This window comes from Schistocerca gregaria, chromosome 7 (genome assembly GCF_023897955.1).
Source record: "Schistocerca gregaria isolate iqSchGreg1 chromosome 7, iqSchGreg1.2, whole genome shotgun sequence".
NCBI classification, from domain to species: domain Eukaryota; kingdom Metazoa; phylum Arthropoda; class Insecta; order Orthoptera; family Acrididae; genus Schistocerca; species Schistocerca gregaria.
In genome coordinates this window covers 484,919,159-485,063,337 of record NC_064926.1, presented here as the reverse complement: position 1 = coordinate 485,063,337, position 144,179 = coordinate 484,919,159, and positions in this window count along the sequence as shown.

Genomic DNA, 144,179 nt, shown 5'->3' with positions numbered 1-144,179 from the left:
CAAAGAACGATACCTACAATACAGAGATCGGAAGAGGAAATGGTCATCGACAGTTGGATAGTGCCAATGGCTGCCTTCCTCTCAGACGACAGTGGTGTAAAAGGTGCACGCCCACGTTCGGACACAAAAACGCACACTCTTAAGCAACGATCCACGAAATGGCACACGAGACGACGCCTCACCCCGTCGGACGACAGATTAATAGGTACGTAGGGCGACGCTCAAGAAACGACCAAGTGAGACGGCCACCTCACAGAGGATACTGAGACTTCATATCCATACGTCAAGAGTGACTTGTAAAGCTCGACAACGCAGAGCTACTAGCAGTCCACGGGATTGAACCGTTGTCCTGCCGAATGCGAGTCCAGTGTGCTAACCAATGCGCCACCTCGCTCGGTCCAACTTTCTCTGTATCTGTGAGGCAACCTCTGCAGAAAACTGTTCGCATTAGACTGTAGCAAGTTCTGTTTGTTTTGAAGAATTGTTTTCCTCTTGGTTGCGCCTGCAAGTGCTTGTGTATGTTATATGGTACACAGAGGTGTCTTGAGTGTAGTCTGCCTGGCAGGGGTCGTCTGTGGCAGACGTGACAATGGCGCTACAGGAATGCGCCTAACAAGTGCTTTCTCGGGAGCGGCAAGCAGCGGTACAACTAGCAAAGACCAAACTTATAGCCATCATGCGACGCCACCTAGAAGTTCCAGTGATTAGGGCATGGACATTAGACGGAGTGATAGAAGATCACCTATCGAAGTACCACATCATCAACGAAAGCAAATGACGACGAAGGGCCCTGGTACACGTAGTGGATGCAGATGATGCAGGTGCCTAACATCGCAACAAGAAATAGACAATGCTTTGTAAAACATTGTATTCTACGTCACACCGCAATGAGTACCAACATGGCGGTCATTAGTGAAGTTACACATACGATTTTCGGCATCACTGAACCTGAGGTGGAAGCACGACTGATGGAGGAGATTACAGAGAAGGAAGTGATGGAGGCCATTGGTAGGGGAGTGGTAAATACATCACCAGGACCAGATGGCCTTCCTCTGGATTGCTGTAGGACCTTTGGCTATATGATAGCATCACTATGGATGGCTATCTGCTACGAATTAATGTCTCCTGATGTGCCCTTACCACCAGCTTTTGTGAATACGCTAATTATCCAGTAACCTTGGTTTAAGTAGTTCTAAGTCTAGGGGACTGGTGACCTCAAATGTTAAGTCCCATAGTGCTTAGAGCGATTTGAACCATTTTGAACATATGTTGCATGGCAGCATACAACTACAAGGGTTGTCCAGAAAGTAAGTTCTGCTCGGTTGCTAAATGGAAACCACAGTGAAAATCAGAAATATTTTATTTGCAAGAGTTAGCTACACTTTCCAAATATTTCTCTATATAGTCGCCGATCCGACATAGACATTTGTCAGAGCTTTATACCAAATCTCCAACACAATCGTCATGGAAGGGATCCGCCTGTGCTTTCCGATAATTCTCTACGCTGGACTATAGCCTGCACCCAAGTGTTGTCTTCGTATCCAGTGTTTCATATGAACAGAGATGATACTCAGGAAGAGCCAATTAGGGCTGTGTTGTGGGTGAGCGAACACTTCCCATCGAAAAGGCTGCAGGAGCGTCTTCACTGCCCCTTCAGAGTGCGGCTGAGAATTGCCATGAAGAAGGAAGTGCACGGCAGTTGTGTTAAGTGGGCTGCATTCATTAAGGCGAAGCCTCTCAGCAGGCCCTCCTACTAGGTGAGAGACATCGTTGTTCTAGGCACCTTTACTCACTCACAGTGCTCTCATAACTGAAGAGAGCGTCTAGATGCGATCGACAGTCATACTAGAGACAGTATCCAACACATATGTGCAAAGCTTCATTGAGTTTTCACTGTAATGTCCATTTTGCGACCAACTGGAACTTACTTTGTGAACAACCTTCGTATAAGTGACTACTGCGCTCAATCAAAGGGAACATCACAATGGCATCAGACATGATCAAGTGGGTCACACATGTTAACACCTTCCTAGCGCCGCATATTCCGCTCTCTGGATGCCGATGATGATAGCACAGCGCATACTGTCGGCATGTGAGTGCAGGTTTACTATTAACAGTAAGATACAGCGCTCTTACCTTCCCTCTTGGTAGGGGTGGACTGGATCTTGTGCATACTTCCGATCGAGCGGCGGTGCTATATATGAGCACAATGTTAAAACTGTGGAGACGACATCAACGACATCAGATGTGTCTACAGGAATATTAATAGAACTAGGACAAGTCTCTCGGATTATATCTGTGGCGGTCCAGCACATTTCCGAGTCACTCCAGTATATACGCACTGTTTTTTTTTTTACTGAGTACAGCTCCGTTCAGATGGCTCTGCCAGAAACCAGACTTGCAATGATACGTGACATCTATTGGATACTAACGACCGGACGACATCGCATCCTATTGAGAGGAAGCAACCAGGAATCAACGGGCATGTAGTATGGCGATCACCATACCATGTTTCCTTAGTCACAGAGACATGTGCAATGTGATACCTAATAGTTAAGGGTAAAAGTGATACCTGATCCAGACCCCATGCGATTCATATGACGGGTTCACCGTTGTGGCTTCAGCGCCAAACTTTGGACAAAGACGAACACCTCCTCATGTGCGGACCTCGGCAGACATGTGACGTTTAGCGACGAAAATGATAGCTTTCTTTCTGCGAAAGGTGAACATTGGACCGGGGATTGCATTCTTTGCGGACGGGACGTATTATCCTTGTACTACAACGAATGCAGTCACGTGGCTTCGGGGCCAGACAGTGCTCTATTTGTTCAGAGATGGCCCAGAGAATGAGATGGACTTTAGACCTTTTTTTACAGGAACGACATATGAAGATCGTGAGCAGTCCGAAATACCGACAGTATTTCTCAAACTTCCTATGGAGAGCGTTTCAAGACTCCCTGCATAAGTGGAAAGTCCAGGGCAGGAGAAGTTAAATTATCTATACCATGAAATATTGAACGGAAGATAAGAATCTGTTAATACCGTATGCATAAGAGAAAATATGGCCGGATGGAAGAGAAACGGGGAGATTGGAAATCAGATTATTCATTTATGTTACGATAGAATAGTGTTAATCATATATATAGCTTTGAACCAATACAAAAAAAACCATTTGTGATATGACAATGAAGTGTTGTTTCTGAGAATGAACTTCACTTAAATGTTATATGTATAACAAGATTTGCTTTAATATACGGAAGATTTTCAATAAAATTTGAAGCATAGATGCAGAAGTAATTTTTAATATAACTTTTTTGTGTATTTCAATTTCTTAGGTATACTAATTTATTACAATGTTAGTTTTATGTCAGTCTGGTTTATTTGTATACTGTTCAGCTTGTTAAAAGCAAGAAAAATGAGCAGGAGACCCTGGCTAAAAAAAATAAATAAAGTCTGTAGAGCACATACCCAAACGAGGAACAGTGGACAAATCGATCAAAAGCTTATGAAAATTTCTTCACTTATCTTGTTGCAAAGCCACACTAATTCTCATTTCACCAGCTACCGCTGTCTCTTAAGAGATTACATCATTCCATTGCAAAAGTCTGCAGTTACTGGTACATTGTGGTTATAAAAGAGTTTCATTTGTTTAGTACATATCAAAATACTCTTGTACCTATGTGCTATCATTTGCCAATAACTCGTTTTGAAAGCTCAAACCGTCTCTCAGATGCGGGTGGTGGTATGCGTATTTGATTATACACTCCTGGAAATTGAAATAAGAACACCGTGAATTCATTGTCCCAGGAAGGGGAAAGTTTATTGACACATTCCTGGGGTCAGATACATCACATGATCACACTGACAGAACCACAGGCACATAGACACAGGCAACAGAGCATGCACAATGTCGGCACTAGTACAGTGTATATCCACCTTTCGCAGCAATGCAGGCTGCTATTCTCCCATGGAGACGATAGTAGAGATGCTGGATGTAGTCCTGTGGAACGGCTTGCCATGCCATTTCCACCTGGCGCCTCAGTTGGACCAGCGTTCGTGCTCGACGTGCAGACCGCGTGAGACGACGCTTCATCCAGTCCCAAACATGCTCAATGGGGGACAGATCCGGAGTTCTTGCTGGCCAGGGTAGTTGACTTACACCTTCTAGAGCACGCTGGGTGGCACGGGATACATGCGGACGTGCATTGTTCTGTTGGAACAGCAAGTTCCCTTGCCGGTCTAGGAATGGTAGAACGATGGGTTCGATGACAGTTTGGATGTACCGTGCACTATTCAGTGTCCCCTCGACGATCACCAGAGGTGTAAGGCCAGTGTAGGAGATCGCTCCTCACACCATGATGCCGGGTGTTGGCCCTGTGTGCCTCGGTCGTATGCAGTCCTGATCGTGGCGCTCACCTGCACGGCGCCAAACACGCATACGACCATCATTGGCACCAAGGCAGAAGCGACTCTCGTCGCTGAAGACGACACGTCTCCATTCGTCCCTCCATTCACGCCTGTCGCGACACCACTGGAGGCGGGCTGCACGATGTTGGGGCGTAAGCGGAAGACGGCCTAACGGTGTGCGGGACCGTAGCCCAGCTTCATGGAGACGGTTGCGAATGGTCCTGCCCGATACCCCAGGAGCAACAGTGTCCCTAATTTGCTGGGAAGTGGCGGTGCGGTCCCCTACTGCACTGCGTAGGATCCTACGGTCTTGGCGTGCATCTGTGCGTCGCTGCGGTCCGGTCCCAGGTCGACGGGCACGTGCACCTTCCGCCGACCACTGGCGACAACATTGATGTACTGTGGAGACCTCACGCCCCACGTGTTGAGCAATTCGGCGGTACGTCCACCCGGCCTCCCGCATGCCCACTATACGCCCTCGCTCAAAGTCCGTCAACTGCACATACGGTTGACGTTCACGCTGTCTCGGCATGCTACCAGTGTTAAAGACTGCGATGGAGCTCCGTATGCCACGGCAAACTGGCTGACACTGACGGCGGCGGTGCACAAATGCTGCGCAGCTAGCGCCATTCGACGGCCAACACCGCGGTTCCTGGTGTGTCCGCTGTTCCGTGCGTGTGATCATTGCTTGTACAGCCCTCTCGCAGTGTCCGGAGCAAGTATGGTGGGTCTGACACACCGGTGTCAATGTGTTCTTTTCTCCATTTCCAGGAGTGTAGCTTTGGTGCTGGCTCGCGCGAACGCTAATGAGTGTGATACATAGTATCAATTTTCTTGAGTTCGGTGGTAGATAAAGACCTCCTCTCAAATCTAAAGAAAAATTCAGTAAGTTAGATAAATTTATTATGCAGCATTATATGGTCTAGTATTTGTCATTGCGAGCTTTTCGAATTTTATGAGGTGAGTTACTTATATGCGAAATATCACAGTAACTGTGACCATTAGGAAAATGATAGGTACTTCACCATGAGGCTTTTATATTACATTGGTGCTTAAGTTTGCAGCGCTTTTGTTTCTCATGTTGGCAATCCAGGTCGCTAAGGATTTATTTATCGATAGTAATTTTTTATTTGTAGCTCACTGTTACTACTTGAGCTTTAATATTGTTGTCATTTGGGCATACTGAGTGAGACAGTGCGTGCTATAAGATGGAGTGAAAAGTGAAGAAATCAGAACTGTTCCAACATATTCTCCTAAAAAATAATAATAATAATAATAATGTCTTGTGACTAGGGTCTCCCGTCGGGTAGGCCGTTCGCCGGATGCAAATCTTTCGATATGACGCCATTCGGCGACTTGCGCGTCGATGGGGATGAAATGATGATTATTAGGACAACACAACACCCAGTCCCTGAGCGGATTCTAACCCAGCCGGGAATCGAACCCGGCCCCTTAGGATTGACATTCTGTCGCGCTGACCACTCAACTACCGGGGACGGACAACATATTCTCCTGTTTGAGCTCAATAGAAGCGTGAAAATAACGGAGGTAGCCAGAAACATTCGCGCCGTTGGGACAATGCCACTGTGTAGAGCATAGCAGGAAATGGTTTCCTCGTTTTCAGGAACAGCTTTTGGACATTAGTGACTCCACGTTGAGGAAGACTTTCTGGTTTGATAAAGATCTTTTAAATGCATTAAATCGCAATGATCCAGTCAGTGTAGTCGAGAACTGGCAAATTTGATGAACTGTGATGAACCACCGTAGCGCGACATTTGAATGCAATGGGGAAAGTTCAGAATTTGGGTGTGTGGATACCGCATGCTCTAAACCAGAATCTCAAAAATCGCTCGTTGCTCGTCATCAATTGACTCATAAACAACACCGACTTTCCTTCCTGTACCGGTACTGGTGACGAAAACTGGTGTCTTTATGCTAACATAAGGGAAAATAAAGGAATAGTTGAGCAGGAATTCCCCGTACAAAGATCTGCCAGCATCCACAAGGATGATGTGATGCATCTGGTGGAACAGGAACGGTGTGTTGTACAACGAATTGCTTCCCTGAGGTGTAACCATCACTGCTGACATTTATTGTAAGCAACTGAGATGTCTTGCAGACGCAATACAAGAACAGCGACCAGGAAGATTACGTGAAATGATACTACTCCACGATAACGCCCTCGCGAGTTCTGCTACACTGACAAAAAAACACCGTTCAGGAGATCAGTTGGGAAGTCACTCAGTACTCGCCTTATACACTTGATCTTGTGCCCTCAGATTCTCATCTTTTCCTCTCTCTAGCCAATATTCAAGGAACGTCCATTCCGGATGAAACTGTGCTACTAACATGGCTCAACGAGTTATTTGCCTCAAAACCGACTAATTTATACAGATGCGGAATCTAAAGGTCACCCCCAACGTTGGCAGACTGTTGTAAATAGTGAAGGAGAATATATTGTTGATGACTAAAGTGTCTGTTATGTGTATCTGTTTTGTTTATTAATCTTACGAAAAAACGCTACGAACTTATCCAACAACACAATATAAATCTACATTGAAGGCCAAAGAAACTGGTACACCTGCCTAATATCGTGTAGAGGGCCCGCGAGCACGCAGAAATGCCGCAGCAAGACGTAGCATGGACTCGACTAATGTCTGAAATAGTGCTGGAGGGAACTGACACCATGAATCCTGCAAGGCTTTCCATAAATCCGTAAGAATACGAGGGTGTGGAGATGTCTTATGAACAGCACGTTGGAAGTCATCCCAGATTTGCTCAATAATGTTCGTGACTGGGGAGTTTAGTGAGCTGCGGAAGTGTTTAAACTCAAAAGAGTGCTCCTGGAGCCACTCTGTAGCAATTCTGGTCGTTTGGGCTATCGGACTGTGCTGCTGGAAGTGTCCAAGTCCAGTGTAATGCACAATGGACATGAATGCATGCAGCTGATCAGACAGAATGATTACGTTCGTGTCACCTCTCAGAATCGTATCTAGATGTATCAGGCCTCCCATATCACTCCAGCTGCACCCGCCCCACATCATTACAAACTTCCACTAGCTTGAACAGTCCCCTGTTGTCATGCAGGGCCCGTGGATTCATGAAGTTATCTCCATATCCGTACACGTCCATTCGCTTGATACAGTTTCAAATGACCAGGCAACATGTTTCCCATCATCATCAATCCAAGTCGGTGTTGACGTGCCCAGGCGAGACTCAAATGGTTCAAATGGCTCTGACACTATGGGACTCTTCTATTGAGGTCATTAGTCCCCTAGACTTAGAACTACTTAAACCTAACTAACCGAAGGACATCACACACATCCATGCCCGAGGCAGGATTCGAACCCGCGACCGTAGCAGCAGCGCGGTTCCGGACTGAAGCGCCTAGAACCGCTCGGCCTCATCGGCCGGCCTAGGCGTGGCATAAAGATTTGTGTTATGCAGTCGTCAAAGGTATACGAGTGGGCGTTCGGCTACGAAAGCCAGTATCGATGATATTTCGTTAAATGGTTCACATGCTGACACTTGTTGATGGCCCAGTATTGAAATCTGCAGCAAATTGCGGATGGCGCTTTTGTGACATTGAACGATTCTCTTCAGTCGTCGTTGGTTCCGATGTTACAGGGTCATTTTCCGGCCTCAGCGAAGTCGGAGATTTGATGTTTTACCGGATTCCTGATATTCACAGTATACTCGTGAAATGATCGTAACGGAAAACTACCTCGGAGATGCTGTGTTCCATAGCCCGTGCGCCGACCGTAACACCATGTTCAAACTCACTTTGATCTGGATGGCTTGCCATGGTAGCAACAGTAACCGATCTAACAACTGCGCCAGACATTTGTTGTCTTATATAGACGTTGCTTAAGGCAGCGCCGTATTCTCTCTGTTTACATATCTCTGTATTTGAAACGCATGTTGATACTAGTTTCTCTTGCTCTTCAGTGTATAACGACAAAATAACCATTTTTTTACCGAATAGTTTTTTTGAAATCGTTTGAGAATTTTTGCGGTGTAGCGCGTCAGCCACCAACTTGCCGAAAACTCGGGGACTAGGCTGAACGAGTCGCATCGCGGAATTCCGCCCAAGTGTGTCTTGCTGACAGGCCGAATCGCCGGTTCCAAGAACTGCGAGTAACGTTCTGGAGGTCCTGTATCCACGGGGGAAGACTCCAGGCATTTAAGAATCCACCTGAAATATCGCTGGCCCGTCGCGGAAATCCGCTCGAGTATGGCTAGATAATCGTGTTGCGCGGCTTTGCTGCACATCAGGCTGCAACCGTAGCGGACCGCGGCTGCTCGGCTTGTTCCCTCAGCAAAGGATCTGGCAGCGTACACTGTCCTAACTTGGTTGTTAGGGTGGCGGTAGCGCGCCCCTTGTGCCCGGCTTGGTTTCCGCCTCATCCGGGCGGAACCCACAGGAGGTCGGCTATTGTGTACCGCGTAATACGTCGGTGGAAACTTACTACAGGAGAGCTTGTGGCTCGTGCGTTCGCTATGACTTAGTGGCCTGCAGACAAATTCACGAAAAGACACGTGTTCCCAGGTAGTCACCGTGTTTCTTGACTTCCGCAACGCGTTTGATACTGTTCCCCACAGTCGTATAATGAAAAAAGTAAGAGCATATGGAATATCAGACCAATTGTGTGATTGGATTGAAGAGTTCCTAGATAACAGAAAGCAGCATGTCATTCTCAATGGAGAGAAGTCTACCGAAGTAAGAGTGATTTCAGGTGTGCCGCAGGGGAGTGTCGTAGGACCGTTGCTATTTACAATATATATAAGTGACCTTGTGGATAACGTCGGAAGTTCACTGAGGCTTTTTGCGGATTATGCTGTAGTATATCGAGAGATTGTAACAATGGAAAATTGTACTGTTATGCAGGAGGATCTGCAGCGAATTGTTGCATGGTGCAGCGAATGGCAATTGAAAATCAATGTAGACGAGTGTAATGTACTGCGAATACATAGAAAGAAAGATCCTTTATCATTTAGCTACAATACAGCAGGTCAGCAACTGGAAGCAGTTACTACCATAAATTATCTGGGAGTAGGGATTAGGAGTGATCTAAAATAGAATGACCATATAAGATTAACCGTCGGTAAAGCAGGTGCCAGACTGAGATTCATAGGAAGAATCCTAGAGAAATGCAATCCGAAAACTAAGGAAGTAGGTTACAGTACGCTTGATAGCCCACTGCTTGTTTACTGCTCACCGGTGTGGGATCTGTACCATATAGGTTTGATAGAGAAGAGCCAACGGACAGCAGCGCGCTTCGTTACAGGATCATTTAGTAACCGCGAAAGCGTTAAGGAGATGATAAAGTCCAGTGGAAGACTGTGCAAGAGAGAGGCTCAGTAGCCCGGTACTGGCTTTTGTTGAAGTTTCGAGAACATATCCTCAACGAGGACTCAAGCAGTATATTGCTTCCTCCTATGTATATCTCGCGAAGAGACCATGAGGATAAAATCGGAGAGATTAGAGCCCACAGAGAGGCATACCGACAATCTTTCGTCCCACGAACAATACGAGACTGGAACAGAAGGGAGTACCGATAGAGGTATTCAAGGTACCCTCCGCCACACACCGTCAGGTAGCTTGTGGAGTATAGTTGTAGATGTAGATGTAGATCTAGAAGATTCATCAGTAGCGTTGAGCGAAGGATCTCCGTTAGACGGAGACTGCTCACGAGCTCATCAATAAAAGCAGGTCAAGGGGGGGGGGGGGGGGGGGATAGGATGTTAAGCGGTTCGACTTGGAGCAGGATAGACGCCACAGCACATTTTAATTTCCACTGTCTACACTTTTACAAATAAATTCATAATACTTTGTCACCATAACTAGGAAGGATTTAGGATTCACATTCATAGCAGTGGAAGTTCAAAAACACAACAAAAATATTTTTTTTACATGTGAAAGTTCATCATTTTTTTCACTTATTATTGGCTGCATTTGTTGCTATAGGTACACTTTTCTTCGTAACAAAGAGAGATTCTTCGCTGAATTTTGCACAGCATACAAACAGTGCTTGCAGATGTATGAAACTCTAGAATTTATTTAATTTATGAAAACATGAGTGAGCTGTTACATTGTAAACTTCATGTTTAGAAAAAAGTCAAATTTTATAGTTAATTATCTCAATTTTTAACACAGTTTATGATAGATTTGGGAAATTTGAGAGTTTCGTACACCTGTAAGTATGGTTTGTACGCTGCGCAAAATTCATCGAAGAAGCTTTCTTACTTATGAAGAAAAGTGTACCTATAGCAATAAATGCAGCCAATAGTAAGTGAAAAAATGATGAAATTTCATATGTAAAAAATTATTTTGTTATGGTTTTGAACTTCCACTGCTATGAGTGTAAATCCTGAATCCTTCCTTGTCATGCTGACGAAGTTTTGTGAAATTATTTGCAAAAGTATAGACAGTGGAAAGTAAAATGTACTGTGGTGTCTCTTCTGCTCCAAGTCAGCCCGTTTGACGTCCTATCCTCCTTAATAGAAGCATAGGATACCATTTCTCCAACTCAAAACAAGAGGTTTTTAAATTAAGCTAGACTTCGGGCTACATTACAGATCAGTCTTTCTTCACAACCGACACACCAGGAAAATATTATGGACGCGAAGCAGATATTGTCAGTGTTCTGTTCACTTTGTGTTTCCACATGTATTACATCACGATCCACATCATCATTACGTCACTGGTCGAACTCAACATTCGTTATCGCTGAGTTCAGTTGATCCAACAGACTTGAATTAACCTAACGAATGTATCGCCCCGGAAAGTACATACAGCAACAAACAGTTCACTACCAGCAGTAGAGCACTCTGACCTTAGATTTTTAAAACATTTTCAAATTAGTACCAGTTAAATGTAAACGAATTCTTATACCGTATTTTTTGTTGAGGGCTGTCTTCAAGCTGTAATACAAACTCTACAATAGTATTTTATTACTGAAGTGATAATCATAAACGGAATGACGAATATCAGCTCCACTACCACTTGATTGTCGTCAAATTTCTCCGACATAGATGAAATTAACACTGAACAGGTAAAATATCCTATGACCTAACCATACAGTCCGATGTTCGTTACAATGGTTTGAATGATGAACAGGAGATGGAATACCATTTTATTTCATCACATTTCTCAGACAAAGATACAACTGACACTGAAGAGGCAAATACCCTGCGACCCACCTATACAGTTCGATATTCCTAATAATGATTTGCGCTTCTTATTGAAAATGCTTTATCCTCCGCAAGTTAAAATAATCTGTTCATTTTCCATTGCAAGTGCGGATTTGACGACGATATTAACCTCAATTTAAACTTCAAATTCAGAAATTTGTCGCTTTCAACAGCCCTGCGTTGACATGCATTTCGTGCATGTTTGTTTCTTCGAAAATGGATGATCCTCAAAGCGTACAGCTGCCTGGCCTCGGTGACAAACTTAAGCATTATTTGACCGACAACATCCAAGGGTAATTAGCCTGTTTACGAAAAGCGCCTCTGCTTAATAGCCGTTGTATTGAACGCTTCTGACCTCGACGCCTACTCACGGTGAAAATAAGCGCACTGGAGTTCGCACAACATTACACTCTTATTCTGGAACTGCAATGCAAAAGACTGCGGTAGCAAACGTTTGAGAGCAGGCGATTGAGGTTCTCATGGGTAATAAATATGGAATCTAATCGACTGTTAAAGGAAGTGTAAAGTAAATTTAGAAATAAAAACTTTGACAGTGATAGAGAGCTTTGTTGTTCCTTTGTTTGAAGCCATTTGTTACGAAATGTTAGAATTTTTAATAATTTACGAACGACGACTCCCAATAGGTTATAATTCAGCAGTGATATTATTTCATTTTTTTAAATTCTGAAAATACTGTCCCCGAAACAATTTAATTGCACAAAAAAGGAAATAAAACACAACTCAACTTCATAGGCACCTAGTAACTCCGTCAAGCATTTTGAAACGTCCCCTTAGAAAAAAATTATACAAGACTGTGCTTAAACTGAAACACAATATTTTTAGCGCAACGCAATCTGACTTCCAAAAATCCCTACAAAAGAATGGCCCTGACTAACATTAACCTATACCTTTCACAAATCACTTACCTCACCAAAATCTTCGTTACTCGAACTACTGCAATACAGCGAGCGCCACTACTGCCAGCTAAATAAAAGATTCAAACTACTGAAGGCACTAACTACTGATAGGCATAGTTAGCAAATGAAAGATTTTAATAGAGAACAAACAATGTATTTACCTTAATAGTCGTAATATATATGGTAGTTCATGACATCCAGTCTTACAAATTACAAAACTCCGCCATCTCTCTCCCCACGTCCACCACAGCTGGCTGCTCACCTCCAACTACGCAACGCTACGCGCTGTTAGCATCCAGCTGCCGCTGCTCAACACTACAATGGCAGACAACAATGCAAACTAAACACAGACTGCGCACAGCACAGCCAGTGATTTTTCATACCGAGCGCTATGTGGCGTTACCAATAAGAAAACCTAAACAGCGTACTTACATAGCCCCCATGCTCCCCACAAAAAAATGTTTACAAATTGTTTTGGGCAGTGGCCAATAATGATTTAATAAAATTTTTCGTAATTACTATAACAAAGATATCAAATGCACACACTTATCGATACAATGTTGGTCAGAAGCTAAAATTTTCTCACAGTCCATAAAGACAGTCCTGATCGTTCATCACAGTAAAATTGCAGTGTTTTTTTTCAAAGTCTGAGCAATAAAAGAAATTTCACTTTGAAGTAGTGGATTTCTAAGCAGTTTTGATGAAGTAGTGTTGTCCTTCCAACGAAAGACAGTGCTGACTCTTGACATGCAGACAGGTAATGGGCCACAGCAGTCAGTCGACGTTGAAGACTATCGGTAGGTAGGTCATCACAGAGCAGACCCACTGTAGTCCTGGTAGAGATTATGGTTTTGGTGGGCCACCAGAGGTGCAGACCCACTGCAGTCCTTGTAGAAATGGCTAGCAGCCAACTGTTGCGACTGTGCAGGTGCACAATCACCATCGAAAAGTCTTGTGGACAATATAGCAAGTCCATAAACCACCACTTGTCCAATCACAAAGAATTTGTTTGAAATGTCCTTAGAACCAGCAATGATGTTATCCAGCCCCTTGCTGAATTATTAACACACGTGCAAACACTATCAGTCCCTACTTCTCACATATTGTCCATATACTATGACCAACAGAAACGTTTGCAGTGAAATGTAACTTACAAATTACTTAATTTGATCAACTGGTGTCAATTACAATTTTATAACATAAGAATGCAATAACAAAGGTACAAAATACATCATCAAAGAACATAAAAATACAGATAACATTTGTAGTAATAGGGGCTTTACAAAAAAATCGAAATAATAAATACATCAGTGTTACAAAAATTATGACATAAGTACATACATAAGAGATCAGAATAACTTTTGAAACATCAACTTCACACATGAGGATTAGAGCAAAACAGATTAAATAATGTGTAAACATCTTTACGAAGTAAATAACATGTTATTAATGCAAATTATATTTGAGGATAACAGTATTCCTCATCATAGTGCATGTAGCTTAGTATTAGAAGAGAAAAAATTCTATGAAACAGTACACAGAGACAGGAAGAAAACAAATACACAAGGGTACACAAACACATAGTGGGATAACACAAGAGGAAAGGGCAGGGTTGTTTACAGTGTAACATTTGGTACTGCAGTCCAACCCAAAACTTCATTCCATAGATCTTTCGTCTTATTTCAACATTTGTTCCACCAAAAAAATCCTATCCAAGCATGCTTTCTGTATTTATATGTTCACGTATTTCTTACCTCATCATTTATTTTCCATTATCTTACCTCATCATTTATTTCCAAGAAAATCCTACCTATACCTGCTTTCTGTACATTTTTCGTATAATCTCTCAGTGCATTTCTTCCAATTCATCGCAACTCATTCTTTTATATGGGCTACCCCCTCTTAAGCTAACTTAAATCTACTGAGCTCAGATGCTTAAACTAAGGGACGAGGCAATGCAGCAGCACAAAACAATTAATACAAACAGCAATGAAAAAAATGGAAATTGTCAAAGCAAGCAGCAATATTACAACTAATATAAGGCAATGCACAGCAAAGAAGAAAAATTAAATCCGTAGTAAAACTGGCTTATTGAATTACGCATAACACGCATAATACCTAGAGATACACTTTAGCACCTTTCCACGTAGAATACTAAAATCGTGACACAACATTTGACTGCGAGTGGGCACTAGAGCACAAATGCGTTGAGGCAATTTTGAGAGAGGTGTCTGTGTTCATGTGCGAAAAAATAAGGCGTCTTGTGGACATAAATTCTCACTTACGGTTTTCTCATTGATGGAAAGCTGTCGGGTTTCCAACCGGCTGGCAAAGCGAGAAGGGGATGAACATTACACTCTTCGAAACGGCGCTGTTTTAAACCCCGCCACTCGACTGGAGAGCTTTTCGTCAATACTACACGCCAGCAACGTCCCCATTTCGGCTGCCACTACACGAATGCCCAATCGACTTCAAAATTTCTGATGTGTATGTATCCAATCTGAGGCGACGAATGAAAATTGGTGCCAAGGCTGGGTTTCTAACCCGTGGCGCCTACTTACTAGCCAGATACACTAACCACTACATCACCAGTGTACAGTGGTTTAGGAGAAGTGCACGGAATACCACAGCACCCCTCCCTCCTCAATCCAAATTTCGATTCACGCCTCAGCTCACTTCTTATTCCCCATAAAATCTCGAACAGCGTTTCTGAGTCTCTACGACAGTATTGCAGTAGCGCATGTACATCGAATAAAACGGTGGATCCTGCCTGAAAGCCAAGCATAAGCATTTTCATCAAATGAAACTATATAGCCCCAGAGACCTTTTCAAGTCTTAAACATCTACGATGTATGTATGCAGACATTTGCGTGCAGCTCTGCATGCAGTTAAAATTGATGTTAGAGGAAGATCCAAAGTTTCTTTCAAATGTAATTACTGCAGATGGAACGTGGCTATATTTTTTTGATCCTGAGAGCAGACAGGAAAGCTCAGTGTGGAAATCTCCTTCATGAACAACCCCCCAAAAAGCAAAAGTGGTTGCTTCTTCTGGGAAAGTTATGGTCATCTCATTCTTTGATATTCATGGAATGGTTTATCAGCATGTTGTACCTACACAACGTCAGTAAGTGGACAATACTACAGGGATGTCCTGAAAACACTGCAAGTCCGTATCAGTCGCAAAAAGTCTCGTTTCCATGAAGCAGGCTGGATGCTCCACCACGATAATGAGCGGCCGCATACTGCCAATGTTGTTGCTGAATACCTTGCAAAAATCAACGTGAAGTACATTCCTCACCTTCTCTAGAGTCCGGATTTAGTCCCATGTGACATTTTCCTATTCGCTAACATGAAGAAACGTCTTCATGGGAGGCATTATCATTCATCAGAAGCAGTGGTGAAGGCTGCGGAAGCAATTGTGAAGGACCTCTCAAAAAATGGTTTCCTGCATGCATTTGAAGACTGGCAGAAACGCTAGGACAAGTGCATCACATTCGTCGGAGACTACTTGGAGAAGGACCATCATAGTTATGAAGATGAGTAAAGGTAAGTTGTAAAAAAAAATATGATCATTCTTTATGAACAGCGCTCGAGATCCTGCTTTTTTGCGCAATGAATAGAACAAAATCCACTCACCGAATCTCACTAGCAGACTGCAACTTAAGAGCTTGTCTTCGAATTAGCATTATTCAAAAATGGTAACATACGTTGATCCTTTAGCGAAAAGCCAAATAAGTAATATTCATGGACATTATGTGTTTTTATGTTTAACGCTTAAATAAGATAGTAACGAAATGTAGATTTGTCAGTTTAGATGTCGCTCCAAAACGGCAGTCGTCTTAAGGTTACAACAGTGGTAAGAAGTACCTTGTTTCTCACTTAGCTGGTCCCCGTTCTTTGCATCTACGAAATATTAAATGAGATGTTGAATTTCATTGTGTTCTTATGATGTTGAAATTCATTGTCAGTTGCCATTAATACAACGATCTTAAAAATAAATTTACCACTAAACGCGTTAATGAACCACCCTGAAACGAGACATGGCTGTTCATTGCTGTGGTTTGAGTGGGAGCCATCTCGCATGAACAGCTGTGCTGAACCCCTTGAATTCTCAATGCACCAGTACCTGTGAAAAGCCAGTTAGCCAGGCAAAATCTCCAGGCAGCACGTAAGTGTCACTCCGTGCAATTGTTCCAACCTCGTATGTTGGTTAGGAGGAGGCCAGTTCAGGACCTGTCCCCACCTCTATGCGCACTTGACACACTGGATCTTCTCTTTGAGCTCTAGTCTTGGGTGCGATATCGTCTGACAGCAGAAGCCATCTCGTGGTTAACCCCACGCATCCTGATTGCAAATTTGGTGATTCGACCTGTTGTGCTGCCATTCATGAACAGCATTCCAGGGGGTGTTTTCCAACAGGACAACATACGTCCACGTACCGCTGCTGTAAAAACCGCCCCTGTATAATGACCGACCAAGTGCAACAGGCACCGGACTCCATCCCACAAACTGACATCCGCACCTGTACAACGCAGTACATGCACGTCTGCACACATACATTCACCATTCTGGCGGTATCATATGTACCATCTTATTTTCCTTCACTTTGTCTTCTTCTTCTAAAGCATTGCCATCTAGATCGCTATATTCGGCCATTCAGCTTGCCCTTCTTTGCTCTCACGGGCTTGCCATCCGAGCTCTATATATTCAAACAGTTCGCTTCTCTTTTTCTTTCTCCAAAGACTTTTATTAATGTACCAGCAATTCAAATTTGCAATGCCCTGTCTCGCTCTTACATTAACGTGCCACGTACTCTGTTGATCACTTAAATGTGTTGCCATGGCAAACGTATTCTCGAAATTTCATCACTCCACCAAAATTATTTTTGGGTGTTGAGATTTTTTCCGTCAGCATTTAATGGTTCTAGATTAAATGGTAGTGAAGCCTAATAACAGAATTCACATACACTACTGGCCATTAAAATTGCTACACCAAGAAGAAATGCAGATGATTAACGGATATTCACTGGACAAATATATTATATTAGAACTGACATGTGATTACATTTTCATGTAATTTGGATGCATAGATCCTGAGAAATCAGTAACCAGAACAATCACCTCTGGCCTTAATAACGGCCTTGATACGCCTGGGCATTGTGCCAAACAGAGCTTGGATGGCGTGTACAGGTACAGCTGCCCAAGCAGCTTCAGCACGATACCACAGTTCATCAAGAGTAGTGACTGGCGTATTGTGATGAGGCAGTTGCTCGGCCACCATTGACCAGACGTTTTCAGTTGGTGAGAGATCTGAAGAATGTGCTGGCCAGGGCAGCAGTCGAACATTTTCTGTATCCAGAAAGGCACATCATACAGGACCTGCAACATGCGGTCGTGCATTATCCTGCTGAAATGTTGGGTTTCACAGGAATCGAATGAAGGGTAGAGCCACGGGTCGTAACACATCTGAAATGTAACGTCCACTGTCCAAAGTGCCGCCAATGCGAACAAGAGGTGACCGAGACGTGTAACCAATGGCTCCCCATACCACCACGCCGGATGACACGCCAGTGTGGCGATGACGACTACACGCTTCCAATGTGCGTTCACCGCGATGTCGTCAAACAGGGATGCGACCATCATGATGCTGTAAACAGAACCGGGATTCATCCGACAACATGAAGTTTTGCCATTCGTGCACCCAGCTTCATCGTTTAGTACACCATTTCAGGCGCTCCTGTCTATTCGAACTGTTCGTGCATATGGTTGTTGTCTTGCAAACGTCCCCATCTGTTGACTCAGATCCGTTACAGTCATGCGGATAAGATGCCTGTCATCTCGACTGCTAGTGATACGAGGGCGTTGGAATCCTGCACGGCGTTCCGTATTACCCTCCTGAACCCACCGATTCCAACTTCTGCTAACAGTCATTGGATTTCGACCAACGCGAGCAGCAAAGTCGGGATATGATGAACCGCAATCGCGATAGGCTACAATCCGACCTTTATCAAAGTCGGAAACGCGATGGTACGCATTTCTCCTCCTTACCTTAGGCATCACAACAACGTTTGACCATGCAACGTCGGTCAACTGCTGTTTGCGTATGAGAAATCGGTTGGAAACCTTCCTCATGTCAGCACGTTGTATGTCACTACCGGGGCCAGCCTTGTGTGAATGAATGCTCTGAAAAGGTAATTATTTGCATATCACAGCATCTTCTTCCTGTCGGCTAAATTTCCCGACTGTAGCACGTCCTCTTCGTGGTGTAGCAATTTTAACGCCCAGTGATGTATTATTAACAACCACGCAACTACTAATACGTTTAATGTTTTGAAGCGGTTTTTGAAATAAACGGTTTAACTGGCAAAATTTATTAAGTAGTGGAAATACAGACTATTGTCTCCAATACTTACTATGTACCACAACCGAGTACCACCGTGCCATAATTTTAAACTAGCACTCATGTACAATACGAAACTTAAAGCTCGTATAGAGGAAACAAGATAATAAACAATGTAACTGACGTATTCTGGTTTTAGTACCATTGAGTAAATTGTCGTATTCTGTAAAAAAAAAGTCATTGTCCGCAACTTTAACAATGAAAGTCAATATATGCAACACACGATATCTGGCAAGTAATACCTGTATACACTATGTGATCCAAAGTATGTAGAGACCTGACTGCAAATGACTTCCAAGTTCGTGGCGCCTTCCATTGGTAATGCAGGAATTCAGTATGGTGTTGGTCCAGTCTGAGCACTGATGACAGCTTCCACTCTCGCAGGCATACGTTCAATCAGGTGCGGGAATGTTTCTTGGGGAATGGCAGCCCGTTCTTCACGGAGTGCTGCACTGAGAAGAGATATCGATGTCGGTCGGTGAGGCCTGGCAGGAAGTCGGCGTTCCAAACCATCCCAAAGGCGTTCTATAGGAATCAGGTCAGTACCCCGAGTAAGCCAGTCCTTAACAGGGATGTAACTGTCGTGTAACCACTCCGCCACAGGCCGTGCGTTATGAACAGATCCTCTATCGTATTGAAACATGAAATCGCCATCTCCAAATTGCGCTTCAACAGTGGGCCGTAAGAAGGTGCTTAAAACGTCAATGTAGGCCTGTGCAGTGATAGTGCCACGCAAAACAACAAAGACTGCAAGCCCCCTCTATGAAAGACACTACCGCCGACCGCGGTGATCTCGCGGTTCTAGGAGCGCAGTCCGGAACCGTGCGACGGCTACGGTCGCAGGTTCGAATCCTGCCTCGGGCTTGGATGTGTGTGATGTCCTTAGGTTAGTTAGGTTTAGGTAGTTCTAAGTTCCAGGGGACTAATGACCACAGCAGTTGAGTCCCATAGTGCTCAGAGCCATTTAAACCAAAGACACTACCACACCATAACACAATCGCCTTCGAATTTTACTGTTGGCATTACATATGCTGGCTGACGACCTTTACCGGGCATTCGCCATACCCACACCCTGCAATCGGATCGTCACGTTGTCTACCATGATTCGTCACTCCACACAATGTTTTTTCACTGTTCAATTGTCCAATGTTTACGCTCCTTACACCAAGAGAGCTGTCGTTTGGCATTTACTGGCGTGATGTGTGGCTTATGAGCAGCCACTCGACCATAAAATCCAAGTTTACTCACCTCCCGCCTAACTGTCGTAGTACTTGCAGTGGATTCTGATGCAGTCTGGGATTCCTGTGTGATGGTCTGAATAGGTATCTCTCTATTACACATTACGACCGTCTAGAACTTTTGCCGGTCTCTGTCAGACAACAGACTAGGTCGTCCTGTACGCCTTTGTGCTGTACGTGTCCCTTCATGTTTCCACTTTACTATCACATCGGAAAGAGTGGACCTAGGGATGTTCAAGAGGGTGGAAATGTCGTATACAGACGTATGACACAAGTGGCACCCAATCACCTGACCATGTTGGAAGTCCGTGAGTACCGCGGAGCGCCCCACTCTGCTCTCTCACCATGTCTAATGATCACTAAGGTTGCTGATATGAAGTACATGGCACTAGGTGTCACCACAATGCACCTAATATGAAAAATGTATGTTTTCTGGGGTGTCCGGATACTTTTGACCACATAGTGTACGATACATACCGCCTATTTTCGAGAGTTATAAAAGTCTTATATTATTTGTAAAACAGCAGTTGTTGAGGAGAGGCCTCAAACCAAAAAAAGATAATGTGAATATCTAGCAAAATTACATGTGAATAGTTTCTATTTGTTCTCAGTTACATAATCATTACAGTAAGGACTTACATTAGTACTTGCAATGTACTTCTCCAAATAATCATTTTAAAAAGAAAAGGAAGCACTTTTCTTGTCTATTCTAGACAGTTACTAGCATCCATGAGTAGGTAAGTTAAAATACCCATCTCTCCATCCAGATTTAGGTTTCTCGTGGTTTTCGTAAGTCTCTCGAGTAAAATGTCGGGATGGTTCCGTTAAAAATGACACGACCGATTTCGTTTCCGATCCTTGACTGGCAATACATTGACATGCATCTTTTAGTGGGGAATTGTGCTTACCCGTTTCGTCTACTAAATGGTTGTTATAGCGTTGCATCATATGATTTTTTACACACATTAAATCAGAATGCCAATCTTATAATACTGTGACACTTTCTTCCGTATAAATACCTTGGCCGTCAGTTGAGCAACTTTTGAAAATTGGACTTTGACTTCGGTCCCTCCAGTTGGCAGTAGTTTCTGGGTAGGAGGGGTTAACTGTTCAGTTCGTTAGCTAGAAAAACACTTCAAACGAGAATTCTAAGACGGCGTTATCTGCGATGTAAATGGCTCTTACGGCAAGTTTGACCCAGACTGGATCCAAGTTGGGAGATAGAATTCCTGCAACAAGTTTACGTTATATTTATTTTATTTGTTATTTCTTAAGTTTCGACATTCATCAACTGGAATCCAATACGTGTCTCATTTTCACGCTACAGAAGGTTGTATGCAACTTTTATTAACATTCACTTAAACATTTGTAATTTAAGCATTTTGAATAATTAGTTAAATTAATTATAATGGAAATAGAAAGTCTATAAAATATCAAATGGAAAGGAAAAATCAGCCTGTCTGTGGTGCGTTGCTTACATGTGTAAAAGTTTGGTCGTAATCGCCTCTCCCAAGGATTGTAACTGTGACAAAGTCACGCGGGAAGAATGCAACCGTACTGCAAATTAATATGAGTGCTGAAAAATTGCTGAATAGGTCGCTAATTCAAATGCCACTATTTAAGAAAACCAATCACTTTATTTGGTGCGTTGCGGGAATTCCCAACGATCAGATAGCCTGCAAACCACAATACAAATCGCAGAAAATATACGAATGTATACAGAGCAACATGACAAGAGAACAAGCATAACGAAGTTTCATCATATTAAAAGCTGATATACACGCCGTAATCAACTAGGTATTCAGTTGCATAAAGACACGTTGTAACTGATACAACTGTCGTGGCTGATTAATTACAAAACTACATCATGCTTAATAGATATATAATGTAAACCACCAGAGAGTGGTTAATCATACATGTGTTGTGCCGCACAGTGGCGAAAACAGAATAACGTATTGTAATTTATATACATAAAAATTGTTGAATATAAAAAATAACATTCAGAAAGACACACAGCGCAAGAAATTTAACGACACGCAGTAAAAGAATTTTTTACAATGGTATAAAATGCCATCAATAGAATAGACGTATAAAATAATAATGCGTAAGGTATACAAACCAAATATACAATATGAAAATTATGCACAAATGACGTACTGATTAAAATCGTGGATCATACCACATAGTGATACACAATAAAATGTATGAAATTACAATGTTAAAAAAAAAAAGTTAGTCGTGGCATACGACACGAATACAAGTGCTCACAGGATCAGGAAATGGAACTAGCAGCCGGCCCCGACGGTCTCGCGGTACTAGGCGCGCAGTCCGGAACCGCGCGACTGCTACGGTCGCAGGTTCGAATCCTGCCTCGGGCATGGATGTGTGTGATGTCCTTAGGTTAGTTAGGTTTAAGTAGTTCTAAGTTCTAGGGGACTAATGACCACAGCAGTTGAGTCCCATAGTGCTCAGAGCGATTTTTTGGAACTAGCACCACTGAAAAATACTAAAATAAACCAAGAGAAATGTGAAAGACATAAAATGATATAACAAGACCCCCAGGAATACAAAGCAGTATGGAGGGTGTAAAAATGCTTTGGAAATGCTAAAGAGTTAACAAAATAGGACATCATAATAAATAAGCAATACGTTTTTACATTTGAAGGGTTTCAGGGACTCAAACCTTCCAAAAAACACATCAAAACGGAAAGTCTACTTCCGCATAATGAAACATAAACATGTGAATACATAGAATTAGAGCAGTAACTCCCACACTCACAGGACATGGCGAGGGAGATCGTACAAGTAAAAACGTTAGAATTAGTAATGACTGAAGTACTGTATAACGTAGAAAGGTAATGGCAACTTATTAATGAGTGAATGAAATAGCAATTAACTTGGAAAGCCGAAGCTGTCAGAAACTCAAACCCTCAAGTAAAATACATGTCAAAAAGTGAGCATATGACCAGTATATCTGACTAAAATAACATAGAGTGATACAATAGTACAAAACTTAGGTTGAAGGAATGTGACCCAAGCACACACAAAACGGTTTCTATATTTATTGTAATTAATAAAAGATAACGAAAGTGAATGGTGTGACAGCCAACCGCATGGACGAATACGTTTGTGGAGCACGGTAGGGCAGGTGGAAATATATAAAATTACAAGTTTAGTGTTTCTTCAGATATTTTAAAGAACCACTGTCGTCTTAAAATCAACTGTTCATTCAGCGCTGAAGACGAGTCATGCGAGTGGTGTATAAAAATTTCTGACTCTTCCAAAAAAATAACTCACGCTCTTTTGGTTCGACATGAAGCATCTTAAGTTCTCTGTCTGAGGGAAGTTTGAAGTGTCCACCGTGTGCTAAATGACAGCCGAGTGCGGAAATGGCTCTGAGCACTATGTGACTTAACTTCTGAGGTCATCAGTCGCCTAGAACTTAGAACTACTTAAACCTAAGGACAGCACACATCTAAACATTCATGGTGGTGTCTGTTTGTTCTATATCGTGTCTCCCTACCACTTTCGCGCAACGACGCTCTGAGCGTGTTTTTTAGGGAATTAACTAGTTTGAATCTGGGACCTGTTGCTGGTAAGGAGACGCCAGACCACACATGAAATGTAGAATTCAGAAGAGTTCAGTGAGACTAGCGATGATATAACCAAATACTAAATGATCTCAGCGTCAGCTCCACTGCACTCCCTGTAAAAGAATCTTAATACTAACTAAATTTAGTGGAAAGGGTTCAAGGCTTTCCTATTTTTAGTTATCTGGTAAAATAACGTCGAAAAAGCAGTTATGTTTACCATTGGAAATTTTATTCTACTCACAAAACATCGTTTATAAGTTGCACTATTGGTAAAAGGAAATGTTTTAATACATGATGGTAAAAACCAACTGCGTTCAACAAAAATGTGAACGAATATTCCCTGAATGGGTTTCCAAGTTCTACAATCGATCGAAGGATAACCTATGCCATATCACATCTATAATCTCGGTTTAATTTAAGTTTCACAAAAGAGAAAACTATCAAAATGGTCTTCAACTATCAAAATGGTCTACAGTGACCCTCAATTATCTTTAATTACTTATTTACCTTTTCGTAAATTACAGTGGCTGATGTGGCTTCTCAATAACTATATAAAAGAAAAATCATCGCGATTCAAATTTTTACTTAAAGTGGCAAATGTGAGCGCCATGAGTTTTAATTAACGATCGACACTAGTATTACGCAGAAGAGGGGTGTAACAGATGAGACTTCTGCAGTTCTGAGTGAAGCTTTATGCGCTGTTATGCGGCATAGCGTGCGTTCATTACCTTGTCGGTGTTCGTCAGGGGGCGGCAGCCGGCGCAGCAGCCATCCAGCTCGCCGTTTCGGAACTAACCCTCTTAACTTCTCCTTACTACAATTTACCGAAGTTGGTTTAAAAAAACTATCTGGCTGTGTTTTCATGTGACCAATCAGGGTCTCAATGTTAACCTTAAGCTCCGCCTACAAAAATTCTGTCTATCCAATGAGAAACGTTACACTTTTGGTGGTGGGGCAATGTTTCTAAAGTTTGCAACATAACAGAGACGCTAAAAAGTCTCACACTAAAACCTGCAGCTGGTGTGGTCCTTTTAGCGTTATCGTAAGATCTGTACTGTTCTTCTGGAGGTCTCTATCTTTTAACATGTGCTGGGGGGTGGTCCTTGACGTACCTGAGACGCGAAAAAGTCTCACGCTAAAACTTGCGGGTGGTAGTGGCCCTTTTTGTGTTATCGTAAGATCTATACTGTTTTTCTGGAGGGCTCTAGCTTTTAACATGGGCTGGGGGGTGGTCCTTGACGTAACAGGGACGCGAAAAAGTCTCATGCTAAAACGTGCGGGTGGTAGACATAGCAGTAGGCTAGCTACGTGGGTGTCCACTCCGTCCGTTATCGTAGGGCCTTCTAGCTTAACACGGTTCTGCTCTCGGCTTCTGTCCTCGTTTATCCCCTCGGAACTGCCTCTGCCTCATGGTGGGAAGGTACGACATGCATTTAGGCATTCTTGTGTTAGTCTGTGGCATTCCATTTGCTCACTCGTTACTTGTATTACTTTGGTTAATTTAATGTCTTGATTTATTCGGAGCTATGTGACATACTAGTAGATTTGCTTAGTATGTGAGGGTTTTCATGGAAGGTGTTGGATTTGCCTGACACCTTACACACACATCCATGCCCGAGGCAGGATTCGAACCTGTGACCGTAGTGGTCGCTCGGTTCCAGATTGTAGCGCCTAGAACCGCACGGCCACTCCGGCCGGCCCGAGTGCGGAATTATTTCTAGAAGTATGTTCGCGAAACCTAATGGATAAGCTTCTTCTACTCTGACCCACGTATACTGATTCGCAGGAAGCACATATCACAAAACTAAATACGGCGGAAGTAGGATTTCCATACATATTGCATTCTATGTGTTTTCTGGAGACTGAGTCCCTGACATCCTTCAAATGTAAATTTTTTTGCTTACATATTATAATACTTTTTTCTGTTAACTCTTAAGCATTTCTAAAGCATTTTACGTCCTCCATCCGGTTTTGTATTCCTGCGGCTTTGTTACATCATTTTATGTATTTTACCTTTTTCTTGCTTATTTTAGTATCTTTCAATGGTACTAGTTCCGTTACCTGATCCCATGAGTGCTTGCATTCGTGTCGAATGCCACGACTACTTTTTTCTTTTTACATTGAAATTTCATATATTTTATTAAACATCGCTATGTGATATGGTTCACACTTTTTGTCAATACGTCATTTGTGCATTATTTTGACTTTGTATAATTAGTTTGTATACCTTACGCATATTGTTTTATATGTCTGTTCTATTGATGGCATTTTATACCAATGTAAAAAACTGTTTTACGACGTGTCGTTAAATTTATTGCTTTGTATGCCTTTCTGAATGTTATTTTTTATATTCAACAATTTTTATGTAAATAAATTAAAATTTGTCATTATCTTTTCGCCGCTACGCGGCACGACCTATGTATGCTTTCCCGTCGTCTGGTGGCTAAATTGTCCATCTATAAAGCATGACGTACTTTTGGAATTAGTTTGCCACGACAGTTGTATCAGTAAAAACTTGTGATGATGACGTGTATGTCAGCTCTCAATATGACGAAACCTTGTAATGCTTGTACTCTTGTCATGTTGCTCTGTACACCTTCGTGTGTATATTGGTTTGCAGGCAATCTGATGATTGGAATCCCCCGAAACGCATCAAATAAAGTAATTGATTTTCTTAAATAGTGGCATTTCATTTAGCTACCAATTCAGCAACTTTGCAGCACTCATATCAATCTCCCAAGGATCCCAGTAATTTTGATGGAATTTCATGTATTCCCAGGGGCTTTGTTTCAACTTAGGAATTTGAAAGGTCTGTCGATTTTTTCTGGCACTATCGTATCTTCCATTTGATTTTCCCTTACTTCGTCCTCTATTTCTATAATGTATAGCGTTGTCCTCAAGTTTTTTTCCTTATACAGACGCTATATGTATACCTTCGACCTTCCAGCCTGCCTTTCTCTGCTTGGTACGGTCTTGCCATCCAAGCTCTGTATATTCATGCAGATGCTCGTCTTTTCTCCAGAGATTTATTTAAAATTCCTATTCGGCCCTCTTAAATAATGGCACTACATTTGTTAGTTATCTACACTACCATGGCATCAAATGGTTTACTGTGTATTCCTAATCTTAACCTCTGGGAAATGTGAGGGATAAGGAAGACGCATTCCTCAGATAGCACCTGTTGTGAAGTTCTAAATCAGTAATCCATGCTACCACTACTTATTTATATGCGAGGGCGTCTCCTGCTGCTGAACACAGCACGCTATTTCTCTAGAACCAGAGTTCCAGAAAACCCGTATAATTCCAAAGTAATGCCAAACCCACCGCGCATCAGACCTGTGAAGAGGCCACAGTGAGCTAGCACTGTCGTACGCACTTCCCGTACTCATCCAAGAGAACGTAATGGATTCGCCACATCAACCCTCGGCAATCTTTCAGCGGCCAATGGAGACTGTTAGCTCGTGGTGTCGGCTTAATGGCAAAAAGTGGCTCGGATACGCATGTGCACTGGTGCTCTCTGCAAATACTATTCCATCTGCGACGCGCAGGAGTTTTAGTAAAGGTGAAACTATATTTTCTTCCTGCAAGACTCATATAAGTCACCCATAATTTGACATCCATGCTGTCTATTCTGCCATAACTGCCGCGTTGTTGTTTGCACATCGACTCAAAAACGGCTCTGAGCTCTACGGGACTTAACTTCTGAGGTCATCAGTCCCCTAGAACTTAGAACTGCTTAAACCTAACTAACCTAAGGACATCATACACATTCATGTCCGAGGCAGGATTCGAACCTGCGACCGTAGCGGTCGCGCTGCTCCAGACTGTAGCGCCGAGAACCGCTCGGCCACCCGGCCGTCGCACATCGACTCCTCTGTGTCATTCACAGTACACAGGTGGAGGACAACTTAGCACGACAACATCAGAGCTGGTGAAGACCGACTGTCGGCTTGCACAGTGAGTTTCATAGAAAGTTCGCAGCGAGGTTATATCGCAATTACGCAAGGCGTATCGGCTGACTTTCTCTGTGCGCTCAGCTTAGCTGCGCTAAGGTGAGTAACCGGTGTGCGTTCACCGCATCGGAGTTTTCAGGGCGAGTGTTCAGTCACCGCAGCAGGACGGGTTGCTGTAGGCAGCTGCAGCCAGTGAAAATACACCAGAAAGGCCCGAGGGAGAGCAGCGGCTCATTAAAAGTGTTACCTTCCAGACACCGTTCTGTATCGCGTTACATATCAACATGTTACCAACGAAATAGACTCGTAATTCAGGAGCCGATGATACAGTGGTTTACAAAATATCTACGTTACTATACGGTTCTCCTAGACAAAGCTATGTTCTCTATGACTTTTCAACTTTATCGTATTAGCGAATACACTCGCTTATACAATCCTCACCCTGTTCCATCCAATACTGGTATTAACATCACATTACGCAGACATACCTGAGAGTATTTATTGCTTCATATTTCGCCGATTTTTGCTCATCGCACTCATTCACTGCTGCGCACCGTGAGCAAAGTACCTTATTAACAGGATAACTGCTGTCATAATATCCCCAATGTGATATACGTCTCTATGCATCTCGAGTCTAGAATGGTCTCATGGATTGTCTCATGCCATGTTTTCTGACCCGGGCAACGCCCGGGTTGTCAGCTAGTATTTCATATATTTACTGACTGAATTTAAAATACCAGGGTCACTCCAAAAGAAATGCACTCTATTTTTGTAAAAATACCGTTTTCGTTCTGCATGTGTTAAAGTTTTACAATGTGTAGATACATCCTTCCCGCTTGTTTTCCAACTTAGTTCAACCCGTTCCCGTGAGTGGAGCCGTCACAGCATGTCTTCAAGATGGCTACTACACTTGACGTTCGTCAGAAGCAACGTGCTGTCATAGAATTCCCGTGCTGTGAAAACTAGACGGTGAGAAACATTCACAAGAGGTTGAAAAAGGTGTTTGGAGATGCTGCTGTCTATTGCAGTACAGTTAGTCGGTGGGCAAGCAGGTTACTTGATGAAAGCGGGCATGGCAATATTGAGGATTGTCCTCGCAGCAGCAGGCCTCGTACTACACACTCCAGACAATGTGCAGAGAGTTAACGAATTGGTGGCTGCTGACAGACGCATCACAATGAACGAATTGTCACGCTACGTTGGGATAGGGAAAGGAAGTGTTTACAGAATACTGAAAGTGTTGCTGCTAAAAAAGGTTTGTGCCAGGTGGGTTCCCAGGATTTAGACAGTGGCTCACAAAGGAACAAGAACTCGGGTGGACAACACTGAAACACCTGCCTTACAGTTCTGACCTGGCTCCATGTGACCATAGGTTGGTCCAGAATTTTACCGTGCGGGTATACAGGCGCTGGTTCCAAGATGGCGTACGGCAGTTGAGAGGGATGGAAATAATGTCGAAAAATGAAAATATTGTTCCTAATGGGTGTGTCTACAGACCTTAAGACTTTCAAACATGTAGAATAAAAGATGGATTTAAAAAAAATAGTGTTCATTTCTTTTGGAGTGACCCTCGAATTTAAAATGCTGTCATAATCTACAAATTGAGGGACGTCAGATTACGTTAAAGGTTTTAAAACAGTATGTTAAACTTAAAATTTAGAAACTCTGTAAGCGTTGAGGCTGCATAACTGACGGCGCGCAAACTGCCCAGACTGTATTCGGACAATGTCTGAGAATGAGAGCACTTAAAGAGTTCCAACCAATTTTATAAATAATTTCAAACCGTTTCTAAGCTTTTTCTGGCTGATGCCTTCCTCAAAGTAGCAGAAGGAAAAAAAAATTATCGCTTACTACATTTTCGATGTTCATGCAGTGCAACCTCAGTATGCGACATGACTTCTTGATTTATTACTCCTTTACTACTAACTCCATTCGCACCACATTTTCAGAGAGTATCCACATGCACCACTGAATGTATCTGCAAGATGGTGTCATTGTACGGCAGAACGTTCAGGAAGGTGTCGTCATTAACGCTGATATGCTTGTGATTCTTGCCAACAATACTTTGGTGCAGACGTTCCCTGCTAGCACAGTTATTTCCAACATGACATATATCAATAATTCCTACTTAATCCTATTAATAAAATATAAACATATCTCACAATTTGTGATTTGATAATAGACTATAGAAATATACACGTCTTACAGACCTTATAGCAAAAGCTGGCCGAAGACGCATGCGTATTGGCAGCCGCCATAAGAGGCCGAGAAGTGACCACCCACAACATTAAGAAGGTAACGATCTCTTGAACTCTAGGGCATTTCTTCCGTACGTCAGCAACCTTCCGTCGAAATAAGCCAGGATGGTAAGGAAACATTTAGTTAAAGTAATCTTCCGTCCTTCGGTGAAGACTAGTTCTCTTCCAGTTTCGATAAAGGACGATCTGGGATTGCGGAAGGCCGGAATTCGCAAAATTCCTTTCCAGTGTCGCAAAGCTTACATGAGTCAGACGATGCGCACAGTACATGAAAGGTGTGTTGAACATGAGAGCCACACTCACCTTCCGCAGCCTAATAAGTCGGCCGCATCTGGGCATTATATTACCACAGGACAAATTATGTATTATTTTGCCACAAAAATCTTGGTCCCCACACCTACTACACTCCTGGAAATGGAAAAAAGAACACATTGACACAGGTGTGTCAGACCCACCATACTTGCTCCGGACACTGCGAGAGGGCTGTACAAGCAATGATCACACGCACGGCACAGCGGACACACCAGGAACCGCGGTGTTGGCCGTCGAATGGCGCTAGCTGCGCAGCATTTGTTCACCGCCGCCGTCAGTGTCAGCCAGTTTGCCGTGGCATACGGAGCTCCATCGCAGTCTTTAACACTGGTAGCATGCCGCGACAGCGTGGACGTGAACCGTATGTGCAGTTGACGGACTTTGAGCGAGGGCGTATAGTGGGCATGCGGGAGGCCGGGTGGACGTACCGCCGAATTGCTCAACACGTGGGGCGTGAGGTATCCACAGTACATCGATGTTGTCGCTAGTGGTCGGCGGAAGTTGCACGTGCCCGTCGACCTGGGACCAGACCGCAGCGACGCACGGATGCACGCCAAGACCGTAGGATCCTACGCAGTGCCGTAGGGGACCGCACCGCCACTTCCCAGCAAATTAGGGACACTGTTGCTCCTGGGGTATCGGCGAGGACCATTCGCAACCGTCTCCATGAAGCTGGGCTACGGTCCCGCACACCGCTAGGCCGTCTTCCGCTCACGCCCCAACATCGTGCAGCCCGCCTCCAGTGGTGTCGCGACAGGCGTGAATGGAGGGACGAATGGAGACGTGTCGTCTTCAGCGATGAGAGTCGCTTCTGCCTTGGTGCCAATGATGGTCGTATGCGTGTTTGGCGCCGTGCAGGTGAGCTCCACAATCAGGACTGCATATGACCGAGGCACACAGGGCGAACACCCGGCATCATGGTGTGGGGAGCGATCTCCTACACTGGCCGTACACCTCTGGTGATCGTCGAGGGGACACTGAATAGTGCACGGTACATCCAAACCGTCATCGAACCCATCGTTCTACCATTCCTAGACCGGCAAGTGAACTTGCTGTTCCAACAGGACAATGCAGGTCCGCATGTATCCCGTGCCACCCAACGTGGTTTAGAAGGTGTAAGTCAACTACCCTGTCCAGCAAGATCTCCGGATCTGTCGCCCATTGAGCATGTTGGGGACTGGATGAAGCGTCGTCTCACGCGGTCTGCACGTCCAGCACGAACGCTGGTCCAACTGAGGCGCCAGGTGGAAATGGCATGGCAAGCCGTTCCACAGGACTACATCCAGCATCTCTACGATCGTCTCCATGGGAGAATAGCAGCCTGCATTGCTGCGAAAGGTGGATATACAGTGTACTAGTGCCGACATTGTGCATGCTCTGTTGCCTGTGTCTATGTACCTGTGGTTCTGTCAGTGTGATCATGTGATGTATGTGACCCCAGGAATGTGTCAATAAAGTTTCCCCTTCCTGGTACAAAGAATTCGCGGTGTTCTTATTTCAATTTCCAGGAGTGTATATAATTGCTAATTATGGAGCTATTTTATCAGCATACTCTGAGAGGAACCTGACTGGTATACAATCTGGACCGGAGGCCTTGCCTTTATTAAGTTATGTTGGCGAAAGTACATGTTTAATTCCGTAGGTGCGCATAAAATATCATCCGAAATTATGCTAAATGCATTCTCTGAAAATTATTTCGAGCAGTTAGTTCATGAGCCCACGCAAATAGTAAACGATTGTGAAGACACACTTGACCTCGTAGCAACAAATAATCCTGAGTTAATAACGAGCTTCAAAACCGGTACAGGGGTTAGTGAACACAGGGTTGTCGTAGGGAGACTGAATATTGTAATCCACAAATCCTCCAAAAATAAGCGAAAAACAAACCTATCCAAAAATCAAATAAAAGTTCACTTGACGCCCTCCTGAGAGACAATCTCCACTCATTCCAAATTAATAATATAAGTGTAGACCAGATGTGGTTTGAATTTAAAGAAACAGTATCGGTAGCAATTGAGAAATTTATGCGAAACAAACTAACAAAGGACGGAGCTGACCCTTATTGGTACACAACACGAGTTAGAAACAACGAAACAAACATGCCAAATTTAAACATACACAAAATCCCCAAGCTTGTCGATCTTTTACAGAAGCTCGAAATTTAGCGCGTTCTTCAATGCGAGGTGCTTATAACAGTTTTCACAACTAAACATTGTCTCGAAACCAGGGAGAAAATCCAAAGAGATTCTGGTCTTATGCGAAGTATGTTAGCGGCAAGAAACAATCAACGCCTTTTTTGCGCCATAGCTATGGAGATACTATCGAAGACAGTGCTTCCAGAGCATACTAAACATCGCCTTCCGAAATGCCTTCACAAACGAGACGAAGTAAATATTCCAAAATTCGAATCGAGAACAGCTGACGACTTGAGTAGCGTAGAAGTAAATATCGTTGCAATAGTGAAACAACTCAAATCACTTAATAAAAGCAATTCTTCTGGTCTCTTCCGGAGTAAGCTGATGCCCATTTGGCACATACAACCGTTCGCTCGACGAAAGATCCGTACCCAAAGGCTGGAAAGTTGCAAAGGTCACACCAATATTCAAGTTAGGTAGTAGGAGTAACCCAGTAAATTACAGGCTCATATCGTTAACGTCGATATGCAGCAGGATTCTGGAACATATATTGTGTTCAAACATTATGAATTACCTCGAAGAAAACTGTCTATTGTCACACAGTCAACATGGGTTTAGGAAACATCGTTCCTGTGAAACACAACTAGCTCTTTATTCACATGAAGTGCTGAGTGCTATTGACATGCTATTTCAGATCGATTCCGTATTTCTGGATTTCCGGATGGCTTTTGACACTGTACTACACAAGCGGCTCGTAGTAAAATTGCGTGCTTATGGAATATCGTCTCAGTTATGTGACTGAATTTGTGATTTCCTGTCAGAGAGATCACAGTTCGTAATAATTGACGGAAAGTCATCGAGTAAAAGAAAAGTGATTTCTGGCGTATCCCAAGGTAGTGTTATAGGTCCTTTGTTGTTCCTTATCTGTATAAACGTTTTGGGAGACAATCTCAGCAGCCGTCTTAGGTTGTCTGGAGACGAAGTTGGCGTTTATCGACTAATAAAGCCATCAGAAGATCAAAACAAATTGCAAAGCGACTTAGAAAAGATATCTGAATGGTGCGAAAATAGGCAGTTGACACTATATAACGAAAAGTGTGAGGTCATGCACATGAGTGCTAAAAGGAATTAGTTAAACTTCGGTTACACGATAAAACAGTCTAACCTAAAAGCCGTAAATTCAACTAAATATCTGCGTATTACAATGACGAACAAACTGGAAGGAACACATAGAAAATGTTGTGTGGAAGGCTAACCAAAGACTGCGTTTTATTGGCAGGACACTTAGAAAATTTAACACATGTGCTAAGAAGTCCTCTCTTAGAACATGGTGTGGGATCCTTACCAGGTAGGACTGACGGAGTACATCGAAAAAGTTCAAGGAAGGGCAGCACGTTTTGTAGTATCGCGAAAAATGGGAGAGAGTGTCACAGAAATGATACAGGATTTGGGCTGGACATCATTAAAAGACATTCCTTTTTCGTTGCGACGGAATCTTCTCACGAAATTCCAATCACCAACTTTCTCCTCCGAATGCGAAAATATTTCGTTGACACACACCTACATAGAGAGAAACGATCACCATGATAAAATAAGAAAATCAGAGCTCGTACGGAAACATATAGGTGTTCGTTCTATCCGATTGCTATGCGAGATTGGAATAATAGAGAATTGTGAAGGTGGTTAATGAACCCTTTTCCAGGCACTTAAATGTGATTTGCAGAGTATCCATGTAGATGTAGATGTAGATGTAGATGTACCGTCATAGCCAATTGGAAAGTCAGATGCGATTTTGGATTTATCTCATTGTAACAGCCTGTAAGAAAAAGAAGGAAGGGTAAGACCTTATGTACTATCGACAACAAAATTATTAGAGGCAGAAGTCAGCCCTAAGTAGGCAGAAAAGAGGTTGTAAATCGGCAATGTCATTTTCAAATAAACTACTTCGACATTCGCCTTTAGCGATGTAGGGAATCTGCGCAGTACTTGAGTCTGGATAGTCGTTCGGAGGTTTCAGTTGCCATCCTCTTGTATATGTAACCTGATTGTTAACCACAAGGATGGGAAAACCTATTCATTACGAGTAATAGTTGATAAACGTCATTCTTCAAGGTACTATTAGGTAGAAGTCAAGAGGTGTAAGGTATGGAGACCGTGGTGGGTACTCAACAGCTTCTCTTCGACCTAGTAATCGTCCAGGTAGATTTTCATCCAAGTATGCTTTGACATCTTTGTGGTATTGAAACGGAGCGCTAGTTTCCTAACGCCTCTCGGGTGCGAGGTAAAATCTATGTTTGCAGCAAATGAAGATCTCACAAGTTACGGTACTTTCGAAGAAGAACGGGCCAGCCAAATAGCGTAACGGACAGAGCACACGACACATTAACATCTGGTAGATTAACATGTTCGTCCACATGAACTTGATGATTTTCACAAGGCCAGTACACGCTATGTGGTGGTTTACAGTACCATTCAGTTTCAATTGCGCCTCGTCAGGCTAGATGATCATCCCTGCAAACCGTTCATCCTCGCAAAGCATCCCTTTAACCAGTGGCAGTACTCCAGCCTTCGATCCGGGGCGTCGTCGTTCATAGCGTGCAGCGATATTGGAAAGTACACTTCCCATTTTGCACCGTCCAGAATTCGTCGTACTCTTTATCAGGTTACCTCGATTTCAAGTGCACCCTGCTTCACAGATTTTTGAGTTGACCTAGTGAAATGTTGTAACACAACAGCGCTGGAAGCTGGAGTAGTTGGTGTTTCTGGTCGGCTAAAACTTTCCTTTTGCACATCCTGAACAGTACCGTAAGCTTCAAATTTATCCCGAATCTGATTAACTGTTGCACGTGTCTGTGGCAGAATTATGTACATATTAGGCCGTTGCCGTTGTACGTCGATCATGTTTTCACACTTCCAGTACCACTCCAGTATGGCACTGCGTTGCTCGAACGACAAACTCACTTCAGTCATTGCTGCACTGTCGTGTGCTGGTGGCTGAGCGGTTCCAGGCGCTTCAGTCTGGAACCGCGCTGCTACTACGGTCGCATGTTTCAATCCTGCCTCGGGCATGGATGTGTGTGATGTCCTTATGTTAGTTAGGTTTGAGTAGTTCTAAGTCTAGGGGACTGATAACCCCAAATGTTAAGTCCTATAGTGCTTAGAGCCATTCGTCTGCTGGAAAACGCGCAGCCAAGATCTGTTGACAAAACAATGGACTAGGCAACCGCCCAAAACTGAAGAGATGTGTCACTTTGCTCCAAAGATATTAACTATCAAAGAGTGTCTACATTTCGCTGAATCCCTTCTTAGTTCCCATAACTCTAATGTGTATTCAGGACGCTATATGATCAAAAGTACCCTAACACATGTTAGTGAACGTTAATATCGGTTATGCCCATCCTTCTTCGTTATGATGGCTTGAACCCTGCAGGAGACACATTAGGTGAAGTGTCCGAATGTCTGCTGAGTAACGGCAGCCCATTCTTCTCCAAAAAGAGAAAGCAGAAGAAGGTACTACTGTAGGACGCTGGGGTCTGGGCGGAACTCAGCGTTCTACCTCATCCCATATGTGTTCCATGGTGTTCAAGTGTGGGCTGTTGGAAGAAAAAGAACAGTCCACTTCAGAGAAGCTGTTGTGCACAAACCACTGCCTCACAGATGCTGCTTTATGATGAGGTGTCTTGTCATGCTGATAAAACCAATCATCGTCTGCGAACTGTTCCTCTGTTGTACCCAATACACAATGCTGAAAATGCATCTATATCCTTTGGATTTAGCATTTTATTGCGCGTAATAAGCGGATCACTCACTATTAATACGAAGAGCATCTCCATACAGTAATATCACCGAGTCCATATTTCACTATTGGCACTACACATGATGGCAGTTAACGTTTGTCGAAGCATTCGCCAAACCCAGACCCTTCCATCGGAATTCCACAGGGTATATTTTGATTCATCACTCTAAATCAACCGTTGTCAGTCACCCACTGTCCATTGGCGTCACTCTGTACCGCCTCTAGCGCCGCTTAGTATAGGCTATACAGAAATATGTGGCTTACTCGGAGCTGCTCCATCACTGTACCGGCTTATTTTTAACCCACTGCACACTGTCATTATGTTACCTGGACTGCTGATAACACTTTGGAACTCACGAGCGATTCATTCCGCTTGTCTGATACGATGTTTTTTGCAAATGGTTCAAATGGCTCTGAGCACTAGGTCATCAGTCCCCTAGACTTAGAACTACACTATTGGCCATTAAAATTTCTACACCACGAAGATGACGTGCTACAGACAAGAAATTTAACCGACGGGAAGAAGATGCTGTGATATGCAAATGAGTATTCACACAAGGTTGGCGCCGTTGGCGACACCTACAACGTGCCAACGTGCGGAAAGTTTCCAACTGATGTCTCATACACAAACAACAGTTAACCGGTGTTGCCTGTTGAAACGTTGTTGTGATGCCTCGTGTAAGGAGGAGAAATGCGTTCCATCACGTTTACCACTTTGATCAAGGTCGGATTGTAGCCTATCGCGATTGCGGCTTGTCGTATCGCGACATTGCTACTCGCGTTGGTCAAGATACAATGACTGTAATCAGAATATAGAATCGGTGGGTTCAGGAGGGTAATACGGAACGCCGTGCTGGATCCCAACGGCCTCGTATCACTAGCACTCGAGATGACAGGCATCTTATCCGCACGGCTGTAACGAATGGTGCAGCCACGTCTCGACCCATGAGTCAACAGATTGGGACGCCTGCAAGACAACAACCATCTTCACGAATAGTTCGACGACGTTTGCAGCAGCATGGACTATCAGCTCGGAGGCCATGGCTGCGTTTACCCTTGACGCTGCATCACAGACAGGAGCGCATGCGGTGGTGTACTCAACGACGAACCTGGGTGCACGAATGGCAAAACGTCATTTTTTCGGATGAATCCTGGTTCTGTTTACAGCATCATGATGGTCGCTTCCATGTTTGGTGTCATCGCGGTGAACGGACATTGGAAGCGTGTATTCATCATCGCCATACTGGTGTATCACCCGGCGTGATGTTATGGGGTGCCACTGGTTACACCTTGTTTGCATTGACGGCACATTGAACGATGGACGCTACATTTCAGATGTGCTACGACCCGTGGCTCTACCCTTCATTCGATTCCTGCGAAACCCTACATTTCAGCAGGATAATGCACGACCGCATGTTGCAGATCCTGTACGGGCCTTTGTGGGGACAGAAAATGTTCAACTGCTGCCCTGGCCAGCACTTTCTCCAGATCTGTCTCACAAATTGAAAACGTCTGGTCAATGGTAGCCAAGCTACTGGCTCGTCACAATACGCCAGTTACTACTCTTGATGAACTGCGGTATTGTGTTGAAGCTGCATGGGAAGCTGTACTTGTACAAGCCATCCAAGCTCTGTTTGACTCAATGCCGAAGCGAATCATGGCCGTTATTAGGGCCACGGGATACTGATTTCTCAGGATCTATGCACCCAAATTGCGTGAAAATGTAATCACATGTCAGGTCTAGCATAATGTATTTGTCCAATGAATACCCGTTTATCATCTGCATTTCTTCTTGGTGTAGCAATTTTAATGACCAGTGTACATAAACGTAACTAACCTAAGGACATCATACACACCCATGCCCGTAGCAGGACTCGAACCTGCGACCGTTCAAAATGGTTCAAATGGCTCTGAGCACTATGGGACTTAACATATATGGTCATTAGTCCCTTAGAACTTAGAACTACTTAAACCTAACTAACCTAAGAACAGCACACAACACCCAGTCATCACGAGGCAGAGAAAATCCCTGACCCCACCGGGAATCGAACCCGGGAACCCGGGCGTGGGAAGCGATAACGCTAGCGCACGACCACGAGCTGCGGACCCTGCGACCGTAGCAGCAGCAGCACGCTTCTAGACTGAAACGCCTAGAACCGCTCAGACACAACGGCCGGCTATTTTTTACAGCCACCCTCGGCAGACCTCGACCGTCCTTCTACGTCAGTACGTGAGGTGCCTCTGGTTTTGGTCCAGCTGTTGACTCTACTCCAAGCACGCTCTCACCTTGAATCCGTCTCCTCTTCCATAGTGCTGCCACCTCTTTCTTTCTCATCGCCAATAGATTCAATGACGTTAGAAGAAAACTGTCAACTCTGTGTGGAACACATTTCCTGCGATCACGTCCCGTGTTTGCACTTCGAGGTAACAAGGCGCACAGCTTTGAACTGTCACGTGACTGAACCAAGTTATTCATCGATACAGTCGTATCTAGGGTTCAATGTATCGAGCCGCACTTGCTTGGCTTACTCTGTACACCAGATCGTATTGCCCCCGTTTCTAATAAAGCGAAATCCTGTCGAAATTAGAGAATTTCCAACTGGGTCGAAGACTAAAATAACGTATCACTATTAACGTACACCTTATTACTACGACATGATAATTTTTGATAAAAATAGAATAAAAAGCACTCCGTCATCAGGCCACAAGTGGCATACCGGAACCATCCGACTTCCGTGTCATCCTCCTAGCAGCATGCTGATAGGAGAGGCATGGTGTCACCACACCGCTCTCCCGGTCGTTATGATGTTATTCTTGACAGAAGCCGATACTATTCGGTCGAGTAGCTCCTCAATTGGCGTCACGAGGCTGAGTGCACCCCGAAAAATGGCAACAGCGCATGGCGGCTGGATGGTCACCCATCAAGTGTCAGCCACGCCCGACAGCGCTTAACTCCGGTGATCTCACGGTAACCGGTGTATCCACTGCAGCAAGGCCGTTGCCATGAAAGTGGACTAAAACAGCAAAACAGAGTACGTAAAAAAATAACACATAACTAAAAATAAAACAAGTAAAATAGTCCTTGTAGGAATGGTATGAACGCAGTTTTGGTTCCAATATTGTCTCCTCTCGCCATTTAGCAAGCAATTCCGACAACTTCAGCTTCAGAAGTCATATTTCAGATGTCCTTTGGTCAATCGGAAAAGCCAATGGGAGTTTTTCTTCTTTTCCTTCTTCTTCACTTCAGAGCTTAACTTTCTGTTTGTTCCATCTTTATCGTTTCCTTTCATCTTCTAGGCCTTGGAACATCTCATCTTCCAGTAGAGGCGTAACACGGAACTGCCTTTAGAAACTTAACATCACTCATCTTATCAATGTGCTGCGTCCGTAATTCTCGCATTCTTTTGTTGATTGCTTCTACTTTTATTTCCTGTCTTTAATTTCCATTCCCAAACCGGTATTCCTTCTGTCTCCTTTGTATTTATGCAATTCTCATTCCAAAACTCTGCAGTCTAGTCCTTCCATCATGTGTTGCTTCCGAATACAGTAATGGAGGAAATACCATGCTACTTTAAAATTTCATTTCTTATTTCAGGTCTTATGTGATTCCTTAAAGTTGCATATACGTTTGGTTCTGTATATTACTTGTAATTTTTTCTCTCAATGCCTCTTCCTCATCACTCACTTGATACCGTTCCTGACAGATAGAGGTGATTTTTCATGTAATTTTCTTCTCAGTAGCTGCTTTCGACCTTATCGGCTCTTTCCATCTTAGATTAACCAGCGAGTATTTTTATGCCAAATTTTTCACAGGCCTCATCAAGGACGTGAAAGTGACATTGCGTTTTCTCTTTATTTTCTGTCTTAGTTGTAAAGTTGCCTGCGTGTATCAGAATGTTCAACATGTTATCTTCGATTAATTTTATACTTGTCGCATTATTTTGTTTTATCAAGGATGACGTCACTCATATGAGCGTTAAAAAGCAATACCGTCGTAGTACAGCCGTTCTTAGTTTTAGCCTAATTTTGTTCTTCTAACACCGTAGCTTTTAGCTACAGTAAATAGTATATGAAATCCATACGTCCGTTGTACCTTCCTGAATGAGAATACTGCACACTGGACCAGAGTGTGTGCCAATACCTAGATGTGTTTCGCGAGCTGCTCTCCACCCGATGAGACTTGCGAACACGCATTACTGACTGAATTAAAGATTCATTTCGTCACTACCTCTCCTAGACTGGAAGAGTGTTTCACACAAAAGACTAGATCTGAGTTAGTTTCCTAATGCGACAGACATTTTCACTCTACCAAGAAATTTCATTTTAACTCCTGCATTTCTGTGGTGTGCGGGTGCGTAGGCCAGGGGTGGAGCGAAGTTTCATAATGAAACTTGTGCTCTGTGTACAAGTATGGCAGAACGGCTGCATGCAAAGACGCGACACACGATAAATTACGTTCAAATTACCTATGTGCCAAAGAGAGCACTTTCACATTGAGTGCTGCAGTACGAGATACAAAGGTATTATTTTGCCTTTCTGTTAACACTTCATTAATGAAGTAAAAATGCTAATCTGGAAGCCAATTATGTTCGTAGAGATGTGTTTCTGATCTCTCAAACACGAGTTTATCAAAAGTAACGAAAAATGCTGTTGTGTGGAAACTGCCCTGTGATTATCTGCATTATCTCCTTCTCCATTTTAATAACGTGATGTTACTAACGAGCATTTTAATATGTCTTGTGTAGTACCACACATACGAGTTAAAATGAACTGGCGTAAATTAGGTCTACTTGATATTCCACATGTGCATGTTTTGCGCTTGGCCTCTAGGCCTGTGTTTGTAGAAAAAAGTGTAGTGTTCATGGATACCCTTTATGCAATATTATAAACGATGTAAAACCCCAACAAGTTGCCCCGTGGGCTTGGATATTTCTCTTGAAAACACGGCTAATTTGCCCACCCTTCTCAGACCGAACTGTGCTCATAGTCGCTATCGATGCACGAGTACCTCGACATCCACGGTGCGCTAAACCCTCATCTTTCTTCTGTGGGCCAGAAAATGGTGGGAGTGGAAAGTGGGTGGAGGAGTGTGTGGGCGTAAATCCTTAACAACGCTTAAATTTCAATGCCTCCGACTGCATATACAACATCACACAAGTTAAGTTTTCAGTGCTAAGTTTATGAACGTCTAGAAGTCAATATCTAACATAACAGAAAATGCCATTAAGTTAAGATTCCCTTCGAACTGTAGTCAATACGGCAGAGGCGGGCACACCAGATTAAGTGTTGACTACATTGAAAAGAGTCTAAGGCCCCTTGTGGTTACGCAGACCTGGCATCATAACTCCAGTTAAACCGTATCTGATCCATCACTGCCATCGCTCTCCAACACTATGGCGGCTAGCCTTTTGATAGGCGGTAGTGCACCCGGCACCACTTGTTCTAGAAGTTTCCAGTGGTCTCCAGCATTGCTTGTGTGTCACGCGGCAGCACTTGATGCCTACGTGAGGAACAGGCCGTCCTCTGCTATGTTCGCTGTGTCCAAGGGTTGCTGCTTGTAACGGCTCTCGAGCCTCGTGATGCGGCATAGTCTGCTCTTGTTAGCAAAGTAAACATTACACATAAGCTACGTCTGGTCACGTCCAACTCGCTGGCAGCAATAATTTCCAAGCCTACATCTTACTTGATTTTTAACCCTGCTTTTTATCATTCGCGACAACATTCTGCCCACAATTTACTCATATAAAAAGTCATAAACCATACGTACAAAATGTAGAACTGTGGAACACCGAGATCTTGACCTAGAATATGAATATTACTGTGTGTGACAGTGTTATTAAAGTGAAGGAGTGGTGTACCTCTCAACCAGCTGTAGAATACACCAGTTGAGGCTACCCTACCCTCAGCACAGTAAACGAGAACAACGAAATAGTGAATGCCAGAAGCAAGGAGATATTAAAAGTCCAGTAAACACAAGAACAATAAAATAAACTTTTCCATCTCTGATACACTAGGCCCTGCAGTGGCTCATCTTAGAAATGTGATCTCTTCATAACTTAATTTGGCCAACCCAGCTACATGTGTCCCCATTACAAGAACTCTCTGATCATACCTAACACAGTTTCCTTTAACCACAGTACCTGAAACCACAACGCAGCTAACAGCACCAGACTGCTTGCATGCTACATTCCCTGGATCCACGAGGCCAAGCACTGTCCAGTGGTTTGGAGTAGAACGAATACCCATGTTGAAGCAAGCCATTTCAGCCCCTATTGAAAATTCGTCTTGCTGCCATGCTGCTTTGCTCTGTGATTTCCTGTTACTCCACGTCGAGCAAGCTGCTCTCTTCAGAAGTTGGTAGCTGTGTTACCTTCTAGCTGGCCATCTTGATACCCTGTCTCTGTTGCTGGTCTCTCTGTTGGCGACAGCAGCTGCCCTGTCCCCTATCTATGTTAGACTGCTGACTGATATCATTGGCCAATGATGCCAGGACATAAATGAGCTAGGCCAGCCCACTTGCATGGCCCACCACTGAGCATGATGACATGTCTGCCACTCCCCATAGTAAGGCTTTCATAATGACCCTTCTACAGTAGGGATGAGAGGTGTAGTACAGGCTTGCAGGAGGGTCCTCGGCAGTGAATTGTCAAGGCGGTGAGAGGAATCTTGCTTTGACCCCTACCAAGGGGTTCAGAAGAACCTTGCTCTCTGTAGTACTGGGTAGTCAAGGGACACATGGGGTAGTCAAGGGACACATGGGGTAACACGTGGGAAGTCGTTTGAGGTGTCGGGCCACGCTTGGAAATCACTGGTATCCAAGTTCTCTTGAAGGGGCTTGATGCAACTTCATGGCACACGGCATGGTGTTTATCCCTGAAACTACCTGAAGCTACCTTGTCTTCATGGTTAAGGGCGTTCTCAGACAGTATAAGATGTGTGGTAGAGGTTCCGTATAGAGACGTGAGTAACAGTAATATTCAAATTTATTACCGTAATTCCGTGCCAGAAACTAGCATGTTTACTTAGCAGCATGCTCTGTGATCAACGGTTTTCAGTTCTTCTGAATGAAAGAAACAAAAGAGAATACTGAGCAGTGGCCTGCCTGAAGGATCAACACTGGCTCCCATTCTGTTTAATTTGAATGATCATAACATGACAGATACTAGCACCAAGAAAATCCTGTATAAAATGACTTTGCATTAATATGTCAAAACAAAGATATCAAGCATTGTGAAACGGTACTTTCTAGTTTCCTTACAATACGGTATAAGTACTTTTACAAATGGAAACGCCAACCAAAGCCAAGTAAAACAGAGGACACAGCATTCCATCCCCATAGTACAGAGCGACACAGTAAGTTACATGTGCTATTTAATGAGGGCTAGGTTTCCCATAATTACCTCTCTAAATATCTAGGTATCATCGTAGATCGGAGATATGGCCACATATCGAATAATTGTGGTTAATATGAAGGTGCTGCGTGCGACTGTGTTGCATAGGAACAGACAGTAAGACATATTGTGCAGAACACACCACCCCACGCGTTTGAAGGAGGTCTGAAAGACTGGCAGGAAAATAAACCGACAGCTGCGATTTGGCTGTTAAATTTAAACTACGACACAGCTCTACCAAAAAAAAAAAAAAAAAAAAAAAAAAAAAAATCTTCTTGCCAGGGATATTTGAACTTATATTGGGTATATTTGATATGCTGAATCTTAAACTGGAAACGGATTTCCGCAGTTGGCTCTAGTTTCTTGGATATAGGCTACCTCTGATGTGTAGCGTTCAATCGTTAGATTATCATTAAATCGGTTGTGAATTCCATAATTCTGCATATCTGTTCATTTTATATTTTGTGATTGCGTATGTACAAATGTAACATCTTACATGTTACACGTTATAGAGCAGAAGGTCAGATTATGGGACGTGGTAGTATTTTGAGTCAACATCTTGTGTCTCGCTATTTCAAGGAGAGTCAGTTGGTCACACTGAAGCAGTGAAGGCCAGGGTCCGCCGAACCCCCCCATGTTTCTGCTCAGAGCGGCAGTCGAGTGAGGAACGAGTGTGTGAGAGGACGTGAGTTGTGTAATAGCTGTTAAAAGTTTTTGTTGGAGAAGAATTTCTCGTTCACTGTATCAAGAAAAAGGTATGTCACGATTATTTATTACATTTTTGTTAGTTAAATGTAAGTTATAGATTATGTTGTAATATATATTGTCTTATTAGTTCAACAGTATAATATTTCTAATAATATATTTTTGAAAATATATTTTTTTTATTTTATTCTTTTTGTAGATAAACTTGAGTTCCTTGTGTAGAGGTATTTTCAACCCTCCTCATGTGTTCTGCCACATTTGTGGAGAATACACTCTGCAAGAACAACGGAAGAACATCACTGACTTTGTGAAACAGCCCTATCTTGCGTATTTTGGGACTACACTGGGAGACCAATATAAACATTGGGCTCCTCATAAAGATTGCAAAAGCTGTATCGAGTCTTTACTACTGTGGACTAATGGTAAACGAAGGGATTTAAACTTTGGAGTGCCATTGGAGTGGCGACAGACGAAAACAGCATAATGATTGTTATTTTCACATTGTCAATGTAAAACCTTTCAATCATTACAAGAAGTGGAAAAATCCAACTTTAGAATCAGCAAGATTACCTGTTCCGTATAGCGATGACATTCCTGTACCAGTGCTCACCACTCGGCCAAAACTACTTCCTTTAGATGATGACGATGATGATTTTCAGTGTTGTGGTTGGCAGGAGAGCCAACACCGTGTTACTAGAGGAGGCCGAAAGGCACACGTTTTAGCTCACGCAGGCTGGCGTGACGTCTGGAAGAGGACAAGGAAATTAGAATTTAGAAACAACGGACGTAGCTGGTGGAATAATTAACTTTAATCCATTAATGATGAATGTCGCTCTTGGCGGTATATACACTCCTGGAAATGGAAAAAAGAACACATTGACACAGGTGTGTCAGACCCACCATACTTGCTCCAGACACTGCGAGAGGGCTGTACAAGCACGCACGCACACGCACGCACAGCGGACACACCAGGAACCGCGGTGTTGGCCGTCGAATGGCGCTAGCTGCGCAGCATTTGTGCACCGCCGCCGTCAGTGTCAGCCAGTTTGCCGTGGCATACGGATACGGAGCTCCATCGCAGTCTTTAACACTGGTAGCATGCCGCGACAGCGTGGACGTGAACCGTATGTGCAGTTGACGGACTTTGAGCGAGGGCGTATAGTGGGCATGCGGGAGGCCGGGTGGACGTACCGCCGAATTGCGCAACACGTGGGGCGTCAGGTCTCCACAGTACATCGATGTTGTCGCCAGTGGTCGGCGGAAGGTGCACGTGCCCGTCGACCTGGGACCAGACCGCAGCGACGCACGGATGCACGCCAAGACCGTAGGATCCTACGCAGTGCCGTAGGGGACCGCACCGCCACTTCCCAGCAAATTAGGGACACTGTTGCTCCTGGGGTATCGGCGAGGACCATTCGCAACCGTCTCCATGAAGCTGGGCTACGATCCCGCACACCGTTAGGCCGTCTTCCGCTCACGCCCCAACATCGTGCAGCCCGCCTCCAGTGGTGTCGCGGCAGGCGTGAATGGAGGGACGAATGGAGACGTGTCGTCTTCAGCGATGAGAGTCGCTTCTGCCTTGGTGCCAATTATGGTCGTATGCGTGTTTGGCGCCGTGCAGGTGAGCGCCACAATCAGGACTGCATACGACCGAGGCACACAGGGTGAACACCCGGTATCATGGTGTGGGGAGCGATCTCCTACACTGGCCGTACACCTCTGGTGATCGTCGAGGGGACACTGAATAGTGCACGGTACATCCAAACCGTCATCGAACCCATCGTTCTACCATTCCTAGACCGGCAAGGGAACTCGCTGTTCCAACAGGACAATGCACGTCCGCATGTATCCCGTGCCACCCAACGTGCTCCAGAAGGTGTAAGTCAACTACCCTGGCCAGCAAGATCTCCGGATCTGTCCCCCATTGAGCATGTTTGGGACTGGATGAAGCGTCGTCTCACGCGGTCTGCACGTCCAGCACGAACGCTGGTCCAACTGAGGCGCCAGTTGGAAATGGCATGGCAAGCCGTTCCACAGGACTACATCCAGCATCTCTACTATCGTCTCCATGGGAGAATAGTAGCCTGCATTGCTGCGAAAGGTGGATATACACTGTACTAGTGCCGACATTGTGCATGCTCTGTTGCCTGTGTCTATGTGCCTGTGGTTCTGTCAGTGTGATCATGTGATGTATCTGACCCCAGGAATGTGTCAATAAAGTTTCCACTTCCTGGGACAATGAATTCACGGTGTTCTTATTTCAATTTCCAGGAGTGTAGTTCCCAATATCAATAGTAACTGATAATGGCGCCTTGCTAGATCGTAGCAAATGACGTAGCTGAAGGCTATGCTAAACTATCTTCTCGGCAAATGATAACGTAAGTAGGCAGTGAACCATCGCTAGCAAAGTCGGCTGTACAACTGGGGCGAGTGCTAGGAAGTCTCTCTAGACCTGCCGTGTGGCGGCGATCGGTCTGCAATCACTGATAGTGGCGACACGCGGGTCCGACGTATACTACCGGACCGCGGCCGATTTAAAGGCTACCACCTATCAAGTGTGGTGTCTGGCGGTGACACCACACGCAGGACCTTAATACTAGTAGTAGGGAGACTGATTACGAAGGAAGTTCCACAAGACCTCAGCCATTCAGTCAACAAGAGCTTAACTATTTCATAAGAGATCTCGGTATTTCTGATCAGTCTTCTGAACTCTTTACATCTAGACTAAATGAGAAGAATTGTCTATAACCAGAAACTAAAATCATAACTTACTGGACAAGGGAAGAAGATCTGTTTCCATATTGCAGTCAATATGATGCAGCTGTTTGCTGCAGTGACATCTCTGGGTTACTTCTAAAAGTGGGACTACCAAAATATCAACCTCAAGACTGGAGGTTTTATCTAGTGTTCAACCAGAAGCCTAACATGTGTGTTGCTGCATAATGGTAACTGCTATGCATCCATTCCAATTGGCCACTCGACGAAACTTCATGTGGAATACGAAAATATCCAGATGATTCTCCAGAAACTTCGTTATAGTTAGCACCAATTGCCTATCCGTGTAGATTTGAAAATTGGTTAACTTTTTGCTTGGACAGGAAAGTGGATACACAAAATTCCCTTGCTTTATTTGCATGTGGATTAGCACAGCTCTCGGAAAAAGTTTCATGACCATCAAGAAATAACTTAACTGTAGGGGCAGCCAGTATCCTTAATAACAATTAGCAGTCAGGGACATAATCATTCTTCCACTACTTCATACCAAGCTTTGTCTAATAAAGCAGTTTATGAAAGTGTTGGACAAAAATAGTGACTTTTTCAAATATATATGCAAATCATTCCCTGGACTCAGTAATGAAAAATTAAAATCTGGTATATTTGATGATCTCCAAGTTCAGAAGCTTATACGTGTTTTAGAAGTCATTAAAGTTATGAATTGCATTGAAGGATCTGCTGGGAGTAATTTTGTATCTGTTGTCAACAATTTCTTGCGTTACCACAAAGCACATAATTATGAGGAACTGTTCCAAAACATGCTCAGAAACTTCTAAAGCTTGGGGGATAATATGAGCATTAAGACGCATTACCTCCACAGCCATGTTGACAGATTTCCGGACAATCTTCGTAACTACAGCCAGGAAAAAGGTGAAAGATTCCATCATGTTTTTCATGTGATGGAAGCATGACATCAAGGTAGATGGGAGAAGCACATGATGGTAGACTACTGCTGGAATCTTCTGCGTGACTGCCCTGACGATCAACACAAGAGAAAATCACACAGGCGAAGTTTTTCTGTGTGCTAATTGTAATGTTCTTAAAAGTCTGTCTGTTTTTCTTTCTTCTTCTATTATATGTGAATGAAACTCTATTTTTGTGACCCTTTTCATATGTTTTTCTCATTTATGTTTGACTGTGTACACAATGTATCTCAATTAATATTTTGAATTTTTGTTTGTTTGTTTATCTACATATTGTATGTAGAGCCAACCAAGCAAAACGAGTGACGTATTCGAATTCAGGGCCATAAAGTTACCCTAAATTCACTATCAATTAATCGGCAACAAAATTACTGTTGACCAGGGTAATTTTCAAATTATCACGTATGATCTGTGCACAATAATAATATGTTCCAAGAATCCGCGCCCTGAAATGCAATTTTTCAGGAGGCCATACTCGGGTTCAGCTGATCACAAAGATAAGGGATCAACAATTTTGAATAGCCCTTAGATTTGTACACATATCGAAAGAACGGACATACTGTAGCTACCCTATAGCTCACGGTCAACACTTAAACAATACTCATTTCCTACAGCTTGGGCAAATTGAGCAAATGCAGACAGACTGTTTCTTTTGCATTTTGTGTGTCTCGAGTGCGGCTTAGGCGGCTTATAGAAAGACCATTTGTTCTTGGGCAGTTCCTGAAAAAAAAACAAGAAAAAACGAAAAACTTTGCTTTGTGTATGTATGTTTCGGGACAAGGGGCACCCAAAGGCGAGATTATCAGATCCCCCGTGTTATTAGTAAGAAACAAATGTGTTCAAATCGAATGAAATCTGAGGAGACAGGTGAGAAATAAATCAAGATGAAATCGAACCAACTCTCACTCAGTCTCATCCATGATCACTCACAAAACGTAATTAGCTCAACTGTTAAGTAAATCTAAGCAAGACGAGCCGCTTCCTAAAGCAGATTCATAGTAATATGTGGCTGGATGATCACTTACAAAATACACGTGTGAGCCAGAGATCGAGATAACACATTAAATACGTCAGCATAACATTTTAGGAAACATGTCGGACAGCTCACAAAACCTTAATCGTCGCACAACAATCATTTGATTGTTAATTAAAATAGAGGCAAATAACATCCTGCCCTTTGATCCGAAAATAAAACACAGTCTAGAAAAATGTGATGCACAGTGATCTGCACGCCATAACCAGCACACATTGGAGGGTCCGGTACGAAAAGCAGGCCTACCAATTGTGGGGATGGCCACTTCTGTAATTTCTGTTCATGGCAAATAGTCGACATTTTTATCATATGTTCTTGAGATGTTCTTCTCGGGAAACTTCGAAAAATTGCTCCATATCATTATCGGTCGACGAGATCCAGAGGTTCAAAGTTACCATATGGATGCACGTAAAATACACACGTAATGCCCAAACTTGGCCGTGAATGTAGCTTTAACTGGTGTAGTGACGGTAAGAGCTCTGGGGTCACTGCAAAGGTTCTGAGGTCACCAAGCTATGAGTTTAAATAATACTTTTTTCACCAATAAAACTTTATGATACTCTGTCTCTGTATAACGGGTACCTCACGCCCATACAGACGGTCTTGACCTTGAAATAATTAAATGGTGCAACTTGGCTGCGTAAGCATATTACACAGGTAAAAATTATTTTGTCATACGAAATTGTTTTTGCTAGGAAATTAAAAACCGCTTTTTATATAATGTAGGTGAGCGTAAAAATGTTATGCAATTTTACCTCAAGGGAGATTAGGTTGGATAGGAGCCGATTCTGTGTTAAGCTTATATCATTCTCACTTACCTGTTGTTTATATGTGTCACGTACGTAAATGTGTCGAAGAATATAGTTGAACTGTAGGACCTTACTGATCTATAGAATTCGTTTTATATAATCAGCACACACTGCTGTAACAGCTAAACTGAGGGAACCAACTGGAAAATGCTCCTGTCGTGGAACTATAACGACGAATATGCTAGTCGTTAAATGACTAACAGAAAAGTGGGAAACCAGCTATCTCAGAACCTGACTTCGCCTTCATCAACAAAAATTTTAGTGTGCGAACATATCCGCGCTTTTTCGTGTTGAAAGTGAGTATCATAGAGACAGTGTCTGCGGAAGAGAGATGCGACAGTGCCAGTGGGAGAGAAACAGAGAGGAGACAGTGAGCAGGGGAGAGAAAGAGAGAGGACACAGTTATGGCGGGTGAGGGAAATGGCAGAAAAATGCTAAGAGAGACGGATCAAGACAGTAACAGGGAAGTGGGAGGAGAGATGAGTACTGATGGTCAGTAAGGACTAAAGTTTCGGTTGTTAGGGAAGAGTGTCATACACGCTAGAGTTATAACTCCTTCATAAAGCACCACAAAAGGAAGTCCTTTATATACTCGGTAGACGGCAACAAAGTAACTGTAACGCCACTGTCAGCTGATTTTGCTATGCTGTATTAGTTTTGGTTCAGTCGCTGTCGGGGTTCGCGGTCGTTTCTCACTTGTTAGTATTCAATCGCACAAAGTATTAAGTGGAAACAATGGGGGCGGAAGTAGCAATGTTTTGAGAAAGCTCATTATAGAGACCTATGTTCAAATGTGTAACTTATTTACAATAACGAATAAAAAATTATTAAGCGTGTTGTAACGCATCTATTCAATGAATTGTTACGGTTGGCAGTATGCGTAAACGGAACGCAAATGACACGAGGGTTTCAGATTTCTATCGACAAAGAGGTTTGAGGGTGAGTGGGGGCGGGGAGGGGAGGGATGAAACTGCTAAGAGATACCTTACAAGTTACGCCCACATGACTTACATTCACATGTACCGATCACAAAAATGGATCGAAACTCAGCATGGCATTGATCACTTAAAGAAGGAACATTTTTTAAAATGTTAGCACTTTTAATATGGGTGGAACTAATTCTTCGTGAATAGTAAAGTGGCAAGTCAATGACAGTAAGCTTTCATTCGCGTTGTGTTTCCGCTTGACCGTCGTAACACTAAGAAAATTATATTTTTTAAGTGATTTCTGTAATTTTTATGTCTTCCTATAGTTTTGAGATCAGTAAACATTTAAGTATAGTTTTATCTGGCAGCTCATATTTGCTGTCTAAGACACAAACAATTTTTTTCAAATCTTGATGGTCGGAAGTTCTGTACCGCAGCATATCGATTTCAATCATTTGTGCATAAAGAGAACCAAGTTCTTTTTTACTTTTGAAGTGGAATCGTACAAAGGACTTCTGTTAAAATAACGTTTTATACAGCTTCTCAATTCTTGTGGTTACACCTCCTGTACTTGATCTAGCTCACAAACTGATCTCTCACCTTTCAGTTCTATTACCAATTTTTGGTTCCTAGGTTTCCACCATGCTTTCTTTTTAAATTAGTCCTGTTCCCTGATAATATTTATAATCCTTCATGCAAATGCTACACTTTACAAACTGGCTATTATCCCCGACTTGCTCGAGAAAATTCCACACAGATGATTGATTTTTACGGCTCATTTTCAAAACATTAACAATAAACTCTATTTACGTGCTTCTTACATAAACAAAATAATCTTAGAAGCGCGGGTTCGCAGCTCGTGGTCTAGTGACTAGCGTTGCTACCTCTGGATCACGGGTTCCCGGGTTCGATTCCCTGCCGGGTTGGAGATTTTTCTCTGCCCGCGGACTGGGTGTTTGTGTTGTCTTCCTCATTTCATCATCATCATCCGTGCCAGTCTTTGGACTGGAATGTGAACAAAAAATCGGCTTTGTAAAAATTGCGACTTTCTACGGGCACTGATGACCCCGGAGTTGAGCGCCCCACAAACCAAACATCATCACCGAAGCGCGGAATTTCCGCAGTCAGCAGACTATCGTTGGCGTGCGGAAAGTACTGATCGTTTCATGTCGGTACCATTCGGCACACTTCTTCACTACCGTGCTCTTTGTCTCACTGCTCGCAACGACAGCGATTTAACAGTTGTGGCACTATACCTGCGTGACGAAGAAAAATCCTGTCGTTGCGTGGCGTTTAAATAATAAATGAGTTACGAAGAAGCCATTCTTGGTACATTGATGTCGCCTCCTACGATACCTCGTAGAGATAGAACCCTTAGAGGCAGAATTCTTTCTCGTGACGCTCGAAAAATTATTAATCAGGTTGCAGAATGATGTAAAATCTAAAAAAAATGAAAACAAATAACAAGAGTGAACTTATTCACCCGCTGAAAAAGTTTCAAGCAAGGAGTTTCAGCATTAGTGGCCAAGAGCTTAACAAATATTTACAGGATTTGGAGTTTTGCAAAAACGTTTCTGGACATTCACAGTCAACTGTTGGCAAGAACAGATTCGTTTTGTCTCACATCCACTGAAACATTCACATTTCACCCGAATTACTAATGAATATGCACTGCAATTCTGTGAAAGCAGATAGCATGTAAATACCGCTGTATATTCTAAAATATACAAATAAAAGAAATCGACACTCGACGGTTTGTGATTTTACTATATTCATTTTTGCGGGAGCTGGTGTGGCCTTGAAGGAACAAGCTCCACTAATCGACGACAACATCGGCACCCAACATATGAAAGGCGTTTGTGCTTTTCCAAAAGCAGAAGTGATGCAGGGGCATTAGGATTGCATCAGTGTTTTGTGTTTTCGAATCACTTTACACATTATTATGTACAACCGAAAATATTTGAAAGTACAATGAGAACTCAGAAACAGAAGAGGACAGTAGCAAAAGTGTTTAATTAATAACGACAATCATTGTTCAAAAATGTGTGAAATGGTTCAAATGGCTCTGAGCACTATGGGACTTAACATCTGAGGTCGTCAGTCCCCTAGAACTTAGAACTACTTAAACCTAACTGACCTAAGGACATCACAAACATCCATGCCCGAGGCGGGATTCGAACCTGCGACCGTAGCGTTCGCGCGGTTCCAGACTGAAGCGCCTAGAACCGCTCGGCCACACAGGAAGGTTGTGTGAAATCTTATGGGACTTAACAGCTAAGGTCATCAGTGCCTAAGATTACAAACTACTTAACCTAAATTATCCTAAAGACAAACACACACACACCCATGCCCGAGGGAGGACTCGAACCTCCGCCGGGACCAGCCGCACAGTCCATGACTGCAGCGCCTGAGACCGCTCGGTACAATCATTGTATTTGTTTTAAAATGCATTATACAGTACAGTCGAAAACATTTAACAAATCTTTAAAATGTCATTTTTTCCTCTACTAACTGCGTTCTATTACAACAACCTTATTTTCGTTTTTATTCCTTGCTCCAACTAAGTATGCTCACTCAGTAGAAGATGAAAATCAATATAAAGCACATTCAGGAATCCATGTTATTTTCGTGTGTAGTTTTTACCATAAGCATCTGATCAGTACGAGATGCTCACGACCGTGAGTTGTCAGCACTAGAAGAAAAACAAGGAAATTCGCTCTTTCACGACCCCTCCCCCACAGCGACGAATCTATTAACAACATAGTTTATAAACAATTTAGACTGGGTAAGGCGCCACTAGATTTTTTGTTGATTAAATACCTCCACACAGTTTACTTCCCTCTGCACTCCGAACGCTATGGAGGTAATAGGAACCGACAATTTTTCAGGCACCAATTCAATTACATTATGAATGATAGGATCGTAGATAGTTAAGTAAGACTACCGATACTGACGATGGTGCAGATACTATCGATTAATCGAGAGTTTATCGAAGTTTAAGTAATACCATGGGAGAGGGGCATATAAAGACAATGGCAGTTAGAGAGATATGTTGCGTATGAATAGAGACTCAATAAAAGAATTTAGAACGTTCTGTGCCAATATTTTTGGGCAGGAAGGCGGAATGAGGATTGAAGAACCTGGTTCCCGGCCTTTTTGTCAGAGTTTTAAAGAGGAGCGTATTCGCCTTTCCTGTGCTCCGCTAGAAGCATTTTTAGGTAGTATGTGTATGTCTTGTAATGCCACACATCTCAATAATGAATAATACACATAGTAGTCACTGCTTTAGAGCTTTACTGTAAAGGTCCATGTCGGCATACGAGAAGGGAGACAAGCAACGTGACGAGGAGTCGAAGCTGTTTGTCTGGCGACTTGTGCACGTATCGTGAGTGATCAGCTCGTTCCGAACAAACGTAGCGTGAGACTTACAAAAGACGCGTGTTTACGAGGTCCGCGGACAGGCAGTGACGACAGCGGTGAGTCTTAGCAGCTAATTTTAGGCTCTCGGTGACACACTCGAGGCGGTGAACGCCAATATAATCTTAGAGCTTATTTATGACGGCATGCACGGCCACACCGCTATGCTCACCAAAACCCTTTTCTCGGGGGCATTAATTGTCTCGTCTAACGTGTCTGTATCTATGTGAACACCAAAAACTTTTTTTGTCAATTTAACTACCGAGAATATATCGTACAAGACACTGAAGATCAATTCACCTACACACTGCACTCTGATAATATTGTGCACTATGAGTGTAAGCAACTTTTGATAGTATCACAAATGTCTCCAAATAAGAACAAATAAAGCATGTACAATTTATAAGCGAAACAGGATTTTTACGAAGAACTTCATATGTTATGGGCGTTAGGAGTCATAACATGGGTTTGCTAATCTAGTAGAGGATGATATGCATAGGCCTCAAACACTGACATGTAAAATAACAAAACGTATTCGTGAATAGGAAAGGGAAACAGTCAGAATTTCATACCGATGGGTCACTGTGTTGATCATTACCAAAAGTTATGGTTGGATGCCAACATCCCGAAAACTGAACCATAATCAGTAGAACAAAAATGTTGACAACATAATTCGAACACTAAAAAACGATTAATACCATGAAAAACTGAAAGGTATGTGTTTTGGGTGTGATAAATTCAGAACTACTAAAAAATTCCAGTAAAAAATGGAATGACCATATAGCATTTTTGGTATTTTTGACACCGGCGACTTGCTCGTCGATGAGGGTGAGATGGAATGATTAGCACAACACAAACACACATTTCTCGAGCGAAGAAAATCTATTACCTGTCCGAAAATTAAACCAAATTCTCCAACCTAAGATAGTGGACATATTCAATATGTGATTTTTTTTCTCTTTGTGGAGCCACAGTCATGTAGAATTTTCGAAATGATATTACCGACATTTGTCTGAATAGAATATATTCATTTCACGATCTAGATTTCGGTCTTAGGGCATATTCAAGTGTTGCAACGTCTAAAATCATCCGACTTGTGTGAAATACAAGTCATCGTCAAGAATAAATATCGGCCAGTATCAACTAGTTTTCTCGTAAGTAAGTGTGAGAGCATATCTGCGAATATTTGTGTGTATAACAGATATAGTGAAGATGTGATACAAATGCGACGTCCAAAACAGAGGTTCGTTACATTCTGAGAATCCTGTATCATCATATAATATCTGCTATTATAAGTAACATTTGAGAGTACGTTAATCGAACTGTTTAATCGGAGCAGGCCAACGGCCGTGCCACAGTGTAAATGCCGGTTTCCGTCAGATCACCGAAACTAAGCGCTATTGGGCTTGGCTGCTCTTGGATGGATGACCGTCTGGGGCTGCCAAGCGCTGGTGGAAAGTGGGGTGCACTCAGCCCTTGTGAGGTCAACTGAGAAGCTACTTGATTGAGAAGCAGCGGCTCCAGCCACGAAAAGTGACAACGATCGGGATAGTGGTGTGCTAACCACATGCGCTTCCATATCCGAAACCAATAAAACCTATCATCAGAGGATGACACGGCGGTCGGTCGGAACCGTTGGGCCTTCCGAGGCCTGTTCTGAAGGAGAGTCATGGTGAAAGCGTAAAATACTGCTGCACCTGTGTAGGGTTGTTAAATGATACTCATAGCTCCCTGTTCTGAGGTTAACTATAGTTTGTAGTATCTTTGGTCATAGCTGATTCCATTTCAGTAGAGTTGGATTCATGTAAAATAACTCTGACTGTGTTGTTAAAGGGGTTAATTCAGGAAAGAATTTGTATACCTTCCGCCTCAGTGTATGCTTTGCTAATCAAACACCATTCCTTTTCTGATATGTGTTTATCATTTTTGTGTGAGATTTATCAGATAATCGTAATTAAAAAACGATTAATAGAATTTGTTATTGTTTTGTAAACTTAAATACGCCACTGTTCTCGTTCATACGCTCTCAACTATTCGCTGTTTCTATTTTATTGCGGTGGTACGTTGGTACACTATCAATTTAAGGTTCAATTTCATTAAATTAATTAATTTGATTATCAATTTGAGTTCTGAAAGTGACCACAGGCATGGGCAACAAAAGTGTCTTGAGTAAAATCACTAATTCATATACAAAAGGCCGGCCGTTGTGGCCGAGCGGTTGTAGGCGCTTGAGTCTGGGATCGCGCGACCGCTACGGTCGCAGGTTCGAATCCTGCATCGGGCATGGATATGTGTGATGTCCTTAGGTTAGTTAAGTTTAAGTAGTTCTAAGTTCTAGGGGACTGATGACCTCAGATGTTAAGTCCCATAGTGCTCAGAGCCATTTGAACCATACATAAAAATTAAAGTTGTAGCTAATGATTTGAAGGTTACTGAGAAGATAACACTTTTCTTTACCTAAAAATAATAACATTTAGGATCACGCAGACATATATTTATGATGAAACCAAGCAACGGCTTTGCAACTGCAGCAAGGAAGACCACCAAAAGATGCATCATTATTTGAGTAGGACGATAAAAGAGACAACTACAGAGCAAGCAAATGACGGCAACAACTTCCTCTGTGACCTTTGTAGTAGTAGTAATCGTAGCAGTAGTAGTAATTGGTGAATCACCTTGTCCTTGAAGAAAAGAGGAAGAAATTTCCTCTGGACCCGGGACCACATGTGTCAGGAATTCATTTTCCCATTGTAAAGCGACCTGAGCTGTTAGTTTTATGCTTATTTTCTTTTTGTCATAGTTTCAGCCTTCAACGAATTTTATGAACTTCCTGAAATGCACAGTTTTTTCAACACAATATGTTCATCGGTGCATCAATTATTAGTTAAATAAATCGGCTGCAACGAAACTGAACACTAAGTATGCTATGTGCGATTGCTTGCTATATGTATTTGTAAGATGAAGCTTCATTGAAAGTATTCCGGGAACCGATACTGCAATGTGGCATGACAATTCCTGATGCTGCGCACTGATCTGGAACGTCTATGAAAAGACGACGTGGTGCCACTTTTGTATCCGATGTCGTTATTGGCCGACACGCCTCTCCCTGCTGGCAAGTCAAGAGGAACAACAACAATGGTCGCCGTGGTGCTGGACACACCATTGCACTATCCTTATGGCTAGCTGTCTTGATGCAAGTCGGCCCCTTCCCTGACTGATGTGACTGTTCGGACCTGCACACCCAAGCAAACAATATGTGGTGATTTCATGACAGTGTCACAAACTTTCAAACATGATGGAGAAGGGTAAATATATCAGTTTCATGTAAGAGACCTTAGTGCGGAAACTATTGAGTCGAAAGTTATAAGCGAAAATCGTTCCGATACTTCTGACAGTGAAACGCGCTTACTGATATTGCTGTTGCTAAGATTATGGAGTAGGCCGTCAGGACGAACACACTGGTGCAAAGGTTGGGACAGTAATTCGACTAATCCAACGTAGATACAGTGTTGTGTACTGACAGGAGCAATCCTCGTGTAAAATGTCTGTACCTTAGTAGATTGAAGTTGTGTTTACAAGTTGATATACAAACATCGATCAACTCTAACCAGATATAGTTATTCCAGGTGACGGAAATTTTAGACATGATTTTCGTGTGTGGCCAAGCAAATGGAAGCACCAGAGAAGCGGAAAGGTACTACAGCACCAAAAAAATCCACATGTAAGACATCTGGTTCGTACCATGTTTCTAAGAACGTTTCAACGAATAAGTGAAACAGGATATTTGGTACCTCAATACAAAAACCGGGGCAGACAATGAACTACATGCACTTCCGACTTAGAAGATTCAGTGCTTCCTTGAGAGGATGACATGCCTGTAATTAGCACTCGATCTGTTCCGTGTTAAATGTAAGTTTCGCTGAGTATTGGTGACGAGTATTCGGCGAAATGCGGAAATACAGCTAGACCCCAACCATCAACGGGAAGTGCATGCACTGGTGCTTGATGGCTTCAGACACCGTGTTCTGTTCAGTCTATGGTTATAGCGACGTGAGGTTGAGTCCTGTGTCCCTGCGTATGTAGTTTTCAGCTGTCATCTGTGTCACCAGAGACGGAATGTTAAATAGTCGAAATGGTCGTGTTTGGGCCTATGCGAATACCCACACTACAGTTGTGAAGAACCAATGATTAAGTGCTAGGCCTGTCTCTCCTTCCTCTCCGTTTAAATGCTCCAGTGTACACAGCGTTTATCAGAGGCATCCAGTCCAGGTTCCTGGAACATAGCTCACTTGTTATTCGTCGACGGATGTTGTTCTATCAGGATACGGCCCCTCCTCATTTTCAACTCAGGATTAGGCATACCTGGACGAGACAATCCTGAAAAGTGATTAGGTCGTGGAGGTCATGTTTCGTGGCCAGTACACTCAGCTAATGTCACCTCACTTGATCACTTCTTGAGGGACCGAATGAAAAGTCTTGTGAACGAGACGGCTGTCAAGACTGAGGGTGACCTCCTGGCAAGAATTCTCCCTGTCTGTGACACTGTTCAAACGGCACCTGGGATATTAGAACAGGTACATCAGAAATCCACGCGGCAGTTCCATGCCTGTACTGACGCCATCTTGTACAACTGTTATCAATGTAGCAATGAGTGAAACATGGAATTCATTATTACTGTAATGTAGACTTAGGATTTGCGATCTCTCTCACATGAAGTTACGTGCAGCGTTACTAACCCATCAACAGAGGAGATTGTCTGAGGGTACTGGGGAGTACTCAGTGGAAATTTCGAATATCATGATCAGTGTTTGGAAGTTGGGCCCATAGTTTGAGCTCTGCGCGAGGCTAAGTCGGAATTTGAGTAGATTTTCGCTCTACCTTTTTAATTCAGTCGTTGCCGGGCTAGGGTCCCTTACTTGAAATTGTTTGTAACATCATGACGGAATCAACCTGTATGTCTGTCCTCACGGGTGCTAGTCGCGTGGACCGCTGAGATCCTGCAAGGCTTTGAGTAAGGCTCTCCTGAACCCATCGATTCTGTACTGAACGGCAGTTGTGAGTTCACACCAGTTTCATTGAAAAAGTGTATTTGAAAAAATACAAGGTTTTATTGATACATTTGTTGACTGTTTTTTCAGATAATAGCCATCCCTTTCAGTGGATGTAGTGAGCAGTGGCATTAGCATTTTTGGACCTTCTTCGAAGAACGCTCCCGCCATTTCCTCCCGATTTCAGAGCCTCTTTCTGCAACTGATCGTTGGCTGAAAATTTAATACCACTCACGTATGCCCTCAGGGAAGTGAAAAGATGATAATCTGAAGACGTCAACTCAGGTGAATACTGTGATGGTTCAAAACATCCCATCCAAATGAGTCCAAAATTGCCTCGCTGGTTACGACTGTGTGAGTACGGGCGTTGTCGTGCAACAAGCACACTGCTCTCGTCAGCTTCCTCCTCCTTTTATTTTGAATGCTCCTTTTGAATTTTTTTAGTGTCTCACAGCATCCTTTTGCATTGGTGGTCTGGCCATGAGAGGAAATGATATCTTTTTGGTCCCAAAATACTGAGGTCATGACTTTTTTTATTGAATTTTTCGGCGCATGGAGTATTCGTGTGACACCACTGTCACTACTGCCTTTTTGTCTCAGGCGTGTAACGAGACACCCAAGTTTCATATACAGTCAGAACAGAGCTCGGTATATCCTCACCTTGCAATTGCAGTGTACATCAAAATTATCAGCCACACCTAAACTACACCGAAGAGAAAAAGTCACTGTTACACCTGCATAATAACGTGTAGAGGCCCCGCGAGCACACAGAAGTGCCGCAGCACGACGTGGCATGGACTCAACTAATGTCTGAAGTAGTGCTGGAGGGAAGTGACACCATGAATCCTGTAGGGCTGTCCATAAATCCGTGAGAGTACTAGCGGGTGGAGACCTCTTCAGAACAGTACGTTGCAAGGCATCTCAGAGATGCTCAATAACATTCATGTCTGGGGAGTTTGGTGAGCATCGGAAGTGTTTACACTCAGAAGAGTTGGTTCAAATGGCTCTGAGCACTATTGGACTTAACAGCTGTGGTCATCAGTACCCTAGAACTTAGAACTACTTAAACCTAACTAACCTAAGGACAACACACACATCCATTCCCGAGACAGGATTCGAACCTGCGACCGTAGCAGTCGCGCGGTTCCGGACTGCGCGCCTAGAACCGCGAGACCACCGCAGCCGGCACTCAGAAGAGTGTGCCTGGAGCCACTCTGTAGCAATTCTTGACGTTTGGGGTGTCGCATTGTCCTGCTGGAATTGCCCGAGTCCGTCGGAATGCACAATAGAGAAGAATGAATGCAGGTGAACAGATAGGATGCGTACGTACGTGTCAACTGTGAGACTCGTATCTAGACGTATCAGAGTTCCCATATCACTCCAACTGCACACTCCCCACACCATTACAGAGCTTCCAACAGCTTGAACAGTCCCTTGCTGACATGGAGAGTCCGTGGATACATGAGATACCCTTACCCGTACACATCCAACCGCTCGATGCAATTTGTAACGAGACTCGTCCGACTAGACAACAACAGTCAACAGTCCAATGTCGCTGTTGACGGGTCCAGGTGAGGCGTAAAGCTTTGTGTTGTGCAGTCATCAAGGGTACACGACTGGAGCTTCGGCTCCGAAAGAGCATATGATGTTTCGTTGAATAGTTTGTACGCTGACACTTGTTGATGGCCCAGCATTGAAATGTGCAGCAATTTTCGGAAGGGTTACACTTCTGTCACGTTGAACGATTCTCTCCAGTCGTCGTGGGTGCCGTTATTGTATGATCTTTTTCCGGCCACAGCGATGTCGGAGATTTGATCTTTTACCGGATTCCTGGTATTCACGGTACACTCGTGAGATGGTCGTACGGGAAAATCCCCACTCCATCGCTACCTCGGAGATGCTGTGACCCATCGCTCGTGCGCCGACGATACCACCACGTTCAAACTCACTTAAATCTTGATAAACTGCCACTCTAGCAGCAGTAACCGATCTAACAACTGCGCCAAACACTTGTTGTCTTATATAGGCGTTGACGCCCGCAGCGCCGTATTCTGCCTGTTTACATATCTCTGTATCTATTACGCATGCCTATACCTATTCCTTTGGCGTTTAGGTGAAGATTAATTTATTTCATTGCGCAGTGATACAGTTGTGTACGCTGTTGAGCTCCATGTGGATGAAACTGACGTACTACTATTGCGAGTAAGTAGAGGTATTCTTTAGATTACCGAAATTACAACGAACTGAGTTGTGCATATTAAGATTAATTAATATTTCTGGGAAAGAGCAATTATATTTCGAAACATAACCTCACTACACAGCCGAAAAGAAAACGTTGTTTTTCCATTTTACGTGAATCTATAACTAAGAAAACGAGGTATAAGCAAAAGTTTGGCACCTCATTACATCATGCTGCCGAAACGCGTCGTGTCAATTACATATTACCTAAAATAAACTAATTTGAAGCAGAATAGGCGTTATTATATAAATTTCGAAAGACAGCCGCAGATCTCAAACGATTCCACTCCTGATGGCCAAATTTAAATAGAAATAGTGTTTACGGTATGAGTGGTGTCAAATCAAGCGAAGCTATTCCACCGTGCTATGTTTCAAATTGGCAGCTACAGTAACATATACAGTGGGAGTCCAGGAGGAAATTAAAAACTTTCAGGGATGATGAAGAAAGATGAATGATGTAGTAGCGTGAGACAAGGGATACCGGTCCGAAAACGTCCGAATCGAAAGGTATAAGCGAAGATCGTTCTGATATCTCTGGCAGTGGACCTTTTCTATATCAACCACTTTTTCTTCCATATTTTCGGAGGAGGTTGTGTGGATGGAAACAAGACAAAATTGTCAAATAAAGATGGACTATAAAATGCATACCTTAAGAGCTAGGACCACTTGTTCAGTAGAAGCGTTGTGTTTCACGGTAGCAATGACGAACAATTGATCATAATTCCGAAGGTGTGAACTTTAGAGCCCAAGTTTTCTGGACTTTTTTCTTGTTTTGATCCACACCACACCGCGCCAAAATAGGGAAACCTAAGAGCGTGCAGCAGAAGACGTCCAATGTCAGAGGTATCAGAACCATATTCGCTTATAACATTCTAATCGGTGGTCTCTGGACCTAGGTCCCTTATCTAAAATTGATACATTTACCCTTCTCCATCATCACTGAAAGTTTTAAACATCACGGAATTATTTGGTATAAATATTTATGATTGAACCACCTTGATTTAGCTGAAGATTTCATACTTTCTACCTCTAGCGCAGATAAACGTCAACAGCGAATAGCAGCCATTAACTGAATTAGTTTGTAACAGTAATTTTGAAAACAGCGCTGAAAATCAGTTATAGAAAGGCTAAAGTACTAGTAATCAACTAGTCAAAAAGAAGATGTTAAGAATTAATTAAGTCAATAAACCTGTTAAGTTTGTGAATTTACTGCAGTTGTATACAAAGACTGTGTGTACAACAATATAAATAAATGAGAAACTGTAAATGCCATGGAATATTTTTGGTAAATTTAATTATATTACCAAAACTAAGCTACCAGTATCTCTGAAACAGAAAGCTCAACCTGCGGTCATGCAGTTTGACGTAGACAATGAGTCACAGTTATTTATTGCCTCAGCTCTTTAGTAACTGTGTGTTGCACTACGAGTAACAGAGATATGCTTGTAATTCTTCATGCTTTCCCGGCGATCTGTTGACAACTTGGATATTCGGGAATCCCGCCGGATGTTCGCGTCGTTTTCGCACGATATTTCAACAGCATGCCTCGCTGTCTTCTTCAGGTGCTACCTGAGACTGGTCCTTGGGTCGATAGAGTCCAGTATTTATGCCTGGGAGTTGCTGGGCTTTCCCTACCGGTCCGCGCCGCGTCGAGTGTTCCATCTGGGGTCCGCGCCCGCCAGACTCAGCTTCAACGGACCCCTCCAGTCGCGGATGTTCCGACTGCCGTCGGCGCCGGTTTTGGCCGTCCTCAACGGTTGTGGTTGTCATTTGAGGTGTGTCAGACCCGATCTGAGATGTTGGGTACTCCATCTCATGACTGTTACTACGGTTTCCACTTCTGTTGCGTGCTAGGCGCTCCCTAATCGGTCCGCGCCGTGTCGTGTGTTCCATCTGAGGTCCGCGCCCGCCAGACGCAACTACATTGTCCCTCTCTGGTCGCCGGTGTTCCCTCCGCCGTCCGCGCCCGTCCTGGCCGTCTTCTGAAATCGAGTTCCTGATCTGGGGTGTGTCAGATCTGGTCTCAAATGTCCAACACCTTGTCTCACGTCTGTTCCCTCCTTGATTTCCGTTTTTACAGACAATGATTGCCAAAACTTATGACATTCTACTGGTAATCCGATAAGCCACAGCGATGAACAATATGTAAAGCAGGAAGCCAACTATACAATGAACACATACCAACATACACTGTGGCGATGAAAGTTATGGGATATCTCTTCATATCGTGTCGGCCTTCCTTTTGCCTGACGAAGTGCAGCAACTGGTTGAGGGATGGACTCACCAAGTGCTTGGAATTACCCTGCAGAAATCTTGAACCATGTTGCATCTACAGCCGTCCATATTTACGAAAGTGATCCGGTGCAGCTTTCTGTGCACAAACTGACGTCTCGATTTTGTCCCATAAATGTGCGATGGGGTTCACGTAGGGCGAATGTTCTTAAAACCAGTCGCAAACATTTGTGGTCCAGTGACATGGTGCATTGTCATCCATAAAAATTACATCGTTATTTGGGAAAATGAGGTCCATGAATTGCTGCAAATGATCTCCAAGTAGCCAGATATAACCATTTCCAGTCAATGATCCATGTAAACACAGTCCACACCATTATGGACTTGGATCCATGGCTTTGTGGGATGTATATCACAGTCGAACACTACAATCAGCTACTACCAACTGAAATCGGGGCTCATCTGACCACGCCACGATATTACAGCCGTTTTCAGCCCAACTGATGCGGTCACGTGCCGAGAAGAGGCGCTCCAGGTGATGTCTTGCTGTTAGCAAAGGCACTCATGTTGGTCATCTGCTGCCTGACTCCAGATTTCACCACACGGCCCTAACGGACACTTTCGTTGTACGTCTCACACTGATTTCTGTGTTATTTCATGGAGTGTTGCTTGTCTATTAGCACTGACAATTCTACACAAAAGTCGCTACTTTCGGTCGTTAAGTGAAGTCCGTCGGCCACTGCATTGTGTTTGGTGAGAGGTAATGCCTGAAATTTGGTATTCTCTGCACACTCTTGACACTGTGGGTCTTGGAATATTGAATTCTCTAATGATTTCCGAAATGGAATCATTAATGTGTCTAGTTTCAACTTTCATCTCCCGTTCAAAGTCTGTTAATTCCTGTGGTGTCGGAAATCTTTTCACATGAACCACCTGACGACAGATGACTGATTTGTCAATGCACTGCCTCTTTATACCTTGTGTACGCGGTACTACCTCTATCTCAGTATGTGCATATCGCTATCCAGCGACTTTGACACCTCAGTGCACACAGTTTATCTGATATTTAACTAAATACAGAGTGTAGACGATATGATTACAACCATTGAATTATACTGACCAGAACTCCATATACTCCACCTTTGTCTTCATGTTGGCTTCAGCACGTGTTACCATACGTTTTCCTGGATGCATTTTTGCTTAGATATGTAAGATATTTGTATGCCAAATTAAGTACTATGCTGTTTCATTGAGACAGGACTCCCTTTAAACTGAACGTTATTCAGATTTGGTATGTACTACTTACAAACAAAGTGCACGATATAAACGTCCAGGAACTCCACTCCGTTTGGGGATGACACACTTGTACGTGTAGAATTATTTCCTTCTATTTTCTTACTGTGAAAGTTATGGGCCGTGATCCCATATTATATTGTCACTAATATTTAATGTAATAAGTAATTTAAAATGTTTTATAAGATCAGAAAATAACTGCTGGGATACATTCCTTTCAATATGTTTCGATTTAAGATAAACGGCGTACTTTCTATGATGGTGATTTTAACTTAAATTTATAACAAATTGTGAATGTTCCTAGCGTGGTGTACTTTCCTGAGGTTTTAATTAGGAGCTTCATTTTCTTTCTCGGTCTGTCGGTGCTTGAGGCCGTTTATTTCGTGTGGTGAGGTCCGGCGGAAATTGACAGGCGTTAAAATTTAGTCCCTGGTTTGCAATCCGGTCAATTCCAACCAAACCCTTTAAATTTTCACGGGTGATTGAATTTTTAATCAACACACGGCGACTATTTTCGAGTGTTGTATGTTTTCGCTGCTGGGGGACTTTAACATTGCGCAAGTGTTAGTGATGAACTTTAGTGGACAGCGAAGCAGCAATACTGATGAACTTTAATATTAACACAAATGCAGGACTTATATTTGGGTTATGCTTTCAAGTCAGCTGATTTATCTAGAGACTCTGCCAAATGTTATCCGTTGTTTTCACATCTTACCTGCCAATCGGTTTCAATGCTTAAACCTTATTGTGGAAATCTACTTCCATGTAATGATTTTATGTGAGGTCATAAGTTTTATTTTCGTGATCTGAATGAACAGTGTACAGAGTTTTAGATAATGTCATCCGTGTATGGTCTACATTATTTTTTTCTTTTCTTTTCAATGAACTTTCATTCATTTTATTTAACTTATTTACTGATTCATTAATTATTGCATTATATTGCAAACTTCCTACTGTAATCGGTGCTTGCGTAACAAAACTTTTTTTGGACAGCTATTGCTGTTATTAGGGCATATGCACAGCCACCCCTGTGAATGTGGAGTCATATGTTGTCGTCAGTGCCGTCTGTCTTCTAAATTCCCAACAGAACCCGGAACGACAATGAGACCATTAACCCTACACGACGTGAATAACTTTCTCAACGGGGAGGGTCAGTTTGCAGTATTTTGCGCCCTGTTGACAGCCTGGTCCCTGAGGCGCAACTGACATCGACGATGGAACACATTGTCACTACTACTTCTACTAATAACAATAATGTACAACAGCAAGTGGTTTTAATCAGGGTACAGCGCTCTATTTCGCTCCCTGTATGTTGTGACAATGAGGCGACAGCAAGAACGCAACGCGTTCGGTGCTTGTCTAGCCGGACAGAAAATTGAAACACAGAGTGAGAGCCCGCCAACGGATGCAGCCGTTAAGTGTGTTTGCGTTAAAGCACCATACTGCTGTTCTGCAGTGCGGTAACACGCACGGCGTGGCTAGTCTCATTCACCAGACGGTGACCTAAGTTATCGTCGAGATTTCGAAGCACAAAGGCGCGTGGAAAAAGAAGACGTTCATGTGGTTTCTAGACTAAGCTGGGGGATTATGGGCTAGCGTGGCCACAAAAAAAAAAAAAAAAAAAAAAAAAAAAAAAAAAAAAAAAAAAAAACGAGGTACAATGGTTGAAGCTAGTTATTTGTGTCGAACTTGACCCAGCCTCTGCAGTGGCGACTTCTCGCCACTGGTTTGGTGGATATCGGGTTAAGGGTAAACAACTAGGTCATCAGTCCAAGAAGTGGCATGAGACGGATATTCGCCGTTGACACTACTGAGGGTGGTCGAGCAGTGGTAGAAACTGGACACGCATTGGGGAAGATGGCGGATCAAATCCACGTCTGACTATCCAGCTTTAAGGTCTCGGTGCTTTTGTGATGTTCACCACGTGCGGATACAGCCTAAGGTGGTCAGTTTTGTTTTATGACTCACAGTAGTCTTCCATTTTTTCATCTTGGCATATTTTGTGATCGACTATGAACTCGCTTCAGCAGTTCTGTATCTGCTACCGTCCCAGTTTTGAGAAACTAGGTTTCGGGTCTGCGTCTGGTCTAAGTGGACCTGCTAATGTCAAACAGTAATTTTAGGTTGCAGAATGACCTTCTGAGTAGCTTGGCGAGACATTCTGAGCCTCGAAAACAACCAATGGGGAACTCCTGCGTAACGGTTTCAGAATGTTAAAGACATCTGGCTAGGAACGCCGACAACAAAGGAACATAGGAAGGAAGGAAGATTAGAGTCTGAAGTCCCGCCGACATCACGGTCATTAGAGACGAAGCACAAGCTCGGATTAAGGAAGGATGGGGGAAGAAAGTCGGCCGTGCCTTTTTTAAAGGAATCACCCATCTTAGCATTTGCCTGGAGTGCTTTAGAGAAATCACGGAAGCCTAAATCTGGATGGCCCGACGGGGATTTCAACCGTGCCGGAGTGACCGAGCGGTTCTAGGCGCTACAGTCCGGAACAGCGCGGCTGCTACGGTCACAGGTTCGAATCCTGCCTCGGGCATGGATGTGTGTGATGTCCTTAGGTTAGTTAGGTTTAAGTAGTTCTAAGTTCTAGAGGACTGATGACCACAGATGTTAAGTCCCATAGTGCTCAGAGCCATTTGAACCATTTTCCAGTGGTAGAGGAGCGTCTTTCGTGACCAGAGATAGAGGTCAAATTCCCTCGGAAGCAAAATTACAGAAAATTTAATGCACATACGAAAGCACGGAAAACTGGTCACCTTATTTCTAAATTACCTCACCCTTCTTAACATTGAATTGGCGTATATTACTAATGTTTCAGATCAGCAATAGACTATTCGTGTCAATGCAATGTTTTGTAAGGAGGGATTCATTTAAATTTGTAGTTCAAATGGTTGAAATGGCTCTGAGCACTATGCGACTTAACTTCTGAAGTCATCAGTCGCCTAGAACTTAGAACTAATTAAACCTAACTAACCTAAGGACATCACACACATCCATGCCCGAGGCAGGATTCGAACCTGCGACCGTAGCGGTCACTCGGCTCCAGACTGTAGCGCCTAGAACCGCACGGCCACTCCGGCCGGCTAAATTTGTAGTGTTTGATACTTTTCTGAACCAAATTAATGCTCGATTTTGTGTGAAACTTCTTTTATTATTGTTGATTTATTGGTTCAAAAGCGCCATTATTGAATTGTAACATAATGCACATCATTAGAACAGAGCAGCATAGTAAGGAAGAGGCGACATCGGCAACCAATGGGAAGCAAGCTAACGTAAGTGCTGTGAGAAAGCACAATAAAGGTGCGTTTCGCTTGTGCGCCTTGCGGCTAGCCACCGTGCGGCTGTTGCTTGTCCCACAAGGAAATAGATTCGTGCACTGTAAACACAGGTGTGAATGGAATCACTCGCACGCACACGTTGAGTAAGAGGCATGCACCTATACGTGTGCCTCTACTTGTGTGTGGGGCAAGCACAGTCCCACGGCGACTGCTCCATGGCTCATAGGTGTAAACACACGTTAAGCTGGGCTTTAGTGTCAAGACAGGGAGGCGAGAATATGGGGGACTTCGTGTTCAATGATGGGAAACTTCGTCTTCAGGGTTCCAGATTATAAAGCGCGCGCGCTTGTGTATGTGTGTGTGTGTGTGTGTGTGTGTAGCTTAACCTCGACATGCCACGTTGCCACGTAGTGCAAGTGTTGGGATTTAAACTATTTCGTTATTTCGTGAGTAGTTCACATCGTGACTTAACAATTGCTCCGTATGTAAGACCTTGTAAGAACGTTACTGTTTTTGTAGTGAAATGTGTTGACATACGTTGAAGAGTTAACAGTTTGATTGTTTACTCACGAACTGTGAGTACACTTTGAGTCCGTTATTCTGAATTTGGTTGTTAGAGAACGTTGCTGAGAGAACTCGTGCGGCTGCTGTAGCACTGGGTTCTAGTGAATAAACTATTCAGTTTTAGAATACGAACTTTATAAGCTTGCCATTTATTTTGACAGCGGTGTGCAATCGGTCTCCACATAGCAACTGAGGGGTCAAACTCATTTCAAGGAAATCCGATCGTGCTTTTATGCAACCTTCCAAGATACGTTTATTAAACCAGGGTGGTAGCTGTCAGCATCATTTGTCATCAAAGGACGTAGATGAAGACGGTGGAAAGCGATCGTATCATTAAGGTTGTTTTTGTCTGAGCGAGGTGGCGCAATGGTTAGCAGACTGAACTGACATTTGCGAGGACGACGCTTCAAACCCTCGTACGGCCATCTTGATTTAGGTTTTCCGTGATTTCTCTAAATCGCTTCAGGCAAATTCCTGGATGGTGTCTTTGAAAGGCTGACTTCCTTCCCCATCCTCCCCTAATCCGATGGGACCGATGACCTCACTGTTTGGTCCCCTCCCCCAAATCAACCAATCAGCAACGTTTTCGGCAGTGAGAATAGTCTGTTATATATTTATAAGGAAATTACAAAGAAGTCAGTAAAGGTGAGTAAATGCCAAATGTTTACCCGTGGTAGCTGCGAAGGGCGCCAGCGGCCTTCTGCCGTGGTAACACCAGTTCAGTTCCTGTCAGATCACCGAAGTTATGCATTGTCGGGCTTAGCTAGCACCTTTTCGGGTCTGCTGAGTGCTGTTAGCAAGTGTGGCGGACTTAGCCCTTGTGAGGCCAGTTCAGGAGCTACTTGATCGAGAAGTAGCGACACCAGTCATGGAAACTGACAACGACTGGGAGAGCAGTGTGCTGACCACATGCCCCTCCTTATCCACAGCCGATGACGCCTAACGGCTAAAGATGACATAGCGGCCGGTCGGTGCCCTTGGGCCTTCAAGGCCTGTTCTGACAGTGTTTTCATTAGCCGTGAAGGGCGGTAGACATTCCAACGTGATACTGGCCCCAAACACGACCAACCTCCCGCCTTGATCAACCTGTTGAATTGCAGTCCTGGGACGTGCGCTGATCTCATTCCACGTACACACTCTTCCACGACTATCACTTGGCTTCCTCTAATTCCCCACGCTAGTTAGTGAAGAAAACCGGACAACTGTGGCTCAGGTTTCGTTCGAAGTTCTGACCTTGTTTGCGCGCTATGGCGCTGGGAGTTTGTACAGTTGTTTGTAATGGGTGACTAGAAGCCAAAGCGATCATGTGTAGACGGTTATTGTCTGAATCGATGTAGCAGTCCCATTCTCTCCCAAATCCGTTGCATTTTCCTTTCCATAAAAATGATCGGTAACACTGGTTGACAATAAGAGTTACTTTTTACACGTTGATGGTTTTTCTAGTGTATTTTTTGGTGTTGATTACAAGTAAAGGACAGTCATGTCTCATGTACAGTCACATGCAGTTTTGGCCCAAACCGAGAATTTTTGTGTAGTCTGGAGATACTAAAAGGTATCAGATAGATTATATAATAAGACAGAGGTTTAGGAACCAGGTTTTAAGTTGTAAGACATTTCCAGGGGCAGATGTGGACTCTGACCACAATCTATTGGTTATGACCTGTAGATTAAAACTGAAGAAATTAAGGAGATGGGACCTGGATAAACTGAAAGAACCAGAGGTTGTACAGAGTTTCAGGGAGAGCATAAAAGAACAATTGACAGGAATAGGGGAAAGAAGTACAGTAGAAGAAGAATGGGTAGCTCTGAGGGATGAAGTAGTGAAGGCAGCAGAGGATAAAGTAGGTAAAAAGACGAGGGCTGCTAGAAATCCTTGGGTAACAGAAGAAATATTGAATTTAATTGATGAAAGGAGAAAATATAAAAATGCAGTAAATGAAGCAGGCAAAAAGGAATACAAACGTCTCAAAAATGAGATCGACAGGAAGTGCAAAATGGCTAAACAGGGAGGGCTAGATGACAAATGTAAGGATGTAGAAGCTTATCTCACTAGGGGTAAGATAGATACTGTCTACAGGAAAATTAAAGAGACCTTTGGAGAGAAGAGAACCACGTGTATGAATATCAAGAGCTCAGGTGGCAACCCAGTTCTAAGCAAAGAAGGGAAGGCAGAAAGGTGGAAGGAGTATATAGAAGGTTTATACAAGGGTGATGTACTTGAGGACAATATTATGGAAATGGAAGAGGATGTAGATGAAGACGAAATGGGAGATACGATACTGCGTGAAGAGTTTGACAGAGCACTGAAAGACCTGAGTCAAAACAAGGCCCCCGGAGTAGACAACATTCCATTAGAACTACTGACGGCCTTGGGAGAGCCAGTCATGACAAACCTATGCCAGCTGGTGAGCAAGATGTATGAGACGGGCGAAATACCCTCAGACTTCAAGAAGAATATAATAATTCCAATCCCAAAGAAAGCAGGTGCTGACAGATGTGAAAATTACCGAACTATCAGTTTAATAAGTCACAGCTGCAAAATACTAACGCGAATTCCTTACAGACGAATGGAAAAACTGGTAGATGCGGACCTCGGGGAGGATCAGTTTGGATTCCGTAGAAATGTTGGAACACGTGAGGCAATACTGACCTTACGACTTATCTTAGAAGAAACATTAAGAAAAGGCAAACCTACATTTCTAGCATTTGTAGACTTAGAGAAAGCTTTTGACAATGTTAACTGGAATACTCTTTTTCAAATTCTAAAGGTGGCAGGGGTAAAATACAGGGAGCGAAAGGCTATTTACAATTTGTACAGAAACCAGATGGCAGTCATAAGAGTCGAGGGGCATGAAAGGGAAGCAGTGGTTGGGAAAGGAGTGAGACAGGGTTGTAGCCTCTCCCCGATGTTATTCAATCTGTATATTGAGCAAGCAGTAAAGGAAACAAAAGAAAAATTTGGAGTAGGTATTAAAATTCATGGAGACGAAGTAAAAACTTTGAGGTTCGCCGATGACATTGTAATTCTGTCAGAGACGGCAAAGGATTTGGAAGAGCAGTTGAACGGAATGGACAGTGTCTTGAAAGGAGGATATAAGATGAACATGAACAAAAGCAAAACGAGGATAATGGAATGTAGTCCAATTAAGTCGGGTGATGCTGAGGGAATTAGATTAGGAAATGAGGCACTTAAAGTAGTAAAGGAGTTTTGCTATTTAGGAAGTAAAATAACTGATGATGGTCGAAGTAGAGAGGATATAAAATGTAGACTGGCAATGGCAAGGAAATCGTTTCTGAAGAAGAGAAATTTGTTAACATCGAATATAGATTTAAGTGTCAGGAAGTCATTTCTGAAAATATTTGTTTGGAGTGTAGCCATGTATGGAAGTGAAACATGGACGATAACTAGTTTGGACAAGAAAAGAATAGAAGCTTTCGAAATGTGGTGCTACAGAAGAATACTGAAGATAAGGTGGATAGATCACGTAACTAATGAGGAGGTATTGAATAGGATTGCGGAGAAGAGAAGTTTGTGGCACAACTTGACTAGAAGAAGGGATCGGTTGGTAGGACATGTTTTGAGGCATCAAGGGATCACAAATTTAGCATTGGAGGGCAGTGTGGTGGGTAAAAATCGTAGAGGGAGACCGAGAGATGAGTACACTAAGCAGATTCAGAAGGATGTAGGTTGCAGTAGGTACTGGGAGATGAAGAAGCTTGCACAGGATAGAGTAGCATGGAGAGCTGCATCAAACCAGTCTCAGGACTGAAGACCACAACAACAACAAACAACATCAATAATTACATTTTTTTTTCAAATACTGGCATTAACATGTGACAAAATGTGGTGGAGATTATAGCTCATGAAACGAATATACGGACAACATCGTCCTGACATAGCCAGTCCAATACACGCGTACTTCGTACATTGTGCCATGCTTCTATGGCAGTAAAATTGATAGGCTGCATCGGCGTCACATATGCTTAAATGTCTCATAAAAACGCCTTCTCCGAATTCTAGGTAGCTGCTGCAATTGACTAGAGATTCCTTATTTATTGATTTTCCAAAACACGTTCAAATGTGTGTGAAATCTTATGGAACATACTGCTGAGGTCATCGGTCCCTAAGCTTACACACTACTTAACTTAAATTATCCTAAGGAGGAACACACACACCCGTGCCCGAGGGAGGACTCGAACCTCCGCCAGGACCAGCCGCACAGTCCATGACTGCACCGTCCGAGACCGCTCGGCTAATCCCGTGCGGCTATTCATTTTCCAACTGATAAACAAACTAATTGACAGCACAACAAACAGCTTGTATTTAGTGGCTACTACGATCCTGTTTGGTGCACACATTATAACAATAAGCATAATAGTTATCATCATTAATTATAATATTATTATTAATATTGTTACTGGATTTGTAGTGGAAGTGATCGGCAAAAATTATTGGCAGCTAGGAGTCTTCCAATTTCTGCCAATTCGCAAGCAAGGAGTTCAGCAGTCAAGTGATTTACACACAATAAGTATAGTTCTGACATTTTAACTTTCTTGACTTTTAACGGGGGTGCAGGGTGTGGGTAAACAAGTGTTGCTAGGGAGAGGAGTGGTGCAGAGGAAGCACGTTTCGTGTCAAATGTCTGCTCTAAATGTGGACAGTTAGCTTTCTTTACAGAGGAGGAGCTGTAGGTAACAGTCGTATTTCACTGAGAATTGCTTCATCATTATTAGAAAGAATCAGTACCAATTTTCCCATTAACATATCAGTTCGTGGTTTAATAATACACCTAAAAAACTAAATATCATTTATCTTTCATTATTCCAAAAACAAATGTCTCCAAATAAAATTCGTTTTCATTATAAGATTTAGTTAGGCGTACTCTTGATGATGGGGCGGCTGAGAAGGTACTAGTTAGTATGTGATTACACTCAGGGAATGGTCACAGACAGGTTGAAAACACTTCTGTAGGCCACAGCGTCCAACTTCACAACCTTCTCTGGACTGGGCAGCCTTTCTTTAAAAAAAAAAAAAAATTAAGACATTTGATTGTAAGAGTCTGCAGCGGGATCCAGGCCACCATAAAGGCGAAGGGTGGGGACATGCCATATTAATGTCCACTAATAAGTGTCCGGATACTTTTGGTCAGATAGTGTACCCTTATCTCTTTTCTGCACAATGCCAAATTAAAACTGTGTGATTGACTGGGATCAAGCTGCTCGAACCAGGTACGACAATGGTTTTACCAACTGAGCTATCCTAGTACGACTCGCGACGAGATACAGGTTGAAGTGAAAATATGAGCCGGCCAGAGTGGCCGTGCAGTTCTAGGAGCTACAGTCTAGAACCGAGCGACTGCTATGGTCGCAGGTTAGAATCCTGGGTGTGTGTGATATCCTTAAGTTAGTTATGTTTAATTAGTTCTAAGTTCTAAGCGACTGATGACCTCAGAAGTTAAGTCGCATAGTGCTCAGAGCCATTTGAAAATATGACGGCGGTTCAGTAAGAGCATTTTCCGCATTAAGCAAGGTTCTGAATTCTAGTCACAAAAGGGAGGGGGGGGGGGGGGGGCATAACGTTGGCATCACTGATTTACTTCAAACTTTGTGCACCTTTAGTAGGTCTTAAAGCAACAATGTGTCTGTTATGTAACTGATGTATCGATGCCAAGCCCGCCCGGCTAACCGCTCGGTCTATTGCACTGCTTCTCGAGCGGGAAGGCGTGTAGGTCTCCGGCACGAATACGTCCGGCGAATTGGTGTCGAGGTCCGTTGTGCCGGCCAGCCTGCGTATGCTTTTTAAGGCGCTTTTCCATTTACCTCGGCGAATGCGGGCTGGTTCCCTTTATTCCACCTCAGTTACACTCTGTCGGCGATTGCTGCGCAAACACTGTTTCCGCTTACACGTACACCATAACCACATTTCGGGTTACACTCGTCTGGTATGAGACGTTCCCGGACGGGTCCGCTGGTGGCCGAACTGCACAATAACCGTGGGTGCGGTGCGTGGTGGCGGTGGAATGGGTGGTCTGCGAGTGGATGTACTGCTGTGGCCTGTTGTGGGGTTGTGAACCACTGAGGGCGTCGGCGGGACGAAGTCTCTACGTCGTTTCTATGTCCCCAGTTTACCAAAGGTGCTTGCTACAGGTAGTCACAGTGGCCAAGTGATGCCAGCATGGTAGCTCCGCGTGTTCGGTCAGAGGTTTAGCCGCACTCTCTAATAAAAAAAGATAAATAAAAAAACCTGAGTGAATGGATCAACAATGAACCATGAACTGCCCCGAACAAATGCAACGAACAATAACGAACAAAATCAGATACTAAAATAGTGTTTAGCGTTAGGGTTCTGCATGAGGATCATGGACGAGGCGACGATTCAAATCCCTCGTGCACTTGTTGTTTAATCTATATTTTTTCATGTCATATGCATTAAGTAATGTATATGACATTTGAGAGGTAATATAATGAAAAAGCCCCACGTGCATTTTATGAAGTTGTAGTGAATTTCCTGTTATTTGACTATTTACTGTCTTTTGTTCAAAAATGTTCAAATGTGTGTGAAATCTTGTGAGACTTAACTGCTAAGGTCATCAGTCCCTAAGCTTACACACTACTTAACCTAAAGTATCCTAAGGACAAACACACACCCATGCCCGAGGGAGGACTCGAACCTCCGCCGGTACCAGCCGTACAGTCCATGACTGAAGCGCCCAAGACCGCTCGGCTAATCCCACGCTATTGTTTTTTATTAAATATTCAAGGAGGAGGAACAGGCTTTAAAAGCTCAGGCGAAACTTCCAAAAATAATGGTACGAATGACGTTGTTCAGTAACACAGTAAATCACAATGTGTCAAACCACAAGAATAATTTACAATTACGTCCTCTCGACGTTACATATTGTAGCATGGTATTTGTCATCCACACAAACTGGAACGGCATCTACTACATCGAATGAATGCAGCTTTCCCTCATTTACAGGCAGTGTTCAGAGCTTATAAGGAAAAACACATCTCGTTGATATTTTGAGAAATTTCTTTCTTCTCAGAGACTAAAAAATGGAGTTTTAAGCGGGAGTGAGTCGAACCGTCGCCTCATATAGGTTCGTCTTACGAAGCTCTAACGGTAACCACTCTTTTTTTAAACCTCATTTTGTTCGTTATTGTTCGCTGCACTTGTTCGGGGAGGATTTCCCATGACACCCTTCCAGGTTCACCGCTGATGCATTCAGTCAGGTTTTTTTTTTGCGATTTTCTGGCCATTGTCAGAGTAGTGCACTTCACTGCATGCATATCATGTTTTAAAGGCTTACTAAATGTATACAAAGTTCGAAATAAATATGATCCTAACGTCGTGGCCTCCCCTTGTCAGTTTAACACACCTTTTTAATCTGGCAGCAAGTTTCGAAGTAGCAGACACACCACAGCAGATTTAAGAATTCATTCTGTTTACTTTTGCCTCATTATCCAGGTGGCTGTACGTGTCGCATTCCCTATAATCGAAAGAGTATTAAAGAAAAGGTTTCTGATCAATAAATCAAGACTGTGCAAGTGGTAACAGAAGTACCGGGCTTGAGTCGTGCTTCGGTAGCTCAGATGGTTGCCGGCACGGTAGCTTAGCGTGTTCGGTCAGAGGGTTAGCTGCCCTCTGTAATAAAAAAACTGAGTTACTGGATCAACAACGAACAAAAACGGATGTCTTACGACGTCCACCCCGAGCAGATGCAACGAACAACAGCGAACAAACTGAGATTTAAAAAAAAAAAAAAAAAAAAAAAAAAAAAAAAAAAAAAAAAAAAAAGATGGTAGACACTTGCCCGCGAAAGGCAAAGGTCCCGAGTTCGAGTCTCGATCGGGCACACAGTTTTAATCTGCCAGGAAGTTTCATATCAGCGCACACTCCGCTGCAGAGTGAAAATCTCATTCTGGAAACATCCTCCAGGCTGTGGCCAAGCCATGTCTCCGCAATATCCTTTCTTTCAGGAGTGCTAGTTCTGCAAGGTTCGCAGGAGAGCTTCTGTAAAGTTTGGAAAGTAGGAGACGAGTTACTGACAGAAGTAAAGCTGTGAGGACCGGGCGTGAGTCGTGCTTCGCTAGCTCAGATGGTAGAGCACTTGCCCGTGAAAAGCAAATGTCTCGTGTTCGAGTCTCGGTCGGGCACATAGTTTCAATGGCTCTGAGCACTATGGGACATAACATCTATGGTCAGTCCCCTAGAACTTAGAACTACTTAAACCTAACTAACTAAGGACATAACACAACACCCAGTCATCACGAGGCAGAGAAAATCTCTGTCCCCGCCGGGAATCGAACCCGGGAACGCGGGCGCGGGGAGCGAGAACGCTACTGCACACCACGAGCGCGGACACGCAGTTTTAATCTGCCAGGAAGTTTCAGAAGTACATAGCTTCTTTTGAGCAGTTTGCAGAGTTTCTCATCCAATTAGCTTCGAGAGGCGTAGCATTCCTTTATTTAACTAGTGCTGACATCTGCCTGAGGGAACTAGAGCAAGTCGCACAAATCGACCGAAATATGTCAGATGCGTTATTCTGCAGTCTCGCTGCACGGGTGGAACTATTGCGACTCCCCTCGCCTTCATTTGGAGCGCAGTAAGCTGCTTTGCAGGGGCAGGAGGGGGGTGGGAGGACGTTTCCGGTAGGTTTTAATTCCGCGCTTTCCGTCCCGACCGCGGAACCCCCAAGTTCCCCCGCCCGATGCTTTTGAAAAGGCGCCGCCGTCGGGGGTGGGGCTGGCCTTTTGTTGCCAAAGAGTATGAAAGAGAGCTCTGTGCCGGCCCAACTCTCAGCGGATCCCACCGCGTCTCTGCCCCGCAGGCAGATGGACCGTCCTGATGACCCGGCATGGCCGCAGGCGAATCGTTCTGTTGATTGTGGCGACAGCTACTTCCATCTATAGTGTTTTTGACCGTGTGACGCTTCTCGTTACAACGCACCGGACATTTTATACGTTTTCAGTGCTGTTCATTAAAAATGAAACACCAGGGCAAAATCTTATTTATTGAAGTGTACGCGGTGCGAAGCTGAGCACACCCACAGCTGCTACCTCTGATAGCTATGTTATCCCTAACCTGAGTCGATATGGAATCTAACTGATCTTGGATGACAACAGCATTTTCCTACACTACTTCCTCTCTGTGTCACACTGAATCAATCGTCACTGCTGGTGAGCTGTGGTCTGACAGTCGCATGACAACCCACGACGAGATGATAAGTGACAGATCACAAGTAACTGCTGGCCACTCTGGCACTCTACATATAGAGGCCAGCACAGGTAACATGTGGACTTGCGTTATTTAGTTGGGAGATTACAGCACGGATAATTCGAACAGAGCGTACAAATATAACGCCTGTTTTTCCAAATTAATCGACTGTGTGATGAGAGGTGATCGTTTTGGTGTCCAATGACATCTCAAGAGTATGTTTGTCCTGCCAGTGGTCACTGAAACACTTGATTAAGACACAAGTACGTACAGTATTACCATGCTTCGAGTGCTACGACGGAATGTATCATTTTTTTCTGTTTGGGTGATTTGAGAACGGGTTATGGTATCCGAAACCAGTCATAAATTAAATAAAATGAACTGAATTTCACCACTTTGCCTATTTACTACACGAAACATGACTGTTGTGTTGTTAACAGCAACATACGCATGGAATGGTAGTATCCTATTCCGGCTGTTCCTGGTCACAGAATGTTTCAGGACGTATCTGGCTGGCAGGAGCAGACGTGACGGTGTTACAATGTCCTTGGTGGCCAGCATGGCGATCGTCCCTTGTAGTGGTCAGAAATGGTCGAGTGAAGCCTTGATGACAAGTATGTCTGCCCTGAAATTCCCACGTAGTCCAACGTCACCCCACAGTCATACCCGAATGGCCCATAAATCTGGATACTGCGCGATTCGGCCAGCCAGCCAAATGAAGACCCACGGGTTTGTTTTGTTTTGTTTTAGGACGGAAAAACAACTAGGATCATATGGCCCCAAGTCAGAACCGTGGAACACGAAGACGAAAAGGGAGTTAAAGAAGACTACATGTTAAGCTTAATCGATGGAAGGAAAGACTGCTAAAAACAGGGACTTGGAGAAAGGTTCATAAAATACGCCATAGAGACAACGGAGGTTCTCGACTAAAGATTTAATGTCCCTTGCCATATTGATACGACGGATAAAAAGTAAAACGCGGTCGACAATCCGCTCGTCGGTACGCTAAACTGCCCGTAAGTCAGACAGCAAATATAAATTAAAACATAAGTATTGAAAAAAAGTGCATACCTTCAGGAAAAGGTGAACCGACAAAACTTCAGGACAGTGAGCAAAAAGAGGTGGTGAATCCCCACTTAACAAACACCGATGGATAAAAGGACAATGCCCAATACGCAACCTAGTTAAAACGATCTCCTCGGGCGAGAGGGTCGAGAGGAGGTCGGCCAAGCCGCTGGGAGAGGTATGATTCCACAGAGCTAGTTTCCATGAAGGGAAGACCAGCTATGATTCTAAAGAGACACCACCTGCTGGTGGAAAGAAACACAGAGATCATCGGAGGGAATGGAGGAACTCGTTGGCTGAGGCAGAACGACTACAGCCTTGGCTTCAGTGTCAATGGCCTCGTTTTCTGTCACACCAATGTGACCAGGGACCCATATAAACAGCACCGTGGCTCCATTATGAGTGAGAATTGAAGCTTTCCTTACCGTTTGCACTAAGAGATGGATGATGTATTGCATACAGAATCTCTGAAGTGCACTGAGAGAGGCAAAACAAATGGCACAGTTGAGAAGCCTGTGTCACTGGATGTACGGCGTGGCTGTAAATACTGTAAATACTGCACAGTGTTCCGGAAGCCGATACCGAAAATCGGCGGTGCCAATGACGCGGGCATAGCCGCCGCCGCAGTCAGTCCTAGGGCCATCAGTGTACACAAAGCTACAATCGCGAAGTTCCGTGCGAAGGACGAGAAACTCACAGCGACAGAGCAAGTCTGGATTAGTATCCTTCGAAAGCAGATGAAGGCCAAGGTGAAGATGGGCCGCCGGACAAAGTCGAGGTGGTAAAGGGTTCATACCCATTGGGAAAGTGTTAGATAGCGTGAAGTTAAGGTGCTTGTGCACTGGCCGAAAGTGAATTCCAGTGTGTAACAGAGAAGAGGGACGTGCCCTATACTGGCGATCAAAGGACTCATGGAAGAAGGAGGCGTAGAAATGATGGCCGCCGGCCGAAGCGGCCAAGCAGTTCTAGGAGCTTCAGTCTGAAACCGGGCGACCGCTACGGTTGCAGGCATGGATGCGTGTGACGTCCTTAGGTTAGTTAGATTTAAGTAGTTCTAAGTTCTAGGGGACTGATGACCTCAGATGTTAAGTCCCATAGTGCTCAGAGCCATTTGAGCCATTTGGAATCATGGCCAGGCATGGAAGTAAGCGGCATGAGTATCCGCTGAGGAAAACATCACGTGGTATCCGGAAAGCTTTTGACACCGTTCCTCACAAGCGACTTCTAATCAAGCTGCGGAGCTATGGGGTATCGTCTCAGTTGTGCGACTGGATTCGTGATTTCCTGTCAGGAAGGTCGCAGTTCGTAGTAATAGACGGCAAATCATCGAGTAAAACTGAAGTGATATCAGGTGTTCCCCAGGGAAGCGTCCTGGGACCTCTACTGTTCCTGATCTATATAAATGACCTGGGTGACAATCTGAGCAGTTCTCTTAGACTGTTCGCAGATGATGCTGTAATTTACCGTCTAGTAAGGTCATCCGAAGACCAGTATCAGCTGCAAAGCGATTTAGAAAAGATTGCTGTATGGTGTGTCAGGTGGCAGTTGACGCTAAATAACGAAAAGTGTGAGATGATCCACATGAGTTCCAAAAGAAATCCGTTGGAGTTCGATTACTCGATAAATAGTACAATTCTCAAGGCTGTCAATTCAACTAAGTACCTGGGTGTTAAAATTACGAACAACTTCAGTTGGAAGGACCACATAGATAATATTGTCGGGAAGGCGAGCCAAAGGTTGCGTTTCATTGGCAGGACACTTAGAAGATGCAACAAGTCCACTAAAGAGACAGCTTACACTACACTCGTTCGTCCTCTGTTAGAATATTGCTGCGCGGTGTGGGATCCTTACCAGGTGTGATTGACGGAAGACATCGAAAGGGTGCAAAAAAGGGCAGCTCCTTTTGTATTATCACGTTATAGGGGATAGAGTGTGGCAGATATGATACACGAGTTGGGATGGAAGTCATTACAGCATAGACGTTTTTCGTCGCGGCGAGACCTTTTTACGAAATTTCAGTCATCGACTTTCTCTTCCGAATGCGAAAATATTTTGTTGAGCCCAACCTACATAGGTAAGAATGATCATCAAAATAAAATAAGAGAAATCAGAGCTCGAACAGAAAGGTTTAGGTGTTCGTTTTTCCCGCTCGCTGTTCGGGAGTGGAATAGTAGAGAGATAGTATGATTGTGGTTCGATGAACCCTCTGCCAAGCACTTAAATGTGAATTGCAGAGTAGTCATATAGATAGATGTATGACATCGACAGTTCGGCAGCTTCTGCATACAGACCCTCAACTGGGTTAGTGTTAAACTCGCCAGTGGCCAAAGGGATGCCACGATGGTGGATTGTATTGAGATGGCGTAATGTGGACGGACCTGCAGATGCATAAACGAAACCCCCATAGCCTAGTTTCGAACGAACAAGAGATCTGTACAAACTGAGGAGGGTGATTCGATCCGCTCTTTAGGAAGGATCGCTGGGCACTGATGCACAAGGGGCAGCTGGCTACTCCACATGGGAGATTCAATACAGTTTCCCATCGGACATCAGCCCCAGCAATTTCGCATTTTCAACGAACGGAAGAACAGCAGGGCCTAGGTGTAAAGGCAATAGTAAAAACTCATTTCACCATCAGGAATCCATACAAACGGTTTTGTCAGTAGAAAAGCTATTGTCGACGCTCCACGAGTAACGACGATCGAGACGACGCAGAAGACGCCGCTCAATGAAACAAGTCCGTGGTGAACTGCAATAGATCGTAAAATCGTCGACAAAGAGGGCAGCGGAAATGCCAGGTGGGAGGTAGCTCATAACTAGGTTGATAGCGATAGTGAACACGATGCTCAGGACCGAACCCTGAGGTACCCCGTTTTTCTGGATAAAGGTTTCCGATAAAGCAGACCCACATGTACCTTGACAATTCTGCCTTTTAGAAATTCCCGAAGGAAACGGAGCAGTTAGCCTCCGAGGCCTCACATGCAGAAAGTATGGAGGACACCAGCCCTCCAACAATTGTCATAGGCTTTCCACAAATCAAACAACACGACCACAGTCTGATATTTCGGCAGGAAACCATGCATGGCATGGGTTGACAAAGGGATGAGAAGGTCAAGTGCAGAATGACTTGCCAGAGACTCACATTGTGCAGTGGTTACTTAACTGCAAAACTCGAACCACCATAGCAGCCGAGCATGAATCATGCGTTCCATCACCTTGCAAACACAGCTCGTGAGACAAATGGTACGGCATCTAGAAGGAATGTGTGTGTACGTACCGGGCTTAGGTATGGGTATGACAGTTGCTTCACGCCAGCGTCTGGGAAACGTGCTCTCTGCCCAGATCCGATTTTACGTATGAAGGAGGAAGTGCTTGCCAGAAAGAGAAAGGTGCTGCAACATCTGAATGTGAACATCGTCCGGCCCTGGGGCGAAGGATCAGAATGAAGTGAGAGCATGATCGAGCTCCCTCAGAATGAAAGTGGCATTGTAGCACTCACGATCCTAAGAAGAAAAAGGGTATCTCCAAAGCCTCCTCCACTCGTTCCGATGGAGGAAGGAAGGGAAATAATGGGAAGAGCTCGAAATCTTTGTGAAATAGCTGCGCAAGGTATTAGAGGTAACAATAGGGCTCACTGTGACAGCATCTGCCACGGTCAGGCCGGAAACTGAGGATGGACCCTGGTCCCTGTCGAAGGTTGGCCCACACGTTCGACGATGGAATGGAACTTTTAAAAGAAGTAGTAAATGAAATCCAGCCTAAAGAACGCGATGACACTGCACATGCAACTGTTTATAACGAATACAGTTCGCCACGGTTAAACAGGCAGAGAGCACGTCTCTGGCTGCAAATTGCGTATCGGCACGCCTCAAGCCACCAAGGGACCGAGACACAGCGTGGTAAAGATAAAGTGCGAAAAAATGGAAAGTTCTGCAGCAGAAAGGGAGACGTTCGTAAGGTATTCTGCAAAAATGTTCGTTGAAGTTCACCAGGGAAGAGTGACGCCCTCAGTCAGACTTAGAAAGCTGCCACTTGGATGTGGACGTAGGTGAGGTAGAAGTCATACGTGTCACCGAGAACAGACCACTCAAGATGACGGGCAAGCTGGGCAGTGAAGAAGGATAGGTCCAAATGGGAATACATTGGCGTGTAGTTTGAAAGGAACGTGGGTGCTCCCATGATAAGTTAAATGAGGTTACGTTGATTAAGAAAGCCAGCCAAGAGAGCACCTTCAGGCAGGTTTCGGGAGAGTCCTAAAGGGGGTGGTGTGCATTAAAGTTACTGAGCAGCAGAAATGGATGAGTTAGTTGCCCAATAAGCTGGAGGGAATCTGTTCTGGTGACACCAAATGATAGAGGGATGTAAAAGGTACAACTAGAAAAGTTGAAGTGAGGAAGGAAAATTGGTACTGCAGCAGTTTGAAGCTGGGTAGTCAGGGACATGGTTCGTATATGATCATCATCCCAGATGAGCAGCATGAGATGGAATGCCGTCCTCAGGAGGGGGGAAGGTCAAAGCAGACCGAAAAAGAAGTGCGAGAAGTCAAAGTGGCCGTGAGGACGAATTTTGTTTCTTGGAAGCAGAGAACCAGTGGAAGTTGTGATTTCAAGAGCAGCCTTAACCCTTCCTTGTTGGATCTAAGGCCGCGAACATTCCATTGGAGGGGAGTCATGAAGAGAAAGGGGAGGAGGGAAAAACTGAAGGAGTGTCACCTCAGCGGCTGCCTAGTGCCAGCCTTCGAAGACTCTACCACAGGGAGCAGAGGCTGGAGGATCTTGCTCCATTAGATCTACAAAGGCTTCAATATTCTCCTTCTGTCAGTGTGCAGAGTCCACAATAGAAAAACAGTTGGTGATGTTTATTGGCGTCACAGAAGTCGGCTGGGTAGGGTATCAAATGGTTCAAATGGCTCTGAGCACTGTGGGACTTAACATCTGTGGTCATCAGTCCCCTAGAACTTAGAACTACTTAAACCTAACTAACCTAAGGACATCACACACATCCATGCCCGAGGCAGGATTCGAACCTGCGACCGTAGCAGTCGCGCGGTTCCGGACTGCGCGCCTAGAACCGCGAGACCACCGCGGCCGGCGGTAGGGTATCATGTGGCGACACTGCTGAAGAGGATCTCTCAGTTTGCGAAGGAGAAGACCATTTGCGTCTATATGATTTCTTGTACCGAGCAAAGTGGTGCAGTGCTTAGCACACTGGGCTCGCATTTGGGAGAACGATGGTTCAAACCCACATCTGGACTGCCTGATTTAGGTTTTCTGTGATTTTCCTAAACCATTTCATGCAAATCCTGGGATGGTTCCCTTAAAAGGGTATGGCCGATTTTCTTCCCTAATCTGACGGTACCGATGGCCTAACTGTTTGATCCCTTTCTCCAAAATCAACCAAGCAACCAACCATTTCTTTGAGCCCACACGAGTGGTAGATGATGAATGAGAAGTTTGTTGGCTTGAGGGGCACGAAAAGCATCACGAGAGCATTCCTTCTGTCTTTTCCGGCCTGCCAATTGTGTAGCAGGTGACTTCACTACCAGAGGCGAAAATTTGGTGGCTTGTTGCACAGCTGGAGGAGGAAGAGGTGGGGACGCTACCATGACACTGGGCGAATTTACAGCTGCGGTGCTGAAATTGAGGTCGCATGTCTGTATGGTCATTTCCTTCATCGAGCGAGATGTAGCAAGAACAGCAGTGTGAGTGCCAGATGGTAAAACTCAGGGTTTCCGAGCAGCCAGCAACTTGCGAGTGACAGGGAAAGGCACTTTTTCTTAACCCAGATCTCCTGGATGGCCTGCTCATCCAAGTACACGGGGTATCTCGCATAGGAGGTTGTATGGTTGCCATTGCAATTGGTACAGTGGGGAGAATGAGGCAGACAATCGTGCTCGTGAACATCGATACCACAGGTTACACATTTGGCCGGATATCGACAGCACGAGTGAGTGCAGTTGTAACAATGACACTTCTAGCAGTGTATCGAGTTCTGAACGTATGACCAGACTGTGATAACTTTATAGCTTGATTTGATCTTTGAGAGAAACGTGAGTGCTAAGAATGCATCTACCTGTTTCATCACCCTCCTGAGAATGAAGAAAGAAAAAAATAACCGAAAACAGTGGAGAGACTGTTCTGATGTCAGGCTACTGAAAATGAATAACACATTCCCAACAACATCCCAGACATGTTTCCCAAGGGAGGGGCAAAAGAATAGCAAGACGTTAGACATGAAACATGGGAGGGAAAAGACGCTGCAAAGACGCTGTGGTAGACAAGAACAAACCCTCCATAGAGCGGAGAGAGCCCTAGAGCCCTGGCGGGGGAGGGAGGGGGGGAGGGGGGGGGGGTTCGAGGGGGCGTTGAGACCCCCTTTCAAACAGTGAGGTACAGAAACGCTCTCTTAAATGAGTAGACAGCATCTCTGTTTCCTTCAGAGCAAGCACTCGACATCAGACGCTGTTAATGCCTTTTATGTACACTACGATGCTTGGTAACAACATTGAACATAAACGTTACTAATGTACTGTGGTGGCCGTTCTACCAGTCACAAACAATTGTAACGCTTCATCATTTACATACCTGCCACTGTTGTGTGTATGTACGACGTTACAATGACATCCGACCATGTCTTCTGGTTGCTTCGCTTTCTTTTCTAGACGGTTTATACAGGGTGTTCGGAAATTCCCGTTACTAACTTCTAGAAGTTGTAGAGGGTAGTGAGTACGGAATATTCTGATTAGGAACCAGTGTCCATAAACTTACCGTTTCCGTGCTACAGCCGTTAGAAAACATGTTTGGTAGATAGGTTTGCAGCAGAGTAGTCATGGCTTACGTCAGATTGGCCGTCTATCCTACCTCTCACCTAGTGCGAGCCTCATTCACGTGTCTGAGCATTACATGTGGTATGGATGTAGTGGTTAGTCATCTACAACCCACCAGACTGTGCTGGGATGAAATCCGTTACACACGCAATTAATCGTGTACTCGTTGACGGATTCTGTTCAACATGATGCGGTACAGCCTCTTCCGAGTATGGTGCGTCTCCTTGGAACGCCACGGTCACCTCCCTGACGCTGAAGGTACCCCTTCCTCGAAGCCGTTGCATAATTGTGGCGGAAAGGGTGAACGATAGAGTCGGACGCTGTGCATAACGATCTTAATAGGGTGACGAGCAGCTTTTCCATTGCCGTGAACTTCGTCATACAGAAGGATAATGTGTGGATTCTGCAAACGTGTACTCCATCATCTTGTTCTAACACCCACAGAAACGTGGAAGAGGGTCGCACCAGGTCAGAGAGGCAGGATAGACGTCAAACGACATCAGCCAATTCGACATAAGGAGTCCACCGTCGTACCGCCACGCTGACGGTTCTCAAGCACTGCCTCTCACGCTGTAATCACGAGAACACCACCCTAGGGTTCACAGCAGAAAAAGGTGCGTTTCTCACGTAATAGTCTGACGAACACAGTAGTTTCCTGAAAAATTGCTTTTCTCATGGTACGGTTGCAATCAAAGAATTAAATCACACGAGGGCTGAGTCCAGGGAAAATTTCAAATATTACGGGAAAGTGGGGGAATTTGGCGCACTTACAGCATTTTGACTGTAATCTTTATTCTATAACACCTAAAGGCTCCAATTTTCAAACAACAGTAGTTCCATGTGTTTACTGTAACATGTCAAAATCACTAATACTCAGCTATACGTTTTAGAAAAAAACTGATGACATCATTGCATTGAGTCATTTTACCCGACATACCGGGTAAAATAACGCAATAAGTGGGATAAATTGGCGCAAGGAATGGTATAAGGTATTTAATTCCACACATCTAATAGTACAAAATATGTGTATTGAATATTAATTTTATGAAACAAAACACTGATAACTTATATTACAACAGAAAACAGCGAAAAATCTGCTTAATTAGGTATGGAATAGATACAAAACTATCTCAATAGTTTTCTTATAAAACAGAGACAAAACTGAAGAAGATGGCTCAAGTAAAAGCGCATTCAGTAATTGGTGTCCTACATACCTGTAAAACAACTAACGTATCTTCAGACAGGAGTCACAGCTATAGGTGTTAGGACTATGTCAAACACTGCATTCAGAAATGCACCAAAAATCACAATAAATACATAGGTACCATTCCTCGGCATCTTTTCCGAATTTGCCAAATGCTACGAACAGATCTTCGCCTCCGGTATGTTGAGCTGAATGGCACTCAATCTAATACTAGTCACATTATGAAGAGCACTGACTGATTTCTTAATTCATCCATCTTACAACTCTATATTTTACGGGTGTATGTGCTCGTTATCTTAACAGAGGAACCAATTGTTATAAAAATTATGTACTATGTTATTTTTACTTTAATTAAATATAGATTAAAGTATCTGATTCAGCTATCTGCTTTCATTATAGTGAAACTGAATGGGTTAAAATTACGCACTTGGGCTCTATGCGTCAAATTATCAGAAGCATGGTCTATATCAAACTTTAGTTCCACACTTTGCTTAAGAGAAATTATAGTTATTCAGTTGTGAGTGTTATTGTCCAGAGATAAGCATAACAACAAAAACTTTATTTTTAACACAACAGAAAATGGATTGCCTCTTAGAAGCTAGAGATCAAATATTAGAGGAAACAAAGACAAAACACACCGTTTCTTCTTGCGCCGACAACTGGCAAAAACCGGTTACTGCGTTCTATATGCTTATTTCTATAACTGAGCTCCAGATGGCAGCACCCATCAGATAAGTCTAGCTCTCACAGTGAAAGACAGATTGGCATGTGTCTTTTTACCGCTGTGCCAAATTCCCCCACTCTCCTTCCGAGTGAACTTCAAAATGTGAGCTACGCATTATTGTGGCAGCCCACTTAACATTTACTGAATGGGCACTACACTTCAGGGTGACGCAGATACATGTCAGTAGTCTCCAAGTCTTTATCAAAATGTAGAAATGTGTGTGTATTCCTAGGGGCCCAAACTGCTGAGGTCATCGGCCCCTAGGATTACACATTACTTAAACTAACTAAGGCTAAGAACAACAGACACATCCATGCTCGAGGGAGAACTCGAACCTCCGGCGTGAGGGGCTGCGCAATCCGTCTCGTGGCGTCTCAAATCACGCGGCAAGTCTCTCTAAACAATGGTCGGAACGTTATGCCAGTGGTTCATTGGCCATTTGTGGCAAACTTTTATGGCCTACCTTCTCGATCAGTGTCGTCTGCTTCAGCTTTGGTCAAATTGTCGGCACAATATCGCAACGGATCGTCCGGAAATTGCATTTGGTCCTCGTACCGCTAGAATTTCAAGATGATTCTTTGTGCAATTTATACGTTTCTCCTACAAGAACCGTGCTCCGTGCTGTCCTTTGTACTAAGACTTTAGAGTCCGTTTCCATTTGCCATTTCATTTCACTCCCATCCTGTGATTCCCTGTTATCCATACCGCAGCACAACTGGGACAGAGGGAAACGCAGAACATGTACTCCCTTCCGACAACCCTCTACTCACGTTGCGAAACTGTGAGAGCGTGGGTCGACATCTGTAACTGACTTTTAAAATCCCCTCGTAATTTATATATTAAAAATTAAAAATATTGTACGTTAATAAATTCGTGAAATATTCGAGGATATGGGCAAATTGTTCAAATGGCTCTGAGCACTATGGGACTTAACATCTGAGGACATCAGTTCCGTAGACTTAGAGCTACTTAAACCTAACTAACATAAGGACATCACACACATCCATGCCCGAGGCAGGATTCGAACCTGCGACCGTAGCGGTCGTGCGGTTCCAGACTGAAGCGCCTAGGATATAATCAGTCTACAAGTTTACCAGTAGGTCGCATTGGAACTTTCACCAGAAGGCATTAATGAGTCAGAAATGTCGCGACTGTGGCTGAAAGCGACTACACAACACCAAAATTTAAGTTGTACGAGCGTCAGTTTCGGGGATACGAAAGCAGACAACGACAGCAGTGCTAATGTCTTAGCAGTGAACTTTGAATATTGGAAAAAAGGGCACGAAAATCCGTATTTTTAATTCAAAATGCGCGATTTAGATGACCATATTTTTCATCTCTATGTGTGGGCCTTGTAGTCTAGTAGTAAAGTGCATGCCGGGAAACTAACAGGTTTTTGAGGTCTTGCAAAGTAATATGTTCAAGAAATCTCCATCAGATACTAAGATTAAGTTCTCGAGGTTGGAGTTCACAGTCGTGTAAAACTTTGTAGTAGAAGTCGTAGCTGCCCTTTTACCGTAAAATTATTTATTTGTCGGTACACAGCCGGCCGAGGTGGCCGAGCGATTCTAGGCGCTACAGTCTGGAACCGCGCGACCGCCGCGGTCGCAGGTTCGAATCCTGCCTCGGGCGTGGATGTGTGTGATGTCCTTAGGTTAGTTAGGTTTAAGTAGCTCTGTTCTAAGGAACTGATGACGTCAGAAGTTAAGTCCTATAGTGCTCAGAGCCACTTGAACCATTTTTTCGGTACACAGCTACTGCGTGAGGTTGTCCAGGAGGGGGGAGAACTAGCCCCAAGAAAAGTTTACTTGTAAGCTTTCAAGAAGTAATTAAAAAGAACACGTTAAGAACAACAACAACATAAACAACAACAACAACAACAATTCTTTAGAGAATTTCATACATATGTACTTCCCAACGTGCGCTGTAGTGTTTACTTTGCCTTCAAATAAAACCTTAATACACCGTCAAGCCGACCCGCTTTATACTGTTAAAAACTTAGGATACCCAAAATATTGTATATGGTCATGGAAATATCGATGTTCAAGGACAACAAATAAGCTTTGCACCAAGTATCACAGTTATGGAGGCCAATACTTTCAACAACGCAAATCGCAGAGGAAAGGAAATTGTTGCAGTTCCTTGAGAATTAATTGCTTATCACTAAGTTACAGTTCCTGTAAGGACATCCCATGTAATTATTAGGACACCAAAAATTTTTAGTACAATCTTAAGTGACAGAAGAACGATGCAAAAATTTTATACAGTACCTAAGCTGCAACAAGATAACAACAAGAAGAAGATTTTGTATGACAGTCAATTTGACAATTTAGCTTATCATATTTTCAGACAGCCATTACACTGCTTTATAATTTGCTTGGTATTACAGATGTTGCACAACACCACCCACCAAAGAAATTAAAACTTATTGAAACTATGACATTACAATTTACATTCAGTTCACCAAAAGGACACACATCCGCATTTCTAAAAAGACATAATTTAAAAAAAAAGTCCAAGACAGGTACAATGTTGCATCGATTATTATTTTTATGAGGTGGGGGGGGGGGGGGGGGCACGTAAGTACTGATGATGAGGAAGCGCAGCCTGTGACCACAGAATCCAACCGACTGCACCCAAGTAGTTACTCAGTGTAAATAAGACGTGGACACCTCCCTAACAGTCGAGTCAGTTATGCCCATGTCGATAGTAACTGCTGGTAACACCTGGCAAAACTAATAATTTTTAACTTCAACAAATAACTAAATTATAAATGATCTGTAACTCCTCAATCTTGAAACTGAACAGAATATGGCTAAGAGCGTTATTACACACCCATATATCGATGAAGGGGCACAAACCAATCCCTCCAGTGTCAATAGCGAAAACCAATCAGGTCTTCTTACGGAACACACAACAAAATATGAGCAAGGAGATAAGAAAATGCGTAAGCCAACCGCATCTCAGTTTCGTGTGGGACAGAAAATCAGAAAGGTTTTGAATGGATGCACACGGTTGGCAAACAAACTTCGATTACCTTAGACAGGACAAATGGTTCAAATGGCTCTGAGCACTATGGGACTCAACTGCTGTGGTCATCAGTCCCCTAGAACTTAGAACTAATTAAACCTAACTAACCTAAGGACGTCACACACATCCATGCCCGAGGCAGGATTCGAACTTGCGACCGTAGCAGCAACGCGGCTCCGGACTGGAGCGCCTAGAACCGCACGACCACCGCGGCCGGCCCTCAGACAGGACCATACGTACCAAACAATTAGCACTAATCCCGTTTTCTCAGAGTTCACAAGTGAACTAACAAGCATCAAAGCTCTTCACAGCAATAAATGAGCCTACTTAAATCAAAGTTCACATAGGTATCCTCTATCATATATAAGAAGGTAAAAACACAGTGTGTCTTAATTGCGTAAAATCACTAATTTACTCGTGGTACAATATGAAATCGGTACGAACACGTGCTGGCCTCTTGAAATGACACTCAACGTACTCACGAACGGTAGTTAAGCAAGCAGGTAGAGTGACCCGATATTTTTAGAACTCTAATAGCCGTGGAGGCGGGTATGACGCACTGAGAAAGACAACAGAAAGGAACATTTTGCGAACGCGCCGCTATCTCCAAACTCACCCAACAAAGGTAAGGTACCTCACTATGACGTCACACCTCCATGTTAACCAAGGCGACGCAAGCACGGCCTTCCGCAGTGGAAATAACTTCTGCTGCCTCATGTCCTTCGGAGCCGCCAGGATGAAAACTTATTCTCGGGGCCGCGCAATGTCCGATAGAAAAATTCCACTGCTCAAATCACAACGTGATGTGCCTGAATAGCCCTCCTTCTCCGCCTCCTTTCGCCGTCGGACTCACTTCTGACAATGCACTTACTTGTTAACCTCACCCCCTAGAGGCAAAGGTAACATTCGGAAGACGTACTGCGACCTTTTGACACGGTACGCCTTATTTGTTAAACCGTATATTTCAGTCTGGACCATCATGCAGTGAAGATAATTGTGGCTTAGCACTTGTAAAAATCTATAAACCATCTGACATGACAGGTCAGAGCAACTGGTTTCATCACCTTATGTACAAGATTACAACGGCTTATGTGTATTGCACTCTTCTTATTTTACTGTGAATATATTGCTCGCATTCTGCTGAGTTTTTGCACGCATCTGAAATACTGGGTGAGATAAACGGTTCCATATTTGTTTTTATGCCAATATAAAAAACAAGTTCGCCGCATTGTGTTCTGTGTACTCACGGATATTTGACGAATCCGTGTTTGAACTGCTGGACTGCTATGCACTGCAAGCATATTGATCATAACCCACTTAATTTTTTGTCACTTCTCTACCGCACTTTCTCATATTTAATGGAGAACTTCGAAATTTCCGGTGGTGTGACCGATGATTCGGATACATTGATTCCTGTTAAAATACACTCCTGGAAATTGAAATAAGAACACCGTGAATTCATTGTCCCAGGAAGGGGAAACTTTATTGACACATTCCTGGGGTCAGATACATCACATGATCACACTGACAGAACCACAGGCACATAGACACAGGCAACAGAGCATGCACAATGTCGGCACTAGTACAGTGTATATCCACCTTTCGCAGCAATGCAGGCTGCTATTCTCCCATGGAGACGATCGTAGAGATGCTGGATGTAGTCCTGTGGAACGGCTTGCCATGCCATTTCCACCTGGCGCCTCAGTTGGACCAGCGTTCGTGCTCGACGTGCAGACCGCGTGAGACGACGCTTCATCCAGTCCCAAACATGCTCAATGGGGGACAGATCCGGAGACCTTGCTGGCCAGGGTAGTTGACTTACACCTTCAAGAGCGCGTTGGGTGGCACGGGATACATGCGGACGTGCATTGTCCTGTTGGAACAGCAAGTTCCCTTCCCGGTCTAGGAATGGTAGAACGATGGGTTCGATGACGGTTTGGATGTACCGTGCACTATTCAGTGTCCCCTCGACGATCATCAGAGGTGTAGGGCCAGTGTAGGAGATCGCTCCCCACACTATGATGCCAGGTGTTGGCCCTGTGTGCCTCGGTCGTATGCAGTCCTGATTGTGGCGCTCACCTGCACGGCGCCAAACACGCATACGAACATCATTGGCACCAAGGCAGAAGCGAGTCTCATCGCTGAAGACGACACGTCTCCATTCGTCCCTCCATTCACGCCTGTCGCGACAACACTGGAGGCGGGCTGCACGATGTTGGGGCGTGAGCGGAAGACGGCCTAACGGTGTGCGGGACCGTAGCCCAGCTTCATGGAGACGGTTGCGAATGGTCCTCGCCGATACCCCAGGAGCAACAGTGTCCCTAATTTGCTGGGAAGTGGCGGTGCGGTCCCCTACGGCACTGCGTAGGATCCTACGGTCTTGGCGTGCATCCGTGCGTCGCTGCGGTCCGGTCCCAGGTCGACGGGCACGTGCACCTTCCGCCGACCACTGGCGACAACATCGATGTACTGTGGAGACCTCACGCCCCACGTGTTGAGCAATTCGGCGGTACGTCCACGCGGCCTCCCGCATGCCCACTATACGCCCTCGCTCAAAGTCCGTCAACTGCACATACGGTTCACGTCCACGCTGTCGCGGAATGCTGCCAGTGTTAAAGACTGCGATGGAGCTCCGTATGTCACGGCAAACTGGCTGACACTGACGGCGGCGGTGCACAAATGCTGCGCAGCTAGCGCCATTCGACGGCCAACACCGCGGTTTCTGGTGTGTCCGCTGTGCCGTGCGTGTGATCATTGCTTGTACAGCCCTCTCGCAGTGTCCGGAGCAAGTATGGTGGGTCTGACACACCGGTGTCAATGTGTTCTTTTTTCCATTTCCAGGAGTGTACATTATCTGTAGTGCCTGTTAATTATGTGTGGATACATCTGTTAGCAACTGTTACATTTTTAACATTTCCAAGGAAAGAAGAATGCCGCAATGACTAAAACTACAATGCACACTCAGTGGCATAAAGCAACGCCATCCCCTGACCAGATGTAATGAAGTCAAATACCGTTTTTGTCAAAAGCTTCTAACACGAAGTTCTCCATTAAATGCAAGAAAGAACGAAAGACGGATCAGAAAAAAATGAAATGTGTGTGTGTGATATCTTATGGGACTTAACTGCTAAGGTCATCAGTTCATAAGCTTACACACTACTTAATCTAAATTAACCTAAGGACAAACGCACACACCCATGCCCGAGGGAGGACTCGATCCTCCGCCGGGACCAGCAGCACAGTCCAGGACTGCAGAAAAATGGAATGTCTTATGTCTTTATTGGGCAGCAGACTCCATCTGGTAACTTCGGACGAGGTGCAGTTGTTTTTATTTGATGCCACTTCGGCGACTTGTGTGCCGGTTATGATGGAATGATGATAAGGACAACGTACACTCTCAGTCCTTAGAGGACAAGATCCCCGAACTTCCGAGGAATTGAACCAGGAAGGTCATGGTCGAGAGTGAACATAGCTAAACACAACGACCATGAGGTACTGACAGATGAGAACAAAAATGAGATAGAATATGAGCAATATATTTGCAGCGCATTTAAATCGATTAACTCACAGGCTGGGAAAAATATACACAGATCACTATGTGAATCGTAAACGAATGTGGGATTATTTACTCCACCTAATATTAGAGATGCGAACACAAATCAAACACAACGAGAGTTTCACTCTGCCAAAACTGTGGTACGCATAAATGATTTTGCAATTTGTCGGATTATTGTTAGTGTAAGTAACATTGGTAGGGAGAAAAAGAACGTAAATGAATGTGTAAAGGATAAACTGACTGAATAAATGACATTTTACATGGTGGGATTACCGGTAGTATAAGTAGCATTCCTAGGGAAGGAAAGAACATAAATGAATGTGTAAAAGATAAACTGGGAGGCAACGACTTCTCTTTGATTTTTGTTTGTTTCGGTGTTTATCTTGCACATAATTAGAACTGCACTCCTTTCATTGTTAGTCTATTGTTTATTTTATATCATTATGGAATCCAATTTGCATTTTACTAGTAAAAAAATAGTCGTTATTTTGAACTCAATAGGACGATCATCATTATGATCAGAGCAAGAGTTTACTGTTATTGATAAATGCGAAACATGTAACTATTTTTGCAATTTTGCACTTAATAGAATGTTCATCATGATCACAGCCAGCAGTTACTGTTCTTATTGATAAATGCGAAAGTTGTGTATGAGTAACAAAATATGAATTATATAAGTTCGATGAAATATGGAAGCCATATGTAATGTACTTTTGTTCTTAGACTTCCTTTATATTATCCGTTTTGTTGAGGAAATAGGGTTTCCTACTGCACATGATAAATATGTACTGTTTTCTATATTTTTACTGTAACATACCTCTGTTTCACACTCAACCTCAACAATTTTTGTCTAAAACCTGAATTAAACATTGAAAATTTCAATTTTGCTGTATGTACTGTTTACTTTTTAGTAACAGACAGGATGATAATTTTGTAGAACAAAGATATTCTGTAAGTTACTTGGCCCTTTATACTCCCTCACTCAGTTCCTATATGGTTCACAAACCCCAGTTTCTAGAGGAATCTACTAAGACGCTGATTGTCTATATAAACAAAGCGATCGTTACTGGGTAGCACCCAATAGGTACGCAGCACACGTAAATTGTGGGTAGTGCGGGTATGTCCTTATGCTATAAAATCAACTGCTGTTTTCAACGAAACCGAAAAAAAGTATGAAAGACTTTAAATCACCCAATAAGAAAGCGAGATGGTGGATTGATTTACTTGCAGCGCTCCAGGTGCCCTGGCACCGAACCAATTTCGTGTTACCGGAAGTCTGTATATCATTTTCACCGCCGTGGAAGCGACTCCCTGGCGCTCAATAGCACGCTTCGGTCAGGCCAGCAGCGCAGTGACATTAGAGGGTGGGGGGTAGAGAGACATGCGGGCTGGCAACGGCTGCCAGCTGTTTACAAACAGTCTCTCCACGGCTGCTCTGCGGTCTGAGCCGCGACGTCTGTGAGCCAAGACTGCCCCCCCACCACCACTCACTGTGCTAGCAGCAGCCGGCGCCAACAGCCCGCCACGTTTCAGCTGACTGCAGCTGCGTCCGCCCGAAGGAGGACAAACACCCTAAAAATACCCGTGCAGTGATTTAATGAAGCAGCTAGCTACCTGCTGCCGCTGTGTTTGCTCTCTGCCGGTGCAGCGTACCAGCTGGCCGGCTGCACCTTAAACACCTAAGCCAGCACAAGCGGATGGGCAACACAGAACGGTAATTCCCTTCGGTGTAATCAGCTAAGCGCTCATGCGCGAGCGGCTTTCGGTCTAGCGCGGTTTTTATTTGCAGTAGCTCGTTCAAGTTCTTCTGCTTGTCGGTTCTTCAGCGGACCATCAAAAGAAGTTAGCGTTTTGGCATTAGCAGTACAGAAATCTCATGTCTTGCCTACTTCTGTTGACACGAGTTACGTAAGCGCTGAAGTGGTCCGACCTGACCTTATATACACTAACGTACGAAGTCCAGCGATTTATGTTCAAAAATGGTTCAAATGACTCGAAGCACTATGGGAATTAACATCAGTGGTCAGCAGTCCCCTAGACTTAGAATTACTTAAACCTAACTAACCTAAGGACATCACACACATCCATGTCCAAGGCAAGATTCGAATCTGCGATCGTAGCAGCAGCGCGGTTCCAGACCGAGGCGCCAAGAACCGCTCGGCCACAGCGGGCGACAGCGATTTATGTGTCTAGAGACTGTCTATAGGAAATTAACCGATTTTGAATAAAGCCAGTTGAGACGTATTTCTTGTTTATAGACATGCTTCTGCAACAAAATCGTAGAACTTTTGACTCCCACTAGAAATGGGAGACATGAGACATTTCTTAGACAATATTGCGCAACACTTCGTAGTGTGAAGGTGTTGGTAGACATGTCCAGTTATTCTCTTTTCGCCATAGAAATGTTACGCTTCGTCGGTTTTTTATTATTTTTTCTTACTTCTAAGCATCACTTAAACGGCCGCGGTGGCAAAGTGGTTCTCGGCGCTTCAGTCCGGAACCGCGCGACTCCTAAGGTCGCAGGTTCGAATCCTTCCTCGAGCATGGATGTGTGTGATGTCCTCAGGTTCGTTAAGTTTAAGTAGTTCTACGTTCTAGGGGACTGATGACCTCAGATGTTAAGTCCCACAGTGCTCAAAGGCATTTGAACCATTTGAAACATCACTTACCAAGGTGTGGCCAACATAGAGCTAAAGTAAAGTAGTGTCGAAACGAGGACCCTACGTAAACATTTCAAGTTTCCACCGGCGTCTCCTCTTTTGATTTCTTTCATGATCCATTCTAGTCCGCAACAGTTGCCCAGTGGACGGCGCTTCGGCTTGTCATGTCGGGGGGCCTGGGTTCGATTCGCGGCTGGGTTGGATAGTTTCCAGACTCAGGGACTGGGTGTTTGTGTCGTCTTAATCATCATCATTTCTACGCACAAGTCGCCGAAGTGGTGTCACTCCAAAAGACTTGCATCAGTCGATCAGGTCTACCCTCCGGGAGGCCCTCGCCGCATGATATTTCGTTTCATTAACCGTTATTATTACTACACAAGCCGCGATCCCAACAAGGTCTGCCATATTTAGCAAATATCGAGGAGCAAAGCATGCAAGTATGTACACGAGACAAGGCATCTAGACTGTCTATACACATTGTCTAGTAAATGTCTATAGACAGCGGTTCTAGGCGCTACAGTCTGGAACCGCGCGACCGCTACGGTCAGAGGTTCGAATCCTGCCTCGGGCATGGAGGTGTGTGATGTCCTTAGGTTAGTTAAGTTTAAAAGTAGTTCTAAGTTCTAGGGGACTGATGACCAAAGAAGTTAAGTCCCATAGTGCTCAGAGCCATTTTTAATTTTGTCTGTAGACAGTCCCTATACGATGTCTCTAGACAATCTGTCGAGTTCATATTCAAGTGTGTACTCACCTAAAGAAAATGCACTCTTGCTGGCACTGGCACGTAGATATCATACGTGGTTGTGGGATCCAAGGACTTCACACACAAATGCTGAAGGAAAAGAAATTTGACTGGCAGAAAATTGCCGAAGCTCACAAAGGTCACTCTGGGGCGTTTGAAAGACGACAAATTGATTAGATGCTTGCGTCAAGTGGGAACAGAGGGAATTACCACAAGTTTCTTAATTCTTTTTCTTAAACATACAAAGCACAGTGAATATCCTTGGAATCAAACAAGCACGAATATAAATCTATTGTAGTAACTTTATAATCCGGCTTGCTCGGGGACGTGTTAAAGTCGTATTATCATATGTGCCTTATTATGAAGGTATTTTTTTTTTATTTTGAAAAACAACTGGTTGTAAAAGAAGGAATATAAGCAAAGCCTATAGCACAAAAAGCAAGTAACTGTTATTTACTGAACACAGCAGGAGAGATAACAGTATATACAAAATTAGAAGAATGAATTAAGTTTCTCTAAAAACAAAATGAAATGTAAAGGTGAATACTGTACTGTGCTCTATTAAATTAGTTTAAGCCTGATAACTGGATTTTATTTCAAGATACATGTGTAATTTACGATTAGCATGACGAATTTTTAAATTATGAAGACAGTTTTTCAAGAATGCAAGAAACCTCATCTGTGGGAAGACCTTGTGAAAAAATTTGGACACTTCAATCAACATAGGCTCCGAAAATGGCATCCCTTCAGCTCAACTAGCTGTAAACCATTTGTTTTCATAGAACTTCATCTATAGTTTCTAACTTAGGTATTTTTAGAGTATCCTTAACGTCCAGACTTCAAACTGAAGAAGATTGTTTTTGTCTTTAATTTCGTGTATAGGTGGAGTTGCGTTATTGAATTCCGGTTCTCAACTTTTTCTAATCTTCTTATGATGTCCAGTTTTTGGTGGATTGACAACGACATATTTTTGCTTCTTAGGTGCACTTTTGCTCTGTTTGGGAAACATATTCATTGTACGCAGACAATCGATATGAAGTGTGCTGCATGACGTTTTATTTTAGTGTATACGCTTATTTCGGCTTTGTTGCTTTCATCAGTACATGTCCAGACGTTGTAGATGAACAGATGTCAATGTTTTACTGTGCTGTAGAGCAATTGACAGTCGTACACAGCAGATGAGTTGTGTGTAATGACTTCATTAAATGACTATTACATAAAACCACAAAGCGTTGATGCAAAAGTAGTTGCTGTAAATTTAGATTAGGAGAACTAAGACGCCTTGATTTTGGTAGAAAGCTAACATTGCATTTGGGGGTTTTCGTATAATCGCTCAGTGAGGCAGGAAATTATTACTAACAAGGCGCGGAACGGTTCCGATCTTTCGCGAAGGCCTCCGACCGTTCTGCCAACCACGCCGAGCTAAAAATACGGGAAAATATCTGATGCGTGCCTGCCTATCGGGTCTGCAGCATTATCGGGGAATTACTGTGTTATGCCGGTTAAAATTAAAAATACACGAAACACTTCATAATTCTTGTCGCATACGTTCGTGGTATCTGTAATTGCATGGCTGATATGTCAATGTTATATTAGAGATTTGTGATGATGAATGAAAAAGATTTACATGGAATTACGCTATCTGCTCTCTAACTAACTACATACTACATCTTATCAAGCAGCCTATGTGACAGATATTTTGTACATTTCCCGTTTCATTAATCGTATCTCATTAACATTATTTTTATGATAAGTACATAAATGAAATCTTTAGAGCGGTTTGCGTATGTCCTTGCAGACGTCAGAAACTGTGTGGTATATAGAAGCTATTGAAATGCAAAACAGTCACCGACTTAAATGTCTGCGGTGGGTAATAACTGGAGTGTAAATGCCAGCCTCTGTGCAGGTAATGCGGTCGTCCGTAATTGTGTTCTGATTCCAAATTTCCTCGTCAATTGTAATGAGTAGCCAGCGGGAAGCGTCAACTACTGTCCGCTTCGCTGTGAATGCTTATTCGCAGGTGCATGGCAATGATGTTGCGTTTTAGCTAATCCACTGAACATTCCTTGCGAAAACGCATTCGCTTCTGTATCCTTGTATTCGCTCTGAAAACAACCTCAAAGTCACCTGACGTTTGCAATAAAGCTGAGTCAGTATTATTATGCACTATGCGAAGTGGCGGTGAATGTCGAAGTTTTCTCATTTATATACTAATACTAAACACTGATGTTTAGGCTAAGTGACTTACTATATTGATATTTCACAAATAGTGCTACTATTAGTGTAACTTCTATGAAATTTCCTATATCAATTACTTGGTTATCGATTTAAATTTTGGTCAGGTTCAACCGTTAGAAACTTAGATTTATATATTGTATATACTTTTCATGGGCGTCAGTATTGCCTTTTATTCGGTGGATTCACGTATTACTTGGTTCAACATTCATACATTGTGGCAAGACAACGTATCAGTTAAATAGGGAAAATACAGCCCTCCTGCCTATTCCTCAAAATTATGTCTGACATGTTCTTGCGAATCCATAAGGAATGACATACACTTTTATCCACAATGTCCGATTAGAGAAAAGGATGTTAATATTTTGTAGCTGTTACTACAGCCAGTACAGATACTTAAACAATGATAAGACAAGAAGTAGAATGCATAAAGGGGAGTAGGACGTCAAACGGGACGACTTGGAACAGGAGAGGCACCACAGGACATTTTAAATTCCACTGTCTATACTTTTACAAATACATTCATAAAACTTAAACAGAATAACCAGGAAGCATTCAGGATTCATAGTCATAGCAGTGGAAGCTCAAAAACGTAACAAAACATTTTTTTACATGTGAAATTTCATCGTTTCTTTTGGCTGCATTTGTTGTTATAGGTATACTTTTCTTCCTAAGTAAGAGAGATTGTTCGATGACTTCTGCACAGCATACAAACCATCGTTACAGGTGTATGAAACTCTAGAAGTTACTTAATTTATGAAAAAAATGAATGAACTGTTAAATTTTAAACTTCATGTTTAGAAAAAAACTCAAGTTTTATAGTTAATTATCTCAATTTTTCCACAGTTCTTTAATAGATTTGGAAAATTCTAGAGTTTCATACACCTGTAACTACTGCTTGTATCCTATGAAAAATTCATCTAAGAATCTCTCTTACTTAGGGAGAAAAGTGTACCTATAGCAACAAATGCAGCCAATAATAAGTAAAAAAATGAAATTTCACTTGTAAGAAAGGTACTTTGCTACGTTTTTGAACTTCCACTGCGATAAGTGTCAGTCCTCAATCCTGCCTGGTCACGGTGACAAAGTTTTATGAATTTATTTGTAAAAGTATAGACAGTAGAAATTAAAATGTCCTATGGTGACTCTCCTGCTCCAACTCGGTGCGTTTGCAGTCTACCCCCTCTTAAAAACCGCTGTTATTGGCGAACTATTTTAGTCAGACAGGTAATATTAAGATTTTATCACCTAAAAGCCATCGTCATTCCACGTACTGGACTAGAGCACCAATAAACGTCTCAGACTTCTCCACCTAATTCTCGACAGAGATTAAGAAACTTTTCCTATTAAAATTTACAATTCTGTACAATCTGTTCTGACACTGATAATGTTATTAGCGTTTAATAAATTTCAGCAATCCCTGACAGTAGCACATTTAGCCACTGGCTAAACCGCCTACCACCGACCGTTGTCCAAAAGGAACCACGTAGAGACAGTGAAGCTGGAGTAAAGGTACAGGGAAGGTTGACCACACCTGCCTTATATACAGGATCTCCCACATAATTCTGCCACCTCATATATTTCCGAAACGAAACAATATGTGTAAAATGCAATTGGCCAGGCATGTACTTATGTCATGACTCACACAGTGAGCGGGAAAGCACAATTCATAAATGTAAACAAACTTCACTTTCAACTTAAAACTACGTTTCTTAAATTCAACATTGAAGTTTTTTTTTCTACAAAAAAGAAATCTAGAGGTGCAGTTAGTGACGGCAGACTTGTCTTCATTGTTCTAAACATCACAACTTCTGAGATGCGTAGACTTTTAAATGATGGCGATGGCGTCACATTTTTCCGTAATGCGCAGAACAAGAACTGCATAAAGGTGGCCTTAGGACAGCGTAGGCAACCCGCATTACGGCAGAGAGTCACCGTTTCCATTATTTAAAGTCCAAGTTTTCCAGAAGGCATAAGATTTAGAGTAGTGAAATCAAGTGTAGCATCACTCATTGTACCTCTACCTTTCATTTCAATACAAAAACGTAATGTGACATAAAAAAGTAACTTTTGTTGAAAGTGACGATTGTTTACTAGTAAGGATTGTGCATTCCTGGAAAAGGTGAATCCCTGACCAATTACATTTTTTACATTTTGTTTCGTTTCGGAAATATATGAGGTGGCATAGTTAGGTCGGACACCCTGCATCGCACAAGTTCTGCGTTTCCATAAAACTAAGATACTTGTTTCTGACTGCTTGTGCTGCTGAATTTTGTCTCCTTGTGATTAACATGTCGCCTCAAGTATGCTTCAACCTTACCTCCACCATTTTAGTCTTTGGATGTCCAACTTTCCACAGACGGTTGCACGACCTCGGGTGTTCAGTACCAGTACAGCTGTGTCTGGTTGGTCTGACGAATGGCAGCTAGCTCTAAAAGTGGAAAAATGTAAGTTAATGCAGATGAGTAGAGAGAACAAACCTGTAATGATCGGTTACACACATCAAAAATAGTTTTGCATCACCTCGGTTCCCAGAACTCCTGAAGATAGACGTTGACTTTGGATATTGTATCACAGACACAGTCCCTTTGGCGCTTCAGAGATGTCACTAAACCCGCCCAAAGAAATAAACAACCATGCATGAGCAGCACCTATTAGACGGAGGGGTTCCGACAGCCTATCATTTCCAGTCATTTTAACAGGAAAGAGGTACACAGCTCGTGTTGTCTGTAGTTCAACCATGCCTAGACGGCCAATACCGCGGTTCTATTGCGTCCGTATTGTTACTTTGTGCCAGGAGGGGCGTCTCTGAGTGAGCCAAAGCGATGTTGTTCTGACAAGAAGGAGATACTGAGAGACAGGAACTGTCAATGACGTGCCTCGCTCAGGCCGCTCGAGGGCTGCTACTGCAGTAGATGACCGCTACCTGCGGATTATGGCTCGGAGGAACCCTAACAGCTACGCCAACATGTAGATAATACTTTTCGTGCGGTCACCGGACGTCGTGTTACGGCTAAAACTGTGCGCAATATGCTGCATGATGCGCAACTTCACTCTCGACCTCCATGGCGAGATCCATCTTCGCAACCACGACACCATGCAGCGCGGTACAGATGGGACCAACAGTAAGACGAATGGACCACTCAGGATAGATATCACGTTCTATACACCGATGAGTGTCTCATATGCCTTCAACCAGACAATCGTTGGAGACGTTTTTTGAGGGAACCCGGTCAGGCTAAACGCCTTAAACATACTATCCTTCGATTGCAGCAAGGTGGAGTTTACCTACTATTTTGGGGTTGCATTATGTGGGGCCGACTTAAGCCGCTGGTGGTCATGGAAGGCTGTATGATACGTCAATGCCATCCTCCAACCGATAGTCCAACCATATCCGCAGCATATTGGCGAGGCATTCGTAATTATGTTCGCGCCCCCATCGTGCACATCTTGTGAATGACTTCCTTTAGGATAACGACGTCGTTCGACTAGAGTGGACAGAATATTCTCCAGACATGAGCCCTGTCGAACATGCCAGGGCTGTTTATGGACGACGTGACACACCAAACACTCTGAGGGATCTACGCCGTATCGCCGTTGAGGAGTGGGACAATCTGGACCAATAGTGCCTTGATGAACTTGTGGATAGTATGCGACGACGAATACAGGCGGGCATCAATGCAAGAGGTCATGCTACTGGGTATTAGAGGTACCGGCGTGTACAGCAATCTGGACCACCACCTCTGAAGGTCTCGCTGTATGGTGATACAACATGCAGTGGGTGGCTTTCATGAGCAATAAAAAGGGTGTAAATGTTGTTTATGTTGATCTATATTCCAGTTTTCTGTATAGGTTCCAGAACTCTCGGAACCGAGTTGATACAAAACTTTTTTTTGACGTGTGTATTAGCGTCCTGCTTCACGCAGTCAAATCATTTGAATATCTGGGCGTTACGTTGCGAAGCGATATGAAATGGAACGAGCATGTGAGAACTGTGACAGGGAAGGCGAATGGTCGACTTCAATTTATTGGGAGAATGTTACGAAAGAATGGTTCAACTGTAAAGGATACCGCATGTAAGTTGCTGGTGCGACGTATTCTTGAGTACTGCTCTAGTGTTTGGGATCCGTAGTATGTCGGATTGAAGATAGACATCCAAGCGATTCAGAGGTGGGCTGCTACATCTATTACCGGTAGGTTCGATCTTGGTTGTTGTAAAATATGTTAAGGAATTTTCGAAAACTTAACTCTGAAATTAATTTGTGATCCATGCGGTTTTAGTTATTTCATGAGAACTTATTATCAAAATATTTTATGCTTTTGTGTTTTATTAATCAGTCCTTGAGAGATTTTTTCGTTTCTTAGCCAAAATTCGCATCTTACATTAATGAAAAAACACGGACCAGTCACATTACTGTAACCACCTCCTACGTTCGAATTCACAATGCAACTCTCATATGGCAGTGCAACTGCACTAGTAGTGGAAGGTAAATAAAATGTCTGGGTGACTCGGAAAACAGTGTAGTCGCTGTCTTAATGTGATTTATCTGACGTCCAAGGGCATCATCATTGGCTTTCGGGTCAAGGGTGGAAGCATTTCCGAAACGGCTAATTTTGTAAACGAGTCACGCGTTTCACCATGATTAAAGTATACTGTGCATAGCAAACTATCCAAAATCGGCGCAAAGGCAACTGGTACCCATGGGCCATAGATGACAGAAGAGAACCACAGCTACGGAGATGTCCACAGGCGAACAGACGCGAAACTGTTGAGCAACTCACCACCCAGATCAACCAAGGTACTACGAACAGTTGCCTCACAACGACCGTTGGGGGAAAGTTGCTGCGTACGGTCCACCACAGCAGGTCGCTGGGTCATGCATCCATGCTGATTGTCATTCACTGGCAATGAAAGCTGAGATTTGCAGTCCAGTACCGGAACTGGGCGTCCAGTGAGTGGGGACAGGTGACCTTCTCAGGTGAATCAGATTTTAAGCTACAGTGACATGAAACGTCTGAAAGCAGATACCCTGCAACAATTGTTATAAGTGTCCAGGCCAGAGAGGGGAGCGTTATGGTGTAGGCAATGTTTTCTTGGCTTTCCCTGCGCGATCTGGTCATTCTGGAAGAGAGAATGTGTCAACATAAGTAGTAATCTCTACTTGGACACCACGTCCAATTCAACGCGCAGTTTGTTTTCCCTCGCGCACGATAGCATCTACCAGCATGATAGTCCAACATGTCCCACAGCTGCCTTGTATGTGCCTGGTTCGAAAACAACCATCATGAGTTTATTGTACTCCCTTGGCCGCCAAACTCCCCGGATATAAGCCGAGTGGAGAATCTCTGGGAGAACCTTGATAGGGCTGTTTGCGATACGGATTGTCGGGCGAGAAACCCAGTGCAGCTGACCGCGGCACTGGAGTTGGCATAGCTCCACATCCCTGTTGGTACGATCCAGAAACTCAGTAACGCTCTTCCTGGAAGTCTCACAACGACCCGAGGTGCAGCAGGTGGTTATTCGGGCTTTTGACAGGTGGTCACATTAATAGGAGTGCTATCCAGAAAGTGAGGTCCGATCGCTCGCGAAATGGAAACCATAGTGAAATTCCAGGTTCAAATGGCTCTGACCACTATGGGACTTAACTTCTAAGGTCATCAGTCCCCTAGAAATTAGAACTACTTACACCTAACTAACCTAAGGACATCACACACATCAAGGCCCGAGGCAGGATTCGAACCTGCGACCGTAGCGGTCGCGCGGTTCCGGACTGTAACGCCTAGAACCGCTCGGCCACCCCAGCCACCTGAAATTCTAGAATGAGATTTTCACTCTGCAGTAGAGTGTGCGCTGATATGAAACTTCCTGGAAGATTCAAACTGTTTGCCGGACCGAGACCCGAACTCGGGACCTTTGGCTTTCGTGGGCAAGTGTTCTATCCCACTGAGCTACCCAAGCGCGACTCACGACCCGTCCTCACATCTTCAATTCTGCCAGTACCTCGTCTCCTACCTTCACAGTTTTAATCTGCGAGGAAGTATCATACCAGCGCACACTCCGCTGCAGAGTGAAAATATCATTCTGGAAACATCCCCCAGGCTGTGGCTAAGCCATGTCTCCACAATATCCTTTCTTCCAGGAATGCTAGTTCTGCAAGGTTCGCAGAAGAGGTTCTGTGAAGTTTTGAAGGTAGGAGACAAGGTACTGGCAGAACTGAAGCTGTGAAGACGGGTCGTGAGTCGTGCTTGGGCACCCTAGTCGATACATCATTTGCCCGCGAAAGGCAAAGGTCACGAGTTCGAGTCTCGGTCCGGCTCACAGTTTTAATCTTCCAGGAATTTCATAGTGAAATTAAAAATGTTTTATATGCAACACCTGGCTACACCTTCGAGGTACTTCTCTACATAGTCGCCGTTCCGAGTTAGACATCTGTCTTAGCGTAATACCAACCTTCCCATACCATCGTCATAGAAGGTAGCCGCCTGTTTTTTTTTTTTTCTGGAAATTCTCTACGCTGGTCTGCTGTTCGTTTTCTGTGCCAAACTGTTACCTCCATAGCCAACAGCTCATATGAGCAGAGATGAAAATCAGAGAGTGCCTAGTGCAGGTTGTATGGAGAGTGATCGAACACTTACCACCGAAAATGCTGCTAGTACGTCCTCTTTGCGCCTGCAGTGTGCGCCCAAGAATTGTCACGAAGAAGAAAAAGCGTGACAGTTACGTTATGTGGGCTGCATGAAATCAGGTGAAATCGGTCACTGGTACTCATACTTGACGGGAGACGTTGCTTCCTTAGCATCTCTGCGTGCTCACTGTGAGATCATAACTGGAAAGAGTGACGTGATGCGATCTACTGTGGTATGACAGACACTTTCCAACACATCTATGGAAAACCTCATCGCATTTTCACTGTGGTTTCCGTTTCGCGATTGATAGGACCTTACTTCCCGAATAGCCCTTGTATGACTGAACGCTTTATAAGCGTTGCATAATCAGGTTTTCTGTAAGTACTTTGCTCATTGCAACGTACTTTTTGTACAGAAAGAGTACAAAAATCTGGATCCCTAATTCCCATATGGAAATATATGGGAATGAATACACGTCTGGGACAGGACACATACACAAGAGCAACCAAACGCTATTCTGTGTTGCAAGCATCTGCCGATGAGCAGCGTTGCAACTGAGATTTTTCATTTCGTGGCCCCTTGGGTTCCTTAAAGCCAATGTAGTTTGTACTCTCTCTCTCTCTCTCTCTCTCTCTCTCTCTCTCTCTCGCTCCCCCCCCCTCCTGCCCCGTCGCGCCACCCCCCATCCCCGCCCCACATCAGTACACTGCGCATCGCCTTACGGAGTACAACATAACTAATGACCTGCCATGGAGTTTCACGAGAAGCACTAAGTATCTACAGCCAGATGACTTAATGAAGGTAGAAGAAGATAGAGGAAGGTAGACAGATATATAGACAGATAGAAGACAGATATACAAGTGGGAAGAAATGCCTCTCCATTTTATAACGTTATTGAATTTCGTTAACAATGGCTCCGTTTGTTTTCAAAACTGGTAATGAACACACAAGAGAATGAAAATGTTGAAGCTGTTTAGTTTTCAATTACGTTTTATAGTTAAGTACTGAAAAATTCGTTAATTTGTGTTTCAACAGACAAAGTCGTACAGTTATTTGTCCCTACATATAATAATGGATAGTATTGTAAATTTCGTGCTTATGGAGAAAAAAACACGTAAATAAATGTACATTCGCTAAAATTTCATTTTCACAACGACGAACACTAAGTATATGCTTTAATTTCTTTAGACGATTCAATATTTTGAGGAGTGTATCCATTTTTGAAGTAACTAGATAGAAGCATAAACTGTGGGAAAACCGAAAAAGAAGGTAATGGAATCGTTTAAGATGTGGCGCTACTGAAGGAGGTTTAAAATTATATGGACTGATACATTAGGGAATGAGAGGATTCCGTTCAGAATTGACGAAGAAACGAACACATGGAAAACACTGGCAAGAGGAAGGGTCAGGACGACAGGACAGTTGTTAAGGGAATAGTACTGTCGTACTAGGGGGAGCTGTAGAGAGTAAAAACTGTACAGTACGACAGAGATTTGAATAAATTCAGCAAGTAATTAAGGACGTTGGCTGAAGAACTACTCTGGTATGAAGAGTTTTGCATGAGGGAGAATTTCGCGGTGAGATGGATCAAGCCAGTCAGAATACTCATGACAAAAAATGCAGTAAAAATAAGTGAATGTACAGAGCCATATACAGGGTGTTACAAAAAGGTACGACCAACTTACCGGAAACATTTCTCACACACAAAGAAAGAAAATATGTTATGTGGACATGTGTCCGGAAACGGTTACTTTCCATGTTAGAGTTCATTTTATTACTTCTCCTCAAATCACATTAATCATGGAATGGAAACACACAGCAACAGAACGTACCAGCGTGACTTCAAACACTTTGTTACAGGAAATGTTCAAAATGTCCTCCGTTAGCGAGGATATATGCATCCACCCTCCGTCGCATGGAATCCCTGATGCGCTGATGCAGCCCTGGAGAATGGCGTATTGTATCACAGCCGTCCACAATACGAGCACGAAGAGTCTCTACATTTGGTACCGGGGTTGCGTAGACAAGACCTTTCAAATGCTCCCAAAAATGAAAGTCAAGAGGGTTGATATCAGGAGAGCGTGGAGGCCATGGAATTGGTCCGCCTCTACCAATCCATCGGTCACCGAACCTGTTGTTGAGAAGCGTACGAACACTTCGACTGAAATGTGCAGGAGCCGCATCGTGCATGAACACATGTTGTGTCGTACTTGTAAAGGCACATGTTCTAGCAGCACAGGTAGAGTATCCCGTATGAAATCATGATAACGTTCTCCATTGAGCGTAGGTGGAAGAACATGGGGCCCTATCAATACATCATCAACAATGCGTACCCAAACGTTCACAGAAAATCTGTGTTGATGATGTGATTGCACAATTGCTTGCGGATTCTTATCAGCTCACACACGATGATTGTGAAAATTTACAATTCGATCACGTTTGAATGAAGCCTCATCCGTAAAGAGATCTTTTGCACTGAAATGAGGATTGACACATTGTTGGATGAACCATTCGCACAAGTGTACCCGTGGAGGCCAATCAGCTGCTGATAGCGCTTGCACACGCTGTACATAGTACCGAAACAACTGGTTCTTCCGTAGCACTCTCCATACAGTGACGTGGTCAACGTTACCTTGTACAGCAGCAACTTCTCTGACGCTGACATTAGGGTTATCGTCAACTGCAAGAAGAATTGCCTCGTCCATTGCATGTGTCCTCGTCGTTCTAGGTCTGCCCCGGTCGCGAGTCATAGGCTGGAATGTCCCATGCTCCCTAAGGCGCCGATCAATTGCTTCAAACGTCTTCCTGTCGGGACACCTTCGTTCTGGAAATCTGTCTCGATACAAACGTACCGCGCCACGGCTATTGCCCCGTGCTAATCCATCCATCAAATGGGCATCTGCCAACTCCGCATTTGTATACATTGCACTGACTGCAAAACCACGTTCGTGATGAACACTAACCTGTTGATGCTACGTACTGATGTGCTTGATGCTAGTACTGCAGAGCAATGAGTCGATTGTCAACACAAGCACCAAAGTCAACTTTAATTTGTGTGTGAAATCTTATGGGACTTAACTGCTAAGGTCATCAGTCCCTAAGCTTACACACTACTTAACATAAATTATCCTAAGGACAAACGCACACACCCATGCCCGAGGGAGGACTCGAACCTCCGCTGGGATCAGCCGCACAGTCCATGACTGCAGCCCCCTAGACCGTTCGGCTAATCCAGCGCGGCTAAGTCAACAATACCTTCCTTCAATTGCGCCAACTGGCGGCGAATCCAGGAAGTATAGTGCATACTGACGAAACTAAAATAAGCTCTAACATGGAAATTAAGCGTTTCCGGTCACATGTCCGCAGAACATATTTTCTTTCTTTGTGTGTGAGGAATGTTTCCTGAAAGTTTGACCGTACCTTTTTGTAACACCCTGTATATATCCTTCTGTTAGTGCGTAAAAGGAGTAGGACAGAAAATCAATAACGATTCAATGAACTTTCGGCATGAAATTTTCTGTGTCTAGTGAGGTCTACAGGGCTTCTCTTACATTTACTTTTCCTCCATTCACTTCAATACAGTACAGTTTTTGTAGTGTTTTTTTGGAATAGCTTCAAGTGAAGGGACGGACGCTTGCTTCTATAGAAGTGCCGCGACGGCTTGCACTATCATTCCAACTATCCCTGGAGAGGCAGGATGTAAATAGAGCGCAAAGTTCAAAGCAAGGTCGCCGGCGCTATTTCAGGGCTCTTTATTCAGAGACGCTTTTTGTGCGACGCCACTATGGTGCCCGGGGCGGATCCAGGACTCAAGAATGCGACGCTCGGAGTCGTTACAGAGGAGGCTCGGCACACAGCTTCCTTGCACAGTGTGATGACGCTGAGGAAGAAGCTCCCAGGTGTCACTAACGTACAAGAGCAAGGCCCAGGCTACATGTCCCGGCACTCCGAACGCGAAAAAAAATATTTTAAATATTTTGTGTAGGCAATGCCGACCAGGTTTAAGGCCAAGTACTCCATCAAATGAGCCAAAAACAGGCAAAGTTTGTATTATTTTTAGACAATGGAAAGACACACAAAGGATCTGTTTGGGTATTATGATTGATCGAACTCTAAACTTAATATCAGATTTTCAGTACAAAAAACATTTCGCCCCTAGTTATGGTTTGATCAAGCGCCTGCGAGTTTGAAGTGCGGAGAATACGTGCAGTGCAATCACTCAGGAGTTACCTGAAATAAAAAATGGATAACAGCAGCCGATACTACATTAAATTTATGGGAGTTTGTACCTAACCACCATGAAATAACCTTAAATTTAACGATATGGTGCTAACTCGAACTTTCAGTACGACTTTTTGAGGTTTGTTTCACACTTCACTTGTTTATAAAAACAGTTAATATTAACAAATTTCATATATTACAGGTATTTGGCGACAAGAAAATTTAATTTTCTGGAGCCAAATGGAAAAAATAGTAAGTTGAACCGTTTTTATTTTATGCAGCACGCAGTTTTGAAAAATCGTTTGGTCTCCAATTCCTCTAATTCGAATTGTTCCTAGAGAGAAATTCTCTCCTTTTTTCCGCAAGAAAAGCTGATCTGGAAGAGCTGGATACGCTGTGTTCGACTTCTTGCATGAGTTTTTCGTCAGCTTGCATGCATACTGCGATACAAATAATTTCGTGAACGTGCGTCATGGCACGACAAGTATTCTGCCTGAGCCGAACGTCTCCGGTTGAGATCGTCCCACAGAGGCCGTGACAATGGCTTCGAACAATGGGCTGAAGAAACTTTTGTAACGCGCGGATTGAAAAACGTTTTCGTCCCAACATTCTAGTCGCATATACGTTTCAAAAACGAGATAAAAGAAATCGAACTTTCGGTCAATTTGAATGAGAACTGGCCGTAATAAAGGTTTGAAAGTACGTAATGCAGTTCACATGTATTTTTATTTTTATTTCAGCAGTCGATTTTGGTCACAATCTAACCATCCTATGCCCTGAAAATACATACTTAACTGCGCATTTCACAAGGCATTAGGGTTGTTCCAAGCTTATTGATAGATTGCATTGGAAGACAGTAATACACCTCCGCTAATGTCACTAGTTATACCATCTATATGTACAGGCTGTCACAAAAGTCCGTTAACATTTGAAAAATCAATTCTTCGCGGAATAATGTGTTTGGAGTGTACAGTGCACAAAAATTGGCACACATGCTTGTAATGACGAGGTGATTTATCAAAAGCAAAACAAAGCGCATGAAATGATCAGTAGATGGTGCTTCATGTGATACAAAAGTAATAATTAACGTAAAATTTGATTTTTAGCGAAGATGATGCTACTTATAATAAATCCTCGTCAAGGTATGTGCCCAAGAGACCTTACACGCATCTAGCAATGTGGGGTGCGCCATTTTGCGTAAAAGTCGCACCTTCCAAGGCTAGGGATGATGCGATCCTGTAACATGTCGATGTCTCTCGCACCCATCATGCTGACAGTCAGAAAAGCTGCGGCCCGCATTTCCTCGAAGAGGAAGAGTCCGGTCACGATTTACGTGGTAAATCCGTACCACACCGTGGCTCTCTCGTCATGCAACGGGGTGTCCGCAACGGTTCTGTGGTAACGAAATAAATCTCGGGTGAACAGCCTTGTATGGGTGTGCATAGGACACAATATTTCGGCAATCGACTACGTTGCCATCATCAGGTGCGCTTATGTACTGACCCTCGGTGGGCTGGCGCCATGTGTATGTAGGACAATCCCCCTCCCGCTCTTCCCTCAGGCGCTTCCTATGAGTCGGTGCGGTCCACGCCCCGTTCTTCCGCCGTATGGGCGCTGCGACCCAGATCTCCTTGTTCAGGAGGGTCTGCTGGCACCGCTCTCGTTATTCTTCCCTCCTCCCCCGAAGTGGGTACACTCTGGGAAATATTCTTTTTCTTCTTAATCTGGGCGATCGCGGGTTCCCACGCCTTGCTAAGAATGTAACCGCTGTCACGATTTAGTTATGGATCCCTTACCTTAATCTCTATGGATTCTTTGATGACACACTCCCGGTATTTGGAAGTCTGTGTCAGGAGTTTGGTTTGGTCATAATCCATGCTGTGGTGTTCCGACGGTCAATGCTCAGCGATTGCCGGCTTTTTGGACTGTTGAGGGTCTAGTGTGCCGTTGATGTTCTCGGCATCGGTCCTCAATGGTACGAATGGTCTGCCCTATGTATACACTACCGCATTGGCAAGGTATCTGATAAATCCATGACTTACGTAGACCAAGGATGTCCGTGACACTACCAAGAAGGCTCTTGGTATTCCTTGGAGGACGGAAGATGGTTTTCACTTGGTGTTTACGTAAAATACGTCCAATTTTTCCGGATAATGCCCCACAAAAGGTTCTATGATACTCGGAAGCCCCAGTTCTGCAGTTGAGGGTGTTGACAGACTATCGGAATGTGGTATGGACTTCGTCGATCAACACATTAGGTAACAAATGTTAATCGTTTCCATTTTTTGAAGTGCCCACAAGATGCATCGCAAGATCGATGGCTAACAGTTCACGAAGACGCTGGATTTTGAACAGACAGCAATGGGGGATACGACTTAGTGCTCTCCAAACACAAGTCTGTGGAATGCCGGTACGACGTGCGACCCGCTAAAGTCTGCATTTCTTCCTGAACTGTGCGAGCAGCATTAGCTATTGTGTATGGACGCCAACTACAGGGCTGATAGTTAATCAACTCTTTACATCTAACTTCGTGGTCAATTTCTTCACAGCCACACTTGCCGCAGGCCTTTACACGTTAGAATCGGATCGGAAAGCTGTAGTAGCTGATTCTCCATTCAGACAATAATGGTTCATAAACAGTGTCTTTTATGGTAAAGTCAACTCGCTGCAATAGATGGCGCATCTGACTTTCTCTCTCACGAGAGCTGATTTTGTACACAATTCGAATGCTGCATCACTAACGTGTTGCTGCCCAGCGCCTTCTGTTGGCCACTTTTTGGACTCGTTTTTGGTTTTAATAAAACCCATGTCAAAAGAGGAATGTGTGTCAATTTTACCTCTGTACCCACATTATTCCATGAATTAGCGCATTTTCAAATGTTAAAGGACTGTTGGGAAACTCTAAAAATCTACATCATTGCTCTGGAAGTCACATCCAAGTACTTGCTAGGGGGTCTACAGAACGACTTTCAGGCTATTCATCGACCCGAACAGGGTAAGGAAAAGATGAACATCTAAATCTTTCTGTGAGAGCTCGCACTTCTCTTATTTCATTACGATGGTCCTATATCCCTATCTTGGTAAGAAAGGTAAAGTTCCGCATTCTGGCCCTAGAAGGGCCAGTCGTGCCCGACCGACCGCCGTGTCGTTCTCTGCCAATGGCGTCTTTGTATGCCTGGACTGGTCTGGAGGGGCATGTTATCAGCACGCCACTCTCCTGGTCGTGCTGAGGTTTTCGACCTTGGAACCGCTAGCAATCAGTCGAGCAGCTCCTCAGTTGTACTCGCGAGGCTGAGTCCACACTAGAGCAGTCCTCCATTCACCAAGGGAAAATTCCTGCCAGTACTTGGAGTGGAACACGGATTCTCCACGCTGATCACTGTACGGAGGCTGATCTCTATGTAGGTGGGAGTCAACAGAATAGTTTCGACTTCGGAGGAGAAAGACAGTGATCGAATTTCATGAGAAGATCTCAAGCAACGAAAAACGCCATTGCTTTAATGACTTCCACCCTAACTCGCGTATCACATCCATGCGATAAAGCAAAACGAGTTGCCCATCTTTGAGCTTTTCTGATATCCTCCGCCAGTCGTATCAGGTAGGGATGCCAACCTAGGCAACAAGAGTCTTACTGAGACAGACTTCTTGCATCTTCTAAGTGTTCTGGAAATAAAATGTATTGTTTGATTTGCCTTTTCCTCGATATTTTCTTTGCGATGGTTCCAAAATGGTTCAAATGGTTCTGAGCACTACGGGACTTCACTTCTATGGTCATCAGTCCCCTACAACGTAGAACTACTTAAACCTAACTAACCTAAGGACGTCACACACATCCATGCCCGAGGCAGGATTCGAAACTGCGACCGTAGCAGTGGCGCGGTTCCGGACTGAGCGCCCAGAACCGCTCGGCCACCGCGGCCGGCGATAGTTCCAATTAAAGTTGTTCGTAAATGTAATCTGTAGGTATTTAGTTGAAACGACAACTTTTAAATTTGTAATATTTGTGCTGTAACCGACATTTAACGGATTCTTTTTAGTATTCTTGCGGAGGACCTAACACTTTTTATTATTGAGGGTCATTTGCCACTTTTTGTCTAAATCATTTCGTAGTTCGTATTGATAATCTGATGACTTTACTAGACGATAAATCACATCATCTGTAAACAATGTAATGGGCTGTTTACATTGTTTCCCAAATCGTTTATGTAGATAAGAATCAGGAGACGGCCTACAAAACTTCCTTAGGGAACGCCATGTGTCACTTGTGTCCCAGTCTCCGCCAAGTACTAATTTCTCACAGTAAAACTTGAACGTAGTAGCCCAACTGAGACAATACTCCAGTGGGCACCAAAACACAACATTTTCAGAATTTAATTCCTGCAATTGTAAGATGTACATATGGTTACGTGGCTCAAGAACGATCCGATTTTGCTGAAACCGACTGTCAGAATAAAAATAAGTATAATGGCGAAGGGCGAAAATTTATTTATTTAGTCACAACTAGTTTCAAACTAGTATCAAGGCTGAAGCCTAATTATCAGGTGCTCAATTTCTTCCAAACTACTCATTAACTATTGTCGTAATATCTGCTAGTGTTTATAGAGTATAGTGGGTGTATCATTAAGTGACAGCGAGAACTGGCCTGCGAGAATGTGTACCATAACATAAGTAAAAACGATACATCAAACGTGTGTTCGCAAACTTGCCTTTTGACAGATGACTGCAAACCTGTGAATGAGAGTCACCACTGCCATCAGTATGAAACCAAGTCCTAGCTGGTGTTAAAGTACTTGACGTGTAAATTTCTTGAGTAAGTCTTCACCTAGTTGGGTTCAGATTTTATCCATGGTCCACCGTTGGGGTATTTGTTACATGTATCTTGGTCTCCAAGGTTAGCTGACGTCAGTCCTCTGGATTTATATGTCTGGGCTCATCTCAGAAATGAAGTGTACAACACTCCCGTTGACATGGTTCAATAACTACAGCAGTGAACTGTATAGACTTGTTAAGATTGACGAGATTATCGAGGAACGTTTGAAAGATATCGTACAAATAAGTAAAGTCATAGCTGAGTAGGAGACCCTGGGAGGAAGGTTCAGCGGTCTAGATGGAGGTTTTGCGTAACCTTCGCTCAATCTGTCAACTTTGCTTCGCGAAGTATGAGAGTAGTGTGTTAAGTGCAACAGATATGTGCAGATGACTAAGGTGTGTGTGTGTGTGTGTGTGTGTGTGTGTATATAGAGTTGCTAACAAGGTTTTTCCGAAAAACCTTCACAAACTAACACTAAGAAAATATTCCACAGTTCAAATCGAGAATAACTGCCAATAAGAGAAACTTAGAAGCAGATATCCTTGATTCCGGCCGGAGTGACCGAGCGGTTCTAGGCGCTACAGTCTGGAACCGCGCGCCTGCTACGGTCGCAGGTTCGAAACCTGCTTCGGCAGTGGATGTGTGTGACGTCCTTAGGTTAGTTAGGTTTACGTAGTTCTAAATTCTAGGAGGCTGATGACCTCATAATTTGAGTCCCATAGTGCTCAGAGCCATTTCTGAGATATTCTTGGTGTAGCGAAGCAGCTTCAAACACTTCAGAAAAGTACGGCTTCCGATCCAGATTGTATGCGAGTCAGGTTTCTTTCAAAGCCTTCTGATACAATTGCTCCATAATCAACAATCATATGTAACCGCATGTAGACTGGCAATGGCAAGGAAAGCGTTTCTGAAGAAGAGAAATTTGTTAACATTGAGTATAGATTTAAGTGTCAGGAAGTCGTTTCTCGAAGTATTTGTATGGAGTGTAGCCATGTATGGAAGTGAAACATGGATGATAAATAGTTTGGACAAGAAGAGAATAGAAGCTTTCGAAATGTGGTGCTACAGAAGAATGCTGAAGATTAGATGGGTAGATCACATAACTAATGAGGAGGTATTGAAAAGAATTGGGGTTAAGAGGTGTTCGTGGCACAACTTGACAAAAAGAAGGGACCGGTTGGTAGGACATGTTTTGAGGCATCAAGGGATCACAAATTTAGCATTGGAGGGCAGCGTGGAGGGTAAAAATCGTAGAGGGAGACCAAGAGATGAATACACTAAGCAGATTTAGAATGATGTAGGTTGCAGTAGATACTGGGAGATGAAGAAGCTTGCGCAGGATAGAGTAGCATGGAGAGCTGCACCAAACCAGTCTCAGGACTGAAGACCACGACAATAAACAACAACATGTAACCGCTCGCTTCTAGAAACGTCCGTACCATGAGACTGTTGCCCAAGTCACACAAACATTCAAGAAAGGCAGTAGGAGTAATATACTAAATTACAGGTCCATATCATTGACGGCGATATGCAGCATGATTTTGGAACATATATTGTGCTCGAACATTATGAATCACCTCGAAGAAAACGATTTATTGACAAATAGCCAACTGGGATTCATAATATATCGTTCTTGTGAAACAAAATTATCTCTTTATTTTCACGTAGTAATTTAATGTGTGATATCGACAGGGGACGTCAAATGGATTCCATATTTCTAGGTTTCCAGAAGGCTTTTGAGGATGTCCGTCTCTAACGACTTCTAATGAAATGCCGGCCCATGTTGCCGAACGGTTCTAGGTGCTTCAGTCCGGAACCGCGCTGCTGCTCCGTTCGCAGGTTCGAATCCTGCCTCGGGCATGGAACTTTGTGATGTCCTTAGGTTAGTTAGGTTTAAGTAGTTCTAAGTTCTAGGGGACTGATGACCTCAGATGTTAAGTCCCATAGTGCTTAGAGTCACTTGAACCATTTTCTAATGAAATTGCGAGCTCATGGAGTACCATCTCCGTTGTGAGACTGGATTCGTTATTTATTCTGGCCACGGTGACAGTTCATAATAACCGACAGAAAGCCATCGAGTAAAACATAAGTAATATGTTGCGTTCCCAAGGAGGTGTTCAAGGCCGCCTGTTGTTCCTCATCTACATAAACGATTTAGGAGCAATCTGAGCTGTCGTTTTAGTTGGGTTGCAGATGATGCTCTCATTTACCGTTATGTAATGTCATCAGATGATCAGAAAGAATTACACAATTATAAGACAAGATATCTGTATGCTGCACAAAGTGGCAATCGACTCTAAATCCTGGTAAGTGAGAAGTGTTCCACATGAGCACTAAAAAGGAATTCGCTAAATTTCAGTTACACGATAAATCACACAAATCTGAAGGCCGTAAACTCAATTACAATTACAAATAATCCAAACTGTAACGATCACTTAGATAATGTTGTAGAGCAAGCAAACCAAAGACTAAGATTTGTTGGCTGAACTGTTAGAAATTGTGACTAGTTTAGCAAAGAGAGTGCTTACAAATGGCTCTGAGCACTACGGCACTTAACATCTGAGGTCATCAGTCCCCTAGAGCTTAGAACTACTTAAACCTAACGAACTTAAGGACATCATACACATCCATGCCCGAGGCAGGATTCGAACCTACTAACTCAGCGGTCTCGCGGTTGCAGACTGAAGCATCTAGAACCGCTCGGCCACACGGGCCGGCAGAGGGCTTACCCTACGCTTGCCCGCCCTCTACGAGAGCAATGTAGTGCGGTATGGAATCGGCATAAGATAGGGTTGACGGAGGACGTCGAAAAAGGTCAAAGAAGGGCAACTCGTTTTGTATTATCACGAAACAGGGGGGAGAGTGCCACAGATTTGATGGACGAAGTGGGGCGGCAGTCATTAAAACGAAGGCGTTTTTCGCTACTGCAGGGTCTTTAGATGAGATTTCAGTCACCAACTCGCCCCCCAGAGTGTGGAAATATTTTATTGCAACCAATTACATCGGCAAAAATGACGATCATAGTAAAATGACAGAAATCAGTGTTCGCGTGGGAAGATTTTAATGATCGTTTTCCCCGAGCGCTGCTCGAGAGTGCAACGGGGGAAAAATAGCTTTCAGGCAGCTCTGCCAGGCATTTAATTGTGAATTTCTGAGTAATCATGTAGATGTAAATGTAGATGCGTAGTGTCACGTTTGCATTGTATGATGAAGAGAGCAGGGAGAGGATGAAACCCGTTGCCGGCACACAGCGTACGCTTCACGAAGAGCACAAAGAGGGCTACCGAGCTTGACATTCCCATCCGACGGACGGATCACCATAACAGTGTCGCATGCCCCCCTCGCTCTATGAGCGATGCCGATAGGTTTGGAATTCAGGCCAGTCAATTGGCGCTAATACTGGAGATCAGGAACTTTACGCTGCCCTCCTCCAACCCTTTCTAGGAGAAGGCGAGGGGAAGGCAACCGACTGCGCGGTTACCTATACGAGTACCGGCCCCGCTCGACATTGCTTAACTTCGGTGTCCCGACGGGAACCGATGTATTCAGCGAGTCTATGCCATTGGCGAAAGAAATCGTAACTCAGCTGCAGAGACCGCTACGCAAATGCGTGGGCGACACGTGGATCGTGCGTGCAGTAAATTGCAAAACATTGCGTGCGGAAGCTGCGTGTTAAGGTAGGCCCCAGGTGAAATTTGAGCCCAATTAGATGGGGACGTAATTGAGTTTACATATCAAGTTCATTTGTATTAAGGGGGGTAGGACGTCAAACGGGCGGACTTGGAGCAGGAGAGGCATCACAGGACATTTTCATTTCCACTGTCTATACTTTTACAAATAAATTCATAAGACTTTGTCAGAATCACCAGGAAGGATTCAGGATTCACCCTCATTGCAGTGGAAGATCGAAAACATAACAAAATATTTTTTTTGTACGTGTGAAATTTCAACATTCTTTCACTTACTAATGACTACATTTGTTGCTATAGGTACACTTTTCTTCATTAGTTAGAGAGATTCTTCGATGAATTTTGCACAGCATACAAACCATACGTACAGGTGTATGAAACTCTAGAATTTATTTCATTATGAAAAAATAAATGAGCTGTTATATTTTAAACTTCATGTTTAGAAAAAATCAAATTTTCTAGTTAATTACCACAATTTTTACCACAGTTTTTAATAGATTTGGAAAATTCTAGAGTTTCATACAGCTTTGAGTATGGTTTGTATGCTGTGCAAAATTCATCGAAGAATCTCTTACTTATGAAGAAAAGTGTACCTATAGCAACATATGCTGCCATTAGTAAGTGAAAAATATGATGAAATTTCACATGTAAAAAAAATTATTTTGTTATGTTTTAGAACTTCCACTGCTGTGAGTGTAAATTCTGAATCCTTCCTGGTCATGCTGACAAAGTTTTATGAATTTATTTGTAAAAGTAAGGACCATGGAAATTAAAATGTCCTGTGATGCCTCTCCTGCTCCAAGTCGGCCCGTGCGACGTCCTACCCCCTTCAACTACGACTATATTTGCTAGCCAGGACAGGGGTGAATGGTAACACAAATTCACAGGGGTCACACGAACGGTAATTTGACGGCCAATTATTATTGGGACGTTTTCGCTTATATTAACATATAATTTCACCCGTGTCAGTTTTGGCGATAATTGTGATACACCTTCTACACCAGATAATCACACATTTGAAAATACATAAACCAACATTCCGAATCAGCTGGTAATGGTACTTGGGGGAGTTGGAAAATAAGTTTCCCCTGTCGACTGTGGTCAGAGTTGTGTGTGAAAGGAAAAGAAAGAGAATGAGACATTAAAGTAAGACATATCTTTTTCTACATAATCTCCAAGTACATTGAGACATTTGTCATACCGCTTCATAAGCTTAATAAAGCCTTCCAGGAAAAAATTGGAGCGTTGCATACGGAAGAAGCGTTGAACGGCTTGTTTGACGTCAGCATTGCTGCCAAAACGCCTTCCGCCGACAGTCTTCTTCAAAGCAGGAAGCAGATGGAAGTTACTTGGTGCGAGATCCGGACTGTAAGGAGGATGGTGCAGGCGCTCCCAACCAAGAGTTGCAATATGGTTTAGCGTTGCCGTTGCGTGTGTGTTCTCGTATTGTCATCCAACAGCAAAACGCCAGATCTGAGAAAGCCAGGCCGCTTTTTCCGAATAACCTCATTCAATTTCTACATAGTGGTACAGTACCGTGCAGCATCGATGGTTGCATCCTCCAGAAAGTCCAGCAGCAAAACTCCTTTGGCGTCCCCGGAAACTGTGGGTAGCAATTTACCTGCATTAGGTTCTAGGTGCTTCAGTCTGGAACCGCATGACCGCTACGGTCGGAGGTTCGTATCCTGACTCGGGCATAGATGTATGTGATGTCCTTGTTAGTTAGATTTAATTAGTTCTAAGTTCTAGGCGACTGATGACCTCAGATATTAAGTCGCATAGTGCTCAGAGCCGTTTGTAGTCACCAGCGTTGTGTAGAACCCGCTACTAGCGATGTGGAAGGCGTAGTGTACCGTTAGCAGAGCCTGTTCTGTTGATGGTGAGAATGGAGCGGTCTAAAGTTATGTTGATTCTCGTGCACGACTGTAACCCTACCGCATTACATTACTCCACGGCAGACCGTCAATGCACAATATTACTGTTCGTTGTTGGAGCATCAACTGTGACCAGCTCTGGGAAAGAAGCGGCGACACTTTCTGCGCAACTCATCTATCATTTTGCACCACAATGCACAGGCGAATACAGCGCAAGCTGTGGCTGCTCTGTTCGGTCGACGAGACTGGGAACTACTGTACCATCCCCCATATTCAGCAGACTTAAGTCCTTATGACTTTGATATGATTTCGAAGGTGAAGGAACCACTTTGTGGCATCCGCTTCAGAACTCTTCCAGAGATTCCACAGGCAGTAGATCGCTCTAATCGCACCATCAGCAGAACAGGCTCTGCCTCGTACTACGCCTCCCACATAGCTGGCAACGGGTTCTACACAACTCTGGTGATTACTTTGAAGGACAGCAACAGGCGAAAACGTATAACTCTTTTGTATCGGTTGTGAATAAATAGTTGCCACTATTTAAGTTCCAACCCTCGTATCTACACATGCACTGTGGGTACTTAACACCATAAATTCCAGCATTATTTCAGAGGAAAACTCTACGTTCCTGGTGATGGACCCAACGTTTCCCATTATTTGCAGATACAAAGTGCGAGGGAGTAACATCCACAAATCTCAGGCATCTCCCTATTTTGTAGAAGGCGATACCGGAGTAAGGTATTGCACAATAGTTGTTCTTGGCCGTCCTATAGTGTGGTCTGAAGAGGGTACTACACTGTTTACCCTTAATACTTTTTCGTTTCGTTTTCTAAACAATTCGTCGGCAACTTAGATGGATGACCGTTCTGCTGTGACATCTACTTAACCGCCTGCAATTCATTTTCAGGAACACTAAGACTCAAATTGATTTCTAACATCCGATGGAGCAGAGAGCTAAGTGCAGATATTTTATAAGACTTCGTGTGCTCAGAAGAATAATGAATTAGCATACCAGTTACTTATGGTTTACGACATCCATCAAATTCTGGGTTACCGCCCATCAGAGTAATACAAAGATCTGTGTATAGTTAAGTGCCATAAATTGCGTGCTCCTTGTGAATTTAATGCATGGCACTTGCCTATTGAGAGCTATATTCACTAGATTCATCTGTTCAGTGCTGCCATACAAATTTACAATGATATCATCCAGGTACCTTTTTGTACAGCAGAACTCTTAAACTTAAGGTTTCACTAAAAATTTACTTTCCAGATTCGACATATGATTGTTTGCAACTGTAAAAGCTGTTAATCCTGTATGTTGCTGATATACAGGGTGAGTCCCCTAACGTTACCGCTTGATATATTTTGTAAACCACATCAAATACTGACGAACAGATTCTACAGACCGAACGTGAGGAGAGGGGCTAGTGTAACTGGTTAATACAAACCATAAAAAATTGCACGGAAGTATGTTTTTTAACACAAACCTACGATTTTTTAAATGGAACCCGGTTAGTTTTGTTAGCACATCTGAACATATAAACAAATACGTAATCAGTGCCGTTTGTTGCATTGTAAAATGTTAATTACATCCGGAGATATTGTAACCTAAAGTTGACGCTGGAGTACCACTCCTCCGCTGTTCGATCGTGTGTATCGGAGAGCACCGAATTACATAGGGATCCAAAGGGAACGGTGATGGACCTTAGGTACAGAAGAGACTGGAACAGCACATTACGTCCACATGCTAACACCTTTTTATTGGTCTTTTTCACTGACGCACATGTACATTACCATGAGGGGTGAGGTACACGTACACACGTGGTTTCCGTTTTCAATTACGGAGTGGAATAGTGTGTGTCCCGACATGTCAGGCCAATAGATGTTCAATGTGTGGCCATCATTTGCTGCACACAACTGCAATCTCTGGCGTAATGAATGTCGTACACTCCGCAGTACATTTGGTGTAATGTCGCCGCAGGCTGCCACAATACGTTGTTTCATATCCTCTGGGGTTGTAGGCACATCACGGTACACATTCTCCTTTAACGTACCCCACAGAAATAAGTCCAGAGGTGTAAGATCAGGAGAACGGGCTGGACAATTTATGCGTCCTCCACGTCCTATGAAACGCCCGTCGAACATCCTCTCAAGGGTCAGCCTAGTGTTAATTGCGGAATGTGCAGGTGTACCATCACGCTGATACCACATACGTCGACGCGTTTCCAGTGGGACATTTTCGCTCAACGTTGGCAGATCATTCTGTAGAAACGTTGTGTATGTTGCAGCTGTTTGGGCCCCTGCAATGAAGTGAGGACCAATGAGGTGGTCGCCAATAATTCCGCACCATACATTTACAGTCCACGGTCGCTGTCGCTCTACCTGTCTGAGCCAGCGAGGATTGTCCACGGACCAGTAATGCATGTTCCGTAGATTCACTGTCCCGTGGTTTGTGAAACCCGCTTCATCGGTAAACAGATAGAACCGCAACGCATTCTCTGTTAATGCCCATTGACAGAATTGCACTCGATGATTAAAGTCATCGCCATGTAATTGCTGATGTAGCGACACATGAAACGGGTGAAAGCGATGACGATGCAGTATGCGCATGACACTACTTTGACGCAATCCACCGGCTCTCTCAATGTCCCGTGTTCTCATGTGTGGGTTCATGGCAACAGCAGCTAACACACCAACTGCACCCGCTTCTCCTGTGACGCGCCTGTTACGGACCCGTTTGCGTGCTACGACCATACCTGTTGCATACAGTTGGAGGTAGATGTTTTGCAATGTGCGGCACGTTGGATGCTCTCTGTCCGCGTACCGTTCTGCATACACCCTGCAGGCTTCAGCTGCATTTCGTCGACACTCGCCATAGATGAGTATCATCTCCACCTTTTCAGAGTTCGAATACACCATGGTCACAGTTCCTACAACACTACACTATCACAGACGTCTGGTAACACAGTGTACTACAGTTGGTCTGCGTGCGGAGACGAATGCGGAATAACAATAGCATCAAGCGCTTCATGCGGACACTGCGACAGCTGGACCAAACCACTGCACTACAGCCAGACTCGTAAACACGGTCGTCATCGTAAACATGTCTCTGCAGATGCTGCTCGCCGACCGTGGTCCGTGTTTGTTACAACAGGCAACTGAACGTCGGAGGTTTCAAGCGTCAACTTTAGGTTACAATATCTCCGGATGTAATTAACATTTTACAATGCAACAAATGGCACTGATTACGTATTTGTTTATATGTTCAGATATGCTAATAAAACTAACGGAGTTCCATTTAAAAAAACGTAGGTTTGTGTTAAAAAACATACTTCCTTGAATTTTTGTGTGGTTTGTATTAAACAATTACACTCGCCCCTCTCCTCACGTTCGATCTGTGGAATCAGTTCGTCAGTATTTGATGTGCTTTACGAAATACACTCCTGGAAATGGAAAAAGAACACATTGACACCGGTGTGTCAGACCCACCATACTTGCTCCGGACACTGCGAGAGGGCTGTACAAGCAATGATCACACGCACGGCACAGCGGACACACCAGGAACCGCGGTGTTGGCCGTCGAATGGCGCTAGCTGCGCAGCATTTGTGCACCGCCGCCGTCAGTGTCAGCCAGTTTGCCGTGGCATACGGAGCTCCATCGCAGTCTTTAACACTGGTAGCATGCCGCGACAGCGTGGACGTGAACCGTATGTGCAGTTGACGGACTTTGAGCGAGGGCGTATAGTGGGCATGCGGGAGGCCGGGTGGACGTACCGCCGAATTGCTGAACACGTGGGGCGTGAGGTCTCCACAGTACATCGATGTTGTCGCCAGTGGTCGGCGGAAGGTGCACGTGCCCGTCGACCTGGGACCGGACCGCAGCGACGCACGGATGCACGCCAAGACCGTAGGATCCTACGCAGTGCCGTAGGGGACCGCACCGCCACTTCCCAGCAAATTAGGGACACTGTTGCTCCTGGGGTATCGGCGAGGACCATTCGCAACCGTCTCCATGAATCTGGGCTACGGTCCCGCACACCGTTAGGCCGTCTTCCGCTCATGCCCCAACATCGTGCAGCCCGCCTCCAGTGGTGTCGCGACAGGCGTGAATGGAGGGACGAATGGAGACGTGTCGTCTTCAGCGATGAGAGTCGCTTCTGCCTTGGTGCCAATGATGGTCGTATGCGTGTTTGGCGCCGTGCAGGTGAGCGCCACAATCAGGACTGCATACGACCAAGGCACACAGGGCCAACACCTGGCATCATGGTGTGGGGAGCGATCTCCTACACTGGCCGTACACCTCTGGTGATCGTCGAGGGGATACTGAGTAGTGCACGGTACATCCAAACCGTCATCTAACCCATCGTTCTACCATTCCTAGACCGGCAAGGGAACTTGCTGTTTCAACAGGACAATGCACGTCCGCATGTATCCCGTGCCACCCAACGTGCTCTAGAAGGTGTAAGTCAACTACCCTGGCCAGCAAGATCTCCGGATCTGTCCCCCATTGAGCATGTTTGGGACTGGATGAAGCGTCGTCTCACGTGGTCTGCACGTCCAGCACGAACGCTGGTCCAACTGAGGCGCCAGGTGGAAATGGCATGGCAAGCCGTTCCACAGGACTACATCCAGCATCTCTACGAGCGTATCCATGGGAGAACAGCAGCCTGCATTGCTGCCGAAAGGTGGATATACACTGTAATAGTGCCGACATTGTGCATGTTCTGTTGCCTGTGTCTATGTGCCTGTGGTTCTGTCAGTGTGATCATGTGATGTATCGGACCCGAGGAATGTGTCAATAAATTTTCCCCTTCCTGGGACAATGAATTCACGGTGTTCTTATTTCAATTTCCAGGAGTGTATACCCAGCGGTAACGTTAAGTGAGTCACCCTGTATATTATCTCCAAATCTAAAGCAATTAGACTTAAGATCAACAGCTAACAGTTTCGTAAATTCACTAACACAATCATCTTTCAGACTTTTAAAATTCCAAGTTGTTTTCAGTAACAGATTACACATCTGATATTTGGGATGTTAGAGCACATGTTTTCTATATCGAAGGTTGCTATACGAGGATTGTTCAGAAAGTAAGTTCCGATCGGTCGCTAATTGTAAACCACAGTCAAAATCAGAAACATTTTATTTGCAAGAGTTAGCTAGACTTTCCAGATACTTTTCTACATAGTCGCCGCTCTGACTCAGATATCTGTCGGAGCATTATACTAAATTTTCAACACTATCGTCATAGAAGGCAGCCGCCTGTGCTTTCCGATAGTTCTCTACGCTGTTCTGTAGCGCGTAGCCTGCGCTCAAGTGTTGTCTTCGTATCCAGCGTTTCAAGTGAACAGAGGTGATACTCAGGACGAACCAATTAGAACCGTGTTGTGGGTGATGGAACACTTGCCATCGAAAACGCTGCAGGAGCGTCTTCACTGCCCCTGCAGAGTGCGGCTGAGAATTGTCATGAAGAAGGAAGTGCGTGGCAGTTGTGTCAGATGGGCTGCATTCATAAAGGCGAAGCCTCTGAGCAGGTCTTCCTACTTGGCGGGAGACATCGTTGTTTTAGGCACCTTTACTCGCTCACAGTACGCTCACATTTGAAAAGAGCATCTTGATGCGATCGATGGTCATACTACAGACATTACCCAACACATCTGTCCAAAGCTTCATTGGGTTTTCACTGTGCTGTCCATTTTGCAACCTTTCGGAACTTACTTTCTGGACAACCCTCGTATTAGCAGCTGCAGGTATCTTCACTGTTTATGGGCATTTAATAATATCTCCTCTATTTTTAACTGTTTGATTATGAGAAAAAGTAATGTTGATTAAGCATGTTATTAAGAAATATGACCTATTGATATCCTGGGGTATCAATGGCATTAATAATAGGTCTAACCGGAGCATTCTAGTTCTGGTAGTTTATAGTGCCACAGAAGGCAGGTGGTCAAGTATTCGAAAAACGAATATGTATCTTTCGAGCCCCACTGAGAAACTTACTGATGTCCCTGAAAATACCTTTTAGTTCCATCACAAACTCATTAGTCAGAATGAATTTTACCTGCTCTACATTACTGTTAACTATCAAGTCCTCCAATTTTTCTTTGTATTTTACCTGTGATAATGTTACTGCAGTATTACCTTTGCCCTTTCTAATACTCAATGGATCAGTACTTACAAATTTCTTGTTAACACTCTTAGGTATCATAATCTCACAATGAACCATCTTTGATAGGCTCCCCTAACACTCTGACAATAGGTTCGTTCAGTTTAATTGCAGTCTTCACTTCTCAGCTGGCAATGCTTCCGCCCTGTCTAATTCCACTGTGGTGTGGATGATTAGGCATTTGGCGTGTTCCTACATAAACCACTGTCATTATGCGTGGGACCCTTAGCTGACTGTTTCAACTCAGTTTCATAGAACCGAATACTGGTACCTTTCCGTCGTATGAGAAAATTGTAAAGAATATTTAAGTGCGGGTCCTGCTTCGTGAGTGGTTTCTGCCTCGTCGCCATATTTTGAAGCTTGTGCACACGTCTAATCTCAATTTCCTACTGAAGTATTTTCCCGCGTTTAATAATATGTCTATGTCAAACGAGTCTGCATTCATGGTAGCCGCTAACTCAAGATGTGACATATGACGAATGTAACTTCATGTTAATCTGGTTTTCACGTTTGTACCGTTTGCGGATTTCCTTTTGCAAACACTGTTTTTCAGCAGTGTCCACATAACTACGATATTTTTAATCAGTTTTCCTGAGTAAAGCGCTATACGAGATCGGAATAATAGAGAATTGTGAAGGTGGTTCGATGAACTCTCTGCCAGGCACTTGAATGTGATTTGCAGAGTATCCATGTAGATGTAGAAGCATTGATATATTTAGCAATTAATCTTTGCTTTACACTTTTTTCTTGAACTTGATTGCAATAACAATATTAAATAATTTATTTCGTAAATTAACATATATCGTCTGGCTGGGTGTCAACTGACATAGTCTCTTTGTGGGAGCTCTGTAACTGCTCCTAAAATTAGTAAGTCCGCACCAGTCGTAAATGATAGATCCTTTATTTGGATAAAATCTCACACACTACCCGTGTTTTTGGATCTAATTCAGAACTTCCGGCGTCACAATAAAAAAGAGAAACTAAAAGAGATAATATATAAAATTAATCAGCACTGCGGGGTCCATACGAATATGCACGTCAGGTCTCACCTTGATTGCGTAGGAGACAATAGTGCCAGTCATGTAACAAATGCAGCAAAATTTATCACCAACTACAGTATAAATTGCACGTTTTCCTTTTATTGTTTGCTGTGTACCAGATATAACTCACTTAAGGCCAATCATATACTAATATGGTTTTAGAGCTATTAGTTGCGGGTCGCGTTTGGGAGGAAACGTGAGGGTGCGGTCTTGTTGTTACTTATGATTTCTTAGACTGTACCCCCCGCCCTCAGTTTCAGTTCTAGCGGCGGTCACTCCGTGGCGAATCTTTATACTGAGGCGTCTCACTGCGTTGTGCGTGGCACCCTGTACACAGGTCTTAGTAAGCTCCCACATGCGGCGGGCTGCACACTTTAGTGGTGAGGTACTTTTGCGATTCAGAAATTTGCATTGTACGACATTTATGAGTTCATTTTACTTTCTTAAACCTGTGCTTCTTTCTGGTCATTCGTAATTGGTTCGAAGGTTACATTAGTCCGCTAATGAGTGTTTAATGGTTCATTCATTCCTTTTATTTTCGGCTAGCCCCGTTTAGCTGAAGCAGTGTTGACTGATTCAAAGAATCTGTTCATCCCTCACCAGCACGAGATCACGCATGCTACTCAATAAATTTGCTGGATTTTTTTACATGACTGGTAAGATTTTCTTGTGAGCAGTCAAGGTATGATCTGATGAGTACATTTGTATAGAACCTATTAACGTCAAAACAGCAACACGTCATGCCCAGTAGATCTACAGGTGCAGCTTAGTACAACATTTCGGGTTTTGAGATAGGTCAGTTGATTACCGTAGGGGACATGGAAACATCATGTCGACATTTCGTACAGATGGTTGGATTTTGTGAAATGCTTGCAGAGTGACAGATGAGGAAATGGCCTCAGGACAACAGTGTGGAAAGAAGAAAAGAACCTGTTCGTCCAGAAGGATTATACTGCGACAAGGTCATACAGTTGTTCGCTTGGCTCTGACGAACAGACGGATGACGACAACTGAATTCTGGGAAGAAGATAAAGGCATAAAATCAACAGGAAACAGCGAGGGTAGATTACTGCATGGTGGGTTGTGGTCCCGAGTCTATATCCTATCTTGACTGTTCACATCACACCAAATACAGCAAGACTTGAATGGTCTAGAACCATAGTCGACTGGGACACTGGGTGGGATTATGTGATGTTTCTCGATGAGTTTCGTTTCTGTTTATGGCGGTTAGCTCGACGACCCAGTGTCTTTAGACAACTTGCTGAAAATCCCCAGAAAGCACCAATTTTCGAGACCCATTCCTCCCTGACTCTTGTAATCACAATGTGTGGAGCTGTAGGATATGATAACAGCAATGAGTTAGTATAATGTAGATGCAGAATGACGGGGGTTGAGCCCATTTTGATGCCGATGTACGGCGGCATCACCTGAACAGCACTTGCCCAGTCTAATGGTAATGGTAAGACTGATAATGGAGGATCTGCTCTGTGGCCACCAAGGTATGCTACTGCTGTAATATCTGAGGAGAAGCTTGTCATATGTGTACGCGCTGCGCCGGCCAGAGTGGCCGAGCGGTTCTAGGCGCTACAACCTGGAACCGCGCAGCTGCTACAGTCGCAGGTTCGAATCCTGCCTCGGGCATGGATATGTGTGATGTCCTAAGGTTGGTTAGATTTAAGTAGTTCTAAGTTCTAGGGGACTGATGACCTCAGAAGTTAAGTCCCGTAGTGCTCAGAGCCATTTTTTGTACGCGCTGCGACTGATGAAATACACTCCTGGAAATTGAAATAAGAACACCGTGAATTCATTGCCTTAGGAAGGGGAAACTTTATTGACACATTCCTGGGGTCAGATACATCACATGATCACACTGACAGAACCACAGGCACATAGACACAGGCAACAGAGCATGCACAATGTCGGCACTAGTACAGTGTATATCCACCTTTCGCAGCAATGCAGGCTGCTATTCTCCCAAGGAGACGATCGTAGAGATGCTGGATGTAATCCTGTGGAACGGCTTGCCATGCCATTTCCACCTGGCGCCTCAGTTGGACCAGCGTTCGTGCTGGACGTGCAGACCACGTGAGACGACGCTTCATCCAGTCCCAAACATACTCAATGGGGGACAGATCCGGAGATCTTGCTGGCCAGGGTAGTTGACTTACACCTTCTAGAGCACGTTGGGTGGCACGGGATAGATGCGGACGTGCATTGTCCTGTTGGAACAGCAAGTTCCCTTGCCGGTCTAGGAATGGTAGAACGATGGGTTCGATGACGGTTTGGATGTACCGTGCACTATTCAGTGTCCCCTCGACGATCACCAGAGGTGTACGGCCAGTGTAGGAGACCGCTCCCCACACCATGATGCCGGTACTGTGGAGACCTCACGCCCCACGTGTTGAGCAATTCGGCGGTACGTCCACCCGGCCTCGCGCATGCCCACTATACGCCCTCGCTCAAAGTCCGTCAACTGCACATACGGTTCACGTCCACGCTGTCGCGGCATGCTACCAGTGTGAAAGACTGCGATGGAGCTCCGTATCCGTATGCCACGGCAAACTGGCTGACACTGACGGCGGCGGTGCACAAATGCTGCGCAGCTAGCGCCATTCGACGGCCAACACCGCGTTCCTGGTGTGTCCGCTGTGCCGTGCGTGTGATCATTGCTTGTACAGCCCTCTCGCAGTGTCCGGAGCAAGTATGGTGGGCCTGACACACCGGTGTCAATGTGTTGTTTTTTCCATTTCCAGGAGTGTATAATCTAGGTTTAAATTAAGTTTCATAAAAGAGAAAATAAAAAAATGGTCTACAGTGACCCTCAATTATCTATAATTACTTATTTAACTTGTCGTAAATTACAGTGGCTGATGTGGCTTCTCAATAATTATATAACAGAAAAATCATCACGTTTCAGATTTTAACTTCAAGTAGCAAATGTGAATACCATGAGCTTTAATTGACGATCGACACTAGTATTACGCAAAAAGGGGATGTAACAGATGAGAATTCTACAGTTCTGAGTGAAGCCTTATGCGCTGTTAAGCGGCATCACGTGCGTTCATTACCTTGTCGGTGGTTAGCATCAGGGGGCGGCGGGCGGTGCAGCTCCACACATCTCGCCGTCTCGGTAGCAACTCTCTCGTATCACTCCTCACTACAATTTACCGAAGTTGGTTTAATAATAGATATCTGGCTGTGTTTCCAACTGACCAATCAGGGTCTCAATGTTAACCTTAAGCTCCGCCTATAAAAATCCTTTGCACCCAATGAGAAACGTTATAATTTTCGTGGTGGCGCAATGTTTTTAATGTTTGCTACGTAACAGAGACGCGTATAGTCTCACGCTAAAACCTGCAGCTCCTGAGGCCCTTTTAGTGTTGTCGTAAGATCTATACTGTTCTTCTGGAGGGCTCTATCTTTTAACATGGGTTGGGGGCTACTCTTGGCGATCGGCAGGAGATTAGGGTGGCCTTTATCGTAGGGCCTTCTAGCCTACACGGCTCTGCTCTCGGCTTCTGTTCTCGTTTCTCCCCTCGGAACTGCTTCTGTTTCATGGTGGGAAGGTAAGACATTCATTTAGACGTTCTTGTGTTTGTCTGTGGTATTCCATTTGCTCACTCATTGATCATATTACTTCGGTTAATTTATTTTCATGATTTATTCGGAGCTATGTGACATACTGCCGGATTTGCTATGATGTCAGGATTTTCAGGGAAGGTGTTGGATTTGCCTGACACCTTACAATGTGTGTGTGTGTGGGGGGGGGGGGGGGTTGCAGTGGCTTACAAGGCAACTGAATATTAAATGGGAGTCATATACTACTTGCCCCAGCGATATGTCAATGCTCACTGCCAGCTAATGTCTTTAATTCCTTTGTGCCTTGATTCACAGTGACTACAGTTTCAAAATGGCGCCTATTCTTTCGGATATGTCCGAAGGACACCACAGATATGTTACCAGAAACAGTACAATGGAAAGAAGATACAATAAAATAAAGCTACGGTCAAGTAGTTGTTTAATTTTCACTTACACACATATGTTAGTAATCTGGTGAGTAAGATGTATGAGACAGGCGAAGTACCCTCAGACTTCAAGAAGAATATAATAATTCCAATCCCATAGAAAGCAGGTGTTGACAGATGTGAAAATTACCGAACTATCCGTTTAATAAGTCACAGCTGCAAAATACTAACGCGTGTTCTCTACAGACGAATGGAAAAACTAGTAGAAGCCGACCTCACGGAAGATGAGTTTGGATTCCGTAGAAATGTTGGAACACGTGAGGCAATACTGACCCTACGACTTATCTGAAGCTAGATTAAGGAAGGACAAACCTACGTTTCTAGCATTTGTAGACTTAGAGAAAGCTTTTGACAATGTTGACTGGAATACTCTGTTTCAAATTCTGAAGGTGGCAGGGGTAAATTACAGGAAGCGAAAGGCTATTTACAGTTTGTACAGAAACCAGATGGCAGTTATAAGAGTCGAGGGACATGAAAGGGAAGCAGTGGTGGGGAAGGGAGTGAGACAGGGCTGTAGTCTATCCCCGATGTTATTCAATCTGTATATTGAACAAGAAGTGAAGGAAACAAAAGAAAAATTCGGAGTAGGTATTAAAGTCCATGGAGAAGAAATAAAAACTTTGAGGTTCGCCGATGACATCGTATTTCTGTCAGAGACAGCAAAGGACTTGGAAGAGCAGTTGAACGGAATGGATAGTGTCTTGAAAGAAGGATATGAGATGACCATCAACAAAAGCAAAACGAGGATAATGGAATGTAGTCGAATTAAGTCGGGTGATGCTGAGGGAATTAGATTAGGAAGTGAGACACTTAAAGTAGTAAAGGAGTTTTTCTATTTGGGGAGCAAAATAACTGATGATGGTTGAAGTAGAGAGGATATAAAATGTAGACTGGCAATGGCAAGGAAAGCGTTTCTGAAGAAGAGAAGTTTGTTAACATCGAGTATAGATTTAAGTGTAAGGAAGTCATTTCTGAAAGTATTTGTATGGATTATAGCGCTGTATGGAAGTGAAACGTGGACGTAAAATAGTTTAGACAAGAAGTGAATAGAAGCTTTCGAAATGTGGTTTTACAGAAGAATGTCGAAGATTAGATGGGTAGATCACATAACTAATGAGGAAGTTTTGTATCGGATTGGGGAGAAGAGAAGTTTGTGGCACAACTTGACCAGAAGAAGGGATTGGTTGGTAGGACATGTTCTGAGGCATCAAGTGATCACCAATTTAGTATTGGAGGACAGCGTGGAGGGTAAAAATCGTAGAGGGAGACCGAGAGATGACTACACTAAGCAGATTCAGAAGGATGTAGGTTGCAGTAGGTACTGGGAGATGAAGAAGCTTGCACAGGATAGAGTAGCATGGAGAGCTGCATCAAACAAGTTTCAGGACTGAAGACCACAACAACAACATCCTTTTTTAAGTACCTTAAACATATTAAGGTCAAATAACTCACTAAAACTTAAGACACTGGATGCAGCACCATTTCCTCTACGCGAGCGGCACAATAATCGCCGCCACTTCCCCGACGCGTCACCTTTTCAAGATTTGTGGTTTATGTTCACTCTATAACTGTGCCATTAATGTCGACCGGAGTCAGGAGCGATGAAATACGGAGTCGAATCGGAACAGCCCGCCGGGCAATAACCCAGATGCCGTCCGCATTTCTTCTACTCCACGCCGCGACCTTTCGGAGGTCTCACCACTCCTCGCCTCTTTCCGACTTGTTCGGCCGCACCGGCGAGGGACTTGTTTTATTCATCCGAAGCTTATAATGCATGATACGTAGCAAATCACTGGCTCAAGTAATGTAATAGAATCCGCATTTCTGTTTTGCTGTTAGCTTCCGTGATAAAACTGGTTTGATGGAACTCTTCAAGCTCCGCAAGCCTCTTCATCTCTGTGCAACCCACGTACATTTAAATCTGCTTGGTGTAGTCACAACATGGTATTTTTCTACAATTATTACATTCAGAACTGCCCTTCATTAAAAGCGTAGCTGTATCGTAATGCCTCAGGGTGTTTGTAAATATGTTATCCGTTCTTTTAGTAGAGTTGTATCATAAAACCTATATATGTACAATCGCAGCAGCAGATCCTCGCTAGTTACTTGATTTACCAATCTAATCTTCAGCATTGTTCTCTAACAGCATATTTCTTAAGCTTCTATGTTCTTCTCCTATGCGTTGTTTATTGACCAAGTTTGTGACGTATCTAACCTTGACATATATTTTGAACCCTCCGAAACCAATGGGTATCGGCGTTTTATTTGTAAGTCATAACATCTACATCCGTTTCTGCATGGATACTATGCAAATCACATTTAAGTGCCTGGCAGAGGTTTCATCAAACCACCACCACAGTTATCTATTATTCCAATCTCGTACAGCACACGGAAAGAACGAAGACCTATATCTTTCCGTACGAGCTATGATTTCCTTTATTTTATCGTGGTGATCGTTTCTCCGTATGTAGGTCGGTGTCAACAAAATATTTTCCCATGCGGAGGGGAAATTTGGTGACTGGATTTTTGTTAGTAGATTCCGTCACAACGAAAAACGCCTTTGTTTTAATGATGTCCAGCCCAAATCCTGTATCATTTGTGTGACACTCTCTCCCATATTTCGTGATAATACAAAACGTGCTGCCCGTCTTTGAACTATTTCGATGTAATCCGTCAGTCCTATCTGGTAGCCGGCCGCGGGGGTCTCGCGGTTCTAGGCGCGCAGTCCGGAACCGTGCGACTGCTACGGTCGCAGGTTCGAATCCTGCCTCGGGCATGGATGTGTGTGATGTCCTTAGGTTAGTTAGGTTTAAGTAGTTCTAAGTTCTAGGGGACTAATGACCACAGCAGTTGAGTCCCATAGTGCTCAGAGCCATTTGAACCATTTCTATCTGGTAAGGATCCCACACCGCTCAGCAGTATTGTAAAAGAGGACGGACAAGCGTAGTGTAGGCAGTCTCCTTAGTAGATCTGGAATATTTTCTAAGTGTCCTGCCAATAAAACGCAGCCCTTGGTTAGCCTTCCCTACAACATTTTCTATGTGTTCCTTCCAATTAAAGTTGTTCGTAATTATAAGGTATTTAGTTGAATTTACGGCATTTAGATTAGACTGATTTATCATGCAGCCGAAGTTTAACTAATTCCTTTTAGCACTCGTGTGGATGACCTCACACTTTTCGTTATTTAGCGTCAACTGCCAATTTTAGCACCTTCCATATACCTTTTCTAAATCGTTTTCCAATTTGTTTCGATCTTCTGATGACTTTATTAGTCGATAAACGACAGCGTCATCTGCCAAAAGCGTAAGACGGCTGGTCAGATTGTCTCTCAAATCTTTTGTATAGATAAGGAACAGCAAAGGGCCTATAACACTACCTTGAGGAACGCCAGAAATTACTTCTGTTTTACTCGATGACGTTCCGTCAATTACTACGAACTGTGACCTCTCTGGTAGTAAATCACAAATCCAGTCACATAACTGAGACGATTTCCCATAAGCACACAATTTCGCTACAGGCCGCTTGTGTGGTACAGTGTCAAAAACCTTCTGGTAATCCAGAAATACGGAATCGATCTGAAATCCCTTGTCAGTAGCACTCATCACTTCATACCAATAAAGAGCTAGTTGTGTTTCACAAGAGTGATGTTTTCTAAACCCACGTTGACTGTATGTCAATAAATTTCACGTGTAGCCTTTGTTTACTACACGGTCCAGTCACGTTAATGAGACCACCACCTATGTTCGAAGTCAGCGTGCAGCAACCACTCACAGAAGATAGGTGGCAGCACTAACAGTGGAGAGCATATAACACTTTTCTTTGTGGCCGAAGGGAGGGGGGGGGGGGGGACGCGGGAAACAGTGCGGTCATCGTATTGAGGAAGCGAAGCAATTTATTCGACGCCCAAAAGGGAATGATCATTGACTTTCGGCCATGGGTGGAAGCATTTCCGAAATGGCTAAGTAAACTGTTTATGTTCCGTTCGGTACAATACTGTGCATGGCAAAAAGGCGTTATCCAAAGACCGAGCGAGGTGGCGCAGTGGTAAGGCACTGGACTCGCATTCGGGAGGACGACGGTTCAATCCCGAGTCCGGCCATCCTGATTTAGGTTTTCCGTGAGTTCCCTAAATCACTGCAGGCAAATGCCGGGCCGCGGTGGCATCGCGGTTCTAGGCGCGCAGTCCGGAACCGTGAGACTGCTACGGTCGCAGGTTCGAATCCTGCCTCGGTCATGGATGTGTGTGATGTCCTTAGGTTAGTTAGGTTTAAGTAGTTCTAAGTTCTAGGGGACTAATGACCACAGCAGTTGAGTTTCATAGTGCTCAGAGCCATTTGAGCAAATGCCGGGATGGTTCATCTGAAAGGGCACGGCCGACTTCCTTCCCCATCCTTCCGTACACAGATGAGACCGATGACCACGCTGTCTGGTCTCCTTCCTCAAACAACCAACCAACCGTTATCCAAAACCGGCGCCGAGGCAACTGCGGTGCAATATGAGCTATAGATGACAGAGGTGAGCGACGGCTGCGGAGATGTATACGGGCGAGTGGTCGTGCAACTGTTGAACGACTGGCCGCCCAAATGAACTAAAGGGCTACTAACAGTGTTTCCTCAACGACCGTTCAGCGGTTGAGGAAACGAATTAGCCTCTACCGCAGGCGCCTGGTTCTTGCACCCTCGCTGACTGCTGTTGATCGGCGACGAAGGCTGGATTTTGGACTCCAATACCGCTAACAGACGTCCCCTGATTGGCGACTGGTGGCCCATTCAGATGGATCATATTTTCTTCTTCACCGAACAGACGGCCTTTGGTGTTAACAACATTAAACCTCTGAAGGCAAACGCCCTGAAACATTTACTGTCGGAAGGGTCAAGACCGTAGGAGTGAACTTTATGGTCCGGAAAATGTTTTCGTGGCATTACCTGTGTGAACTCGCCACTCTCGAAGGTACAGTGGATCAACACAAGTATGCATCTGCCATTGGGGATAAGTCCATGCCTACATGCAGTATTCTTTTTCTCGGCAGGATGGAATGTACCAGCAGGACATAGCAGTGTGACACTCTGTATGTGCTTGGTTCTAAGACCAACACGATGAGTTTACCGTACTCCTATGGCCACCATACTCTGCGGATTTAAACCCAATCGAGAATCTATGGAACCACCTTGATCGTCCTGTACACACAATCGACCCTTTATCGAAAACCTGGCGCAGCTGGCCACAACACTGGGTCGACACGGCTCCGTATCCCATTTGCTACCTTCCAGAACCCCTCTGCAGACGATGGTTATTCAGGCCTTTTACAGGTGGCCACATTAATGTGACTGGACTGTGTAAAATGCATTATTTTATGCTTAACTGTTTAAATTTGGTGCGATAACGAGAAATTTGATGTTTCAATATAAAAAATATGTAAATTTATTTTCATTATGTTTCGTTAAACATATCTGTTGATTTAAATAAGAGCCTTACCAGAGATGTAAGTAGTTCATTTCTTTACATTTGTACATATATAATGGGACAGGTAACCGAGAAGATTACTTCCTTTAAAATCAAATCATCATCGTATGTAATTTTTCTACCTGCTGGCTCTTTACAGGAAGACTTATAGGAAATATTTCTGTTGTAGAAGTTGTACAAGGAGGTATCGATAACGTGCAGACGTCACGTTACGCCTGAAAGGCTTTCTATGTGTATTCTCTTCAAAGGAGGACGGACGGAGAATGGAAGTGCTTCTGAATCCACACCACACAGCTACATACGGCTCACAACAGGCAGTTTAACAGTACCCTAAATTCGGCAGTTCTGCGTATTCACTGCACCCTGTAGTATAAAACATGACTTGTCAAGCCACAGAATATTACCTGGCCACATGTCCTCAACTTCGATCCGTGGCAGAAACCGAAGAGCAAAGTGAGAACTTTTCTGCGATTCATGAAGTTTCAGTTACTGCACCTTCTGGATCTTGTTTGGTTGTATGGGTACCAGTGGTGACATAGGCCACAAAATTTTGCGCACTGTTCACCATTCGCCATGGGATGGAGAGTTCTCTTGACACTGCCATGACGCCATCCTTTTCCAGATGGCACCCCAAGCTCACCTGTGTTTTTGAATTTCATCATCATGTTCTTTAAGCCATTCAGTTGCTGGTATTCTCTCGGTGCTCCACTGTAATTGCTACTGTTCACCATAAAACACTTTCGCTAACACTTCACAGTCTCTCTTCTCAATATTCATACTGTCCACTCACGTTATGGCTTATCAAATGACAGCGTTGATGCCATACCGTCATACAAACAACGTACATCGCCATCTTTGCACCTGGTGGCCAATATGGGAACTAATTGTTTTCTAACCTAAATCAGTTCCGCATTAACACTTTGGCATATCTACCAAGTTTTTCTGCCAGATGATAATTACAACCCAAACTGGAATTCTGTGAATAGTTGCAGTTTAATTATAACCACCCATTATCTTAACACATTTGCATTTTATTTTCTCCGAAATTATGCCTAATCTACCTGTGCACAAAATCATTTTCGTATGACTATATGTTTCTAATTCCCTTATAACTCTCCATGCACCTCTCGTGTCATTGATTTCATTGGTTCTCATCTCTACATTTGCAGTCATAAATCAGAAGTCGCGTTACGGTTTATGGAATTGAGTGCTTCATAGTTTATATTCTTGTACATTCACCTTTGTATTCGTAATATGGAAAATTTCATTACTTACCCACGCCGTTTCCGCTTTGCATGTTTGCTATGTATACGTGGGATTTTCTGACTGTTAAATTCTTGTATGTTCCCATTGCTAGGAGCAGTAACTTAGTTTAGGTTATATGGAGCACTAACCAAGGCCACATATGTCAATGTTATAAGACGCTATAAACCTGTAGAAACGCTTTTAAGGCCTTTCCAAAAGCCAAGATCGCACAAAAAAATTTATTGTGAACAGCTGGCTTCATCAGTCTTGTTCATTTTACGCTGACCTCATGCACAAGATGTCAAGTGACTGAAACTCAGCACATTATAAACGCTTGCCATCGCTAAAATATTTTGAATATTGTATCTATGAGAAACGCTTATAACGCACTGAGCTATATCCACTGGACATATTGTGTATGAGGTCAGTATATAATGAATATGTTTCACTGCAAAAAAGTTTTTAAGGCCTGCAGATGACGGCTAAGACTGTTCAAACTGGTTGCCTTGATTAAAAGGAATTTTGGGTGATCTTGGCCTTAGGTTAGTTAGGTTTAAGTAGTTCTACGTTCTAGGGGACTGATGACCTCGGATGTTAAGTCTCATAGTGCTCAGAGCCATTTGAACCAAACGACATCGTCAATTATGATTCCAGTGGGCACGAGACGATCGGGATTTGACCGTCGATCAATGGAAACGTGTAGACTCTGCGGGTAAATCATATTTTTGTTACAGTAGGTCGCTGGTCGTCTCGACAAACGTTGACATCGAGATCAACGGCGGCTCGAAACGTTCAGCGCACCACTCACGCATTCTGTTGGGAGCAGTATTATGCTGTGGGAGACATTCTCCTGCGCTTTCATGGGACCTGTGGTAGTAATCGAATACACGTTGACAACTTCGAACCACATGCACCACTCCAAACTTGATGTCTTCCTCGACGGCCATGTCATATTTCAGCATTATAATTGTCCGTGTCTCGACGCCAGAACCGTGCTACAGTGGTTTGAGGAGTATTATAGTGAACTCAGACTGGTGTCTCGGCGACCAAATTAGCCTGATGTAAATCCTGTGGGACCCATCTGGGTCACTATAGAGCGCCATCACCGCGTACACATGTCAGCGGCCCGTTATTTACGCGAATTTCATGACTTGTGCGTAGACATCTAATGCTGCATATCTCCATAAGCCTACAAACAAACTGTCGGATCGCTGGTAAGCAGAATCAGTGATGTATTTCGTTCCAAAAACGGACACATAGGCTGGTAGGTAGGTGGTCATAATGTCTTGGCTCATCATGTATTACATGGCATCTCTAAGATACATAATCTAATAACCTTTCCTATCTATTTTTAATTCTGTATATTTTGATACATTTTGTGTAAGGCACGAATTTAGTTGGTATATGATTTATCGTGTTTCATTCCAGTTCTATGGAACTGTTATCGGTGTTTTTGCTTTCCAGTGGTCATTGCCAAAAGAATTCGCAACATGAATTATTCTTTCTTGCTATAGCAGTGCCTTACTTTCTTGTATTTTTCTATTCTCGCGCTTGGAGTGGTTAGCTGATCTCATTTGATGCGCGCTCTCACACCATCGCTGCCATCAGCTCTTTATGAACGCCCAGTTTAATCCCACTACGAGCGCAACACAATGTCCCATCTGTGTGTGGTTCGATTAGCGCCTCACCCCTCGGCACACATTTGAAGCTAATTATCAAAAAGAAGAAAAAACTGAATCCACAATTCCGCATGCATATTACGCATAATTAACCAGCTTTTGCTGATTTTATTGACACACAAAGAGAGCGAAAAACGAGTTACCAAATTTGAACGGTTGCGCCAGCGCTGCTGGAGTTAAGAGTGTTCACAGAAATCTCCAAATTTCCACCTACTTTTTCTCTCTGTAGACGTTTGTTGATATAATATATAATTTCATCTACGCCTTCATTCTGCAACCAAGTAAAATATGCCTAAACGAATAACGTTCGATATTCTGAGCGTAGTATTTATATTGCACTATTTAAAAAATATTTATGTTATGCATTTGCTTCTCTCACAGTTTTCTTATCCTCGAAATCTCAACTATCTGTTTTAACGATAAGATAAGAGATCTGATCAATTCCTGCTGACAAAGACAAAAATTCGTAGAGATCTCATTCACTACTGAAAGAAAAGTCACATTAATTAAAAGACTGATTGAGAATCTAGATCTTGATTTTCCACTGTTACTATGAATCCTTCCAGTGGAAGACCAGCGTTGTTCTCCTGAGAATGAGAAGGGAATTATCATCGCCCAGTTCGAATTTTAGTGATATGCCCAACGAGACAGCACTAGATCTTGCAAATTGTTCACAGCCTTAAATAGTTCACACTTGGCAGATCCAGGGAAAAAATTTTAAGAGGTGGGAGGAGGTATACTAAGTTTTCACACTAGTTTGATGCAGGTGATGGCGCCAACCTCTTCATTTCAGAGTAGCACCTAAACCCAAAGTGCCCAATTTTTTTTTTATTCAAATATCGGTCCTCCCTTACAGTTTTGGACATCTACTGCTCTCTCTGTTACGACAGAAGTTATTCCATGAAGCTTTAACATATCACACTCTTGGTACGAAAGTGACACACCGCAAAATATTTTAATTTTTCCATGAATCACAAAAAACATTTTGCTAATAACGAAACATTATAAAGTCAACAAATTTATTAGCGCTAATGAGAATGGATGTAACACCAGGATCAAATTACGTTTCAGTCATTTGTAACATAAACCACAAAGAATTTCTCTTTGTTTTAGTTACATCACTTTCAGTGTCTTGATCAGTTATATAACTGTTGATTGTTTTGAGTTCAAATACTTTTCTAGAATAAAAGATAAATGTCTATGACTTCTGGTGTTTAGTTTATTCTTCATAATAATATTTTATTTCTAATTAAGTCGCACACTACCTAGGACACATTGCTGCAAATACGTTAAGTTTCTGGAAATTAGATATATTTAACAAACCCATTCACAAATTCGGTTATATAAGTCAAATGATGGTATCATTTAGCGTTAAAAAAGTCTAATAGTTATTAGAAGTAAAGTCACCAAATATTAATGAACAATTCCCATATTCAACAAATAATGAGAACGCCTGTGTAATAACAATTACAATACTTTCTTGTTTTTTCAGGTAGAGGAAATTGATTAGAATAGGTTTATAGCAATCTGTTTTCTGACCTACATGCAGCACCATAAATGTCACGTCTATCTCCTTCAGAACTTGAAACAATAACAATTGATCCTATTTCATGAGAGGATTCCATTATGGATGATGGATTTCTTTGACAGTGTAGCTCTTGAAGTATTTTATTACGTTCTTCCTTTGGTACCTCGTAACTTGACTTTGTTACATGGGCTTCCTTTTTATAAATCACTCCACATTAGAAAAAATTCCATCATCTGCATTAATAAGCAATATGACAGGCGGACACTAATGACAACATCGTTCTTCTATATGAAAAGGGAACGGAAAAGGAAATGTGTGAGTATATTCTTAAAAAGTGACACAATGTCCTAACTACTTCCTCAAAACCAACGCCACTGAGAATTTTAGAGAATAATTCTTCTAAATTGAAGCAGCTCAAAATATCAACAATAAATCTTCGCAAATATTACAATTCATACCGAAGTCAAAGGTATTGGAGAGCTTACAGTGACTAAATAAGAAAATTAGGAGGTAGTTCTGGCCAAAGCACAGAAATGCAACTTTTCAGTTTATTAATTAAAACTTATATAACTGGAAACTCCCTTAAACGATTCTTCAGAGTAGGCACAATCCACATTATTCAACCATTTTACGCTTACCACGTTTGGCTAAAGTGAGTCAAATGGAGATGTCACTCTTGATTTTTTGTGACTTCAATCCAAATGAAGGACACAACTTAAAATTATAGTGTTTTGAACATCTTAAAAATGATACATTCTCTATGGAATTGATTACTTTAGTAACAATGCAATGCTCTTGTTGTTATGAGTACATTGCCACCTCAAAAATTACTGTATCACAGCTGTCTTGTAATGTTCAAATGTGAAATCATAGACTCACGCACTTGCTTACAGGGCAGGTACTGTTTCTTCAACTCCGTCACATAAATAAGATTTTTGAACTGTGTCATTTTTGGAGCTACTATTCTTCTGGTCGGTAATTACTTCATGTTTCTTTTCTCGCCAATGCGAAGGATCTTTTTTCTTATCTTATCAATCTGCTTAAGCATCCTACATATTGCCATATCTCAAATTGTTCGATTCTCTTCTTTTCCTTTCTCCCATATTTAATTCACTTCCACAATAGGTGTTCTTCAATCGCATATTCTCTGAAATTTCTTCCTCAGTTTGAGGCCTGTGTTTAATATTATTAAACGTATTTCAACCGGGAATACTTTTTTTAGCCAGTGCTACTGTGCTTTTCAAGTCTTTCGAAATGCGTTATTTTGCTTCCAAGTAAGCAGAATTCCTGTACTTCGTCTGCTTTACGATCCTCTGTTTGGATCTGTCTTAGTTTGACTCTGAATCCATGTTATGTGTTCATTAGAGTGTTCATTTCATTCAATATGACTTGTAACTCTGCCTCTTTTTCACTGCTGATAGCTATGTTATCAGCGAATCTTCCCTTCCTCCTGAATGTTAATCCCATTCCTGAATCTTTCTATTACTGTCATTGCTTCGTTGATGTGCAGATCGAACAGTAGTTGCGAAAGACTGAATTTAAGTCTCAGGTATTTTAATCCAAGCTCTTTCCTCTTGGTGATCCATTCTTATCGACACCTCTTGGTCCCCGTTCATTAAGTATATTACCCGTATTTCCCTATAGTTTATACATATTTTTTCTAAGGGTTTCAAACATATCGCAACATGGGATTTCAAATATATTGCAATAATGTA